This window comes from Tachypleus tridentatus, chromosome 5, assembly GCF_004210375.1.
Source record: "Tachypleus tridentatus isolate NWPU-2018 chromosome 5, ASM421037v1, whole genome shotgun sequence".
NCBI lineage: Eukaryota > Metazoa > Arthropoda > Merostomata > Xiphosura > Limulidae > Tachypleus > Tachypleus tridentatus.
The window spans coordinates 12923828-13051660 of record NC_134829.1 but is presented as its reverse complement, the minus strand read 5'-3'; the positions used below and the strand labels follow the sequence as shown (position 1 = coordinate 13051660).

The 127833-nt window shown below is 32.5% G+C and overlaps 2 protein-coding genes across 7 annotated transcripts; one reads left to right on the top strand and one right to left on the bottom strand.

The window, feature by feature from the left end:
• Positions 1 to 16374: 16374 nt before the first annotated feature.
• LOC143250548 (uncharacterized) lies at positions 16375 to 105223 on the bottom strand. Of its 6 annotated transcripts, none has more exons than XM_076501268.1 (25): positions 105096 to 105223; positions 99461 to 99910; positions 85371 to 85518; positions 84961 to 85027; positions 82675 to 82756; positions 82046 to 82141; positions 80187 to 80258; positions 74447 to 74524; positions 70244 to 70306; positions 68476 to 68613; positions 64495 to 64605; positions 61952 to 62009; positions 57422 to 57493; positions 50876 to 50917; positions 38556 to 38687; positions 36854 to 36916; positions 36007 to 36159; positions 29946 to 30065; positions 24919 to 25044; positions 24550 to 24612; positions 24229 to 24291; positions 23198 to 23345; positions 22025 to 22187; positions 21484 to 21618; positions 16375 to 20569 (listed from the first exon to the last, which is right to left on the bottom strand). In XM_076501268.1, the coding sequence occupies exons 2-25, from the start codon at positions 99764 to 99766 to the stop codon at positions 20462 to 20464; spliced, it is 2607 nt and encodes an 868-aa protein (XP_076357383.1). In that variant the 5' UTR covers positions 99767 to 99910; positions 105096 to 105223; the 3' UTR covers positions 16375 to 20461. The 6 variants fall into 6 exon arrangements, with proteins under 6 accessions (XP_076357383.1, XP_076357385.1, XP_076357387.1 ...); XM_076501270.1 differs by having other exon boundaries at positions 38556 to 38672; XM_076501272.1 differs by having other exon boundaries at positions 38556 to 38618.
• An 11532-nt stretch (positions 105224 to 116755) lies between these two features.
• On the top strand, positions 116756 to 121149 carry LOC143250230 (uncharacterized). The gene is made up of 4 exons (XM_076500707.1): positions 116756 to 117797; positions 118732 to 118800; positions 120003 to 120095; positions 120921 to 121149. The coding sequence occupies exons 1-4, from the start codon at positions 116862 to 116864 to the stop codon at positions 120969 to 120971; spliced, it is 1149 nt and encodes a 382-aa protein (XP_076356822.1). The 5' UTR covers positions 116756 to 116861; the 3' UTR covers positions 120972 to 121149.
• The last annotated feature ends 6684 nt before the right edge of the window (positions 121150 to 127833 follow it).

The window sequence follows — 127833 nt, the reverse complement described above, 5'->3', positions numbered from 1 at the left end:
ATTAGTGGACAAAGTTCAACTTTCTTTACCTTTAGCAGACAGTTTGGGGTCGAAAATAATTAAGTTGTGTCCATTTTCTTTGTAAATAAGAGAACACTTTACACACAAATGCCTGCTATGGGAGTAAAGATCATTTCTGATCTGACGTAATTATGGTGAACGTGAACAACACAGAGCAAAACTGAGCGGTTGTGGTTTTGAATACAGAATTCTTTTTAGCTGATTTATTTTTTACCATAATTGGTTGTTTTCTTTTTCAACAGCATTATAAGCACATTTATCTTCACACCCAATTCTAACCTTTTAACACCAGTAAAAACAGTTAAACACAGCAACAGTTTTCTAAGGATCGTTGTGTTTCTGGAGTATTATTGTTGTAGCTTTTTTTTTAAATATTTCAATCCCCCGCTGGTACAGCGGGAAGTCTCCAAATTTACAAAGCTAAAATCAGGGGTTGGATTTTCCTCGGTGGCCTCAGCAGATAGCCCGATGTGGTATTGCTATAAGAAAACACACGCCCGAATATTTTATTTTTCTTTAGCGGAAAGGAAATTATCGTAACGAGTTGAGCGTGTCTTTTGTGTCTAGAACTATCTCCAAAGTTTATAAAGCGGTTTAAACCATATATAAAAAATAAGTTAAATATCATATACATACTGTCGACAAAATATTTCTAGATTAGCTAAACTCCTTAATTGTTCAGAACTATTTGTTAAATTTCTTACTTTACAAAACGTATTATTATTATTTTGTTAAATGACATGCGTATTTCTATTTATTTAGTCAAATCACAAGCTCAGTATTCATTAAATGGAAATAATTGATTAACTGCTTGACAGTAGTAGTGACGTCAAGGGGAGACGAGCAATACATAGAACTACACTAAATGTTTGTCCGCTTCCCCAGTCACTTCAACAAAAGTTCATACTAAAAATTAGAGCTCATAGGGAGATAGTATACAAACATATATACCACATTTTTGTCGTAAGGCGACAACTGTGGACCAGAAAAACAAAACACCTAAAGAAACATTACACTCCCATGTCTGATTAGTCGTGTTTCCTTTTCAGCCAATAAGAGCAAGAAATGAGAATATTTAAAAGCTTTTCGTAAGTAGTGCACTAAAACAAGAATAGAAATTCACGAAACATTCCGCAGCAAAAATAATCTTAAGTTAGGGCTTTCCAGTTTATTTCACACGACTTTCCTCTCAACAAGTTGAAATACGATAAAAAAACACTTTGTCCCTGAAAACATCCGTTGAACCTCCCTTGTCATGGTCTTACAGTAGTCTAATTCTCGTTGTATTCTACTCAAATCGTTTCTCAGACATTCAAGAAAGTTTTACTCGATATATATACAGTTTACACCTTCCAAACATTGTCAAAATTTTCTCTGGCGAAACAATACGAGCGTCTAATTCAGTAAGCTCTGCAATAGCATATTTTAATGTTCTCTGTCACCCGCAAGTACGGGTGCATTTGTTTAGCATTCCCTTTCTTTTCTCATATTTTAATATTTTTAGACAGATACTTGAAGTTTACTAAATTCACTGTTTTGTATTTCAAATTTTAGGTGATTATTTAATTATCACTGAGCAGCATCAATTTCAAAATTTAACAAAAAAGAAAAAAGAAGAGAGAATAAAACATGCTATTTCATTTTATATTTAAATATGGTCTAGTTACTCTAGTGTGTCTTACAAGCTTAAATTACAAGCATACTTATAAAATTATCGCTTGTAAAAATTAAACAAGAGAGGCGAAACAATATCAGTTTATGAAAAGTTTGGTAAACATACTGTACGATGGTTTTATTACGTCACTGTGCCAACAGTAACACCTTTGTGCAGACTGCAAAGGAATTTTCCCCTTAGTATTTGCGTGAGTGGGATACAAACACAAGAGTCACGCGTCAGTGCTACTTAGGAAGCTTCGTATTTACTTTTCCTTCAATGTTATGACTTTGCTGCTTTACTGCTAGAGAATAACCATTTTCTGGAGGCACAATTGTTCCTGCTCTAGCGGCTTGTGGAGTAAATAGCATAAAAAATGCAAGCGTCGACATTTACTTTTTTGGTCGCACCTTTCCTAGAGCTATGTATCTTGGTAGTGTTGATAGCCATATTCCAATGATGAAGTAAAACAATAATAAAGAAAATATATTTCATATATATATATATATTTCATGGAGAATGGAATGCGAACTTTTTTTATGGCTGAATGAAACCGGCTTAACTATAGAAGGTCAGAAATGGAAATAATTTTAGAGTATCTTTTATTTCTATTACATACCAAGTAAGAACAAGCGAGCCACATGATATTCAGCTAATAACTAATACCAATATTTCAAATTGAAAAATAGGTAGGTATGCGCGTGCCAAAAGCACTTGGCTGCTACGAACATCAGGAAATATGCTTTTGAAGAGGAAAAACCCCCCAAAAATTTACCCTTGAATATGCAGATCTCTAAAATATCGGGTAAACACAGAAACCACGTGACATTCACCTATAGGCCGGTAGGAAAGGGCAGCTAAAAACGGAGAAATGCATCGTTGAATTTACAATTTTGAATTAAACAGCCGAACTGGTAACTACAGTTATATCATTTATAACATTTTACAGCAAATAGTTATTCATTAGTTAGTCAGGTCGCGTTTTTTGTTCAAGTTGGGGAATGACGGTAAGTAATACACACGGAACAGCCGTGTATCAATCATTATTAGTTACGTTAATTGCTTAAGTTAATTCCAAGCGACGCTGAACTCTTTATAATTACTAGAATTTCATAAAATTTAGCAAATTTGTTCTAAAAAGTTGACAATGAATAATAACCGTTCACCCCTATGATTCTTTTAAAAACTTGAGGTAATAAATGCTAACCTAGTTTGCTTGGCCTGACCAGTAATCGTGTGCCTGTAAGTGCTTTCACCCTATAGTTTTGCTACTCCAAATAATCTGTCTTTAATCCGAATGACAAAAACCTAAAAACGGTCCATTGTTACTCTAAGGTGAAGAAGTAATAAAATTTCAAGCTGATGGCTTACGTAACGTTTTGCGTAGGCGTGTGAAAAATATCTGGTCAGAATCGAATGTTTTTTCTTGAATAACTCTGTACAAGTGGTACCAAATTTCATACCTAATTTGAGGTTGTAAAGATCTATCAGTGTAACAAATTTGTGAGAAAAAAAAATCCATAAAAACTAAGTATGTGTTTCTATCAAATAAAGTTTTTGTATTTCCGGTACGAATAAAAAAAATCTCATCAAACTTGGAGATTTTACATTTCGTATATTTCTTAATGCATTGCCTTGAAATTTTAGTACGTGAAGTAAATATACAGTAGAAAATATCCACTGAAAATATATTTTAGTTTGGATTATTATAGCCCAAACATGCTCGCCCTTTCAGTCGTGGGGGCATTATAATGTTTCGGTCTATCCCACTATTCGTTGGTAAAATAGTAGCCCAAGAGTTGGCAGTGGGTGGTGATGACTAGCTCCTTCCCTCTAGTCTTAACACTGCTAAATTAGGGACGGCTAGCGCAGATAGCCCTCGAGTAGCTTTGCGCGAAATTCTAAACAAACAAAAACAATTATAGCCCAAGCTACAGACGAAAAGTGGAAAATTGTTAAACTTTCACTCTTGTTAATAACATAATATCCTGCAGGTTGTTTTGATTGCTCAACATACTACCGTGTGTATTGATGATTTAAGATGTTTTAAAATTTAAGTTCAGGATTTCAGTTAACACTAGATTTTTCTACGTTTTAAACCTTATCATAAAATTGTGTACGAACATACAACAACTGAAAATAGAAATAAAATCAATACCAAAATTATAATTTTAAACAAACAAAAACATCTTAAATATAAAAACAGACCATGTGAAACACTTTCACTGTCAAATAATAGAAGCAATATCAATTGCATGTTACAGAAAAGAAAACGTACCCCATTTCCTGGCGTCGAAAGCGCACACTTATTTTGATTAGCTAAATTTTGAAAAAACAAGAAGATAAACATAAGAATAGGGCCGCAGCACTTCCATCAATCTTACCAAGATGTTTCATGGATCGCTTAGTGACTTACGGTACGTAGAATCTATTGCCCACTTCTCGTTTTTTGTGAGCTATATGATTATTATATCTACTTTTGAAAGTGTATACCCTGTATTACTACTGGAATATCTGTACTATTACCAGTAATAACGTTATTCTAATCCTGAGGAGTTAAAAAGAGTGTCAATATTACAGAACCATATGTACGGTGACCTGTTTTTGTTTATTTACTTGACATTTAATACGAAGTAACTTACGCATTTCACTCTGGGTCATATAGAAGGGCTTGGATTACTGTCTAGTATCGAAACGCTTCCTCTAGGTTTAGGCCTATGAGCAATGTAACCTTTGGCTGAGAAGACGCAAGGTAAAATTTGGAGACTTATTTTAGGGGAAAAATAGCGTCTTTGACACTGGGAAATACCTTTTGTTTGTTTGTTTGTTTGTTTGTTTTGGAATTTCGCACAAAGCTACTCGAGGGCTATCTGTGCTAGCCGTCCCTAATTTAGTAGTGTAAGACTAGAGGGAAGGCAGCTAGACATCACCATCCACCGCCAACTCTTGGGCTACTCTTTTACCAACGAATAGTGGGATTGACCGTCACATAATAACGCCCCCACGGCTGAAAGGGCGAGCATGTTTGGTGTGACCGGGATTCGAATTTGCGACCCTCGGATTACGAGTCGAATGCCTTAACACGCTTGACCATGCCGGGCCCCGCGCACAAAGCTACACGAGCCGCCCCTAATTTAGCAGTGTAAAACTAGAGGGAAGTCAGCTAGTCATCACCATCCACCGCCAACTCCTTGACTACTCTTTTACCAACGAATAATCAGATTGACAGTAACATTATAACACTCCCACAGCTGAAAGGGTGAATATGTTTGGTGTGGCGAGGATTCAAACTTCGGCTTTAAGATTATGAGACGAGCGCCTTAACCACCTGGCCATGCTGGGCCTGTTGTAGTTGAAAAGTATAAGTTATCTCGGAAATTTAAAAGAAGTTTTTACTTCAAACAGTTTTGAATGTGATGTAATTAGAATATATTGTAATTTATCTTGGTAACCATTAGAACATTTAACTTAAACATTTATGAATGCACAGTAGTTGTAGTATTTATATATATATATATGTTCGAAAATTTAATACAGAAAGTGCACCATCATTTCTGTCTTTGTAGAAGGCTTTAATGACTGAAATATGTAGTAGGACGTGTATAAAAATGTTCAGACAAATAAAAGAAAGTAACCCAACTCCACTTTTTCAATCATTAATCAAATAAACCCTTATGGAAATGGATGTGTCAAAGGGGCACATTAGGCATATAATGGTTTACGAGTTTAAAAAAGACAATAGTGCAGCAGAAACTACATGAAACATTCAAGGTGTTTATGGTGCAGCGTCTTTCAATGGAAGAAAATGTCGAAGGTGGTTTCAGAAGTTCAGATCAGGTGACTACAGCTTAAGTGATGCACCACGTTTAGGTCGTCCTGTTGAGTTTAATGATAATTTGCTTATTGCTACACTTGATGAAGATTGTGTTGTAACAATTGAAAAACGAGCACAGAAGCTTAATTCAACCTATTTAACAGTTCACCGTCATCCGCAACAGCTAAGAAAGGTATCAAAACTTGGAAAATGGGCCCTCCATGATTTGACAGAAGCCAACCTTAGAGCAAGAGTGGACATTTGCATTTTTCTGCATTCTAGTGAACGTAACTCACCTTTTTTGGACAGATTAGTGACTGGAGATAGATAAATTATAAAAATGTTAGGCGCCGCAGACAATGGGTCAATGCAGGTAAACTGGCTAAAGCACAACCCAAAATGGACCTCTACCCTAGGAAAACCTTATTAAGCGTTTGGTGGGAGTTGTTGCCACTCAAGCAACGATTACATTAGACTCCATTGTTAAGTTCTGACGGTCCTTTAGTTAGGGTTGTTGTTGTCCTTATTTTAGGTTATCAGTGCACCTAAGAATAAGACAGTGTAACGTTATAAGAAGAAATTTGGTGCTGTGATCACAAGATCTATTTTTGAAAAGTTTTCTTTTTTCTGGACGAGTGTTTTTAAGGTTATTATTACCGAATGCGAAAATAGCATTTTCCACCAGAAGAAGAACTTATGACCAAGAGGAATAGTCCATAACCAAGGATATATGGTTGTTTCATAGATCTCTGAAAAGTCCTTTTCCGAATGTTGTGAAGGCCCGTTTCTACAATACTGCTGCAGGTGTAAACTGAGGAAGGAGAAATATTACAGCCTGAGACTTTCTGAGCTGTTGATCTATGAAAATAATTCTTTTTACATGGGAATCACGATAGACTAAGGTGTAGTTTGGCGAGCCTGAAATGAAATAAGACAATGTTTATAAGACTCTCAGATATTAACTGACCAGGGTAGCCCAACCTCAGCTCTGATTGATGCCACCTGGGACATGTCCAGTATGTTTTGTAAGTAAGCATTAAATGTAAAAAGTGGATATTTATGGGACATAACGAGTCTCTCTATGACGGGAAGAATGGTGCCAATGCGATCATGACTTATGGAGAAAGCTGGGGTTGTGATTTAACCATGGACGAGCAATCCTCTGCAATTTTTTCATTCTGTGACCCAGTGGCATGAACCTGTCATTCGTAGAAACGTAGGGGTCCCTAAGCAAATCTACTACACCATACCTTAAATGTTTAAGGGGTCTTAACATGGGGTTAGTCGAGATACAATGAGAGAAAAACTGCTATCACAACCTCAGGTCCCTGTGAATAATATTAAGCACATTTCCCCCCCCCCGGATTTTTTTAAGTGCGTAGACCATTTCATGAGACATTTCAAGCAGTTAATTGCTTTAAATGGCTTGATTCATGGTTAAGCGGTGCAATGCCTTATGAGTTTGGACAGTTCACTGCTTGATTCGGACAAGCACTTTATCGAGAAACAATTTTATGAGTTAGGCTAAGTTTTGCATCGGGTCTTGGCTTGATGGGAAACAGAGTTATTCGTGGTCCCGTCAAACTGATAACTTGTGCCACTTACACTTGAAAATAAAGCCATCTTTTGTGGCAGATGGCGAAGATATCTTTGTTGATATGTTTGTCGGCGGACTTATAATAGAGGTGATTGAGAGAAATTCTCAACCTTACAGAAGCAGTATTTGATGTGACTTGGTAGTTATCTACGATTTTGGTACTGGAACCTAAAGTATGGATCTATTGTGGAAATTTTCAGTTTTGCCAGTGCATAGGTAACCTGTATTTCTATGGGAAGTCAATCAGATTAAGCTGAAAACAATGGACTGTTGGAGCGTAACTTGATCAAATAATACAGTATTTACAAATATACGTCTTCTGTTTTCCATTTCGCGGGTGGATGTGGCACTGAAAGGCCATCTTCATGAGAGCAGCAGCTTCATTGCTGAAGCAATATCGGGATATTTAATTCATTGTTTAGTTTGCCTAGATATCCAGAAATATTAGTTATGCAAAAATAACAGTCAGTTGGATGTTCTTTGAGCTCACATCATATCCTGAACACTGCATATGACATACGTGCTCTCTTCTTATTCAGTCACTGTGTCAAACCAGATGTGCAAGCTGTACAAAGGACATGCGGAGCCCAATATTTTTCTTAGTCATCAATTATACATCCAGAATAGTAGTAGTTAGCTAACTTTATCTTGTGTGTGATGCCTTTTTGTTGTTGTTGTTTTTTTTTTCTCCTGAAGTTACAATATATTTTCTATAAACGTAGAAGAAACTGTTTGGGTGCTTTTGAACTTTCGGACATTACTTGAACTGTAGGCAGCTAGAATTTCTCAATTTTTTGCAGTATTTGATGATATCGCGGGTATGATGTGAGGAAGAAGACTGAACTTTGTTTTGACTGTGTATGAAGCGAGGCGAAGTGATCAACTGAGAAGCAAATGACTCTGTTTCTTTTATATTCAGCCGAGGGACTTCTCAAATGTTCTAGCAAACTGAGCAAATAAGAGCAGGTGAGAATGGGAATGAAGCAAAAGTGGTGCAATTCGCTACAGTGTGTCGAAAACAAATAGCGCATATGAATAATATATTTGGAATTGTACACCAATACAATACAGACAATGTTTAAAGTTAGCAAAATGTATTCCTATTACCAATTAAACCGTCTAACTAAAGTCAGTTTTCCAGTATAAATATATTGTACTGAGATGAATGCGTGGTATTTCACATAGTGCTGATAAAGTACTGTGATATTACAACAACTCAAAATCTAGAGACAATGGAGAAATTCTAACAACATTTTAAAAATCAGAACTATGAAATTACCCAGAATCACTTGAGTTTTCTCCAGTAGTAAGCTTCATGTTGTCCAGTGTAGTTAATCATTGACAATATAGCACAAGTTTGTTCTGTAAATTTATGTTAACACGCAATTGTATAGATGTGAATATGAGTAATATACTTCTAACAATCTAATACCCTCCTTCTCACTACTGCCTAATCGCATAAATCTGTTCTATTTATACAATTTAGGTCTGTTTTTTAGTGTAAATATAACATTGTTTGTTTTGGAATTTCGCACAAAGCTACTCGAGGGCTATCTGTGCTAGCCGTCCCTAATTTAACAGTGTAAGACGAGAGGGAAGGCAGCTAGTCGTCACCACCCCCCGCCAACTCTTGGGCTACTCTTTTACCAACGAATAGTGGGATTGACCGTAACATTATAACGCCCCCATAGCTGAAAGGGCGAGCATGTTTGGCGCGACGCGGATGCGAACCCACGACCCTCAGATTACGAGTCGCACGCCTTAACACGCTTGGCCATACCGGGCCGTAAATATAACAAATTATCATCTACTGTGTACTAGAATACAACTTATTCATATTTACTTTATTTGAATAATATATCTTATTTAATTGAATCAAGTTAAATAGAATGAAAACATAAAATACAGTACACTTGACAACAAAAAACAGTAACCATCCGAAACTGAAAGCTAAAAATATGATGGCGTGGTGTAAACAACACCACGGACATATTACCCTTCTGTGTTTGTTTGTTTTGGAATTTCGCACAAAGCTACTCGAGGGCTATCTGTGCTAGCCGTCCATAATTTAGCAGTGTAAGACTAGAGGGAAGGCAGCTAGTCAGCACCACCCACCGCCAACTCTTGGGCTACTCTTTTACCAACGAATAGTGGGATTGACCGTCACATTATAACGCCCCCCACGGCTGGGAGGGCAAGCATGTTTGGCGCGACCGGGATTCGAATTCGCGACCCTCGGATTACGAGTAGCACGCTTTAACACGCTTGGCCATGCCGGGCCTCCCTTCTGTGAAAGTGATGCAATATACATGAAAAAAAAGTAGAACAATACGGAATTTTTGACACAGGCTAATCATTGCATTATTTTCAGCTTTAGGTTTTGGACACGAGTGCTTTATATAAAAAAATGTCATATTCTGGTCTAACTGGACATCCTGAGAAAAAAGTTCAACAAAATGTCTATTACAGAATAGTTTTATATTTCTTTAAGCAAATAAGTTCCTTAAAACAAAATAAAAACTGGACACAATGTAAACACGAGGAACAACCTGGATTAAAGAACAAAAATACGGTGTGTATATTCTCTTATATGCTCGACTGCTGTTTTTCTCCAAGCTGCACTTGATGTTATCTTCCATGAGATTTATTAAATCTGATGATCCTTACTTAACATGCAACGTCGAAATGACCTAGAGTATCTAATACTACTAACGTGACTGATCATTTTCACTCAAACATAAAGGATATTGTAATCTTAAGATACTACCATTAGAGAACACTGATGCCTACATTATCACAAAGTGTAGCATCAGAGTTACATCTCCTTGGGAAGAACAGGTGTTATTCCCTGAGAATAATAAAGAACAAAGGCAGCTCTAACAAACTCATGACCACGCGTTATGGCAAAGTTACACATACCTAGAAATAACATAAAATTGAAATAATACTATATTAAAATAACAAGAACAACGCACGATATGTTTATATACCATACTTAGTCAACAGGTGTTATTTTCTTCATGCTGCAATTTTAGGGATAAGTGTTTTATGAAACATTAATCTTCATTATTTAACGTTAAATACATTATTGCCATTTTCTCTTCAACTTTGAGGTTCTAGCTTTAGTGGTTTCTACAACCACTTGAGTGGTTCTTTATCAGACAACATCAAAGTTATCATTATTCATCACCTTGGCTTTCCTAGGCGAGGTTCATTACAGGATATTGTCCTTCTTTACGCGTGTGTTTGTGTTTTCTTATAGCAAAAACCACATTGGACTAGCTGCTGAACCCGCCGAGGGGAATCGTGCCCCTGATTTTAGCATTGTAAATCCGTAGACTTACCACTGTACTAGCGGAGGTGCCCTTCTTTATGTAACAACATTAAATGTTATCAAAATATTTTACCTTGTAATTTTACAATTGTTCTTTGCATGAAATTAGCTTTATCATCAATAGGTTGATTAGTTATAATATTAGTTACGATATAAGTATTTTAAAGTAAAAACTCGAAATTTAAGACATTACCCTATGTACCACATTAATATTTAAGACATTACGCGGATGAATAGAATAAATTCCAGCACTAAATTCAGCAACCATGCGATTCGAAAATAAGATGTAGATTTTGACATGCAATATATATGTGTGCATGTGTCTGTGCATGGTAGTTGTAACAGAGTTAATGTTATTTTAAATTTCTAATTTTACTGTATAAATAGTGTTAATAACATTACACTGGGGAACACTTTTTCAGTAACTTTGAGTTGCATGGGATATTTTAATTGATTCTGAAGGAGTTTTAGGCGCTGATTTCAAATCTGAAATTAGTTTTTCTCTACAAGCTCTAGTCTGTATGCAATTTGAGGTTAATGAAATTGTACAAATGTGAACTTGCGTACACCACGTATAAGCATTTTCACGTCCATATATATAGATAGCTTCTAATATTTTGATCATTCTTCTTTTGTTTCAGATCAAACATGGCTTCCAAAAATAGATATCATTGCAGAAACAAGCCTGATGCCTTCTGCTACATATGTGGATGCTACACACTCAATCGTCAGAGACGTAACATATCCTCGTTCGTCAAGCGTGCCTACAAAGCATATTTTGAAGTTCATCTTGGTGATCAAGACAAGCAATGGGCTCCTCATGTTGTGTGCCACAATTGTGAGGAAATGCTTCGAGACTGGACCAAAGGAAAACGCAATGGTCTGCCTTTTGGTGTTCCAATGATTTGGCGCGAACCCACCAACCATGTAACTGACTGTTATTTCTGCATGGTAAACACAACGGGTGTTGGGAAGAAAAACCGACATAAGATTACGTACCCGAACATTCCCTCAGCTATTCGGCCTGCTCCGCACTCTGAAGAAGTTCCTGTTCCAGTTTTCAAAATGTCAAATTGCATAAAATCTGTAGCTTGCAGACAAAAACCGACTTCAGATTTGAAATCAACACACTCAAATTGACTATAGAAAGGTCTTTTTTTAATGCAACAAAATGAGTGTTCCCCAGTGTTATTTATTTCAAGATTGTTTATACTAATTAAAACCTCTGTAAGTTAAAGCAAAAACGTCCGGGTCTATTTAGAAACGTATGTAACTTATATTGTTAAATGTGTATAGCATAAGGTACGCTTCTTCTCTAAATTTGTAGAAGATTTTCAAGTGTAAGAATCAACAGTATATATTTTACATTGTTGCCTACTGAACTTCCAATAACTTCGCCTAAATATTATAAATCGACGCACCAAGGGACAGTTTAATAATATTGTTGGTCTGCTACAGTCAGTCAATTATAAGATTCGGTAGTTATAACTGTGATAAACGCTTATTAATCGGAAAACTACAGATATTTGACCACGAACGTTTATAGATTTCGAAAGTTACAAAACATTCAAATTCAAAGAATTAAGTTCGGACGTTAGTATTTTTATGAGGACACTGTATGACTTCGACGGTAAAACATTGCATGTGCCTGTAAAGTAGCTAGTTATCTTCGCCGTCAAGTGCACTGTACATATGTATTGTTTGTTTGTGTTCTGAATTTCGCGCAAAGCTACACGTCCCTAATTTAGCAGTGTAAGACTAGAGGGAAGGCAGCTAGTCATCACCACCCACCGCCAACTCTTTTACCAACGAATAGTGGGATTGACCGTAACATTATAACGCCCCCACGGCTGAAATGGCGAGCATATGTGGTGTGACGGGAATTCGAACCCCCGACCTTCGGATTACGAGTCGAGGGCCTTAAATACCTGGCCATACATGCGTATCAACTTAAAATTAATTCGCTTTCCGTGAACGTCGATAAAAGATTCAATTCCAGATCAGATAGAACGCACAGTATTGTTTATAAGTTTGTAAAACTCTTGTATATAAATTATTATTTGTAATAACTATTAGTAATAACTGTTATTATCCACTGTATTATTATTTGTATGTTAATATGTATTTGTATCAAGAAAGAAAATTATGTTTATATCAATCTTGTTGGCAAATATTATAAATTTGATACATATAGATATTTAATTAACTTCTACATTAAAATTCCCGTTTTCGTTTATTTTAAATCGTAATACGTAATATAATAAATCGGAGACTCGTCCGAGATTAATTATAATACGTAACATAATATAAAAGTCTGAAATAAATTACCAAGAATTACATAATGCAATGTAAAAGCATGATACCGACCTGGTGACGAGTTATACAATGTAGTGTGAAACATTACTCATTTCTAGTTGTACAATATAACGTGAAACATAACGAGAGAGGAGTTACACAATATACGAGATGTATAAATATGCTTGAACAATAAAAGGCTGAGATCTAAACAATGAAAAACAGTGACTGAAGTTTTGGAGTACAAATCATTTAAATACACACTTACACGGTAAAAACGGTGCTTCGAAAGATTAAAGAACCATGTTAAGACTTAAACGTCAAGACACAGATGCATATATTATATATAAACCTTACCACACTTTTCATACCCCTCGAGTTAATATGTAATTTTCAAAGTTTTTGTATTTTGAGGTGTTTGTGCTCAACACAGAAAGTAAGTTATGGGAATCACTAAGCTCCTTTCATTTTAGTTACTCATAGAACTGAATCACTTAACAATACCATCAAATGAGTTTCCTATTAGAAATGATTGATTCAGCAAAATGTTTTAAGCACCCAAATCACTGACCATGAAAAAATGGATAGGAATATCAGCTTGACTGTATAGTTCAGGTACCCTGCTTTAATTAATAGTAGCAGAATGATGGAATGTAGTAAAATATTTAAAATATTAAATATTCCTGTTTTGTAATAAACCTTATTCCTGACCATATTTGACTTGAGAAACTATCAGTAAAGTTTAAACAGACTTTACAAAAACTTATGTCAATGAATTGAAAGTAACTGAGGAGCAACTTCAATAGATATACACCCAACACAAGTTCATTTTAAGAAGAGTTCACTATTATGTGCTCGTGATGTTTCTCCAGGTTTTAATTCCTTCTCCAATTCTGCAAAGCTGATAAATCCGTCTAAACTTTTTTCGAATATAAAAAATGGAGACATTTTGAACAGAGGCTTTTCTAAAAGAGAACGTAATATCAGAATACGAGGTACAGGAATAACATGAGGTGGCGTTAGTATTCGTTTACTAATAATTATTTGAGTATTCATGAAAATGATAAATATTCAGTAACCAGTGTTCAAACCTACCGTAGAATCCAACAAGGGAACTCGTTGCACAGTAATAATGGTATATTGTAGCAAAATTTAGATTTCGTGAGAAATGTATCCAAAAATCATCAACAGACACAATGTCCACAACACGTGCTAAGAATGTGCAATACTGGTTGATCCTACTCAGAGTAGACAAGCCAACTGATCGGGCCAAGGCTACCAACCTACAGGAAATCAAAGTATGGTGTGTTTTAGTATCCCAAACAATACTCAATCAACAATATCCTCTCCTTCCTTTTATGGGTTGTCATGTACCACAAACACCTGGGCGACGTAAACTGTACAGGAAGATCCTTCTCCTCGAGATTCACTCACCACCTGCAGGAATCCAAATCGAGGGAAAGTGAAACAGACATTCAAGTAACCTAAAACAAGTTTCAGTGTCTTGGTGGTGTGCAGAGTCTACACCAACCATTTAGAATATCAAGTCAAGAATAAGGTTGCGTTGTACAGCGTGTTTAAAAGAAATACTAACATATATGGAACACGCACGAGGAATTAACCTAAATACGTACGAGACTTCTACTCAAATATTTACCAATTACTGACCCTAGTTCCAACTCTACTCGTGCCGGTACAGCGGAAATAATGTTAGATTTAACTATAGTAAATCTAATATAGTAAATTTAACTTGGGTATATTCGTTCTACTCAGAAGATGCAAAAAAAGTAATAAATAGATTAATGTCGAACTCAAACTACTATCACGTGATTGTTCGTGTTTTTTTTCTCCACCATACTAATTCTAAAATGGTCTATTTTTTAACTATGCTCGAATGTAATATACCAGATGGCATTGCTGTGCGTATAACCAAAACCGTTATATATATATATATATATATATACATATATATATATACACACACACACACACACACAAATTTACATATATTATCCCTGCACGTTAATTAGTTCTTGTCTAAATACCTATTTCAAGGCTATAGTGTTTTCGCTAGCTTCTATTTCTGGCCTAAAAGAATAGAAAATTGTGTTTCTCTCCGTATCGTACTGTCAGAAATACAATTTCCAGACGTTTCATTCTCCTACACCATTTTTTTTTTAATGGAACAAACTGATAACTTCCGTAACTGTTTTTTCTAAATTATAGTTGTCCGAGACATCTTTTACCACATGAATTTTTGTTTCTAATCCAATATATGTTCTTTCTCTATCATGCAAGATTTTTCTAAACTTTAAGACGTGTCTCTTCTCTACCAGTCATTTATAATTCAATGTTCCCTTCAAGCTCATATTATATTCTGAATCACAATAAACACAAGATGTGGGTCTTCCTATCTTGTATTTTTTTCTCTCCTAAAATAACAATTTGAAGATGTCTCATTACGTGTGATTTTGTTATTAACGCCTGTTCTCTTCCCTTTTCTACATTTGGCTAAAAGACAAATCCAATATTTTTCTTTACGATCCTGAATTTATCTAAATGACGAACATGTTATGTACCTCGCCTTGTGTTAGTTTATACATTAACAACTTTCTCTCCCATGTACCATATCTAAATAATGATTTCAACGTTTCCTTTACTTACTATCCCAGTTTCTAAATGATAAATCAAATTTTCTAACCCATGTTTTTCTCTGTACAATATCTACACGTTCCTTCTTATTCGTGTATTACTTACTTAAATGACAAGTCCAGGGCGTGAACTTTTCCAAATCCTTTTACTAAATTTTCTCAGACAAAGTTTTTTTCCTAATCCTATATTATTTTTTTTCATGACTACTCTTAGACGAGTCCCTTTCCCACCCATACATGGTAGCTTCAATGTGTCCCCTACGTATCTTACATTTATCTAAATGATAATTTCAATATACACTTTCACTATACTACATTTTTAAGTGCTAACTCCAATACGTGTTCCTTCCCTATGCTGTATTATTTTACTAATTAATAACTCCAACTTCCACACTAGACATTCTTTTGTAACGTTGGTGAAAACACGAAATTGCCTCACATGGTATACCCGTTACTGAAAATTATAGCAGTTTGTTTATACTCTGTTTTTCAGATTTTGAAAATGATTTAAAGTTTGTTTGTTTTGGAATTTTGTGCATGCTACACGAGGGCTATCTGCACTAGCCGTCCCTAATTTAACAGTGTAAGTATAGAGGGAAGACAGCTAGTCATCACCACCCACCGCCAACTCTTGGGCTACTCTTTTACCAACGAAAAGGGGGATTGACCGTACCATTATAACGCCCTCACGGCTGAAAGGACGAGCATGTTTGGTGTCGCCGACGGGAATTCGAATCTGCGACCCTCAGATTATGAGTCGAACGCCTTAACCCACCTAGCCATACTGGGCCTTGATTTAAATTGATGTAGTTATTACTTTGCGTTATTCTTACACTGACGAATTTTTAATTGTAAAAGCAATTTATTGCGCAGTGGATGTTTTACGTAGGTAATGAAACAACAATAAAACTTGCATAATTCATAGTGGATGTTGTATAAATAATATGAAACGCCCTGAAACCAATATTTTATGTAGGTGATTAACACGCTTTATAGCAAACACTTGAATTTGTTGACAATAATCTTTATTGAAACTGATTTCAATAATTAAAACCAAAACATAAATTATCACTTTTAAACATATCACATACATATATATATATATATATATATATTAATAAGCTTTATGTGCCCTTTACAAACAAGACCATGAAATATCTGGTGGTGAAAAAGCATGGAATTTTTGTCACTTAATACATATAAGTTAAGAAAGGCAAAGAGCTATATGACTGAGTTTATTTAAGCATATCTTTTTTATTATCTACAATATATATAAAGCATATAATAAAACAAAGTTCAAATAATTTGAATTAAGAAATATACACATTATTTTCTCCATTTTAAAAAAGAAGCTCAAAATACAAACAATTATTATTTTTCAATTCCACGCTGCTTCTTCCAGTTGGTTTGAATACTGATCATAAATTTACATATTCAAATTATAAACTAGCCGATATATAAACTAAACGATATAATGATATCGTTCTATAATTATGTACAACTTCTGCTTAGGTGAACTAAATACGAAACAAACCAAAATATCACGATCGAAAGTTTACAGAATAAATTCATCAAAGCTTTTAACTTTTATATCACATACTCTTCAATAGGTGTCACTGTCACACGGACACAATACAACAAATAACATGCCAACTTTTAAAAATAAAATATAAATTTTTAGCGTGTTAAGAAAAAATATTAAATAAATATTTCAGAATTTTTTTAAACACAAAAGCTACCTTAGTATATTTTTTGGTAATGAAAATATTGGAAAGAAGTGCGAATGACAAAACTGCATATGCATCCATATATGGCAATTACTTCTTGAAATTAAGTTAATTAAAGAGTGAAAACTAAAATAAGTGTCAGGCTCTTATAAACATTCATCAAAACTTAATAGTAGGACTAAGCAATTAAAAAAGCTATTTAAAGGTTTCGATCATTTTCAATTGATCATGTTAATAAGGATTTAATTCCTATAAAGTATGTAGTGTAAAAAACAAAATATTAATCTTATACACATGATTAGCTAACAATATGTGGTTTTAAGAGATCTAAGGTATGGGCGATTAGTTACAAAACAATGTAGTTTATTCATATACATGGTTTGAAAGCAAATAAAAAAATCACAAAATAAAGGTTCTTAAACATTGAACAAAACCAAAACCAAGCCATGTTTAACGATAAAAATACAACTTTGTAAAAATTAAAATTACAGGTTTTTAAAGTAAATGCAAATCTGCACCTGTTACAATACATGTAGTATGCTGATTATATCTCTCATTTATTGCTCTAATAATAGAATACAACCTTTGGATGTATCTTCTCCTGGTCTAGTGTTCTAATTATACAATTTAAAACTTAAATAAATCCTTATATTCAGTTCTCTCATTACAGAATTTAGAACCTTTGGATGTATCTTCTCCTAGTGCTCTCACTTAACAACTGGAAACCACTGGATGTTTACCTTACAATTCTCTATTAATATCAATGTTGTTCCTCCTCTGGTAAACTAACATTGGTCAACAGAAGCCTGAAACTAGCTTGAAGGCTCACATAACCTAGACACTTTAGTGAAAAGATCTGAAGATCAAAAATCAACATGGGTGCTTCTCCTCTTCCAATGAATTAATCCAATATTTTTCCAGATTAGTATGATATCTGCTTTAATATTTTTTCCAATACTAACTTTGTCACCAGATATTTGTTTACTGTTATACAGATGTGAATGTTACTCAGAAAATCCTTTTGTGTCCAATTTCAACATGTTTTTCATTCATGAATATAATACCTTCAAAGACATCAGAAGCCAAATATGAAGTGTTGAATAATGAATTCTACAAGACATTTTCTACATTCAGATTAATCTACAATAGCTTTATTAATTTCTAAAAAAACAAAAATAACTACTCAAATTATTTCATTTTTGGACTAGATCAGTTTTAATGAATGCAAATTCCTGGGTTAATGCTGAAAACCATCAAATGAAACACCTAAAAACCAATGATTATAATAACTGCTAATGGAGTCTTGGATATTGATAAATGTCTTACAGTACCATAAAGGATTTAATAAAAAGATCAGCATTACTTCTACCAATCATTTCTCAGTAGTCTTAATATGATATGACTTAATCTCAAGTTACTGGCAACAGGTGGTAATTCCTGTAACTTAAAGGAACAGACTAAAAATTAAATTCAGAAATTGGTTATGTAAAACTCTTGTTAAAAGTTCTGAAGAATTAGGACACAGTGACTATTTTCTAAATTCTACAGACAGAAGAACTTCTACCTATATGAAAAACCCAGGTCAAATCTATGTTAAAATGCAGTCTATTTCAGTAGACCAAAATTAAAAAAAACAACAACATTCTACTCTACTTCCATACCTTAATAGTGATATTTTTAGCTGCAGTATTGTGCTTTATTTCCATAACTTAAGAAGGATACTTTTAGCTACAATATTCTATTATACTTTCACACCTTAAGAATCATGGTTTTAGCTGCAGTATTTTGTCTCCATATCTTAAGAACCAAGTTTTATTAGATCAATATTCTGCTGAAGTTTCATAATGTAAGAGTGGTGTTTTATCAAACCAAAAAATCAACTACTACCCCAAAAACAATGCAAAGTTTTTCAATTAAATTAAATTCTTGATATAAAATGTTTAGGTAAAAGGAACCACTAGTGAAGTTTAAATTTGTACTTAGACTTGAGTTAGTATAGTTGTCACAATGAAGTAGAACAGTATGTGGACATGGAATATATTAAATAACATCTTTATGAAATGCTAATATTAATACACAAACACAGACATAAATGTGTGTTTGTGTGTTATGGTAACACAAACTTACTATGACATAACCAGTTGTAAGACAACAAAGATTCCATACAAAACTAACTTCAATTCAATACATAAAAATTATTCACAAAGATACATGAATTCTATGCTGCCTTCATTTACTTACTTTTTTCAAGTTTGCTAGAATTAAAATTAAGTATAATAACATGTTGTATTGTAACAAAAGTGATAAAGAAAAATGAATTTATTACTAAGAATAACCTGTTAACATTCAGTGAAACAATCTATTGAAACTTTGTGTTGATGGGATTTTAGTACCAAGTTCTTCAATATTTGGCAGAGTACAAATTTCATAAACAGAAACTCTCTAGTTTTGGGGAAAATGGGAGTCAAGATAATTATACTTAAATAATGTTTTTACATTTCTTGAAAAGCAATCTGTCCTTACACACAATAACAGGAAGCTTGGTAGCCACATATATACAATATAAACCTCTGTGTAGCTTCTGTACAATAGAACAAAATTATACATACATCCACATATATACAAACAAACATTAGAAACAGCCCAGTTAATGAACTTTCTGTGGAAACTTTTAACCAGAACATGAAACGTGAAAAAAACATTCCCTACACAAGACTCTAGACATAGGGTATTATAGGGCAGTGAACATTCCAGCTTTAAGATGAATCATCTGGATATATAAAGTGTATCATATGTAGACCTTCTTACACAAATATTCAACAGACCAAAAAATAAATTATTCCCAACTATTGACGTAGAGAGAGAGAGAGAGAGAAAATATAGTGTTAATGACAATTTACAAATATATTTTTTTTCAATATAAATATTTAGATATTTGTAAGTTTTAGAACTGTTTGCAGAAAGAAAGTTAAAACATGATAAAACAATACACTACCTTTCAACCATATTCCAAACATCACCACATAAACTAATCACAAAAAGGATACTAATAACATCATTTACTATGGCACCTTTGCTGTAACACTGTCATTTTCAAACAGTTTTATTTATATATATAGATATCTACAGGTAATTCATGGTCTACTGGTGGCCAGATAAGCACTGCTTTGCACTGTTGTAATGTCACTCAGTGGAGTCTAACTAACTGTAAAGTTGGATAAAGAATTGTCCATAAGCCATGCTACCTCCAGTACTAAATTACTCGAGTTGCTCACATGTATTTCACTAATGAAGTTTGAGGAACCATGTAACCATGGGCTTGGGAAAATAGTTAACACAAAAACATGACACCTTAGGTAACATTTCTTTCATGTTTGATTGGTGGTATCACTGGTTCCAGTTATATGCAAGATGGATGGGCAGAAAGTTAACAGAAATGCAAGCAACATGGCAAAAATAATTGAACATAGGGCTACCTACAGAAAAATAGAGTGAATTAGAAATTATACCACAATTAACATTACAAAATATAAAAACCTGAAAGAGATGAAACCAAGATTTATTTCACATATTACTTACATAAATATGTAGATTTTTGATATATTCCAAACTGTTAGATGATGTTTTTTGTTAACAACGAGTAATACATCATTAGCAGATGAGGTATCTACTCAAACCATTAGGTTATTAACAAATTTCAAGATCACATTTTTGAAAAAATCTTTATTCACCCCAAGTAAAAGGTCATTATGAAACTATTTTAAAGTTGTTCTACCTCTGTGAACACCTATATCCACGTGTGTACAAGGTCATGAAAAGATAATTTTGTAGATGCGTTTTTACTGATAGCCATATCCGCATGTGTACATGGTCATCAAGAGATGATTTTGTAGATGCGATTTTACTGATAACCATATCCACATTAAGCTACAGGTCTTCATGAAATTATATCTTAATTATTGTTATGCTTTTTCAACCACCATACCCATCTCAAATGAAAGGTAATTAGCAAATTTCTTAACAGTGTGCTGTTTTTTACAGTAACTATATTCATGCAAAGCAAAAAGGTCATTGTGGGATTATTTTATAGCAGAGATATTTCTTGTGAATAAACACATCAATCTCAAACATAAAATTACTGGGACAGGTTTCTAAATCTGAAATTTTCAAAATTTCATAAACTATTTCTTCTGTACATTTCATGCACCTCAAAGCTTCAGTTGTACAACACATTAGGTACTTGCAGAAACACCATGAATAATATATTTCAGACTAAAAACCATATTTCATTGAGCAGTGTCATGGCACAATAAGTGAAAAAAGGTAATGGTATACAAACAAACAATTTCCATATGTACTAATAAAATAAAGGGATAAAATATCAACTTACAGTTTTTGAATGAGATGACATACACAGCAGGTCATCTTTCACATTTGTAAGATCTCTTTGCAGTTGAGATTTTTCTTTGTTACATTCAGCATAACAGTTGTTGAGTAACAATATCTCCTCCTGGGCTTCATCCAGCTTTAAAATATTTTACATGCTATTTGTAATACTGTTACTAAATCCTTGAAAAGAAAAGAAACTGAAAAAGACAGTCCTCTTAACCTTAGGAAATGTTATTATGATGTTCATGTATAATTAGATGTACATCAGTTTTTGAGTTTATTATAGCAAAACACTTTCTTCTGAACACTTTCTGATTTACATTAGCATTGTGCAAGTTACATACGTTTTTTTTAAAAACTTTCCAATTTACATTAACATTGTGTAACTTAGATATGTTTTTGAACTTTTTCTAATTTACATTAATGTTGTGTAATTTACAAAACATTTTATGCACACTTTTCGACTTGCATCAAGATTAAGTTGCATGCATTTTTAGAACACTTCCTGATTTACATTAAGATCATGTAAGAACATACCATACCTTCTTCTGAACACCTTCTAAACTGCATTTTATTTTAACAAGCTCTTCCTTCCAGTAGCTATCTCCTTTATTTTCAAGGACCACTTTATATGCCTCTAGCCTAGAATATGATTCTTCAAGCTTCTTGTAATCAAATGTTAATTTGTCATAACCACTCTTATACCTGAAACCCAAAATACCCAGAAAGTTACATTAACACAATATCATAGAAAGCTCATTAAAAGTACTAAAAATAGAACTATTTTTACTTCTGAGTAGATGATGCACATATAGTAGTAATGTATTAGCTTTTAGAACACTTTAAAATATTCCAATATAAACTTCACCTGGTGTAAAAGCACATTACTGCCTCATAAACAATAAGATATATATTTCATTCTTACAATGCAGGTGAATTGAACTTCATGTTTGAATGGTAAATTGAATGTAAAGACAATTTAACAATGAAGGAATCTTCATTATTGATTGATAGTACATGTGACTTTACTTCATTATAAGACTGACTGTTGTTGTTTGAAATTAAGAACAAATCTACACAATAGGCTATTTGTGCTCTGTCCATCATGGGTATCAAAAACCCAGATTCTAGTGTTGCAAATCTGCAGACATACCATTGTGCCATTGGGGTGCTACAACACTGATAATCTTGAAAAAAGGTTTCTTACATTGCTGTCATAAGATTTTATGTACTATAATGACTGACATATTGTACGTGACCATTAAGAAAAACAGCATTCTTATCAGGGTTTTTTATGATGCATATGCAGCTGGCCTGAAGAACTCTGGTCAGTGAAAGACTTTGCTAGTAGCAGCATGTAGCACATAAGGAAAAAAGTCACAGAGGTCCAGTTTAAAATTATTACCAGTCTTATTTTGATGTGGTGTCACAAATTACTGAACAATATATCAGGTTACATTAACATATGGCATTCTATAATGTAATAACCTTTTCTACTGTTAAAATACATAGTTAAAATAGAGAAGGTATAGTAGCATTAAGTACAACAATGAAATAAATCTCTTTGAATGATCCTTTCACCTTCCAAGTACAATAAGTATGTTATTTGCAAAGTGAGTGCTTTCAGGAACTACACTTCCATCATACCCATAGTCTTGGATACTTCTGACATCAAATTAGATGATTTCTAAAACTTGAAGTCAAATAAATCTTACTTCTGAATTTCTGTTTCTAATGACTGAATCCTAGATCTCAAACTGCTGCATTCTTCTTTCATGGCATATAACTCTGCAGAATGTTTATTACTGTCAACCGTTGAGGTTTCAGTACTCCAAAGCTCTTCTAACATGGTCTTGAGTTTTCCTGAATGATTGAGATAAAATACAAAGCTTGATCCTCTTAATTTCTTTATACAATTCACATGACATTTTTGGAATATTTAATTGAGCTGATGATAAACAGAAATTAGGAAGTTGAGAGACTCTGGCAACTGTTAAACTAAAAGCTCAATTTGAATAAATAAAATAGCTCTCACTAACTTACGTAAACAGAATTTGAACTTATGTTTTGCAATATTGAAAGGAAACTTCTTTCACTAAAACCAACTTTTCTTAATATAAGTCACAAAGTTATGTCACTGAGAGTGAATCCACATATAAACAACAGGTTGTTTCATTGTAATTTAAATACCAAGAAACATTTAAGCTGTTATCTCACAGGAAACGTGTTAAAATTTCTACAGAACCATCCAAAAAACAATCTCAGTATAGAAAACAAAGATTGAGTTCTCTGCTTGAAACATTTCGAAACATGTTGCCAGTAAAACTAGTCTCACAACAAATTAAGTAAAGTTTATTTTTCTCTATTAACGATGGCATAATGATTTGTCACTCTTGTTTATATCTCAGTAAAGCAAGAAGCTTGGAGGCTAAATGTTTGTAATATAAGGGTAGAGGGAAAATCTAAAATGGACAATTCAGGAGGAAGAAGTGTCATGTGGTACACAGAAGATTAAAGATTTATTTATTTAAGAAATTAAAACTTGTGTAAGATTAAAACAAACAATAAACTACATTCCAAGATTATTGACATACATTCATAATAATATTTAGTTAGATTTTTGAATCTAACTTTGTAAAAAGATTATGAAACTGAAGTAAATTATTTGTAGCTAGCAACTCTAAAACACATTTTGCTTCAAGGTTGTTTCTTTTAATCACAGCAGCGATCAATTTTTTCTTCTTACTTTTTAGGTGGTCTGTTTCATTCTGACTTTGTTTTGCATTTTGCTGAGTATCTTGGAGGTGTTCTGGATTTAGAAAAAGATATACACATCTTGTCATAACACAGTTAAAAACATTCCTATAACTTAATGGCACACACACTAGGAACTTCTTGGTGGATATGACAATGAAAGAGCTAAACACTTTAAAGTATTTATTCTTTAATTAAAAGAAGAATTTATTCATCTATACAATCCAACAAGCAATTTAACAAATGTATGATAAACAAACAATATTATACAGAATACATACACTGTCAGATAAGTTAACTAACAAATACTTACTTTTGGTTTGTTCTACAGTAGTAGTTAGTTTCTGTTGAACTTTTCTCTCTTCATCAATAAGAACTAAATACAAAGGAATTAATAATAAAGATGATTTATTTTACTTCTGAAATAACAGAATAACATGAACACCTATTTCAAGATAAATAGTAATTCTTCTACAATTAAAAAAATTTTTTTAAACATAAATATGTATTTCTTCAAAGCTGATTTTTGTAATAAACCCTATGGCTTCAAACTAATAATTTTCTTGGAGATCATAAACATGTAGTTTTCAAATTAGTGACTTTCTCATTGTTACTAGAAATAGAACTTCATTTAAAATCTTCAAAGTCCAATGTCTATACACAAAAAAGTTTAAAAACCTACCTCTCAAACTGCTAACTTCCTCCTGTTTTCTCATGGAGTCCTGTTCCAAATTAGATATTTTATCCTTTAAAATGATCACCTGTTGCCTGGCATCTTGCAGCTGCTCTTCAGTTCTAGCCAACTCCACTAAAGATAAAAATCTTAACTAAGACCTTAACAAGAAAACTGGAGAGAAATAAATTTCCAACTCAAATAAGAATGAATCCTGATGTAATAACGATGTAGAGTTGTTATGGAAACAAAGGAGTATTGTGGAATAAATGTCAACATTTTCATAAATTGAAAATGCATTTCCACTGACAGCTATTACTATTTTTTCTTGCTTGCTCCATTCTTTTATACCCCACTTTACTGACCTTGGAGATATGTTCTCTATCTACATCAATGTACCTTCTATCCTGGTACTGTATACAGACACTCTAAATAATTTTATCACTTTTTTCAGATTGACTCTCTCCCAGTGTCTTTCACCAGCTCTTTGTGGGGAGGAAAGGCAGAAGAGTAGAGATAAGTATTATTGGAAATATATTTTCAATTTAGGAAAATGTTAACTTTCAAAACATACTTATCTGCTGACACTTACAGCTAAAATCATGAATTAAGATGGAAGGGATGGTGAGGGCATTATTGATACAGAAAGTGTTTGCACAGATCAGGAGCATACTAAATGGGGGCAACTACACTACCTCCAGAACAGTCATGCTTTTCACCTGGAACTTAGTTTCTGTAACAAGGGTGGAATAGTACATGAGTAATTATGAGTATAGGTCAGTCCAACCAGATAGCTGAGGTTCCTCAACTCATGAAGGCTTGACACCTATATCCTATATTTGTGGCTAAGGCAACTGAACTGCAACATTATATACATGCTTTTGATTGGTTCACAACCTATAGCCATAGAGTGATGTGGTCTGAACCTCTGGAATCACGACAGGAAAGCAAGCAGCACTGAAATAGATAAACTTTCTTCTGCACCTGAAGAAGTCTGAAAGGCAACACCCAGACACAGAATGATTGGATTGGGTATGACTTGCTCACCCAAAGAAACAGAGCTCATTCAGTATGGAATTATGAATATTCATCCTCACTTACCAACTGAGTGGGCAAGGATATTCCACTTGCCCCTAGAATTATGAAGAGGACATGGAATACTGTTCAACCATGGATCTATGATGGGGCCATACCACATTTAGAATTATGAGTAAATAGTGGATCCTTATTATCAGCAAAGAACTGAACTGAGATTGATCAAAAAGAAGGACCAGGTACATCTCCACTGGAGAGCTGAGTGTCAAATGTAAATTGGTATTACGAGCAAGTTTCTGTATAGTATGGTGCTCCTCCTACCTACATTTGGGAAAAACATTCAGGGATCCATGTAGGAGTAGCATCAACTTTTCTTCTCCAAGGGCAGAGAAATCAACTCAATTACTCTGTAGGAAAACATCTCTGTCCACTACCCCAGTGACTGGAAAGTGAATGTGGTAAGGACTCACTATCTCCACAAGTAGAATCTGAGATGTGTGTGGGGAAAGAGGTAATGCACACTGGGGAGACCTGAGGAACAGTGCAATAAGTGAACCAAGTTCCTTATGTTTTTAAAAGTAAACTGATCCTGATTTATTTAATTCACAAAATCAGCAAGAGCAGTCAGAATCCCCTTTAGTTTTACTCACAATAGTCCATGAGTGGCAGTCCAGCATAGTATGGTAATACCACCTGTTGAGCTTCTAAGTGGCCTTATGGAATACTTCATTTCTACAGAGCTCGTTGCAACCAGTAACAACCAGTAATAGTGAAAAAAGTGGTTGTTAGTGCAGAATTACAATGATAAAAGCATACCTGCCTTGGAAACATCCACCACAAAGTGGGATCCAGTGAAAAATAATAAATAGACCCTAGAAATAAAAGACTTTATAAAGGGGAGGTGAAAAAAAACTTGCCCCCTCATTAGAATCTAATACACATGATCAAAACAGCTATTGGGGGTAGGCAAAAACCATAAGAAGAAAAAAAAACTGTCAGATTATGTAAATAATGTGAGAGAAAAGTTGTGTAAAAGATTCACATACCAGCCCGCACAATGTCCTCTAGTGAGCAATTCAAATGGGCAGCCAATGACACAGAATGTGGATCACATTGCAAAGCCACCTCATCAAAATAACTGGTGATAAATTATGAGAAACCAAAGGATCCCAATGAATAAATAGTTGATTCCTAGTACCTTAAAGGGAGTTAGCGTGAACCACCTAAGGGCCCTGACCAAACATAAAAATGACCAGGGTTGGAACAGTTGTAAGTGTGAGAAACAGCTAACAAAGAAATTGATTTGATAGATTTTTCTCTATCTTTGGCTACCAGAGTCTTTGGAAAGGTGGATTTGTTTGGGTATAGTAAGACATGTAGAATAATAAAAAGGCCTGTGCACATGCAGTTCAAACAACTCAGACTGATGACATTCACATACCAGCAACAAAAAAAAACTTCAGAAAAAGGTAATTTACAGAACAAGAGGCTAAAGACATGAGTAGATGATGAGACAACACATGTAAAACAACCTTAAAATTCTAGTTAGAAAACTGAAAAGGTCTTTCAGGCTCAAAGGATGTAGAGAGATTTAAGCAGACTGGGTACCACACTTGGGGATTCAGAAACCCTCTTATGTTTAAAATAATGAAAAGTAGTATATAAGGATGCCTTATATAAGGCAACAGTAGAGAAAGCAAGACATTTTTTTTAAAAAAAAACTTGGCATAAAAAATGGAATATGGTACTAGGGTGAAGTGGGTTTAATTTCCTTTTGATACACCACTGGCAATAAGTGTGCCACTTCCATTGATAAATGGCTATAATGGATTTATGAAGAGATTTAGCCAAATAGAAAGCAACTTTAGAAGTTAAGCTTCTATGTCCTGCATAACTTTGAGATTTGGGATGTCTGGGTATAGAATTTTGGATCAGGGTTACCTCATTAGAGATGCCCAAAGAGAAAGTGGCAGAGGAGGACACTCTTGGAGATTCAAAAAAAGATGAAGCCATATTTGAGGCAGTCAATACAAAGAGTGGAACGACAGTCAGAACTCTGGGTAACAGATAAATTGGATAGGAGGCATATAGATGCAAACCAGTCTAGTCCTGACTGAATGCATCTGTTGCTAAAGCCCAAGGATGAGGTATCAGGGACCAAAAGGCCTGTAGTTGGTAATTTCAATGAGTGTCAAAAGTCTTGATCATTGGAAACCCAAAATGAGAGCAAATCCACTGCAAAACCTCATGATTTAGCATTCATTTCAGTCAGAAGAATTGAGTTGGGCTGAGACAGATGATCTGTTAATATACTCATTAATCCTGGAACATGGCAAGTCAGAAGGCTAATAATAATAATTTAGAAATGAGCCCATAGAGAAGATCCAAAATATGAAAAAGATTCAGAGAATGAGTGCTCCCCCTCATGTAAAGTATAAGATAGCAGTAGGAAACTGTCAGAATTAATCAGGACAATTTTCACTTTAAAAGTAGCAGACTTTGAACTGTCACCCACTGGTCATTAGTGTTTTGGAAGACTCCTCACATCCACCTATATTCCTTGGAATTCCTGACCTTTGATATACACTCCCATCCCTGAAATCAGTGATCTGTAAAAAGATGAATCATGGAATGATGATGCAGTTAAGGAACACTGATGGTGGTGTTACTGTGAACCATCCACTACTTGAGATATAAGATGTTGCTCCTGAGCAAAAATGATGGATGATTCAGTGGATTGAAGTTCATGATCCATAGGTCACACAGAGACAACCGAAGGAATCACACATATAGTACTCATCTCAAATTAAGAATTTGAGGGAGGCCCATATCCCCAAACGAGAGAGAACCATCTGTACAGTAAGAGAAGAAGAGGCAAATAAAAGCCTGATGGAAGTCAACTGAGCTTAACTGAAGTATGTGTTGAAAAAAAAAAATACCCATATCGATAAGGTATGGACCAGGTAGAGTTGGCAAAAGAATCTCTTTCTCAGCTCTGATAAAAAGGCTTGCCTTTGTGGTATTTGAAATATTGATCTTGATGTGAGGGTCTGCCAACTGACAAGATGGTGCCAGCAGTAACTAGTCATCCACACAATGATACATGCATATGTCTAAAGAATGAAGGCAACATGAAAAAGGTCTGTTGCTCTGTAGAATAACATGATGTAGATACTACACAAAAATGGTTAGTTAGTTAGTTTAGGAATTTCGCACAAAGCTACTCGAGGGCTATCTGTGCTAGCCGTCCCTAATTTAGCAGTGTAAGACTAGAGGGAAGGCAGCTAGTCATCACCACCCACCGCCAACTCTTGGGCTACTCTTTTACCAACGAATAGTGGGATTGACCGTCACATTATACGCCCCCACGGCTGGGAGGGCGAGCATGTTTAGTGCGACGCGGGCGCGAACCCGGGACCCTCGGATTACGAGTCGCACGCCTTACGCACTAGGCCATGCCAGGCCACACAAAAATGGAGAGCCCTAAACTGCAGAACCCGACTCTTTTGCTATGTGAACATGTATATACATTTTGGTAACATTGAACTTTGTCATCCAACGACTTGGTGAAAATTGCCATTGTACATTAGGAAAGAATGTCATCATGAGCTGAGAAGGATCCAAAAATTGCTTACATTCATCAAAAAGAAATGCAGCACACATGTGCATTTAGATAGCAAAGTGAGCATGCATTTCCAGGATACACAAAAACTGAATATTATTAGAATAGATATTTTAAAATACTACTTGCAAAGGTATGTTTTCAAACTATGAAAAAGGTTCAATTTTTTGTACATATTAGTGCAAATATAATCTTAAATTTTCAATCAATTTTAGAAAACTACTTGCTTCTATTTGACAGAATGCTAAAATATTTAAATTACACAAGTTGCCATGACAACAGTGTGTGATTAAGAGATAGACAGATACACATTGTTTTATAGTATTTTGGCTATCTTTTAAATGGGTGTATAGAGTGTATTTTTTTTATTTATCCTTACTTTTCAACTGAGTCACTTGATTTTCCCTGTCTTTAGTCTCTTGCTGAGCTTCTTCCATCAACTGCTGAAGCTGGGACAATTCTGTCCGAGCTGTGAAATTTTGAAGACATTCAAGTTCTTCTAAAGGAAGAAATTTCAAAATAATGTTGACATTTTATAATGTTTTGGATACATTACACACTACCTAACACAAAAGAGTACTACATAAATACAGAATTTTTTTCTTTTTAATGTAAAAGCACTTTGCTGCAGTGTTTGTGTTAGTTTTGAACATCACCTACTAGAAGATGCACTTTTTAAAAGCATATTGGAGGATTTGTCTCAAATTACTCCAATTGTAAGAATTCCTACATAAGAATATATCAAGACATGATTATTTTCAGTTATGTCACACTAATAAAACACATCATCAATACAATATTACATGCTTTTATTCTCTCTACCTTTTAACAAAGCAGCTTTTCCTCTACTGTGTATTTTTGTTTCCTTGCTTCATCCAGAAGCTCCGAGATAGATAATACTTTAACCAAAAAGTTTTGTTGTGAATTATAATTCTTTGGCATGATAATATCTACTTAGTTGATTAGAATCATTGAAACAACACATACCTTAGGTTACTGCAACTAGCATATCAAAACAAGATGCACAATAAAGGGTTTCAGTTTCTTACTACAACAGATTATAACACATCAAAAGACGGGCTTAAACAATAGACTGTTAGTTTATATTACTGTAACAGATTATAACACATCAAAAGAGGACATAACTGATATCTCAATTTTTTAGACAGATTACAAATTATCAGGTTCTCTCTTTAAAAATACAGAAAATTTTAATTTTAAAGACTCCCTTTTTCACATAATGAAACCACACTTACTGATTTTACTTAGAATAATTAGTTACTCCAATGTGAATATTGGAGAATTAATGTTTACTATAATTCTGAATTTACTACAAGTATCCTTATACAATATGACAAGCTTTTAGTAAATGGGAAGTTTGTTGTATAGAAGTAAAGCAGAATTTTTTGATAAAGCATTTTCTAAATTAAAGATTTGTCTGTATATTTATAAGGTAAGACTGACTCAAATTTATCTGAGTGTAAGGTGATTTTTATTTTATTCCTAAATCTCTGGAGCCTTCTACCTAAATATCAAAAGTCTATCTTGGGTAGAACTTATATTTTTAAGTCTTACTTTTTCTACCCTACAAGATGTGAAATCAGGAATACAACTTTTCCATCATTTAGAATGACTGTAGTTTATGACAGAAATTTATAATTATTTATCCAAAAAGCATTAGGTGTAACCTTTTCACATATGCATTCATTTAATTGTATTGTTTTATTGCTCTTGCATAACAAATAAAAAAAGCACTCAGTTTGTGAAATTTTCATTAATGTAAATAAAATAACATATAACCTCCAGATAATTTTTTAATTTTGCATAAAACTACACAAAAGCTATCTGCACTAGTTGTAACTAATTTAGAGTGATAGATTAGAAGGAAGGCAACTAATCACCACTCAAAGCCAACTCTTGGGTAACTGTTTCACCAACAAGTAGAGAGATTGACTGTCACATCGCACTGCTCCCATGTCTGACAGGTTGAGCATGTTTGATGATGGGGATTTGAACCCATGACCCTAAGATTATACCAGACCTCTTTCCAGAATGAATCTTTATTTTTTCAATATTTGCCGTTACAGCTTTGCAAGGAGCTAACCCACAAGGTTGCTAATCCAGTTGAAACAACAATTGACATTCATTGTTTTTATACACAGTGATACATGTATATCAACATTAAATTAACTGAGGATTTTTCCAATTTAGTTTCAAGTGGATTAGAAAACTTGTAAATTATTTACAACTAAAGAAAATAAAAGAAAGTTGTAATAGCAAAATATTATGCAAATAAAGATAAATTCTGAGATATAGTACATTACTTTATTTAAGTTAACAGAAAAGTATCTAACTACATAATGCACAATCAGCTCATCTGTATATTTTGTTAGATAAGAAAAAGTAAAAAAATATATTTCTCCACAAGTTTCCAATTACATCTGGATCTTGTACTTCTTTGCAATCAGTCTCCATGAGAGTTAGCCCTAATTTTCTGTAAAGTTGCTATTAGTATTTTACTGAATATTTATTCATTTCAAATATTTAACTTAGAACATCAAAGGAAATGATGTCCTCTAATTATTATTATAATTTAAGTGGCTTTCTTATTATCTCTTTCCATAGAAGTATTATTTCCTGCACATGCCACAAGGTTTTATTAAGTTACATTCTACATTTAATTAAATTACTTTATCAAAGTATATAAATAAACCTGGATAAAAAAATGTAGCTAATAACACAACTTGAGTTTGTAATTTCATAAGGAAATATTACAAAAAATCCTCAATTTTATGTGACATTTTCTTTCTAGGTTATTCCCTTTTTCTCCAAGATATATGAAATGTTAATCACTTGTAATATTGTTATTACTCATACAGAAGAATTTTTATAGCCTTCAATCATATTTGGTCACAGAGAACAGAAGATCAGACAGAGCTCTGCAAGAAATTGCAAGTGCTTCTTTCTGACATTTAATACTATATCATTTATAACTGCTATAAAACCAAAGTCTTAACCTATTAAATTACATATTATATTATACTATTTTCTGTATAGAGAATGTCTGTTTCACTTCAAGTTCAGATTTTGTCCTCATAGGAAACTAATCTACAAGCTTAACTGAACTTATAATGGTGTAGTAAAGTTATAGGACATTGTCTACTTTAAAAAGAAAAAGAAGATCCAGTTAAGTACTATATTCATGTTTTTCACATACACTGTTTATTTAGAAGTTAATGCATGGAAACTACAAAGGTCAGTTTGGGGTCACACTCAGCCAATTTGACCAGGCTCATAGTGAAAGTGTTAAATTATAAGTGGTTTAAAATAATTGATTTGGCTGGTTGAGAAGACTCAGCATTAGCAAAGACAGAAGCCAAGTGTATAACTCAAGACCATTTATTAGGATGAGCTAGAATTGCAAGAATTTCACCAAATTAAAATATTTTTGATTGATTATAAATAATTCAATTTAAAATTTCAGAAAGAAGTACTAACTGAGAATTTAAGATTAAAATATTTCCTTTGAAATTAAAAATTTGAACTTGTATAATATTAAATTTTAAATTATAAACTCTTCTATTGTCAAGTTTATTGAAATGCATTGAAAATAAAGTTTTTAAATTAAATTTTGAAGGTAAATCTGTAACAGGTCATGATATGTTACATATGTGCATTTGAATACCATGCAAACAGGTCTAGTGCATTGTTTAAACAGAGTTTTAAAGAAATTTTATTTTTATAACAACAGTTCAGGCCAATAGCTTTCTCTGTTTTCTGATTGAGTTGTACTTTTTTGTCTAGTTGTTCTTACTTTCATTAGAAATATTGCTATTCTATTTAGTATATAAAACGTTATTTTTTGTTTTCATTATTAAACTTTTATTTCAGAGATTGTTTTGCATTGTTAACTTATATATTTAGGGACTAACTGAAATCTCTTAAGCTGGTCTAATCTCATAAGATATTACTGGAATTACAGCTTAAAATATTGTTGACAGTGAAAGTACTCAACTAATAAAGCAATTCATTCTAACCTCTATATAACTAGAAATGTATGAAAAGTATATTTAAATAGCTGTACTTATTGCCAATTTTGTTTTACTTTCAATATTTTAAGTACACAACTTGCTCTGAGCAGAAGTTAATATTAATTACATACCACATATCTCAGTTAACATTCTTAGTGACACTCATTAACATACTAATAATACAGTGGATATTTTATCTGTGCATATAATGTGTCTCTAACTTTATCCAAAATTGTTGTTGCCAAACTAAATTAAAAAAAGTAAAACAGATTTAGTTAGAGAAAAAACATGAGATTTGTATAATACTTTCAGAATGGCTTCAGATAAGTTATCACATGATTTTGTGAAATCTTTAATGGTATTATCCTCAGCTCTATCTATGAAGGAGAATTTGGTACTATAGTTTAGTGTAGTTCTCAATTTAATGGAAATATATGTTATTTTATTTTAGATACTGTATGCAACAGATTTCACCTAGGATATAACATATGTATCTTGTACACAATAAACTTCAGACATTAGAGAACTGACAATACCTACCTCTTGTACACAATCAACAAAATTCAAACATCATTTACAGACCTGACAAGACATTCAATCTTATACTGAACAATTTATGTCAGGAAAGTTGTAAACCTACAAACAACAAATTACAGACATCTACTAGGTAGATTATGACACTTCTTGTTCATACTTTAAAAAAAAAATTACATCATTTAAGATGCCAATAACTAGTATCTTGTAAAGAAATGTGAAGAGATGATGCATTTACATTTATATACGTCTTGTACATAACTAACACACTATTTACTTAAGTTTTAATTCCTTTATTTCAAAAGAAACCTCAAATAAAAATGGATAAACTTGAGTTTGATGCACAAGTTTATAAACTTTAAGTTTTCATCTCAGTAACATAATTACTTCTTTCTGTACACTTTTCTGTGTGTAGATAGAAAAGTGTAAATTGCTCTGTTTTTCTTTTATGTCCCTTACGGGATAGTGCAAGGAAAAAGAAATTTATTTGAACTCTCAACAGATGCCACACCAACTCTCTACACATACAGTTGCAATTTATCAGCCAATTATACTTGATTATTTGTCACCAATAAAAATACCAAATTCTCAAATACCATTTCCCAATAGTTATTTTAAAATTGGCACATAGACTTCCATAAGTAACTTATCAAATGCTTGCTTGCTTCCATGCTAGAACTTTAACATTATTTTTCACCTATAAATATTTTAGTCAGATAAAAAATTGAATTTTATTTAGACTTCAGTTTTACACTTTATTCAGTTAATTATGTTTTAAAATGCATATTAAAAGTTTAATCATTTTTCTTACAATACATGTCAAACTGCCTTGTTTTACCAGGTTTAGTGTAGTAGGCAAATGCCCCATTGTTCTGACAATACTAAAGTGTTGCTGTTAAGTCAGCCCTGAAAATACTCATTCACATGTTTGCTAAGTTACCTCCCACACCTGTAGACACACTGTTTTACAATCTTCTTATAAGGTGCCTTGTCAAATGCTTTCTGAAAAACCAGACATACTAAACTTACATCCGTATCATCATGTACATAAGCAGTAACCTCTTCAAAGAATGTCAAAAGATTAATAAGGAAAGATATTCCCTTAGTGAAACATGTTCACTATCCAATGAAATTCTAAACTTTGTTAAATGACTTTGTAAAGCATCTTTTAACAGACTTTCCAAAACGTTTGCCACAACTGATGCAAGACTAAAGGGTCTATAATTATGCTCTTTGTGTTTATATGATTGACAACTACAGGGTGTTTGGAAAGTCACTGTGCACTTATATATTTATTAACAGACATGTTTCAATATAGAATACAGGAGGTAAATATAAATGACATTTATAAACAATGTTGAAAGTGACCCCCGTTGGCATCAATACAGGCTTGGATCTTCTTATTTTGTTTCTAAACACCGCTATCAGTTGCTGGCTTGAAATAGACTGAATAAAATATGATTACTAAACTGCACAGTGACTTTCCGAACACCCTGTAGTATTTGCTTGCGCTAATAAAACATTTTTCAGTTTATCAAGCTCTCATTTTGTAAGTGTTTATGACTTATAATTACTTTTAAAATGATTCAGTATATGGCAGGTATAAAAATGTAGAGTTCTAATAATGCAATATGCAGTAAACAGCTGACATTACATTTGTTAAGAGTAAATGTGTATTTAATATTATATACACCAGGAAGCAAAAACTTCTATCCATAACATTGATAAACAATAAAATTAACTTTATACATAAAACAAGTACTTGTAATATTTATGTAGGCAATAAAATTTGATTATGCAAAAGCGTGAAACTGAAAGTATTTCATACATTAGAAATAGAAATTGTACATAAATAACAACACAAACATTATTTACCTTGCATTTTCTTCATTTCTAGCTGCAACTTGTAGCATTCAAATGAAGTGTCATTCTCTTCATCATCATTACTGCAAATAAAAGCTAGTGACTCATCACTTGTTCTTTCTTTTTTTGTGGTTTCTAGTCTCTCCCTAAGGAATATGACTTCTCCTGTAATAAATAAACCACTGTATTTTAACCTAAATTTTTTACTAAATACACATACAGCAGAAACACTGTATACTGAAACTTTCTGACAGGTGATACCTATCTACCTTTTTCTATACAACACATTGAGCTATATGAAACAATCAAATGCCATATAATAAAAACTCTAATAATACTAAATAATCTTGCCACTTGTACAAACTAAGCCACACAACACAATCAACTACATACTAATGTCTAATAACAGTGACATAAAATTATCTTGTTATTAGTGCAAAGAAGTTATGCAATACCAAAAATTATCATGTACCTATTTTACAAAATCTATGCTATTCACATTTACAAACTATGTTATGCAAGACAATCACTTACTATATATTAAAATCAAATAATACTAACTTATCTTGTCACTTGTATAAAGTGAATCCTGCAAAAAAAAAACAACTAACATTTTAAAATATAATAACCTTACATTATCTTGCTCTTTTACAAATTGAGTCATGCATGATTAAAAACATTCACATCTTTATGTAATATGTTACTGTGACTAAACATCTCAAAAATTAATCCTAATCTTAACATGTAAATAATAGCACTTTCTTTACAACACTATCAAATTTCAAACTACAAATGTTTTGCAACTAATTTCTCACAATGAGGAAAATCAAAAATTTTATCTAATAAACAAAAATCTTACCTTTTAGTTTTTCTATTTCATATTCACTCTTTAGTTTTTCATCTTCAACTTCATCAAGTTTTGCTGTAAAACAGATATTAATAGTAAATTAATTATTAAATTCTCACAGTGGAAATAGATATCCAAATTACATGAAACATAGAATAAAACTATTAAATAGCACCGGCTTAAAAAATTCACTATTTGGTTTAGTTTTTTTTTTGTATGTTAATTTCCAAAATAAGTACATCCTTTCACTTCAGAATCTAAGTTATATTCATCAACATACTTAAAGTACTTTCTTATCAATTACTCAACTTATTTTATTTATGTGCATTGTTTCAATAATATAACTTAAAAATAATATTCAATAAGTCAGAATTATGCTCATCTAAATACCTCACTAAACCTAACAATGCTTGTCTGATGTATTGATAAAAAAAAAAAAAATTTGTAGCATTCAAACAAAGAATTTAACACAAACATTTTCAGAAATGAAAATAATGCTTAAAGAAATTTTAAAAAATCCTAGATATCCATGATTTGTTCACAAAACCTTTAAACATTCCACATTTTGTTCTCAATTGCACTAGGGTCAATTGGTCACTTCCCCATGAAACTACTTTATTCATTATACATTGCTGTAAATAGTTTATAACATGCTCTACTCAATGGTATTTAAGTTTCACTTTTAGCTATTTCTGAAGCTGAACTTCATTAGCAGTTGTTCAGTCATCTGTTGTAACATTATAAAAAGGTGAAAACCTAGAAGCTGTGATAAGAAAATTTAGAGTAAGAGAAGAAGAATCACATGAGAAATAAAACATTTATAATTACATTCTAAATGGATGATAGTTTCATAGCAAATACAAAACCTATTTTTGGGATGAGGAGAAAACTTCTGAGAAATGGATAAGTATGCTGTTTACAGGTAAGACTTGTAGAAGCTGTGTAGAAATTACAATTTAGAACTTTCATTTTTTTTCTTGGGAGGAGGAGGGATTTATATTAAATAACTGAAATAAGAAAATCTGTAGTTGACATCATGAGAAATGGGTCCGTGAAGGTTTGTTTGTTTTGAATTTCACACAAAGCTACACAAGAGCTATCTGCACTAGCCATCCCTAATTTAGCAGTGTAACACTAGAGGGAAGGCAGCTAGGTCATCACCATCCACTGCCAACTCTTGGCCTACTCTTTTACCAACGAATAGTGGAATTGACCGTTACATTATAATGCCCCCACAGATGAAAGGGCAAGTATGTTTGGTGTTACGGGGATTTGAACTCACGACCCTCAGATTATGAGGAGAGTGCCTTAACTACCTGGCTACATAAAATGACAAAACAAGAAGTCTAAAATACTGGAGATAAACTTCTGATGCAAAATCTGAATTAACAATTTTACTAAAATTTGAAAAGTACTCACCAGTGCAGAAAAAGGTAAAAATTGATTAACTATATTAAGTGTACATAAATTATTGAAAAAAACCCAAATAAACCCTGTTACACTGCTAATATATTCTCTAACTTGGTAATACATTTCATATATTTTATTATTAAATCCTTACTGCTATTACATCTAAAAAGTTACATAGTTTAAAATTAAACCAAAAAACAAACCATTCAAATTTTATACCATCTACTCCAATCTTAACCACTGAATAAACATCTCCTACAACAAACAAAAAAAAGAAATGGAAAAATGAATATTATTTGCTTACACGTTAGCTCCTGAATCTTGTTCCTACTTTCGACTAAGTCATTCTCAGACTTTTCTAAGTGGCCTGAAGTAAACAATTTCTTCTGAGAATAATGGTACTTATTTGTGTTAACAAATTCTAAAAATACAAATTCTGTCATATCGAAACAGAAACAGATTATTTTGTAGTATAATTAATATTTAAGTTTTGTGAGTTAAAAGTTTATAATTTGCTCAAAACAAACATGTAATCTTTACCTTGTTACAAAAAAAATATTAATCTTGAAATATATTTATAAAATAATTTATTTAAAACACTACTTTGTCAATAAACAATATTTAATGAAGAAAACAGGCTAATGCAATGGTATGTCACTGCAAATATAAGCCATGGGTCCATAAGTAACATGTTTATCCTCTATTTTTGTTCACAGCAAATCTAAATTATTCAACAGAAAATGTTGCTACAAGCTAACTTACAGTCTTTAACCAGAAAGGAGATTTTGTATGAATAGTTTATAAAAACGAAGTAGAACTAAAAAGAAATAATTTGAATGAAGCTTTATGTTTGCCACAGATTTGGAAGATTCCCACAGTTGCATATTTAAGACAGCACTGGACTCCAAATAAACAAATCGTAAACCAGTTTAAGGTGATTTAACAAAATGAAAGTCAGGGTCATAAAGAAGTATCTTCAAACTCCAAATGTCATTGTGTAAAGGTGGACATATTTTATAGTTCCATCAACAAGATGACAAGTATTTGAAGATGATGAAAGCGCACAAGCCACATAAAACAATACTCAGATATATCATTATAAGTTACCGTAAAGGATGTGGTTCCGTGACCAGCACAGGGCTTAAAGTGTTATAAATAAACAACAATTAAGAAAATAGTCCCAAAGGCAACATGGAACATGGAAATCATAAAAAAAAAAATAATGACTAGTATGTACTGTCTATAATGTAATAAAAGCATCCTGAAGTTACGAGTTTGCTGTTTTAGTGTGTATTATAATATATTTGTGTCAAAAAGTTAAATTCTATGTCACTTTACCACATTTTTGACATGAGTTACATCATTTCCAGTACTTGAAGCTCTTCTCTAGAATACTGAGATCTTGAGGAGGAGTTGCAATGTGATATCCATGTCAAAAAATGATTACATACGTATATGCAGTATTTTGAAAATGTTTTTAATCATGGAACTCAAACAATAAATTGTAATGCTCAAAAATCATTTTAGAAATTTAAATGCTCACATGCAGTATTGATTTAAATACAATTCTAAGTTGAATCTGAGGATAAGCCAAAGTTGAAAAGTTGGATGGTTGATTTAGTGTTTTATGGCCAAGTGCAGCTAGGCTATCTGTGCCAAACATCCGGTTAAAAGTTAAGTAAATTTAGTAAAATTCATAAAATGAAATTACGGTAAAACAAAAAAAAGTTTTAAAAAAAACACAAATAGCTTTAAAACCAATGTTTACATCTAGTCTACAACATTAATAGAAAAACTACAGTAATTCAAGTTTTAAAGGACTTTCTGTAGTGTAACTGTAATAATCATAACTCGCCAGGAAGATTAACAGCTAAGTACAAAAACCACCATCAGTCACCTGAAGTTGGCCTTTCCAGTCTTGGTTGAGTTATTTAATGTTATGGGCAGTTTGTAATTTCAAATCAAACTATATGAACTGTGATTTTTAAAAGGGAGCCACATTAAAAAGGTGTAATGTATAAATTAAAAATGCAAATGGCCTTTAAAAATCTAAAAACATCACCAAGGTGGACAGGGTCACCATCACCAATAACACTGTCTAACGTTACGGACAAAACTTGGGACAGAACATGCTTAAAATGGTGCCATTGTGTCGTGAATTGTAATGATGACAAGAAAGTAAAATGTGGCTTATTGTGATCTGAGTGTTACACAAACTACACATTGGTGCATCAGTTCCAAATAAAAGAAAACAATGAGTTAAAAAACTGTGACCAATGTGTAGTCAAGTTAGAACAACTTCCTCTTTCCGATCCTTACAGAAACAAGATGGCCAAAGTCCAATACAGGATTTTATTTGGCAAAGCTTGTTTTGACGTTGCTCACTGCAAGTCAACTGCCAGCTGGCATGGAAACAAGCCTTGAATACAGGACCATGGTCCATGTATGGAACAAGCACAGCAGTGATAGTGTCAGAGCAGATAGACTTAGCTGAAGAGTTGGTGAGCTCGTTCCCGTGAATACCAACATGGTCCGGTATCCAGAAAAACTGGATGGAAGTATATGTTAAAGAGAAATGGGCTAGTCGGTTTTGAATATCTGTGAGAACAGGATGTGAATTAACGTGAAGTGATTCCAGGGCCAGTAGAGAACTAAGCGAGTCAGTATAAATAGTGCAGTTTGAGTACTGCTTAGCTTCTATGTGATCCAGGGCAAGAGAATTGGTATACAGTTCAGCAGTGAACACAGAAGTTGCAGAGGGGTTTCTGCACGCTACCATCAAATCACAACAAACCATAGCAGAGCTCACACAATCACCTGATTTCGAACCATCTGTATAAATAGGAATGGAAGGATGGATCGAAAGATGTTCAGCAAATAGCAGACAGTATTTCCAATCAGAAGTATCTACTTTTCTGAGATGACTTAAAGATAGGTCACAACTGGGGACTGTAAGAAACCATGGTGGGATGGGCTGACCAGTGGATACAGCAATGTTATCCAAGAACAGACTCAATTCATCCAACTGCACCTGGATATGAAGGCCAAAAGGAGCAATGGCAGACTGACTGGTCTAAAAAAGTATGGCCCATCGAGGAAGGAGAATACAACCCCAGGTAGGATGCTTTGGAAAGGAACGAAGTTTTGAAGCGTAAAGACAGTTGCAAATGGTGGAGGTGCAAAGAAGGTTCATGAGACTATGTATAAGATCTGAACTGGGGAAGTGCAGAGAACCCCAGTGCAGAGCCAAAGTCCTTGATAATGAATAGGGTCTAGCATCTTTAAGACTGATGGTCTGACAGAGTCATAGACCAGTAATCCATAGTTGAGTTTCGATCGAATAAGAGCACAATATATCTTTAGCACAGAACGTCAATCCGCTCCCCAAAGTGGTGGAAGAAAGGACATGGAGGATGTTCACTGCTCTTGTACATTTGACCCATAGCTGCTTGATGTGTGGTATAATGATCAGCTTATGTTCAAAGATAAGCCCCAAGAACTTTCTCTCAGGGACCACAGAAAGCACAACTTCACTGATACAGGATCAGGATGAAAACCCTGTTGGCAGCAAAAGCGCATGCAAACAGTTTTAGAGAGTGAGAAGGTAAAGCCATTTGCTGTGGTCCACTTCAGTAAACAATTGATGGCAGTCTGTAGCTACCGCTCAATATACCTCATGTTCGACGACTGACATGAGATGTGAAAGTTGACATAGAGCCCATTTGCAACAGTAAGTTGTTCAGTGATGGCATTAATTTTTATACTGAAAATTGTGACACTCAGAACACAGCCCTGAGGGACTCCAAGTTCCTGTGGAAAAGAACGAGAAAGTGTCGAACCCACACAAACTCTGAATCTCCTGTCCATTTAAAATTTTTTAATAAAAATGGGCAAATGGTCACGTAACCCATATATATATGGAGGTCTCGCAAAATGCCATACCTCCATGTTGTATCATAAGCCTTCTCAATGTCAAAGAATATTGATACAAGATGTTGTCATTTGAGAAATGCATCTCTGATTAATGTTTCAAGTCGAATCAGATGGTCCATGGTGGAGTGCTGCCATCAGAACCCAAACTGGGTAGGCGAGAGGAGGTTTTTTGATTTGAGGAACCAAACAAAATGAGCATTAACCATCCTCTCTAAGATCTTACAGAGACAGCTCTGTCAAAGCAATTGGAGGGTAGTTTGAAGGAATCTTGGGATCCTTCCCAGGCTTGGAGAAAAATAGAACAATAGCCTGGCACCAGGCATCAGTAAAAACATTCTCCTGCCAGATATGGTTAAAAACAATCAGAAGAATAGCAAGAGAAGCAGGAGATATATAGCACAGCATCTCGTAGTGTATATCATCAGGTTCAACCAATGTACTGCCAAACTGATGAAGGGCAAGTTTGAGTTTCACCAGTGTAAAGGGACAATTACAGTCATAGAGACAATCAGCTTGGAAGGAAAGAGATAATTGCTCTGCCAGAGTCTTGATGGCTAAGAAGGGGGAAGAAGAAGTGCTAGATACTCAGCAAAAGCTTTCACATCAGCGATGCTCTGGGTATCGGCTACTTCTTAGCTATCAGAGATCAAGATCGAGAGGAGGACAGATTTACATTGCCCACTGACCTTTCAAATCTTGTCCCATATGACTTTGGAATTGGGGATAGAAGATACGCTGGTTGTGAACTTAATCCAAGATTCCTTCTGGCTTTGACGTCTTACCCATCGACCATGTGCACGAGCCTGCTGGAAAGCTATGTGGTTTGAGAATGTAGGGCATTTACAGAAAGTATCCCAGGCTCATTTTTGAGCCTTCCGTGCCATTTGGCAGCCAAGATTCCACCATGGATGAGGATATAGTGGAAAATGTGTCAAGGTTTTAGGAATACATTGAGCAGCTGCTTGTATAATACAGTCAGTTGCTGCTGCCACACAGTCATCTATTGATGGCTTACAAAGAATGGCAGGATCAAGTTCTGTAAGAGCAGTGAAAGAGGGCCAGTTTGCCTGATCCAGCTTCCACCAGGGCACACGGGTCGGGTGGCATCGACCACGGCCATTCTCTCTCAAGATTATAGGAAAATGATCACTGCCTCATGGATTATTGTCAATCCTCCATGAAAAATGGGAGAATAATGAAGGGGAGCAAATTGAGAGATCAATAGCAGTAACGGACTGACCAGGTACATAGAAATAAGTAGAAGAACCAGTACTGAAAAGAAAAAGGTTGTGATCAGAGAGCATACGCTCTACAGATCGACCCTTCCTATCAATATCAGCACTTCCCTAGAGGGGATGATGTCCACTAACTTCCCCCAGGATGAAAAAGGGAGACAGCAACTGTTCAATGAGAACATCAAGGTTTGATTGATTATATGTCTCTCCAGGTGACAGGTAGAGAGAACAAACAGTGATGGTATGACCAAAGGAAACACTGATGGCTACAGCCTCCACTGGTGCATTGAGTGGCAAAGACAGGATGGGCACATGCTGATCAACCAACAGTTCCACCCCTCCATGCCCTCGTCCATCACACAGCCTGTCATTTCTGTATAAAAAAAAACAACCTCTGAAAGGTGGCTGTATTGGCATGTTTCAGAAATGTTTCCTGTAATGAAAGACAAACAGGATGGTAGGAAGCAATCAGTGTTTTGATGTCATCCAGATTAGAATGTAAACATCGACAAATCCATTGTATCAGGGTGGAGAACCCTTCTGTTTACAACAGTCTTTTTTCCTTATTCAAGGGAGGTCTATCGACCTCCATGGATCCTGCCCTGGGTTGATTGGGCAGGTCTTTGCTGTTGGAAGGGGATACCAGAAACTGAGACTTGGGGTGAGAGAGGAAGATGAATCCATGGAAATGCCTGTACCTGGAACCAAAGGATGTGGATCTTGGGGTTTGGAATGTACATCAGGGACAGAGATATGTGTCGAAGTTGATTCATCAACTATTTTAACCATGGAGGTCAAAAGACTTTTCATTTGTTTGGAGAACGATTCTTTAGGAGGCACAGACAGATCTGTCTGCACTCCTATAGTAGCTGTGGAAAGAAGTGCAGCAGCATACATCTGAGATGAGGTAGTGGAAAGCAATTTTCGAGCCTCAGGTTAGGTAATGTTATGAATCGTTTTCAAATGCTGCACCTCTTTTTCTTCCAACCATTTAGGGCAAGAAAGAAAGTAGGATGTGTGAGAGCCATTGCACTTGATGCAATGAGGGTCTGTTTCACACTCATAGGCATCATGGTCCTTGCCACTGCAATGACCACATGTCAAGGAACCACGACATGACGTCTTCGAGTGACCAAATCATTGACACTGGAAGCACTGGAGTGGGTTTGGAATGTATGGCCATACTCTTCAAATAAGATAACTTGCCTTGAAGGTTATGGCAGGCAGATATGGTGATGTAAATGTCAGAATGGGGATATTGGCAGGCACCATAATTCCATCTTTGCAGGTGGAGATATGCCTCACTGCATAAACTCCTTGGGTGGAGAAACCAGCGAGAATCTCAGACTCTGGGATGTTCTCCAAATCCCTCTCAACAGTAACTCCTCATGATGAATTCAAAGTAGCATGAGGTGTTACCTCAATAGGTATATCCCTAATTGCCTTTGAATGCAAGAGGAGTTCACTATGTTGAGATGTGGATGTTTCCACCAATATATCACCAGATTGAAGCTTCTTTACTCACTGTGGAGAGCCAGCAAGTTCCTCTAGTCTCTTCTGAATGAAAAAGGGACACATCTGTCCTGAAGATTCGTCTGAAAGAAAATGCAATATATGAAAATAAGGTACAAGAGGTGGTACAGATGGCAAGGATTGCTGCTGAGAATCTTCAAGACTTGGTCGTTTACCTATAGACTGTTTTTTCACTATTTTATTAAGATTTTTAATTGGAGGATCCATAATAAAAAAAAAAAAATTTTGGTGCCCACTGACCCCACCTACCATGGAGCCCTACAAGGGGACGTACTACAATGTCAAACAAGGACACTGCAGCAATGCCAGGGTGTCGCGAGCACTATATATCTGATGCTGGTGTTTGGGTAATGTCCACAACACCTGTTGAGAACATCCAACACTGGTACTTGGTTGACCCTAGCCCAAGTGGACCAGCCAACTTACCAAAGGGGTCAACCCCAAGACTACCCGTCTACAGGAATTCAAGGCCAAAGTGATAAGTTAGGGTTGGGCCCCTCAAATCACCAAGATCCTCTCCTCCCCTTAACAGGTTGCCATGCACAGCAAACATGTGGGTGGATGTTTAGATCCCAGAGGAGGTAAACTGAAAGAACAGAACCTTCCCTGGGAGGTCCCCTCACCACATACAGGAATCCACACCAAGGGGCAGTTCAAAAGAGTTAATATTTTCATTTAATTCTAAAGCATGTTTCACTAACTGCAGAAAAATTACCTGTAGAAAAGGTTGAAAAATATTAAATAAAATCCAAAATACATTTAATCTTGTATAATAATTGCCAAATGTAACAGACAGTTGCAATAATTTATCCTATGCAGCTTTACGCTCCTAACACCTTCAAATCTACTTTCATTTAATTTTATTGTTTTATTATTCTTTGGACCATGTCTTATAAGCATAACAAAGCTATAAATCATGCAATGAAGAGCTTAGGTCAAGGTTGGTTTGGCAAACCATAAGCAATCTAAGTGCTTTCCACAAGAAAAAATTTTTATGTCTCTGCAAATACACACATTTTTCTCTATAGTTTCTTCTTTTTTCAATCACTTATGAAATGACCACCATGCCTTTATTTCTGAGTGGAAATACCTTGGGCCAATATGCCCAAGCACCCTTTTAATTTTATTTAGACTTCTTAAGAATTTTTATAGGGTAAAGGTCAAATAGCCCCAAAATGAATATTTTGGGCACCTGTACAGCAGTCAAGATGAAAATTAGCACAAATATAAATTTTAATGTACCCAAAACATTGAAAAAAAAGTTTGATTAACCCATTTTTGATCATTTTAGAGGGGCCAAAAGGTCACAAAAGCCCAGTGTTAGAGATTTTTAGTCAATTTCTTGGCCAGATTTCAAACAGTTTGCATGGGATTTAGTACAAAAATACTCCTTGCAGGTCTCAAACTGAGGTATGAGAAAATTTTGAAATTTTTGTATTTTGCTTAATTTATCTGGTGTCAAAATTGCTCATGTTAGAGAGTTGCATGGTTCACTCACCAGCAAATGTTGGCCTCTTTAAATTTAGTTTATCTTGTTAAGTATGTTTTTAATTTTTAGAATTTAATTGCTTTAAAAAAAAAACATTTTCCAATACATTTAGCACTTACTTTAAACTTTGAGACTATTTGTACCAAAGTGTATGGTTTTATAACTTCTTTTTCTCATTGAGGTAGTTGATCAAAAATTGAAATATGCATTTTAGAACACATATATCACACACTAGAACAGAATGTCTCAAAACTACTATAATTTATCTAGCTTTCTGAATATCCTATATATATAAAATCAGTTAAGTATTTATGTTCTAAACATGTCAAGCTCTCATGGGACAAATATTTGCTTTTACTCTAAAACAAAATAGACATGTCTCTTGTGTTGGTTATAAACATGTACAATACTATTCTTAAAGAAAATTAGAGATAACCTCAGAAAACACAAGATATGGCAGGAATGTGTCAATAATGTGGGCTGAACAAATATGATAACTAAGTAATGCATAAAGACACTGAATTTTTATATTCTGGCTTGCCAGTACCTACAGTATGTTTCCAATTGGTTGAACACTCTGAAACCCTTAAAAGCAAGGAGAAAAATCTATATACGAGAAGTCGCAGCATCGTTTTCTTATGACCGGAGGTACAGACTAGAAATTCATTAAAATATTTCCTTTTGAAACTTCAGAAATTACGACTTGCATATTAAAACATGGATTATAATTCATGTTTTAATAATACGTATGTTTTGGTAATAAAGTAATTTAATTAAATTTTGAATGTAACACCATGAAACTTGTGATATATACTTTGTATATGGAAGGCTCAAAGGGTTAAAGTTTTGAAATTTGTATAAAATACATAATCAGTTAAATATTTTTTGATATATAATTTAGAAAAATGTCTCTTTTTTTCCTACTTTCCAAAATTTCAATCTTCTCAATGGAGAAGTACATTATCTTCTATTCAGTATTAAAATAATGTTATTTTTATGTTTATCTGGATTATGTGCATTTCAAGAGTGATATAATAAAAAATTATTGTAAAGAGTTTAGTTTAATGATACACATATACACACATATTTGCAACTGTCTTGTTTTAAAAAAGTTCACATTTGTTATTGATAAGTGAAAGTAACATGTTCTTGGAGTGGAACAGTTAAACCTGATAAGGACTACTTCGAATCCCTGGAGGAGGACCAATTAGAAATTTTGACAATTTCAAACTCTTAGAGATCTATTTGTCATAATGCACTAAAATGTAAACAGTAACCAGTAATATCATGAAAACAGATTATTTACCTAATAACATAGGTTAAAATATTTGTAAATATTGTGTTCAGTCAATATACCTTGTTTTTTGTTGTCAAATGTTACAAAGAACTATGCAAAGGATATCTACCCCTAATTTTGAAGTAACAGACTAGAGGGAAGGCAGTTAGTTAACACCATATATAACCAACTATTGGTCTACCTAGTGAGATTTGTCCTTCATATTTATAATGTATTCCTGGCCACAAAATAAAAGAATATGACTTTGTTTTGGTAGCAATGGAATAAGAACTCTGGAATTTTGGACCATAGTCCAACATGCTAGTCTTCATGATATAGCACATTTCACCATCTATAAGTATATCCACAGAGAATGAATAATAACTTTTTTTTATCATGTATATGGAATTCCACAAAAACCAATTGTTGTAGAACTAGGTAACTTGGAGAAGAGGCCTATACACATGTTGCAATAAAGTTATTAAAATAAGTTTTTTGCCCTGAGCTTCTTAACCCAAGGATTACCACATCAGATTTTTAAAAGTTTTTCTATACTTATGCAAAGTAGCTATGGTCTACATCTTTATTAGTTACAGGGTTCCTAATAACATTTAAATCACACAAGAGGTATATTAAAAAAATACTACTAATATTACAATTAGTCCCACTAATTACTGCTTAGGCACAGTATGTAGTTGACATAAAAAATGAATGACTTCATTGATTATTTCTTGGTTAGTTTTCTATATTAAGTGTTGGAACAGGTACAACATACAGTTACTCAATATGATTGAATGAGTTAACCCCACTAGTGTTCACTAGTAGTGAACAATATAAAAAGTCAATACTTTGAGGGTTAAAAACAAACTACACACACAATGTCAACAGCTTTTAAGTAATTAAATTCCTGAACATATTTACAAATAACTGTTTGTTATTTTCACTCACAGAAAAGGCACAAAATGTTTACTGCACAAACAAGATTCCTATTTTTAATATCTGTACACTTATCCAAATTAGTAAAGTTTTTATATCAGATACGACAGGGTAAGGTAAGGAATTAATGTACGTCTCCAAATTAATATTGAGTATGTAAAAATTGACATGAAAAAATACTGTGGCAGTTATCTCGCACTAAATAAAACATTCTTAGAGTCAGAATAATGGCAAATGTACTTTGAATACTAAACAAACATTTTTGTACTTTTAAAGTTTTAATTTTGCAACCCCATATGGTTGTTAATACAGTGTTTATTTTACTTATAACATCCATTAACAAACAGGTCATTTGGCTGATATCTACCAAGTTGCCAAACAAATTATTGTTTAATTAGGATCTGGGTGTATACAGAAAGTTAATGCAACTTAGTGTTTTGTAAAATATCTACACCAGCTAAAGCTGGCTATCAAAGTCACACATTGACTTGTACAGATTTAAACAGCACTTGTGTCTGGTATACATAATCAAAAAGTTATGGATGCTAATTTACAACCCACTTAAGCCTACAGATGCATATATATGTTTGTAATTATTATTACTTGCCTTATAACATAAATAGGAAAAAATAAATAAAAATTTTAATGAAATATAGAGATCATTGATTATTTGCAGAATTACATAAGTATCCAAAACAAAATAAATGCTGCAATAGGAAAAGTTCACAAACACATACTAATATTAGTTGGATAGATTCTAAAATGATTTTCAATTCCTACTTTTGTTGGCAAATATTAACTGTTTCATTTAGCTATGAGAATTGCAATGCCCACAAACTTTTTTTTTTTTTTTTATCTTGTTTTGGATACTTCTTATTGCATTTCTATGAATAACCAATAATCCATAAATTCCCTTAAAATTTTAATTTTTGTTCAATTTTATAGTTTTTACATATTCATGGAATGGACACAACATATCTCCAATATATATAACTGTTACAAGAATTAAAACCCAAATCACAAATTTATAAAATTTGATTCCTACTTTGGCAGTTTTATACACTTTGCTGTAGGCCCAAGTGAAGACTACATTTTATATATTTGTGATTGTGGTTTTAATTCTTCTTTCATTATTTTTTAGAAGCAGGATTCCTACTTCATTTTAAAATTTATAAGGTTTTAATACTCTTATTTTTTTACTTTTTGTATTATACCCATATAACACATATACTTTAACTTTAGAACCTGTCAAGTGTATTGGGTTGAATTAGGTTGAAAAATATATCTATGTATGACGTTCACCATTTAGCTACAAAATAACCTGTGTATATATTTATCAAAATATCAAAAGCAGATGCTCAGAGACCAATCAAATATGCTGGAGAAATCTGTAGTGTTGTTCAAGGTCTACAGGCTAGCCCCACTGCAATTAAGGTAAGAAGAAGAAAAGGTTGTGTTAGAAATTTTTGAATTGTTATGTTGGAAATTTTAACTTTTTTTTAGCATGTTATTAGTATATATAAATATAATGTAACCAATACTTTGAATGGCTAGTTTTTCCCTTGGGAATTCAACATAGTGGTTTTTTAGCATGCAAATTATTTTTTTTGCAGATTCCTACTGTTAAGTACTACTGTACTTAATAATACCTAAGCCAAGAACTAGGCTTTTATTAGTAGTGATAAAATAATGCAAATGCCCTAAAGCAAATCAGCAATACTCATTGAGATGTGAAAGTTCGAGATACAAGCGATACAATGGATTACATTTATCATAATTGCTACAGCAGAAACACAATTTCTATTGTGCATGTTCTATGGATTTATGTCATACAAGCAACAGATTTAGGTCTAGGTATAAAATAAATCATACATTCATATGGTAGTGTCAATTTATACTTACACTCACTACTGCTTACGTCCCAATATCTAGGGTAGCTTACTAAAATTTAAATAATGACCAGTTGTAGTAAACTGGACATTTGCCATGATTATGACATGCATTTTTTTGAGAATGATCATTGATATAAAGTAAAAAAACCCAAGAAAACCAGAAATATATAGTTTTTTTTTTTTTATATTAGAGGGAGGGGGAATTTTTTTCAGGACCTAAAAATTCCTTTTTGTACTAAAGTTTTTAATGGATATGCTTTCATGACACTTAAATAATAAATACTAATGTCATGCCTTTATAGTGTAAAAAATGTACTAAACAGTTCTTACCCTTTACCTTCTCCACTTCTCCAGAAGTATTCATTAATGTGCCTGGAATATAAGAACTGATATAATAACAGCAACAAATAATATGAAATTTTGTATGAAACAAAAGTACTCTATTTCAAAAGTGACAGAAATACTTGTGCATGCAAGTGTATTTTAGAAAAAGGGGAAACTTTTTTATCAGTACCTCAAATTTCCTTTTGAAACTAAACGTTTTTGATAAATGCTTTTATATCATGTGCATCAGCTCATACTTTCCATTTTGTCTAAGCGTTTGTTTCTCTTCACTTCTTAGTTCAAGAAATTATCACAAGGTTATTATGATAGTGAAAAAAATAAAAATGTTGGGCAATGTTTAACAGATTCTCACAAACAGGTTTTTCTGTTAACACAAAAAGACAACAACAAAGTGGTAATAGATACACACTGTAGAACATCTAAACTTCTAGTTGATAAAATACTACTTGTAGACCGCATTCTCAAAACGAAATTTTTATTTTTTAATTTCTGTTTGTACATGTCACCAAGAAACAAAAAATTCATGATTTTAGTAAGTTTACTGTTGTTACTAAACTTTATGGCAGTTGAGCTGAGAAAGAATAGCAATTGAAGACTCATAAGGGTCTGACAATACTGCACTTGAAGCTAAGACTAAATCAACAAAATTCAGTACAACCAACGTTCCTTTTAACACTTCTAGTGTGAACTCTGTTGATTTAATCCACCTTGGAAATATAACTCTTTCTGACAGTTGTTTTGATGCAACATTAATTATTAATGAGGGAAAAATTAATCTCCAAGAGTGGTCGAAGATTGAGTATTCCTTCTTCATCCCACTTGAGATTAAGTATTAAGGTTTTCAGAAAGGTTGTTATTTACATGAGCCAAGTGAGTAGATGTTATCAATGTGGAAGTGATGACAATAAGGCTAGGAGGCAAAAGTGAATGGGAAGACCAAGAAAAAAGAAGTAGAAGATTGATCTGATGCATTGCCAACAATTGTTGTCCACTTTCTTCTTCTACAACATAAGACCTTAACAGGTCTGTAGAGCCATGTTCCAAGACTGGGATCTACAGATCCAATGTTTGAGAATTTTGATGTGGGTAAAAATGGGAATACCCTGAGAAAACTCACTTTCACAAGTTTGAATTGAATAAAGCCCGGTTAGTGCCCGAGTGAAGTAGTGAAGGTGCGAGAATCTGAAGAGAGACTAAAAAAAGTTGTATATAAATACAGTAGAGTTAGGGATCAAGATGATGAGTCATTGCTGTCATGTATCATGTTGAATGGGGATAGGTATTTACACCATGATTTGGTGGTAACAGCCATATTATAAAAATTGGATGTTAGAGAATTTTGATGGGTAGATTTTTTGTAGTATTTGGCTGAAAGTTTAATTAAGCATTCTTGCACCATGTGTATTATATTGGGTTGAGGAATAATTCGTGAGCGTTTTTTCAAGTTACAAAAATATATTCATAAATGAAACGCTTTCGCACAATATTTCATGTCATTTGGTAGATAATTTTTTGCTCTAATAGATGGTGTGTTTGATTTTCATGTCTTTAATTTTTGCTTTCATTTTCAGCTCATTAAATGGAATGTCAAGTGGACAAAATTGAGCATTTTTTGACACCATCTGCTTTTCGCATTTAATTTCTTGCAATTTCGTTTACAACAATGCATACTATATACCTAGGTATTACATGAAATAAAGTATCATAATAAATGTTTTGGGTGTAATGTGTTCATGCATTGAAGTATTGTATAGTCTTGCATGTAATGCTTGAATGAAATTATTTAAAAATGCTCACGAATTATTCCTCAACCTAATATTTTTCCACATAGTATACTGGTGCATAATACAGAAAGCAGTGTGCTAGGCATATCAGTTTTTTTTTAGTTTTTGTAGTGTACAGAATTGGCATTCATGTTGCATGTTACCATTGAGCCATAATCTGTTAAAGGTCTAATGAATATTTTGTATGTTATTATTTAAAGTCTACATCCATGAGTGTGATGGGTAATTTTATGGAGGTAGGCTACCCAAGTTTTGACTTGCTTTCAGATTTCTTCGAAATGCACATGCCAGGTTAGTTTTTGGTTGATGGTTATGTCTAAACATTTTGATATTTTATGTGTATTATAGAGTATTTAGCTAACTTCATGCAATTTAGTTTTTTTTGGTTTTTTTAAGTTTGCAGCATAAGAATTTCTTGAGTCTTAGTGGGATTAAGAATTATTTTCCATTTGTTGCACCATTGAGTGTTTTTTTGTATTTTCCTTGCAGCTAGTGGGGAGTCCTAGGAGGTACTCCATAATGCTATATTGTTAGCATATTATGAAGGGCATGTGAGAGATAGTTAACTGTGGTAAGTCATTAACAAAGAGTGTGTGCAATAATGGGCTTAAAACAGATCACTGAGGTACACCTGCATTGTATATACATGGTTGGGGATAGTGCCATGTTAATTTTAACTTTTGCAGATCTGTTTGAGAAATTGAATATCCATTAGTGAATGTGATTGGTATTTTGTATTTAAGTCCATTATGCCAAACTGTGTTGAAGGCTTTATGTACATGTAGGAATGCAACAATGGTGGCTTGTAGTTCATTAAATCCAGTATATGTAGTTTCTATTAATTGCTGAAGGTGGTCTGTAATTAGTCTGTATTTGCACCTTGCTTTCTAAATGACTGATAATGTATTGTTATTTTTCAGCATCCTGAGTAATCTTGATGTTACTATTTGCTCTAGATCATTCCATCTGCAGTAAATTAAGCTTATGGGCCTGAAGTCATTCAGGTGTTTACAGTTTGGTCCTCTTTTTATGGCTAACAGCGATTATTGCAGATTTCCATGCACTTGGGAGATAGCCAGATAAAAAGAGATGTATAGGCCAGTAAGATGTGTTTACTTTGTGGGATGCATTTTTTAGAAATGTGTTGGGGATTTTGTCTTACCTGGGAGTTTTATGTTTTTACTTCTGACTCAGTGATAGGGGTTGATATGTCCTGCAGTGAGCTGGTGATTTGGTGTTTAAGTTGACTGGGAAGGAATTTGAAAAGAATTAAGAGTTGTCTTTAATAAAAACACGTTTATTTTGTTCTAGTGTTTGCTGTCAAATCCAGTGTCTTGCGAGATTACAAATGCTTTATGGAAGTATTGTGCAAATAGCTCCAATTTTTGTTTGTATGTGGTAACAGTGGAGTATTCTTATGAAATGTTACCTGTTTTAGTGTTTTCATGGCAGATTTTTAAGAGGTCTTCCAAAAAGTGGGTGGGTGGGTCAGGTTTAAGATTATCAAGTTTGATATAGAATTTATTCCAGTTATATTTTTGCTGAGTTTGATTAAACTTTCTATTTTGTTATTGACCAAGTTTATTTGAATCTTTATTACTGGATTTCTGGTGTTGATAAATTCTCTTCAGAGTTTGCATCTGGTTAGAATGAGATAATATATTTTGGGCATTAAAATCCAATGGTTAGGAGTGGCTCTTATGGAATTTTTGGGGACTGTCTTGCCTGTAGTTGTTATTATGGCCTGTATTATATTATGGTAGTACTGTTCAATATCACCTTCACTGTTAGCAGAGGTAATAGGTTTGGACAAAAAATTAGCTCTATAATTACTAAAGGTAGGCCAATAACTTTTCTGAAATGTATGGTGGTTTCAGGGTTTTGAGCTTGACTAGACTGTGTCCAATCAGGATTGCTGATTTTGAACAAGAGAAGGTTATTGTGTCCCCTAATGTTTTTGTGCACCTTGAAGTTGCTTATATGGTGAACAACTTCTGATGGGATGTTGCCATATTTAATTATACTTTACATTCCATTGTGGTGTGTGTGGGGGTTGGAAAGTTGTTTCTAATTGCAGTCAGGTTATGTATTTCAGTGAAGTTACCCATGATCCTGCCAGCATTGATGGTGATACAGCCTTGGAAGAGAGGGTGAGAAGTGTTAAGGTCACCTAGGATAATTATGTTGTCATATTTTAGCATTACTGAGTTCAGAAAGGTAGTGTCCAAGGTTGTTTGGGGTAACTTGTAGATGGCTAGAAGGGTAATATTGGGTAGTGACAGTGTGTTGATTTTACACAGTATGTGTTTGTAGTACGTGGAAGTGTTGTTTATGAGTCAATCCTAAATTGCTTTTGTATAGCCTCTAGTGTGGAAATATAACATTGAATGTAAAAAAAAATTATCTTCATGAAAATTGGCAATAAATTAGTAAACATGACATAGAAGTTTTTTAATAAAATACTTCTATTCAAAATGTGTGTGAGTATGAAGATTCTACTAAAATCAGTCTAAAAGGTGATTTCTATGAAAAGAAAAAAAATGGTTTTCTCTTACAGTTTTAAAATTTTGTTCAATAACCACTACAACCTTCTAAATGAATAGTGCAGTACTTTTTAGTAAAACATTATACTTGCAACTCTTATTTTCTCTGTTCTAAAAATAACTGAAACAAAATAATTTATATTGAAAGGAAAACTTAAATAATATGAAATAAAATGAATAACATATTTCTCTTCTCTGAATATATAATTTGTTACAATACTTTAAATTAGTATCTTTATACTATCTTTATACTTTCAACTTTTCACATCCATTTTCTTTTAATTTTATGGTTGTTTGTACTTCTGACCACAGGACTGTCAAAAACTAACTTACAGAGAGAACTCAATATCTGTTTCCCATAGACTTCATGAAAACATCATGTGATCTCTGCATTTGCTCTGTAACTATCCTTTAGCCTCAATAAATATGACACAATTGGGTCTCCAAGTAATAATTCATGTAGCTTCGAAATTTGTACTTCAAGACAAGAACAAGTCAGTAACTATAACAGAATATCTCAAAAATACAATAATTTATCTGACTTTCAAAGTAAGCTGGAACTAGATTAAAAAAATTCAGTTAGGTGTTAAGCAAGGATTATAAAATTCATGTTCAGAGAAACTACATCACACAGTTTTAATCTAGATACCAAATGCAAATAGCTGTAAATGAGCTTTAGATCTACTCTTCCTATATTTAGAAGATCTATTCTTCCTATAGCTATGAACATGTCCATCAGCAACCATGTAAAGCTGATTAGCAAAACAGTATCTAAAGCATAGAGATGGAGGGGAGGGGGTTCTTTGGCGACTTTGACAAATGTATTGATATTTTAGCAAATAAAAAAAAGAGAGTAGGAAATGCAAATTTTAGATCTTTGCATATAATTATATATAGTTTGCGTTTTTATTTCTATCAGTCTGTTTTAGAGGTAAAAAAAATTTCTTAGGCAAAGAATTTGGAGCTCAGAGGCATTGTGTGAAAAACTGAAGTTTAGATAATATACAAATATTGATTACAAATTCTTTTTATGCCAAGTTTAATGATATTCATTGGTAATAATGTTTTAAAATTATATTTTTAATATTAATTTTTTAATTGGTGACAACTTTGTCCCAGCCATAGTGAAAGGGTTAATAAATACTCTTTACACTATCATTGGGAGATAGCACATCCTTACGAAAAACTACTGAAAGTCAAAACAAACAAACAATGGTAACAATTGTTTTAAAAAAATTCAAAATTACCATTGACAGATTTATCCAAGGACAACTCTTCACCATTATCAACTTCTTGGATTTCCATAAATAAAAATTATATTAAACTACAATCCAATACCAAACAATTTCTAATCTACTTTGCAAAGTAAAACTAAACAAAACATTTTTAAATTTCAGAAATAGTTCACTTGATTAAAATAAAGATCTTTCTTGTTTTACATACAAAAGTAATTGTTCTATATTAGTATTAAACACATTTTCATTTAAATTTTGTCTAATACTCACTATATTATCTTCTCTGTTTTACTTAATACTGAATATTCTCTCATAATTTAAACATCTAGTAAATTTTCTCCCTTCTTCTATAACCTACAAAATATTTTCTTAGATGCACTATGAAATTAGTTTTATTTCTTTGTCCTACCTATCTTCCAAATTATAAAGAAGTTTCAAATATACAAAGAAACATTATATGATAATAAGCTTTTCAGTATGAAATATATATACAAAAACAAAAAATACACAAGTATTCTTTAGGAAGTTATGGACCAACAGAAAAACTTAAATTTAAATCTACAAAATTTTGCTGCCCAATGTTTTGATTTCCACTTGCCTTTATAACAAAATGCTGTTTTCTTGGTATTTTCCAAGATATTAGAATATTCATTGAACTCGCATGCTAACAATTGTTTTTCCAAAACAACTGATGAAATACCAAAGTTCAGAAGACTTAATGATTTATCAAGTATTTAAAACCATGAGAATTACCTTGTGTTAGTACCCCATTAGTTTCATCTGTTTTCAGATAACCATGAGAATTACCTTGTGTTGTTACCCCATTAGTTTCACCTGTTTTCACATAACCATGAGAATTACCTTGTGTTGTTACCCCATTAGTTTCACCTGTTTTCACATAACCATGAGAATTACCTTATGTTGGTACCCCATTAGTTTCATCTGTTTTCAGATAACCATGAGAATTACCTTGTGTTGGTATCCCATTAGTTTCATCTGTTTTCAGATAACCATCATCACTCTTCAGTTTCTCATATCTTACTGTATAAGAAATTAAAAACACATGACCAGATTAATCTTACACCAACATTCATGTGTTACATTAAAAAATATATTTTAACAGATATTTACAAATTCTCATACTTTCTATAACTAATACAAAGTTATTTTTATTGCATACATTTTGCACTTAATACACATTTTCTTTTACTCTTCTATTGCATTATGCCTGAGGGCAAATGATATCCGTTTTTAAAATGTGCATTATGCTAATGAATCTATGCTATATACTGAATGTTAACATTTTCTTATACTAAAAATGTATTTCTGATAGGTAGTTACCTCTCTCACAAAGCTATCTCAATCTTCCTTCTGCCCTACAAACACTGCTAAAATCTTCTCATGCTCAACACATTACTTTATAACACTCATCAAATCTGCATCATTTTTGAACCTGTAAGTATCGCTCGACTTTTCTCAACCAATTGTATTGCATCACCTATACTGGCAGAAATAGTTCTCTCTATTATTTATACTCAGTCCTCACTTTCTAGACTTAGTAGGCTCTTAAAGAAGAAAACTGGCACTGGAAATGGTGAGGATAAAAAAAAATGCAACAAACACAGTGGTTAGGGTGTGTGAACTATATTACATATACCCATCAACCTATACCATAAAGTGTCATGCATTAACCAAGAAGAATTAAGAAGTTGGTTTTGGTCAAAAACTAAACTCCCAAAACCAATACAGGAGCAAGAAGTACAGCAAACCAAATCCTACATCATAAGGTTGTGGCACTGCCTCAACTCAACTGTAAGAAAGGGTAATATCTGTAACATGTATTATGAGCAGAAATAGTAACACATTGAACAGTAAATGCAAGAATTTGTTTGTTTTGAATTTTGCACAAAGCTACACAAGGGCTATCTGCACAAGCTGCCTAATTTAGCAGTGTAAGACTAGAGGAAAGGCAGCTAGTCATCACCATGCACCATCAACTCTTGGGCTACTCTTTCACAAAGAATAGTGGGATTGTTCATCACATTATAATGCCCCCACAGCTAAAAAGAGAAGCATGTTTGGTGTGATGGGAATTTGAGCCTGTGATCTGCAGATTGCAAATCAAACTCCCTAAACACCTGGCCAAATGCAAGGAAGAGACACCTGGAATTACAAGGGGAACATGGAACATTTGTTCAACCTATTACTGGTATTCCAAAGCAGATGAAGTCCTCCCACTTTAACCATAAGAGCAGGGAAAGAACCTCCTGCAATCATAATTAATAAAAAGAGGGACTTCTACTGCACAAAACAACAGGAACAAGGCAGGGGGAATGCAATGAGAAGTCTGGATGAATGTCAAACCAGAACAAGTGTAATGAGTGTTAGTGATTTTCTATTTTAAAAAGCAGATTGACCCTTATTTATTCAATCAAAGAGTCAGCAAAGGATGGGAAGGAATCCCCTTCTGTTTTATTCCTGAAGTCCATGTGTGATGGTTCATTACTGGTATACCACCAGCAGTCTTGTATGTCTTATATCTACAGTGAACCTTACATTGCAACCCATCAAGCATACCTGATCTGGCAACACCCACCACAGAGTGGGGTCCCATTACCAGTGGTAAGAGTTACAGAAAATAAAAGCATAAATGAAAGAAAGTGGTATGACTTACTTATATGGAATGGATGCATGTAGAATCATCATAAAAGCTAAATGTAGCCAAAGCAAACTTTAACCCTCCAAATGGGAAAAAATGAACGTATAATCAATGTAATAGAGAAAAATAAAATCAAGTCCCACAATGATAAAAATTTGGATTATAACAAACATTTAATACTTACAAAAAAGTTATTCAGATAGAATAATGAATTAGAAGTTACAAGTATGAATGATATGCAAAAGTAGAAACTATTTAAAAATGTACCTAGTTGACAAAGAACTCATTAATATAAAACTGAAAAAATACATTGAAATTTACATAGTGTACAAGGTACATAATGATAATAATGATTATGTTAACCAACTAAGATTACCTAGAAAACGAAGCAATAATCAATATTCAACTTATGATAAAATTAAGTTATAAGACAAAGGATACATAAATATGTAATTTATCAAAGCCTGAGCACTGATGATGGGAAATATTTAATTCTTTTGTGTAAAAAAGAACAAAGCCACATAAATACATCTGAGCCATGCCTATCACAGTTATCACAACTAGGTGTGAAATTTACAAGTCTAAACCTTATCACCAATCCACTAGAAAAGCTGGAAGCAACAGGAATAAAGGAAAAGAAGAACAAATCTCAAATCAAAGTAAATGACAATGAGGCACAATGAAAAACTAGCAAAATCAATTTCATATGGAGCATACAGAAAAAACAATTGAATAACGTATCAACCTGAGTAACCAGCTGTAAAAAAAAAGAAAGAAAGATGTAGAAGATGAAATCTCTTGAAAAAGGTGTGGAGTGGGACACAACAAATTAAGAAGATGTCAGAAAGGGAGAGTCCAAACTGTCTTCTTGATTGGATTCTTCCTCAGCAATAGTTAGGTTGAATAGAAGAAATCACCAGCTGGACATATAAATAAAGATCCCTGATAATTGAGGGCTGTACCTCCTCTGCAGATAAAGTTGAACCATATTCCTGGTAGTGTTGCTGATTGTAATAGGAACTACTCTAGCCAATACATTAAATTGCAAATTCATATGAAAATCTTGCAGAATTTGGCAATAAACAAGTGCAAATATATATATATATATATGTTGAAACAATGGAATGCAAATACAGTAAGAAAAAGCTATTGAAACAAAAAATTGAAGTGCCAATAAGCACATTTATAAATGAAAGCCATTGTAAAAATTGAGCAGGAATAGCAGAGGGAGCTAATTGCATCAATATAAGTTGGGTTGTACAATGGGTGGGGAGTAATCACATGATATTTATATACCCAAAAATGATGCAAAATTGATGGATTTTATGGACTTGTTGAGCATAAGAATGTTGTAGCAATGCTTACAGGGCAAAAAGAAAACTGAAGTAACTTTGAGTGAAAGAGATAAGACAGTATCAGAATTGTTTTGTTATATCTCAAACACAGATGGATTTGTTTTAGTTACATATACAATGTATTCCATGTAACCAAGGTTATCTGACAGAATAATACTTTCACAGAACATTTGGGATAAATATTTATCCACAATAAACTAAACAAAGAACATAGGATGAGCTACATTTTCTTTTGTAAAAGATATTTCTCTTCCTATCATCACAGAAAAATCAAAGTAGTTCATGTTGGAGAAGCCTCAGAATCTACAATAAATAAGTTTTAAAATATGGGATGCCTATAAAGTATGCACTAAACCTACTTATGTCAAGATGAATATATTACTTAAGATACTGAGAACAGCAGACCTATAAATACTGTGCACATAAATGTTTTATATCCTATTACAAAAAATGCATGAATATAATGTGACAAAAAAATCTACGACAAAATTATAAAGAAACTGTTTCAGTGGTTTTGAAATTGTAAACCTGTAACAACAAGATAGCAAATATAAAACATGTCTTAGCCAGGAAACCTGTTGGTGAAGAGATGCAGAAATAGTTTGAGATTCAATTCTTAATCATGAATATATAGGCAAGAATGGAAACAATGAAACGGTTCATTGTTAATTCCTCAATCTGGTGACAGTTGAAACCTTCACACAGAAAATTGTTGTAGAAAGTGACAAAGTGGTAACAATTTTACAGTTTCATAAGAAAGGGTAATTTACGAGGCAAACAAGGGTACACTTTAGTGCTTCATGAACAGGTATTTGCTATTCAAGTCAGAGTTAAACATAAGGGTAAGTGGCTTGAAATATTTTAGCTGTGGGAAATTATTGTGAATGTTCAATTATCAAGGTTTGGTTGATGTAAGGTGAAACCAGTCAAACTTAATATTTACCTATATTTAAACCAAAGGATCTGGGGATAATGGTGTGTGAGAGGGACACAAGATTTATGAACTTTTGAGAAAATCATAAATTTGTAAGATTGTTAAATTAGATGGTCTGAGAAAGTTATAGATCATTTGAAAGAAGCTCATTTTTTAAAATAATTATTTTACCTGTAGCAAAACAATACAAATTTCTATCTCAGGTTATATTACACACACACACACACACACACACACATTGCAAATGCTATTTTTATTCTTCACACTTGTTTATACCTAACAATGCTATCTTTATCATCATAACTTGCACAATAGTATTTTCATTGTATTAAGTCTTATAGCTAACATAATTTTCATTTCCTTCTAATACTCTTGGTATCTATTATTACTTTTTGTGATCATAATTTTTATAGCTAATACATATATTTTTTTGTTATATCCCTTACAGCTAATACAATACTATTTCTTATTGTTGCATCTCTCACAACTAATACAATACTGTTGCTTGTTATATTCTCACACCTAATACAATACTATTTTTATTGTCATACCTTTCATAGCCATCAACTGCTCCTTGGCAAAGTCATTATTTGCTTGTAGAGACTCAATCTGAAATGTGTTAAGACAAAGATTCTATAGATTAGCATACAGTCGTAAATTAGAAACTGCATTAATCAAAAACATTGCTGACACAAAGTCACTGTTGGAAGGCCTTTTTTTTTATTATTATTATTATTTACCGGTGACATTCTTCCTGTTGTAAACAAAACATAGAAATGAAATACAAATTTTGAATATCTTGGACTGTATTAGTAGAAAGAGAAGGTCGATAGTCAAAACATGATTTTATACGATTTCTGTAAGGCTTAAAATGAGATTGATTCAAGAGCTCAGGCATTATATGTTACCACACTCTTTGTTAAATACGTGATTAAAATTTTAAAAACACTTATATTAAAACATACACATCAAATCACACCTTTCATTATAATTAAAACTGTTCATAGGAATACTTAATTGATTCAATAAATTTATAAAAGTCTCATTTTACATATCAAATGAACAAGTACTGATGATATTAAAACTGAAAAAAGATCTTAAGGATAAGAGGAAAATGTCCACCTCCAATTTGCTGTGGGAAATGCCATAAATCCATAAAGTGCAACTCATTTTTATGAACCTAAATATTTCTATAAGACCCTACAAACCCCCTAACAGCAAGTTTGGGTTCAAAGTGAAAGATATATTGTGAAGAAAGATAACACTGTTATAAAAATTATAATAAAAGACCTCCCTAAACAAGAAGTGAAAGTATAACCAGTGTTTGTACAGATGGTAATACTAGGATGAGTTTGGGTTCTGGAAAATGCTGGAATTTTACCTTTTTTTTTTAATTATCTTTATAATTGTTAACTCTCTCACTACTAACTTTGTGGATTACACTGACAGCATGACCTCAAAATGACCATCATAATTTTTATAGTATAACTTTTAATATATGTTTTATGTTAATAAACCTTTTAAATTGTGTAATGCAACAGTTTCTCACAAGTATATATTGTGAGGAATTTTTATTATTACTATTTTTAATTATTTGAACTAATCTTACAAGTTTCTATTTTTTACATTTTGGTTACTTTTATAATAATGAATAGTGTACAGTTATGAGCATTCAGTGTATGATAGTTTTATGAAACAAAGAGAGTCAAAAACAAAAAATAAAACCCTCACTAAAGAAAAAACAAACAAATTTAGTCTATGAAATAACCTGAAGTTAAATTTGTAAAGCTGTAATGAAAGCAGATTTAGCTGAATATGCAGAAATATCCAAATGTGGGTTCACAAAGTGGTAAGAATATGGTTTTGAATAAATTTTGGAAGCATATTTCAAACTTAAATAAGTCAAGAAAGCCCACAGAAGTTGTATTTAGTGTAACAATCACTTCTTTCTAAAAAAACTACTACAGCTTAAGTCTTGTTTAAATGAAACACTTTGTAAACAAGACAACTAAAGTGAAAACTAAAGTCAGTCATTATGTGATGACACTGCCATTGTGTAGCATAATCATTGGATTAAGGGGTTTGACTAAGCATAAAACAGCCAAGGTTGTTCTGGATAAAAAAGGCAATATGAAATCACAATTACTCAGACAAATGGTCTTACTACTGATAAGATTTTTAGTATTTGTTCAAGAAACTTGCAAGAAAACTTCCAGATAGACAAATGCAAGTGCATTATTTATATGAATGTATTTAATGCATCTTAATGAAACTTGTTTACACTGTATTAAAAAGTCTGACTAAGCAAAAGAATAGAGAAAACAATTTTGTATGGAAAAATAAATACATAATCAAGACTCCTCAGGCAAAGCCTTTCTGATGATACAAGATTTGCAGCATTTTATCAATAAATTTGCAAAAATAAGTTCTGGACATATATGCAAGGATATTCTTTATATAAATACAATTAAGAGCTTTCAACTTGTGTAGCTTTAAAATCTGATTAATTGTGTTTTGATGCCAGGTTTATTCATTATCTAAGGATAATAAAATAATTTAAATTTTTAATGTAACTTTCTAAAAAGTCATAACATGAGCTTTGACCTGTCTGTAGCAAGAGGATTAAATGGAAATATTATACAAAGCTTAAGTTCTTTTAAGTTCTTATTTAGCTTTAAAATTAATAAACATACAAGCTTTCTATATTATAAATGAGTAATAACATTTAAAAATAAACTGTATAAAAGTACACAACTACATAACTTCCTCTGTTAAGTACACAGAGTACAGTTGAACATCATCTGTATGTGAAAGAACCAAGGATTTTGGCAATTTATTTGTGACAGCTGATCTACGATCTTGACCTCGATTTTAATACATAAGTATAGTATTAGATAAAATAAGTGGTAAAGAAAATGTGTAGGACTGAATTCTAATTTTAGAGTTAGTCATGTATCGACATTCAACATATCAGTGTTTGACTTAATATATTTTACTTCTTACTATATACATTACAGTACTGAATTATAGTATGGAATTACTTTGCCTACCTATAAAATATTCTATACTAACAACAAACATTTACAACTCTTACTTGTGCTGCTAAAAGCTTCTCTTGCATCTTCATTTCTTCCAGCTTGTTTTCTAAAGCTTGCTTCTCTTCCATTGCTTTGTTTGAAAGTTTCTCTTCTTTCTCTTCAGTTTCCTGGAGGTAAAAAGGTCATAATGAAACATGGACTATCACATTACTCATGTATGAATTTACTGAGCAACAGAACCAAAGCAGAAAATGATCTTCTAGTCTCTCCTTGTAACTAGTTTCTTCCCTACTCTTGACACTATCTTTTGGCTCTTTAAGACTTGTTTCTACTCTTCTCTAGACTCTAGTGTCTATCTAGTCTGTCCTTGGAGCTAGCTTCTACTTTAAACTTCTTTCATACTCTTGGTGTTAGTCTGTTCTCAGCTAGCTTTTGGCGTACTTTTGACATTAGTCTGCAAATAAAATCTTCCAGTCTCACCCACTTTTAAGACTAAAAGATTGAAACAAAACAAGCCACAAAATTTTGCTTGTTTTATTTCAGTTTTAAGTTTATTAATTAATAAAAATTTCTTTATTAATAGTTCTTTTACATTGTTCACCCTAATGGTGCTATCAGAAAATACAATTACTCTGGTAATAGTATTTAGATGAGTAGTTAATATAGTGATACATCAGGAAAATAAGTGATCTAATTATTGTACCTAGATATGTATTTAAGTGTATAGCTACTTTTTTTTTATGTTAGTGGAATGTGTCATTACTCTAGTGATGGTATAGGGATGTACAGTTATTCTACCACTGGGTCTATTTCTAACCTGATTACTGTTGGTTAACAAAGTGAAGGGTTAAAATATTTTAAATAACCATCTTCCACCAAAAATGTAACAAGCTAGGCATAGTTTTCTCTTAGCATGTCATCATCACCATTTCCTCCACTGCCACTCAAAAAAGTACAAAATTAAGTGTAAATTACTTTCTGTAAAACCAGCACAGAACAGACAAACTACAATTATTATATAGTCAAACTTTATTTGGTTACAGAGCCATTGAATAGAACATTCAACCTCTCCTGCTGTACCTACCTTTCATATTCTCTCTTTACATTTAAGAGAGAATTATTAATTATATATTCCCATAACCAATATAAACTCGAGAGAGAGAGAAAGTTAACCCATTTGTGATGGGCTAAATATAACATACAAAAGTTTCTATACTCATTTCCACACTAAGTATTTATACTATAACCTTTGATGCAGTAAATAAACCTTCACAAAATCTGCTAGACTTTTAGTATGTATATAAAAATATTAATGAAGTATGTTTTTTTAACTAAAGATTTGTTTGCATTTGTGTGTGAATTTTGCACATAGCTACAGTAGAACTATCTGCACTCGCTGTCCCTAATTTAGCAGTGCAAGACTAGAGGGAAGGTAATTATTCATCACCACCTACTGCCAATTCTTGAATTACTCTCTTACCAATGAATAGTGGCATTGACCATCACATTATAATGCTCACACAGCTGAAAGGGTGAGCATGTTTGGTGCAACAGGAATTTTAAATCTGCGAGCCTCAGATGTCGAGTTGAGCAACTTAACCATCTGGCCATGCCAGGCCTATTTGTTTGTGAAAATAAGGGTGTTTCATTATTAGTACGAGTGTGATTTTCATATTATGATTAACAAACTATTCTTTGTTCCAAAAATTTCACATAAGTTTTAGAGATTACACTAATTCATATGTTTGTTTTTTAGTGGGACTATATTTTGTGTTATTTTCTCTTTTCTATGTTGGGTCTGTAAATTTTGCCAACCTTATAACTACCATAAAAAATTAGGAAAGAAATACAATTTATGCATTTTTATATTCTAGAATGACTACAGATAACACAAATATGGGTCATTCCATGACAAATCATCCAGATTTTGGAAAATTTTCTAGGTGACCCCCTCAGAATGCCTTAAAAAAAAATTCACATGTACTCATCTACCCATATAATGAAAAATTGCCAAAGATTAGATCAATATCTCTAATAGTTTCTGATTTACAGCCCTGTAAAATTTAGTTAATTATTATTTTTTTTTTTGCGAATTCATTTTCGGGCAACTTTGGCTGCTTAAAGCTGCAAGAGTAATGGTGGTAGAAGGCTGAAATTTGCTACACTAACTAAACTAATCTCACAGAATTCAAAAATGGTCTCAAACCAAGTTTATCTCTCTTAGGATTTTCATGGTGAGGCTGTAAAATCACCTGAATGCCCAAAATTGTAAGAAAACATTGGTTTATTTAATAAGCCATAGCTCTAAGACTTCATATGATGCAAAGCTGAATTTTGTTTTCAAAATTCCTATAAAACATAGCAGTTGATAAATCAGCAATTGTTGCAATTAAAAGTCTATTAGATCTCCTGTAAAAAAAATTTAGGTGCATGCAACTTTCTTTGATTTAGCTAAAAATAGCCCTACTTCACATTTGTACCACATATTCTTACATCTTTGAATATGATCTAAAAAAAAAAACATTGTTTTTTTGACCATACATTGTTTACTTGAAAAAAAATACAATTCAATTCAGGTGTGTTACTGTTTGCAAATATATCCATACAATTGTGAAAAATACCTGTCAGAATTTTATGAATCCCACTAAAGATGCCCAAAAATTATTTTGCCAAAAATAAAAAAAAATTAACTAAATGTTACAGGGCTGTAAGTCAGAAACTATTAGAGATATTGATCTAATCTTTGGCAATTTTTCATTATATGGGTAAATGAGCACATGTGAATTTTTTCAAGGTATTCTGTGGGGGTCACCTGCAGCCCCCTGAATGATTTGACATGGAATGACCCATATACAAAAGGTTTAGTCTCTATATCTTAAGTCTCACAATGTTATATATTTATTATATTGACCTTTCAGTCATGCTTGACTAACATTAGAGAAATGGTATTGATGCAGATCACGTGAAGTCATACCACTATATCCAGTAATATAAAACTGATCTTTAGTCTTTACAAAGTGACCCTATATTGGCTGTGTTTTAGTAAATAAATATTTTGTAATATACAGTCAATATATGACTGTATATTTCAGTGAATATATGATTCACTTCAATTATTATGCATTATAAAGATTATTACCATTTAAAAATAGGTTACTAAAAACTTATTTTTAAGATATAGAACAGTAAATGAAGACATAAAGCAAAGAATTATCTCTTCTAGCTACGACTTTTGTATTAAGTTGCTGCTTGATATAGGATAAGCCATTTAAAAATTTTACACATGGAGGATATGAAACAATTTTTTTTTTAAAGTTTTAGTATATACAGTGAAATAACAAAAAAAAATACTATATCAATACCACAGAATTCTACTCTAATTTATTAAATTGTATAATGGTTAAAAAAAACAAAAAACATAGGAGACAAAAAAAACAACCAACCTGTTTAAAGTCTTGGTTTGAAAAAAATGAGGTGGTCTTCTAAAAAATTACAATGGGCAAGAAAACCATAAAGGAAAATTTCTAAGCTGTTGATTGGCTATTCACATGTCATACATTTAAGTAGGTGTATGAAAAGGACTGTTTCTGAAACTGAAAACAGGTTAATGGGGCTATTGTGTTTGATTTAACACATAAGCCATATCTTAACAAAATGAAAAGGTATAAGATCACTAATTCATATTCTAGATTCTCAGTGTTGATCATTTGAGTTCTTAATTCACATAAAACTATATACTTAGTATTCTGACACTGCAAACATATAATCTGATGTTATCAAACATTCAACATACCATATGATTCACTACAATCTATATTCAGACGAATTCTTTTAATATTTACTTTTAAATTGAAGAAATTAAATCATATATAAAAGTTTGAATTATAATTTATACTTTGATTCAAAATGTATTGATATAAATTTATAAAATAGAAATTCAATAAAACTGATTGGAAGTCAAGCTTAATGACATGGCCTTTGCTCCATGACCCACTGAGATAGAGTTAAAATATTGAAATCAGAACTTTCTTTACTACCTTCAGGCTTTTTCCGAGTTCTTCAATCTCTTTAAGGTGCTCATCATTCTTGGCTGCAAGAAGCAGCAATTCCTGCTGGGTGTTTTCATACACATCTCGTAGGTGATTACATTCCAACTCAGTTCCAGCCAGAGAACTCTGAGTAAAACAGAAGTTTACAGTTTTCAGCATATCATGCAGAGGATTAGGTTTCTCTTCAACTCCTGCCACAAATCTGTTTCAAATAAGCTTATGTCACTGAATTTTTTTACATTGTTATAAAAATACTATTCATACACTATAGGCACAAAGATATGATTAAACAAAACTTTATTAATCTGCTGAAAAATACATAGCTGAATAGAGTAAATAATAGCTCCAACATAAATACAGTTTCCTTCTGAAAGATACTCGCATTTGTAGCCAAAAACTCACAAAAACCCTAAAAATATAACGATACATACCATAATATTGATAACGAGTTAACTATGCATTACATGTTTCAAACAAGGGATTTTTAATTACAGTAGTGATTTATGACTAAAGATAACCAATAAGAGAAAAAATTCATATTGTATATTGGTTATACCTGGTTGTATGTTCACAATGGACTGACTGAGAGGACTGAAAAACTAATTACTTATAGTTGAATGTGATGCCCTATCACAACATTCTAGTGTATACATAGGCTTTACATGTTTTGCTACATTATATGCTATAATATGATGTGAAACCCATCTATTTCAGATATCTTGCATTTTGATTTACTTTTTATCAATATTTTAAACATACATTTTATATACAAAAAAGTATCATACACTTTAAAATTTTTCTAAACAAACTACAGTATTACATTTGCATGTTTGTTGTTCTGAAGAGTGTTAAAAACTATGAAATTCAGTGTAGAAATTAACATGAAATTTTTTGTTATAGAAGAAATTTGCAGAATTTGAGAATTTTCTCAAACCATTATACTTAAAATTAACATTTCTCGCTGAAAATTATGTTGTTATTGTTGGAATGCTAAAAGGACCCAAACAATATGCAAATGTTTGGACTTCTATTCACTCATACAATTTATGGTTAAATGCAAGAGGAATTTTTAGCATAGTCACAACATGGTCTCTCCTCTCATCAATTCTAGAGTCCTTTCATAGCATGTTCGTCAGTGAGCAGTCCAGATGGTAATTATGACCCACTAAGTCACCTACAGTACATCAGTCAGGATTAATCTAATGCTATATATTTTTTGCACACATGACATTTTATTGATTATTATTTAAATAATTAATAATTTATTTATCATTATTCTCATGTCATTTTTTCCCCCATCAAGTTCATAATGTAAATAAGAGATGATTACATTTTCAGCATAAAGAAGTCAAGAGTGATAATTACTGCTATAAACAGCAAGGCAATCGAACATAACCCCAGCATAGCATCAACATCTCATGTATATTTGCACAAACTATACAAAATAATCCAACTTAACTACTATCTTCTCAAAACAAATTGAAATTAATTAGTATATTAATACCAAGTTATGAATATTAATTTTAAAAAATCATATCCTGAGATCTTAAATTTGTAACAGTTATATGCATTTTTATTCAAGGAAAATTAAATGAAATTACTCAAAAAACCATTTTTTTTTACCCCTCCCCTCTCAAAAACAAAATTAATTTCCTATCAAACTATTTCAGATCATGTTGTAACACTTCTCTCTTGGAAACTTTTAAGATCTATCATTAAGCACTCTAATACAAATAGAAACAAAAAAATTAGATACCTCAAGTTCCTGAGCTCTTTGCACAGCTTCCAATTTTTCCTGAAGCACATTTTTCAAAGATTCCTGTGATAAGACTACTACTTATTCTTCAGAGAAATACAAATATTGTACAAACAATAAAACTACGAACATACTGCTAATATCCGATATGAAACTCAACACTCCATTTTAACATTATCAGTAAAACAACAGTCTATAGCAAAACTGTTCAATGTTTCTCTCCGTTCTACTACATACACTATCCCTCTTTTTGCACAACTGCTAAGAATTATCACACTGTTAAATTTTAAATATAAACAATATTTCTTTCTCTACATAAGCATCCTTTGTTGTGCATGCCACAAAGATTATAGTGTTGTGTTTTTTTATAGCAAAGTCACACCAGGCTATCAGCTGAGTCCACTGAAGTTCATAGTGAATTACATTTAAAACTTTAATTAAACTAATTTTTATACCACTGATTATAACATAAGATTGCAGCTAATAATTCATATTTTAATAGTATATACTTTTTTAAGTTCTTGAATTTTATGTGGCAGCATTAAATCAAAATAGTTCTTGAAGGGGATGGTGGATAAATCAGAGAAGGGTAGTCGACAGAAAAATTGTCACCTTTCTCACACCAGGGGAAATTCACCAAGACATTTAAAATAAATTACTCATTGCAAAGTTATAACTGCACAGGTAAAACAATGTTTATATACTTCAATCTTATTTCGTTACAGAGCCACAAACAAGAAAATCAGACCCATCTTGCCACACCCACTTGTCAGATTCTATTAATCATTCTCTCTTATACTTTATACTATATTTATTTAAGAAACAGAAAATCAAGATTTATCATCTATCAAATGAAGTATTATATAACATTGTTTTCTTTTAGTATAAGATTTGTTCCTATGGGAACATATTGGGACATTCTCTGCTCTTTGCACATTATTATGCTTTGATGAATCATTTAATTAAGTAAAATATTTAGTGCATTACTAACATTACAGTATGAAAAGTATGGTTAACTGTCATTGACAGTTGAAAGCAAGAAAAGAGAAAATTGGATAAATACTTGATGTTTTGCTTATTCTTTGTTATTATTATAAAAAGTAACTAAAATGTAAAAATACAGACCTTATGTTTGTTAAGATCATATTAGGTAAATAATAATAATATAATATTTTCATGAGGCACGCACGAGTAACTCTATAGCACAACTTTCATATTCCCTAAGTGATTTACAACTTACAAAGGCTCCAATAGTAATTAAACTTTATTGCTCTTAGAAATGTGTCAAAGTATAAATAAATATATACTGCTAAGAGTGTTTGTTTTTAATTTTGTGCAAATTTACATGAGGGCTATCTGTGCTAGCCGTCATCACCCACCACCAACTCTTGGGCAACTCTTTTACCCACAAATGGTGGGATTGACTGTCACATTATAATGCCTCCATGGTTAAAAGGGTGGGCATGCTTGGTGTGACAAGGATTCAAACCTGGGACCCTCAGATTACAAGTCAAACACCCTAACCACCTGGCCATGATAAGAGTTTAAAGCTACTTAGGATAAATGAATGTAGTTTCATATTGCAATTTGAAAGTCAATCTAGAAAGAGAAAAAGAACAACTTGGATTTTTTTTTTGGTGGTTACAAGATTGGTTACATTGAGCAACCCTGTATACAGTTAAAACACAGAAAGTAAGAGATAACGTTTTACTGAAAAACATCTCAAGTATATTTAGAAGGTTTAGAGAATAGACATAACATTGAGATTTTTGAAATGAAGAAAAGTATTTTTAATTTTAACATGAAAATTACTCCATGCATGGACTATTCAAAACAAATACTTGGATATATAGACGGACAAATCCGTTTTAATTTATTAAATATACTTCACTAAATACTTTGGTTTATTGTATGTGAAACGCCTAAGTTTAGAGAAAATCTGCCAAATTTTGTAAAGATATACATTCTATATTAAATGTTAGTCATATCAAAACTATAACAACTTTAAAGAAGTTCAAAATGGTCTTGTGGTAAGTCAATTTGACGAAGTCCATGTACAGAGAGTTAATGTTTGTTGAATGCTGTCCACTTCAACGTATCTTTTTGAACAAGCCTTGTGATGACTTTGTTGATGAACCAAAATGATGGACTTTCAAATGATGGGTTATTCTCAAAATTCTGCTTCATAGAGTTTAACTAAAAAATTCAAGGGGTACTACACTGCTGGCCAAAATTTTAAGACCAATGAACATAAAGAAACACATATGCATTTTGCATTGTTATTTGAGTAAAACTTCGGAAGATGAAAATAAAAAAAGGAAAAATAAAAATAAAAAGCTTTTTTAGCATTTAATAGGGAAAATGTGAACACTATGAAATTAGCCTAAATACTAGCTGGTCAAAAGATTAAGACCATACCAAAAAGAAGTCCTAAACAGGGTAGAAAATGTCCAACAAGATGTCTCAGTAGTGAGTTGCACGGCTGTCATTGCAAATAACTGCAAACATTCACTTTGGCATGGTCGACATAAGCATTTGCAGAAGGCTGGCTGGAATATTATCCCAAGTGGTGAAGATGGCTTCACGAAGATCATGCACTGTTTGGAATTGTTGTCAATTTCTATAGACTTCCTTTGCCATCCATCCCCAAATATTTTCAATGGGGTTCAGTTTGGGCCAACACACTGGATGGTCGAAAAGAATCCCGTTATTCGCCATGAAAAAGTCCTTTGTCCTGCAGGCATTGTGGATTGCAGCGTTGTCCTGCTGAAAGATTCAATCATTTCCACATAAGTGATGGCCTCCAGTCAATAAGGATGCTCTCTCTCACGTGCTAATGTAGCCAGCTGCTGTTTGATGCCCCTGTATAACCTGAAGCTGCAATTTTTCCATGGAATTAGAAAGCACCCCAGATCATGATGGAACCTCCTCCACTGTGTCGTGTAGAAAATGTCTCTGGTGGGATATCCTTATTGTGCCAGTAATGTTGAAAGCCATCTAGACCATCCAAATTAAATTTTTTCTCATCAGATAACAAAACCTTCCACTTTTCTACATCCCATGTTTGGTGCTTCTCTGCAAAGTTTAACAGAGCTGTTTCGTGGTGTGGAAGGAGGCGTGGCCTTTGAAAACGTTTACGATTTTTGAAGCCTTTCTCTCGTAGATGCCGTCTTATTGTTCTTGAGCTGCATTCTGCGTCCGTAAGGGCCTTAATCTGGTTCGACGATCGGATGGTGTCTTGCCGGACAACCCGTCGAATTCTTATGTTCAACACGGGCGAAATTTTCTTGGGCCAACCACTTGAAATTCTCGTTCAGTATCCATCAGGGTCTTTTAAGACATTTGCAACAGCAGTTTTACTACGCCCAATCTCACCAGCAATGGCACGTTGAGAGAGACCTTGTCTTTGCAGCTCGACAGTTCTGCCACGTTCAAACTCTGACAACCTTTTAGCCTTTGCCATGCTTTTACCCAATGTAACACAGGAGACGTCAGTGGGAGATGTTGACAATGCTAATGCTTGAACACAAATGACTAAATTTCATTGCGTGTTTACCGATTAACGCTTCGTTTCAGTATGGTCTTAAACTTTTGACCAGCTAATATTTAGGCTAATTTCATAGTGTTTACATTTTCCCTATTAAATGCTAAAAAGTTTATTTTTATTTTGCCCTTTCTTATTTTTATCTTTTAAAGCTCTACTCAAATAAGTGGTTGAGTGTAACAGTGCAAAATGCATATTGTTTCTTTATGTTCATTGGCCTTAAGATTTTGGCCAGCAGTGTATCAACTGGATAAGTTTTGCTGACCCTTAAGAATTAATTTTAAAAGAAAGATTTCACAAATGTCATGGACTTCACAAATTACTTTGCAAGTTGCATTAGAAATATACTAACTTGTTTAAGCAATACCCAAAACTTAAAGTGTGCTGACAATTTCCTATAAACTAAAAATCTTAAAATATGATGTGCTAAATTGAACTATCTTGTATTGATGAATATTTGCATGCAATAGTAATACTTTAATTCTGTTGAACCATTAACATAGAAACTTTTTGTTCCTCAGATTTTTCTCAGTAGTTCTAATTACTAAAGATAATGTATGCAATCAAAAAACATTCAACATGAAACTGTCAAATACAAAATTAGTTTCATTTCTTTTGTCTAAAGATTATCATTTACTTTTCCCAATTAAAAATCTCACCTTGGCAGTGCTTTCATATTTGTCCTTTTCATCCTGATACTTTGCTAGCTCCTCTGATATCTTGTCTTCAGATATACTCTTTGAAAAGAAGATGTTTTAAGTCCTCTAATATAGCCAATTAATATGAGAATATTTTCTTAAAATCAAAATAATAAGTGCTGAGATGAAGTCCTTTCTTAAATTCCTCTCATTTTAAAATTTACACCTATTTAATGGATGTCTCCAGCATTCTTTGGAGCATTATAACATGTAGTCAGACAATCACAGGCAGTTTTCTCTGGAAGATTATTATACATAGACAATCATAAGTCATTTTTTTAGAAGATTACCTCATGTAGGCAGCTCATCCCAAGTTCTCTAGAGGATTATCATTTGTAGTCAGACAACACTGAATGAATATATATAGCATAATGCATACAGTTACAGTCTAGCACTAACACAACACCTGTTTAAGATAGATTATTGATCAAGCAAATGCAGCTTTTTTTTAAATTTTATTTTACAAACAGAAAACAGTGTACTTCTTGCATTGGATTCTATCCTGCAGTATAAGGTGACAAAAATATTAAACTGTGTATGTGCATAGTACACCATAGCACACTTACTGCACATTAGAAGGAACAAATGCAACCTTTTCAATGTGTACGCATGTGGTTTACTGTTCTTGGTGTTAAGCTGTTTGGTACCAGATGGTTTTGTTGCAAAACTGCAACTTGCCTATGTAACAGGCAAACTAACCAAACATTTTTATGTTACATGAATTCCTTTACTTAAATAAACTCAACTACCTTTGATCAGTGCATGACATTGCCACGAGAAAGCTTTTACACTCATGTCTAACTTGTTGTCATTCACTGGTACAATGTTTGTGGTGATTGGCTGAAATGATGGTTTAACACAGTGCATTTGGTACACAGGTACACAGAAAGGTCAAGTAAGTTTCATTGAACTTTGGAATAACTGGAACCTAAACCTCACATCCATGTGTCATGATCTATATATAATATAAGATATCCAACCAATCTCCAACAATGATACCTGTTTCTAAGTGAAAGGGAACAAATTCAGCTGCCCACTTTTCAGAGGTGAACCTTAAACCTTATTCTTCTATCTTTGACAACTGATATCCTGAAGATGAAAGGTGGAAGACTTTCAGAAAGTCTTCCTTTACACTTGTGTCTCCAAAACAGGCAGTTGCCATCCATTCTACAAAGTTTCATCATGAACACTCTGCCTAAACAATCTATTAAAGAAAAGATGAACTGGTTGCAACAAACCTACGGAAATGGAAAATATGACTTAAATGTGAAACTCTGACAACTATAAAATGGACTGACAAAAAGAGACATTTGTGTTGTAGCCACTTTCCATTCTAGTAGTGAAAAAACTGTAACAAAAAGACAGAAGGATACCAAAATTACAAAATCTCAGTTAATTGTGGAGTACAAAAAGTTTATTGGAGGTGGGAGTAGACTTAAATGACCAACACAAACTACTATTTTACTATATGAAAAATTTGGCAGACATTACCCAACATTAGTGAAGTGAAATCAAAGAAAGAGATGCAAACTTGGCCTTAAAATCAGTAAAGTACAGATAAAACTTAAACTCTAAGAAATTTCACTGCATAAAGCACTTGAAAAATATCATATAAGTGCTGTTTTTCAAAGAAGTTCAACTTTTACTTAGTTCATAACCAACTACTAAAATTACCACAGTCAATTTATTTTCTGTTATAATGCCATAGAATTTGTCAAAATAAATTTGTTACAAGAGTTCTTAAAGTACCCCTTTGTAAATGTTTGAATTTCTGCCATTTTACTTTTACAGTTTCTATAAAAACTAACAAATATCTTAGACAGTAACATTTCTCAATTTGTGAATACTTTTAATTTGAAAATATTTTCTGAACTTACTATATTATTTCTAGTTTTATTTATTTTTTTAACCAAGGTATTTTTGCACAAGCTTTCTTTAGTTTACTGGCTGCCATTACTGTACATACACTTTAGTATGTACAATACTGATGCTTCTTTCCCTGTATCCAGAGCAGTTTAGAATTTTATGTATGCCATCATAAGTAGACTTTTGGTGTTTTCTAAAAGGTTTGTATTAGTATTATTATTTTATTTTGTGTGTGTGTGTGTGTGTGTGTGTGTATTTTCATTCAATAACAGTCTCATATGCACAACTCTTGAAGTTTTCTGAAAGTGTTTACTATACAAGTTTTATATAATACATTTTGTGTGTGTGTTTTCACTGATTCATAGTTTTGTATGTACAGTAGTGTGTTCCTGTAGCCTGTACTAATTTACATTATGTCATACAGTTTATATATGTAAAAACGGCTCGTTTGGGTTGAGAAAATATTTTCTGTAGAGGAGCGAACAACGTTTGCGACCCTCTTCGGTCATCGTCAGGTTCACAAAGAAAGAAAGAGGTAACAGACCGGAAGCTGATCACATGTTTGAAAGGGGTTATGTAACTGAGGTGTCGGAATGTAGAGGGTGGTGTTAGATGTTTGAATATATAAATTTTATATTATTTATTATATTAGTTTTAATATAGGTATAAAAGGTGTTCCTTTGTATTGGTTTATTTTGGGTTTAAGTTGTTGTATAAGTAAGGCTTCTTTAATTTTGTGTTTGTTTATGTTTGTTTCTTTATTTAGTATTTGAGTGTTTATGGTTATGTTGTGTTGTGTTTATTTGACTTGCAGTGTTTGAAAAAGCGTGAAGGTGACTTTTTATGGTTCTTTGAATCTGGTTTCCATTTTCCTACTTGTTTCTCCAATATAGAAGTCGTGGCAGTTATCACATTGTATTTTATAAATAATGTTGGTGCGGTGTTTGTCGGCATAGTTTCTACATAGTATAGACCTCAGTTTTGTGCCTGGTTTCTGAATAAATTTGGTATTAACTGGAATGTCAATAAGTTTTCTCCACAAACTGTAGAAAACATTATACGCACGCACCCAGACAGAAAGCAAAAATCAACCAACAAAAGTAAATATACCCCACAATTAAAAAAAATATAAAAAAATCACGAAACCATATACTGCTCCATACCACATATTCCCGACATCAGCATAAAATAACCAACATTTGGCAAAAACTAGTAACAAAATATGACATTCCAGTTAATACCAAATTTATTCAAAAACCAGGCACAAAATTGAGGTCTATATAATGTAAAAACTACACTGACAAACATCACACCAACATTATTTATAAAATACAATGTGATAACTACCACAACTTCCATATTTGGAGAAACAAATGGAAAACGTGTGAAGGTGACTTTTTTGTGTTCTTTGTATCTGGTTTCCATTTTTCTAACACTGCAAATCAAATAAACACAATATAACCATAGAAAACACTCAAAATCTAAATAAAGAAACAAAACATAAACAAATGCAAAATTAAAGAACCCTCACTTATACAACAACTTAAATCCAAAATAAACCAATACAAAGGAACACCTTCATACCTATATTGAAAATAATATAAATATAAAATTATATATTCAAACATCTAACACTGCCCTCTATATTCCAACACTCAGTTACACAACCCCTTTCAAACATGTGGTCAGCTTCTGGTCAGTTACTCTTCTTTCTTTTTTTGTGAACCTGACGATGATCTAAGAAAGTCGAAACGTTGTTCGCTCCTCTACGCAAAATATTTTCTCAACCCAAATGAGCCGTTTTTACATATATATTTTTCTCTACAAGTGGGTTTTCTCGACATCACTGATTATTATTTCATGCAGTTTATGTACATTGTTCTTTTTCTTATAAATTTCACCGATTTTCCAAGATATTTCATACTCCTGAAATTTCATGAATAAACCTTTCTTGAACTGTCAAGTTTCCAAGTTTGTAATTTTAAACTATTTGCTTTTATTTTACCTCAATGTTATGATAAAAAGCTCAAGAGGCCTATGTACTCACCTACAATAAAACTGGTGTACAAAGAACAAATGTCGTACTCTTCTTAGTTTTAGTACCAGTGTAACAGTATTTTGTAAAATACAATGATATTTTGGTTATCATATGTTGTGTGTGTACATGCTATTACTAGTTATTCATAAATTATTAAACTTCAATTATTTTTCTTAAGATATGGAACAATAAATGTAAAGAAAACTATCTTTAGTACTGATGATGTCAGTTTTGTTTGCAGTTGTTCATTATACTTGCTAACCCTTGCTGTAAGCCTAATTAAATCTTATACACAGAGGAGAGAAGGGGAACAAATTAATATTTGAAGATTTTACACACGCATTTTGAAGTACAAAAATCTGCTAGATTAATATCCTAAAAACTATTGTAATTTAGCTAGCTAATAAAGCGAAATGCGAGTTTAAAAACATTTCACTGATGCTTTATTATGACCGCGCTTCAAATTTTCCAAATGGGTAATGGATTTTGGATTGTCCATAACTTAGAAAAGCTGACAGGATTATGTAGTTCAAAGCAAACACTTTATATTGGTTATAAGCATGTATATAAATAAATACACATCACTTCTAAATTCTGAACCTTAAATACAGGATAGAGGTGTGGCTTCTGTCAGAAATTGGAAAATGTATTTGTGGCTGGAAACTGACCCTGTAGAATTTAAAGAAGGTGTGTAAAGAGAACAATAAATATAATGTATATAACAATACATGTACAAGTCTAATATTATTAAATTTACAAAAACTGAAACTTTTAAGACTGTGAATGCTTATGCATCATGTGACAAGAAGGTTAAACTTTAAAACTTTTTAAAAAGATTTCTTTGGAAATAAAGCAATTAAAACCTTAGATGATATAAATGTTTTAATTATAATGCACATTATAATGCTAATTTTCTTGACATACATTAAAAGTTGTTTAGTTAAATTTTGAATGTAACTTAGTAAAACCTTGTGACTGCACAGAAAATGGTGCCTGTAACCTTATAGATAGTGGATGATCCAATAAATCCATGGTTGCACCTTGAACACGAGCCAAAATACCATTAAGTATTCAATAAATATTGTTTTTCTTTAAATGTAAGGTCCTTTTAACCTAAATTCTGTTTTAAAAAGACTAATTTAAACTGTACTTGTAGATATATCTCTAACAATTTTTCTTAGGTACTGTTTCATACATGATTAAGTAGGGTATACCCAATGCACCAGTTTTCTTCGGAACATTCCAGAAAGTGGAATACATACAAGTTTATACAAATTATTAATCCAACAATACTCAGAAAAGCCAACCAGCACATTTTTTTAAAAATAAATAAATAGTTAAAGTGGTATAATAATAAAACATATGCATAAAAAATCAGATCAAAGGAATCGCAGTGTGGGGTTTAATAGGGGTTTCCTAAGGTTTGCTCATACAGTAGTCAAGTTATACCACTTACTTTTAGCGTAGGCATCTACAATCAATCATTTGCAAAGATTTTTGACCCTGTTTTTGAATGAATTTGTATGGAATTAATAGCTTTAAAGACAGTTTGATGATTATGTTTATTGTGCTGGTTTTTATATCATGTCATTATTTACAAATGATATCTAGATAAAACCATTGATCTTTGTTCTAAACATTTGTTTCCTGAAGTATGAAATCATACAGGGTATAACTAAATTTTTAAAACATTTTGCGATAAAACAAATCTCATTTTACGTTCGATAGTAAAACAAACTGACAGACTAGCTATGGGCTATAGAATCTGATATATCCACCACCATCATTGAAACTTACCTTGCTAAAATCCTGCAGTTGACTTTCCAGTGTTTCTATTCGACTAAGAAGTCGATCTTCATCAATCAAAACCTGCAGGAAATGACTGTTTTAATGTCAGTTAATAACAGATGTGATATCATGAGTCACCATCCCAAAATAATAGTCACTTGAATGCATCATCTACACTAAATATTCAAAACATTTAATACATTCATTACCAAGTTACCTACGTAGTAAGTAGATTACTGAGATATAACCCTGGTATGAAGATGATCAACAAACTAAACCAGCATATCAGGTAGTAAATAGACTATGAAGGTATCTCCCTGGTACTGAAGATATTCACAATTGTTAAAAACGTGTTTCTATTCCAGCCTTTAATACTTTTAACCCTTTTGTGTAGGGCTCATGAAACTTGCGGAAATGGAACTGAAAATTTCAATTGTACAACAATACCCGTGATATCAGAGATTTCTTAACATATCCTCTCAAAACCTAGCAAGATTCTGTTAAAGTTCATAAGTATTTGGTACAAAAAGAATAATGTTATTATAACTAAGTGTTTTTACTGAAAATGTGTTGTGTTGTTTTGTTTTATAGTTACTTGCACTCAAAACTAACAAATGAAGCAAAAGGTGATGTTTTACTTTAAGTATAAAATTGTTTCTCATAGTTTTACAGTTTTCATATTTGATTTCCATAATTTCTAAAATCTCCTAAAAGGATAGCAAATGTTTGTTAAATTAAATGTTTATACTTCATTTTCTCTACCACACCACTAATGCTAGCTATTACCATCAAAATACAATGCAACGAAATAATTACAGTTAGGAAATATAAAAAAATCATACCTCCTAATTTTTTTGAAGAATATCTTTAAAGATTTTCTTTCTATTAAATTTGTAATTTCAAGTCTTTTCCTTTTCATATATAGTTCATTATTAATCTTTTATTTTCATTTCTTGTCCTTTACAACTAATTATTCATCATGACACAAGTCAACGGTACCCAGGGATATTACAGTTTCTTTGGGGATTTGCGCAACCCTCTTGACAAAATTTACATTCAGCATGTAATATCATAAGCCTTGAGAATGGATGCAAAGTATGATGTATATTCAAAAAATGTTTAAACCCATTAATTATATATTAAAAAACATAATATATATCACTAACTTAACAGTAAAACCAAGTACAATTTAAACTGTGTGTAACTACTTATTTAGAGAAGAAACAACCATAAGTGTCATATTTGATCAAAAAGCCAACAATACAACAGTAAGTTACATGTTTTTCAAGACAAACTGTCACATTACAGAATAAAATGAGCTCTTTGTAATGACTATACACATGTATGAAACATCTACATGTAGCCTATGAAGCTCAAACAAATTTGTTAAATGTGGGCATGGAACTTGTCAAGGGATGAAACATTTAAACACTTGTTTTAACTGTATTCATTAAAAGAACTTTGAAAAATGAGCAAATACAAAGGTTATATAAGCATTTTATTGTACATCTACTCAACTATCATTATATTATTAAAGAAATAGAGAGCTAAAGTAGAGAATTTTCATAGCTTGTTGACCACATGATTACAATACATCTGAAGTTTTAAGTAGTATCTTAAGAGGTTTGTTTTGAAATAAAGAACTTAAAATTAATAGAATATAAAACATTGAATCAAACAATACATTATAATATTACTTTAATTCAGATGCATTGAATAAAATTAAAGGCATTCAACTAATTTTTTAAATGTAACACTGACTTGTGCAGAAAAGTGCTTAAAGTGGCATCTGTTGTGAAAGGGTTAAAAGTTTACTTTGTATTACAATTTTTAATTTTAACCAGTTCCAAATGTGGTCTTGATAGTACCTTCCAACCATTGTCTGATGCCTCCTGTGAGCTAGTAACTACTCTTTGTAGTGTACATAGCTTAGTTTCCAGGATTTGTTCTCGATGAATGGCCTCCTGCAGAAAAAACAACAACACAAAATTGTCTACTTTTCTATGTCAAGTATGATGAGGATCTCATAATAAAAATGTGTACAGACAACTAACATAAACTTAATGATTATGTTCAACAAGTGTTAAAAATTTCAACTACTTATTAACAGTTGCAGATTTTAAAAATTCAGAAATATAAAAAAAATTCTTAAACATGACAAGTTCATATACAGCATGTGCATCTGTTAACCATGGTTTCAGATAAATCAAGTGGATAGAAGTTAAGACATTTCAAATTCAGAAATTTAGAGATTATTTTATATTCAGATTATTACTTTAAATTCTTCAGATATACTAGTTTGAAATATTATCAACTTAAAATTAGATTACAATGGGCCTACTAACATACTGAAATAACAAAACAAAGCACTATTTGTTTGTTTCTTATCAGCCAAACAAATAAATAACCAACAAATGCTTACTCAACAGAAAAGAAAATGTTTGTTCCACATAAGAAAATTCTGTGAAACTTTTTCAATGTGAGATGTAGCACTTACCTGAAGGTACTGAGATAACTGATAGAGATCCTGCATGGAAATTGTGGTGCCTGGGGTGGTTGGAACAACAGCAGTTGTTGGGCTACAGACACAGAAAGCCCAAACTCAAGAATCAGGTTTGGTACCACATCCAAGTACCAATAAATATAAACATTATGTTATACTTGTAGACCAATATTAACCATAAAGTAATTTAACTATATATAATGTCTGGATGAATCATTTTTATTTCATTGCATTTAAGAACATTACTGAATGAAAATGTTGGGAATTTGTGGCGAGATTCTTTCAAATTATGTAGTTTATTTAAAATAACAACATTTTATGTGATATTTGTACGATTTTTCAGTTTTGGAAATTCATATCAGTTTGTGAAATTTTTAAAAATACAACTAAAAATGCTTAATGTTGTTTTATATTTCAAATACTTACAAGTAGTGTCTTGAAAAGTTTTCACAAAAATATTTTATTTTATAAAACTATAAATCTTGTTTGATTTGAAATATACTGTGTACAGTTCTACTGATGCAAAATGAAAATAGATTTATTTAAACAAACCAAACTTGTAAGGAAGACAATGTTATTAACTGTCAATCACAATGTTTAATTTAACAAGTTTTAAATCTGGTTTATATTCATTTATGCATATATAAATTTCTTTTCAGCAATCTTCTCTGTCCATTCAAGCAGTTACTTAGTTCAGTAAAGCCTAATGTAGTTATGGTCTAAACAGCTAGTCAGTGAAACAAAACTTGGTACGAAAATGTGAAAAATGATCTAAGTCAAACAATTTGCAACCTAATTTTGTTCCACAAACAGTTTTTTTTTTTTTTACTATCATACTGCTAGATCACAGTATGATATATAGGCATGTTTTCTATCTGCTTTAATAATATAGGAACTATTAAATTTTTTTTACTTAGTTTGTATGCTGTTTTAGCCTAAACAAGTGGTTAGGAAATCACTAATGTACTCTCTTTCAAATTCCTTCATCTTCTATAGTAGACAGTGTCTATTCTGCATTACAGTATATTGCAGAAACATATAACAACAACCATATTGCAAGAAGCAACAGTAATATCCTTTGTTGGCAGACTTGGCACTGTTTATATGTTATAGTGGACCAATGCTGTTAGAGAACAAAAGGTTGCAAGATAATGTTGTTGAACAGACAAAGAATCAAGTTCACATGTTGAATTAATGTGTACTTTCTTAGTTCAGTTCTGTATGGAGTTATTTGGGTAAAAATAGTTTAATATCATTGATATTTAGTTTCTCAAAAGTCTAAACCCAAGAGAAAGAAAGCTTTGGTAGTGATCATAATCTTGCAAAAGGAACTGTCTTTTTGTAGGCATAAGTACGTATGCCATTTTTTAATTTTGTCTGTATCGGAAATATTGTTCATTTTTTTAAAACATTTCCAGTTTCATTATTTCACACACACACAAAGAAAACTCAGTCAAGTTATCAAACAGATTATTCTCCTTATTTCTTAAATGAATCTGCTGTTATTAGTGGGTCTAAGTGCTTAATACTTGTCAAGAAATTCGTTTTCACATGAAAATACTTCAACAACTCACAGTAAAAACTGATAAAGTAAAATTTTTTGAGAGTTTAAAATAATATGTACTATAAGTATAATGCATGCTATTTGTATACACATTTTCCTTTAGAAGTATATAAACATGCCAAGATTTTATCACTTTTTCTAATATCTGTGCAATTCTCTGCTAAACTGGAAGTCAACTGGTTTATACACAGTTAAAATGAACAGATGAAGTTCTTTCATTATGTATTTAGATTGCTAGCCTATGATTTTAAAAGCTAATATACAAGTTATTACGTCACATCATGATAACTGATACTGATAAAATTGGCTAAAAATCAAACTACACTTAAATTCAAGTAACACTGTTCAAACTAGAACTATTTTGAAGTTAAAGTTATATGCACCACATTATTTTCAGAAATTCATGAAATTGTCTTTGTTCAGAGCATACCGAATAAAAACAATTTTTCTGTATAAAATCAAATAGATATATTTTTAAAACTGGATAAAGTCCAACGCTGAAGTATTAAAAAAAATGTTTGGAAAAATAACTACAAATTTATTTCAACATTGTAATTCAATAACATGCAATTTTACCTACAGGGCAAGGTGCACACAGTCAAGGCCACTGAGTTCAAATATAACATCTTAAAAATACAAACTCGTAAGAAGAAAATTGCAGTTGGAATAACAAAAAGTGCACTAAACTGAAATGAAACATCTAATTAAATATATACCTGGCCTTGGCTTCCTTTCCATCAGGTAAGAAGAGCTTTAAAGTTACAACAATACATCCATGGGTAACTAAACAGGAACATAAAAAGAAATTAAATCTGATAAAGTTTTTGGATTATAAATAATTTTTGTTTAAGCTAAAAAATTTCTGTTACAGAATAACAAACTATAAAATAAAAATATTTATTTTATTTGTACAAAAGTACACATGTAACATACAGAAAACTATATAATCTATTAAGTAAAATATAAATTGAATATCACGTGGAGCAAAACTCAATTCCAATCTTATCCATTTAAGTAAATATTTAGTTACAGATTTAGCTGACTACTACTTAAGGTTTAAAATTGAAACAATATAACTAAATAATAAAAGTGCATCAGTTCATCAAAACTCAAACTGATAAACAACCTTTTCTAGAATTCTCTACCACATCCACACCAAATTGGACAATGTCTCCAGAGCTAGTTTCCCTTGCTAATGACTCTTCCGATCCCTTACTGAGACGCTGGTTATTGACAAATGTCCCATTACTGCTCTTAGTATCTTGTAGAAAGAACTAATAAATGAAACAAAGATTCAAGTATGAACTATTTTAGCATTTCTCAGAAATAGTTACAACTAAACAAGTATCATGAATTACATGATGCTCCATTATTAAAATGATTGACCAACATTATTTATGAGGTTTTAATGTGGCTAATTAAAACATTGTATTAATTGTTGTGTTGCTATTCTTAATAATTTTACAACACTTTCATTTTTGTGTTGTACATTTATTTCCTTGTAATTCAGTGTCACCATAAAGAAAAATTCAAATGTACCATCCTTTATTTTCTCTACTAAAAGTTGCATTTTAAAACATTTAAAAAGGAGCACATTTAAAGCTTCAAGCAAATGAACAGCAATAGTGTTGAGAGTGCAGAGTCACAAGGGGGATTCACACACACACACACACACACACACTAGAGACATGTATTGTAGAGGTTAAGTTGAAGCATACTTGATCTAGAATGACCATGTTAAGTACTTGTTAAATCATTACATTATTACTACTCATTATATCAAGAAAAGGTTTTTAAACATATTCACTCATATTCTATAGCAGTTCTTTAACATTTCTACCTTTTGATTCACTTGCCTGTTATTCAATGGTGCTTTTGTCTGAATGAAATATTAATATGATAATGTTGGTGAATTTGCATTTAATATTTATTAAATTATCCTGAAATCAATCAATAAAAATGAACAATATTTGATCATTACATATCGGGAAGTGCTGTTAGAATATGTACCAAGACATAAAGATAAAAAATCTCCCTTTACAATCTGGGTATTTAATTTATTTATATACTAGTGTATGGTCCATCAAAAATGACAGATAAAGTATTACCACTCTCACCCAGTAGTATATCCTAACCTCACATTTCGTAGCTAACCAAAATAACTTTTGTGACATTAAGCTTGACCAACAAAGAGACAGAAAAGTGCAGTCACAACAGTCAAACTTTAGCAAGTACCTTTGTTGGGCTAATCAAAATCATTCAGAAATTAATTTGTCGCACATTCACAGAATAATTATTGGTTAAAATCAATATAGTTGTAAGTCTATGTACTGAAAGTAAAAAAAAATGTATAGACTACAAAACTGAAAAAAAAAATTGATTTCTTAATTTAGTCTCTGTTAGTGTTTTTTTTTCAAATTAAAAACACTGATGATAAAACAAATAACTTAAATTTAAAACTGAATCAATATTTTTACTTTCATGATAAATTTTAAGCACTTGGCTTTAGGCTTGGCAATTCCACACTCTATCTTTACTTTAGGCTTATAATAACCAATACCACTACATTTATAAGGTTTCACAGCACACATACTTCTTTATAGCCCTGTTACACTGCTACAAGTAACATCGTAATAGCCAGATACTAATTGAGCTATTTTAACTGGATAAATTAATTTTGACTTTGATTACTCCCCCTATTTGATAAATCAAGTGTGATGCAACATACACTGGCTTTTATATAGGTTAGATAACTTTCCTTAATATATTTCTGTGTTTATACAATTTAAAAACATATAAATTTCTTTAGTTTAATTGAGCAAGACAAACCAGTTTTGACAGTTGAGTTGGCAAAGTACAAAAAGAGGACAGAACTAGATGGACTTTTTGTCCTGAAGTCAAATAATTTTCATAAAGTCCTTGCATAAAAACTTACTCTTTTCAGTATCATATTAACTATGTTTACACTTCGAACTATTCATCTTTAAACTGATAGCTGTGTTTATATGACTTCTTGACAGCAACTTCTGTACACAAGTATCAACTTTTTGTAAACCTTTTGTTTATTGCAACATTGCTGAATTAATACCAATGCAAGGAGCTGCTGTTTATGAACCAAGTGAGTGATGACTGTTTACTGATCTCCTCCCTCAAAAAGAGTTAAAAAAAGGTGTTATTTATTTTTGTTCCTTTGGTTCATATTAATTCATATGAAGGACACATTAAGAAGCCCAAGATTTTCATAAGGTCAAATAAAAAAGAACATAGTTGATTACTTCATGAAGACTTAAAAAAGTCCTTTGTATGTTGTTGGGTCAACAATCTGGTTATAATATTTCCCATCTTTTTTATATAAATGGGACAGCAGAGCATAAAATCAACACTGGATAAAGTTGCAATGGCTATGCAGAGTCCTTTGGATACTAGGATCAAAAAACATTGAATGTGAAAAGTTTAATTGACACAAAGAAAGCCCTACTACCTCCACTTCACATAAAACTAGGCCTGATGAAGTGTTTAGGTCTTAAACAAAGATAGCAACTATTTTAAGTATCTACATAGGCAATTCCAGCTCTTTCAGAACCAAAACTTAAAGAAGAGATTTTTGTTGGGCCTGAGGTTAGAAAATTACAGTGAAAAAAGTTGAAAAAGAAGTGTGGATTTTCTTTAAAGATGGTACTGAGAAATGTTTAGGAAACAACAAGGACCCAAGTTATGAAAATATTGTCAATAACATGCTCAACACATTTAAAGAGTTGGGTCATAATACAAGTTTGAAAGTTCACTTCTCACACTCACATAATGACTATTTCCCTGAAAATCTAATAGCCATCAACAAAGAACAAGAGGAATGTTTTGTTTTCAGCGAAATGGAGGGAAGGTGGAACATCGGCACGATGGATGATTATTGCTGATCATTTAAAATGAGATGTTCGAAACAAAATACACAAAAGGAAAATCACATAGTTTTGAGACAAACACAAATTTTACAAACGAAAATCAGGATAATAAAAATGCATATTTGTTTGACAGCAACATTTTTTCATTTACTTCCATTTGCTTGTATTTTTGTTACCAAACATAATAATAAAAATGCTCATTATGGTAAACAAAATAATAATTTGACCTAAACAAGTTTTTTTCCCTTCAGATTTATAAAATATCCTTATGTGATAGACAAAATAACAATACTATTTTTAAAATATACATAACTGAAATTTGGAAATTCCATTATCAAAACAAAAACAATTTTAATGAAGATTAAGCTCACAGATCTGTGTAATTAATGAATCAGGCTTAAGACAAGGATGGGGAAAGAAAAACAAAAAAATAAAAACATTTCTCTCCTACACTGTGGTACAGAATGGCATTGTTCACATAATTGTCTACTCATACAGCAGTATCCCAAATGATAAAGTGGCAAAAAGCCAAACCTCCCTTTTCAAGTACACTATTCTTAGTGATCTAGTGGATAGAAACCCAGTTAAGTGAATTGTTTCTTCCTTAGTGAAATATGTACAGTAGGTTTCATGTGATATTTTAGTATCTATCCCAAACATACAGTTACAACAGAAAGTGTTTGTACCCCTGTGTTGAGAGTAGTTTTTTTCCTCATAACTTAAAAAGTATCATGATTAGGATAATGAAAGTATTGTATATTATAAATATTATACTAATACACATTTACATAAATTTTTATGTAAATTGAACAACAAATAAATTGTTTATAAACAAATAACCAAACATAGGAGGGGCAAAAAGTGTTCGTGCATCTACTTTAATGGTCAGTGGTATGGCCTTTCAGGTGAATTACTTGGTGCAATCTCTCCTCATAGCCCTCCATGATCATTTGACAGTACTCCACTGGTATTTTCTTCTACTCTTCTTTACAGAAAGCCTCTAACTCTTGCAAGTTTTACGGATGACGCTGATGAACCCTGGTCTTCAACTCATGCCAAATGTTTCCAATTGGGTTGAGATAGGGTAACTGCGATGGCCACTCCAGAACACTTATATGGTTTCTCTGCAACCAGGATTTCACATATTTTCATGTGTGCTTGGGGTCATTGTCGTGCTGGAAGATCCAACGACGCCCAAGCTGCAAGTTTTGAGCATCATTCTTGAAATAAGTGCCTAATATATCAACGTACTCTTCTTTTTTCATGATTGCGTTGACGCGGTGAAGGCTGCTTACACCAGAAGAGCTGAAGGAACCCCATAGTAAGATCGATCCACCTCCGTGTTTAAATGTAGGGACGGTGTTCTTTGGAAGATTTTGTTCCCCCTTCTTATGAAAAATATTGCGAACATTATTGTTGCCGAAAAGCTCGATTTTAGTCTCGTCTGACCAAAGAATACTATTTCAATAGGTAAAGGATTTATCTACATGCTTTCTTGCATACCTCAATTGTGCTTCTAAATGAACAGGCTTTAAATATGGAGTTCTACAAGGACGGCACGGCATGCTTTGAACCCAGAAGAGCGTAACATGTTTGTAACTCTGGAGGTGTTCACTTCAACCCCAGTTTCCCTTACCAGTTTCTGTATGTCATTACGTGTTAAACAAGGATTCCTACTAACTTCTCTGAGAACTTTCCTCTTGGTTCTCTCTGAAATTTTGGTGGGGTGTCCGGAACAAGGGAGGTTAGCAGTTGATCATGTAAGCTTAAAATAGGCAATTGTACTTTGACAGTAGATTTCGGCACATTAAGTTATGTAGCAATACCAGAAAGAGACACATAAGACTTGTATTTTATAATAATTCGTTTTTTTTTTAAATCACTGGACAGTTGTTTCCTGTTCACCAAGATGACCAAGCAGATAATGACGGAGACAGTGCTAAATTGCCGGAAGTACATTTTTTGCTGGCTAAATTCCAATAATTATTAACCCAGTGTCTAGTTCTGGAATGGTATAATGTAGTTTATTCACCAAACTAAACAAAATTTTTACGAGAATATCAGTTTTTTCACACGTTCTGAACTGTACGAACACTTTCTGCTCCTCCTATTTTTGGTTATTTGCTTATAAACAGTTTATTTGTCATTTAATTTACATAAACATTTATGTAGATGTGTGTTAGTATAATATTTATAATATATAATACTTCTATTAGCCTAATCATGATACTTTTTATGTTATGAGCAAAAACCACTTGAGACGCAGGGGTACAAACACTTTCTGTCGTAACTGTAGCTCACTAATGTTTGTATGTCTATTTTAGTGAATTTGTACATACATGGTACACCATCTAGAACCTTGTGAAGAATAACATAATCATACACATTCTGCATGTCTATTTTTTGTGTTTTAGTGTACTTGTAAATACACAGTGTACCATCTATGCCTGCTGTAAACACAGCTATTGTTACATTTATATTTGTATTTAAATACATCCAAGCTGTACTACTAATAACCTACTATTAATAATGTGAAACATATAATTATTTGTTTTATAGATGATACTGTATGTTGTACACCAGATGCCATCATGACTCCCTTTGTTTATATCATTTTAACAGTCAAAAATAACAGCATCCAAATAACTGCAGAGTATACAACATCTGTGTAAAAACAGTACAGTTTTTTAAGATTAAAAAACAAAACAAATGTAGACATTTAATAATGACAACATAAGACTGGAAGAAAGCCATATAGGCATGCAGATCTAACTTCACTATTTTTATAGACATATTCTAGCTCAGTCTTAACATCTCAAATAACCTTAACAAGCAATAAGCTTTGGAGAGCAACATATTTTGCTATGTCTTTGATGAAGAAATTTTGATCAAGTGGGTTGTACGGAATAATATCTTGTATGAGAACAACATTTATATTCATATAAAATAAAGTTTTTGATAGCCTACACCTGACACAGCTTTATTTAATGAATTAATAAAGGTAGTTTATATTTTAATGCCTATATAACTGCATAATAAAAAGTTGTTTCTAACAAACAGGAAAATAGTCTTCACAATACAGGTTGTTTGTGGAACCAAAACATAACCACGAGTAAAGCTTTAAGTATAAACTATACTCAATATAAAACATACAGTGGTAAGTAAAAAAAGATATATAAAACAAACACAAAACTTCACATCTTTAAAATTAAAATGAATTTCAAACTCGTTTCTTCTACAGTACTAAAAGTATTTTTGTTGTGTTGCTCTTATACATTTAACAAATCACTTCAGGCTCTAAACATTTTTCACTCAGTAAAGACTGTACTTAAACTTAACCAGATTTCTCTACTCCTAGCTTCTCTTTAACTTACTGTGTGTGTTGCAGATCACACACCAGCTCCAATTTTCTGCTATAAAATAGGGTTGGTTTCTCAATTGCAGTCTTCATATCTATCACTTGTGGGAAGATGGGTGGAAAGGTATTTCAGATATAAATAGTTCTTTGAAATTTATTTTAATTCCAAAGACCCCAATTCAAATAAGGTAAACTTACTTTTGAAATGCAAAAAACAAAACAAAAAAACAACCAAAAACAACCACATAGAGATGGAAAAATGAACTGAAGAGAGTCATAAGAGCAACCAGATTGCCAATATTTGGGGCCTTAGACAAGAAAGTAATTACTTCAATAAAATGTTCACAACAACCAAAATTATGATCAAGCAAAGTTAAGAAGAACTTGATACCAGAGTAAAAGTTAATGGAATGGATTGATGTGAGAATCAAGTAGAGCTGATCATCCTCACAAGAGGATGGGTCAAAAAGAGGGAACTAAAAAAGAAAGCACTCTTCTTATCAGGATACCTTATCACCCTAGACACACTTTAATTATAAAAATGGGGTTCAGATTATATGTTCGTGTGGATCCACATACATTCTTGTATAGTTACAGGTGGCACCATAACAGGAAGTAAAGATCAGATCTTAATGTACTGTCCTATACCTATAGTGGAAGATTATCAGAGAAGGGTACTAGCAATGATTGGACATGCTTCTGGAGTTAAGGTCCCCTTTATTCTATTTTGAAATAGTTTGTTAAGGCATGAAACCAGGCTAGCCAGTGAGCAAACAGGGAGAATTAAAAAACAATTATTCAGACCCATGGTTCAAGTTAACCTGAAGATTACTTAAGAAGATCAAAACATTGTTGTTCTGTATTTTATATTAAAGTTTTAATACCCATACTAAACAATCTTGAGAATACATTTTCAACTCATGATAGGATGACTCTTAAACAGAAAATTGATGCTGTATTTTAATTTTTTTTTAAGTAAGAATAATAAACAGTGAGTAATCATTAAATATTATTTATTTAGTGTCATAGTTTTATCATTCAGCTATGTAACTACACTGTTTTTTTTCTTTCATGAACATTAATCTAGTTGATTTTTTTTTATTATGATAAACATTTGTAGGACAAGTTTTAAGAATACTTAATGAAATTTTTGTAGTTCATTTGACACCTTCAGTTTAATTATGTACTCCCTCACACCCACCCTAAAATTCTTAAAACTGTCCTTAGATACACCATATAGCAAGAAAAACAGTACAAAAAGACTAAACTTTTCTTATGGGAGGTCCCTGATGGATAAGGTCATTGCCAAATTCAAGTATATAACATTATTAATTTTAATAAATCCTCTTATTTATCATCATTGGGAATTTAGTGTTTAAAGTAAAAACAAGTAACTGAGAAAAAGATACATAATGGCAAATAAAAGTGGCTGCTGCTAGCTGGCTGGCTGCCTCTTTGTATCTGGTAATTCAGAAATAGGGATAGCACCATGATTCTAAAATTGTTCATTGAAATGCATGCTAAGATAAAACTTCATAACTGAAAGGAGTAGATATTGCATTTTGATTAGTGTTGAACTTCTCTAGTGTGAAAATAAATCATGCAGTTCATCCCTTATATAAAAGAGCCATTCCCTCCTTTTTAAAAATAATATATCACTATTACATAACTTATAACCTTGAACATAAGAATAATTCCTACTATTAATAATTTCCAAATCTAAAAATGTTCCAGTACTTAACATCACATTATAGTCTTCCATCCCAACCAGAGTTGCAAGCTCACTAATTTTTGTTCATAATACTCCTGAAATTAGAATAATATCAAGCACTTTATCATTAAAGCTTTTAATTAACTGTCCAAAATTGTTTTAATTTCTTTTTTGCCCTGGGTATTAATGTTTATTCTAAATTTTCCCAGCTCCATTGCTTTTACAAATCTATAGTCCATTGTTTTTTCAAAATACTGTTACAATAGCACAATTTACCTTTATAAATCCACTGCTGTTTAAAACACAAATAGTTACATTTACATAAATTTAAAAGTTGTAAAATCTATATACAGCAGAAGTACCATCCATATACATGTACTTTTTCAAACTGGAACACATCACCTATCTACTTAATCAACATAAGATAGTTTTCTTACTAACTGCAAGGGCTTTGACTTATCTTTGGTCTAGTTGCAGCAAACAAAATCCAGTTCTCCAACTACAAATGTTACACATACTAAGAAATAATCTAGTTCTTCAACTAATCTAGTGTACATGTGCTTATCTGTGTTGAGCCAAACACTCATCTCTTAAACAGGTAAGCTAATCCAAACAATAAATCTATCAGTACAGACAATAAAGTAGAAAGTAGTTCAATCATTAGCAAAAACAAAGTTTCACATAATAAAGCTGAAATAATTCAACACTCGCAAAATTCCAGCTGCATTCCTTCTATTCAGCAGTTCAAATTTAGTAACGTTTTTATCTTTTCAACAAACTAGCTTGTTCAAACGAGAACAGATCTGTAATTTAAGACAATTAAGCTGGAAGTAGTTCCACCAGTGTTAGAGCTGAATTATTAAGGTATTTCTTAACTGATTAATCACTGGTGCTATTAATAAATTGGTATAGTGTTTGGTGGTGGGTACTACAAGCCAGTTGCCTTCACCCCAGTCAACAGCTCACAACAACAATGAAAAAAAGAATGTTACTAGTGGATGCTGTCAACTACTTGTTCTCCTTAAGTTTCATACATATAAGCTGAAAACAGTTCATTCACTACTAAAAATTAATGTTTATAAAGTTCAAGTAGTTTAATTCCAAGTAAAAACTTCATACCATACAGATGAAGCAGCTCAATTACTAGGAATAAAACAAATTCATAAAATACATAATGATCATGCTAAATTATGTGGGGCAATTTAAGCAGAAGTTGGTTGAGTAAAAATGAATATGTTGCTATAGAAACCTCAGTGAATTTTTTTTTCCCACTGAAATGATTACATTAGTCAGTCATCACTCTTCTATGAAAGCAATTCTCAATTTTGTATGCATGCTCCCCTTTAAGGTGTGCCAAATATGTCCAGGAAACTAGGCTCCTTAGTAGGTTAGACGAGTTAAGCTGTTAGAACTGTTATGAAAGATAGCACTAGCAAAGTATCTTTCAGCCCAGGAGTCTCACTAAAAATGCAGTTCTATAGAACAGGTAAGTTACCCTTTACACTGTATTTTATATACTATGGATGTACACATTTATGTGTGTGCATGCATGCATGCAAACGTGTATACCCATAGTATATAAAGTTACTACAGTTCACTTAAATCTGAAAGTAAACATCAAAGGTTAAGGAAAACATCCACAACAGACATACGAAAATGCTAAACCTCAAATGAGCGAGAGGTTTTCTTGCCAATGTTAGAAACAAATAAATCATAATATATAAGAGATTGAATCAAGAATTTATGAATGACCTGCAAGAAGAAATGAAATACTGCTACTTTCAGATGCTTTAAAGCAAATCAAACCTGCATTCAAGTGTGTGCCAGCAATAGGGAACACCACTGGAGTATTAAAGGAAGCAATGTCCATAAATTAACTATATAGTTTACTCAATCGGTATCAAACGTGTTTACTGGCAAACACATAGGTTTCGATGATTAATGATGGAAAAAGGAAACACTTGTACACTAATTTTTGTTTTTATTATAATACTGTATTGGAATAATTTACATGTAAAGATATGCAAGACAAATTCACTTGGATATGTTGAGAAGACTTTCATTTTATTAAATATCTGGTCCAAATTATGAGAATAAAATGCATTACCTTACACTTACTATAATGAAGTGTTTGCCAACTGAGCCAAGTCAATCTTTAGTATCTTAACATCTTATTTTCAACACAGTTTGAAATATTCAAGCACTAACTCTCAAGGTATTCTAGTAGTAACATGACTGATAAGACAATTTTTAGGAATATTTTGCATTCTCCAATCTAACCACTCTGCAATCCAATAAAGTGGTTTTCTCCAAGCTTTAATGATATAAACTTATTAGCTAATATTTTGTTGCACCTTATCAAAAGCTTTTTAAAAATCTAAGTACACATCAATTCCATTATCCACAAAAAAGAAAAACGTCCTTGAAATAACGATAACATATATATATATAAGGCTAGATTTCCCCAAGCATCAGAATTTCATGTATAAGATAGGTTATAGTTGTGCTAAGTACTAGAATATGAATCTTCAAGTATAAAAGACTGGATCATCATAAATACCAGTTTACTTCAAAAATTAAACATCTACATCATGAACTAGCTTCAGAACTTGAAAATAATAGTTGTTCAGTTACAGACAGCAGGTAAAAATTGCTTGAACTTAGCTCATTGGGCATGATAATTTAATCTGTCTGAAACAGATATATTAAATGTCAGAATGTAAGCATTTTCAAGTGAACATTATTTCACTGGCCCTTGGCTAGTTCATTTTGTATACTATACATACTGTTGTTTCCCCACTAAAGAACAGAAATTTTCTGTAAAATTAGGAATAATATACTTACCTAATCTTTTTAGCTAAATTTAACTAGTTGCTTTTTGCTTGTTAGAATACATATAACAATAGTCCCAAAAATTATGATAAAAATCACACAATCTGCATATGTTTTTCTAGGCCTATTAATTAACAATGCTTTCACTGTGTAAACTGTAGTTTTTAAAAAAAGTCTGAACTATTTGGGAAGGTCAACTATGATCAGCTAAAAAGTAAGTGTCAAGTGCAGTGTGGCACCTTGATAGTCCAACCAGATGCCATGTGCTACCATTTTCTGACAACATTATTGTGTACAACAGATGATCTAGCAAAGTAGAAATTCAAAACAAGATTCAATTATCTGTTAACATGGAAGAGTAAATAGTGCAATTACACAGAAATGGTAATCAGTTCTACCAACACTACAGCCATGTGCTGCACACTCAACAACAGACATGCAGATAAGGATAAACCATCATCATCCTCAGCAAGCACTGCTATCTCTCTCAAAGAAACAGTGAAGTACCTAGAAATTATCTTTGACAAACAACTCAACTTCACCAGCCACACATGGACATCAGGATAACCAGGGCTACCAATAGACTAACAGAGCTGAAGAACATCATATGCTTATGCTCTGCCAAGGCTTCACATCAATGGGAGAACGCACTTGTTTATTCAGGAAAAGTGAATGATAAATTTTAATTACCCAAAATATACAAGTGAAAAAAATGTTTGGCCTTTTGACATTTCAGATATTTGGTATTTTGTTATGCGTTTGCTTATAAATCAATACAATATTAAATCACCAATTCAACAGCAACTAGATAATTAAAGTAATTTTTACATGAAATAGCATTACATTTAAGGAAAACGAGATCTGTTGCTCCATCTAAGCTGTCCCATCTACTAAACCAAATATTTATCAAGCCATCCCTTAAATTTACTGCTACTTCCACATTTGAAGGTAACCTCTTCCAAAGGCCAATCAACCTGTGACAAAAATAAAACATTACTGAAGTAAACTCCTATCCTACAAAAGTTTATACTTTTATGCTCTAGTCCTTTCATTCTCAGAACTAAGTATGAAAAAAGGATGGTTTACCAATACCATAATTCCAATGTGAAATACCTCAATCAGATCCCCTTTATTTCTTTCAAAAGAAAGTTATTTCAGAGATCTTAACCTGTTCTGATATGACAATCTTTCCATCCCAGGAATCATCCTAGTAGCCCTCCTCTGAACCCTTTACAATAATCCAATCCCTTCTTAAACTAAGAAATACAAAACTACCTCTTTAGACTTGTATTCAATAATACTGAAAATACAATAAACAATCCTACTTGCCTACTACTAACAACAGTACACTGCTTGGATGGCTTAAAATAATGATTAACTAAAACACTAAGATCCTTTTCTTCATCAATACTGTTAAGGTTGTTCCCACCAAAATTATACTTATAATCTACTCACAATAATCAGCATACACTACCTTACATTTATATAATTAAAAGCAAACTACCATTTAGTCACCTAACCCACCAATTAATTCAAATACTCGTATTAAAGAGCAACATTCTCCTTATAGCCAACAACACAAGACCCTAGTATTATCATAAACTTTACACAATTTGTCGACTATTTCTTCATCTATGTTATTGATGAAAATGAATAAAGAGCAATTGTTCTAACAGCAAAGTCTGAGATACCTCCTTCATAATATTAATCCAGTTACAAAAAAACCTAAATACACCAAATACATAACCCCTACCATCTTTTATGTAAACAGTTACCACTTCAAAGAATATCAAAAAAAATTAGTAAATCAAGATTTTACCCTAGTGGAACAATGTTGACTAACAAAATTTTAAAAACTGTTACATAACTTTGCATCAGGCCTAAGATTAAGATTACAAGAACAATTTTTTTTCCTCATCTGAAAAAAAGAGAAATAAAATTAGCCAATCTTTTAACATCTACCAAATATTTTAGAATTTACAAAAAATATTAATAAGTATCTAATGTTGTAACCCTATAAAACTTTACATAAATATGAAATGGATAAATTTGATCAATCCTCTATTTAGGAAAAATATAGTCACTTTAAGAGAATGTACCAAACCTACTACCATTTATAAGGTTTTGTAAGTTATAAGTAGGTTAAAAATATTTTGTTAAATGTTTGGAGCAGAAATATGATGTCCACAGATGAAAAATTATGAAAGACAAATAACTATAATGAGTATTATACATAGGAGAATATGTCTTTCCATTGGATATTAACATGTCCATCAACCACATAAAGTTACTTAGCAAAATAACCTCAAAAATCAGAAAGAGAGAAAGTAGAAGTTTATGTGGTAAGTCTGACAAATTTATTGGAAACTCAGCATATGAAAGAGGTAGAAGATACAGATTTTAGATCTTTGCTTGTAATAGTGTTTAGTTTGTATTTGTGATTGAAATCTAAAGCAGCCCATTTTTAATATTAGAAAATTCTGAAAAAGAGAAATTAGACCTCTTATCTGCCAAGAAATGTAGGTAAATGAAAATTTGAAAGTTCTAAATGTTTACTGTTGAAATTAAGAAATTAAAACTTAGATAAATGTCAAAATCTGAATTATGAACTTCGTTTTTATAATAAATTTATCGGTATATATAATAATAAAGTTGTTTAAATAATTCTTGAATGTAATGTTCTACAAGGTATTAATGTATACTTTAACCCACTAAAAATAAATGTCATAGCAAAAAGTTAGTGTTTAAAGTAATTCTAACTGCTATTAATATTTATATTTTCAGAGAAATTATTCAAAATTTGACAATATATATTTTTGGGAATAGCAACATATTTATGACAGAAAAAAATCAAATACATAAATTACTAAGCAAATATGGAAAAAACTCAATAGTGCCAATTTTTCACTCAATAAAGTCCCATTTCAGGCAAATTTTAATGTTTAGTTTAATCATTAAATACAAAAACAGCTATTTTATATGTCATAGTATAAAAGTTGTACTTATTTGACCTCCGATTCCAAAATGACCCTTAAATCTAAAAGTTGAATATGGCATTCATCCTTTTTTTTTTGGAGGATTGGGTGGGTGAGAGAGTCTTGGTAGGCCATCAAAATCTGTGCTTCCCAGCCCTAAAGTTAACACATCCTGGAAAATCTTTTGAAAATTTCACATTGCTGTGGTAAAATTTATAACTATATATTTGTACAACATATCACACCCTGGCAAATAATGATTCATGCTCCAACAGTTGAAAAACACCATTTTTGAATAAGACTTTCAATCTACTATATGCCACTCTTATGAATAACCAAAATTCACCAGCTGACAAAACAACTTTATTCACATCACAAGGTTTTATTGTAAATATATTTACATGCTATTGCAAAACAGACCTGGCATGAAATTAAACTTACCTTTCCATTTTCATACCACAAAAGTGCATGGTTCCTGGATAAAACTTTACAATCAAATATTGCATTATTTGGAGATGGGCGGCACCTAGCAACGGAACGGCCCACCTTAACAGGTTGATCTAAAATCAAATGCCTGTCTTGAAATGGGTGAGAGTTTGGCCGACTAATCAGGATGGCTCGAGGCACCATACATGGGGAAGGACATGGTGTCTTCTCCACTTCATTAGAGTTGGCTTCTGTTATCTGAGTTGCCGTGGTTCCCAATTCAGTATCCAGGTCCGGCAAGTCTTTACGATAGACTACCATCAAATCTCTTTTCCCACAACTTTTACTTCAACTCAAGCATAGGAATTTGAACTCTGAAGAAATTCCTGCATCACTGCTAGTAGTAGTAGTAGTAGTGCACAAAACTCAGCTAAGACACTTCTTCTAACAAAACACTGAATTTCACTACAAAAATTAAACAGAAAAATGTTCAAGCCACAGCAAATACAAAACAATGCTAGTCTATAATTTAACAAATAAAACTGTAGATCTTTTTATCCCCACCAGAAAGAAAAGAAAAGAATATTTTGTGACTGACAACAGACATTTTACCGATATGTCAGTTATATCATTTTTAGTAAAACTGTACAGTAAACTAGCTATACCAAATGTATAAAGAATTTCATTTCCAAATGAATAACGAGATTTGAAGGAGTTATTATAAACAGATAAGTCAAAATCTTGATACATTTTTACTTGAGATACAAAGGCTCAAGAGGGACATGACTGATGTTTTAAAGAGTGTTAGATGTTTCATATTTATAAATCCAAATGATGTTTCCAAAAAATGTATTGAGGTTCTTGGATACAAGCTCATGTTATGAAAGATGATCTCACTTAAAGCATTATTACTTTTCTCATATAGTAGTTGGCATAAAGAAAATAATTTGCTTTCACTTGTGTTAGAAGGCACAACATTAAAGAAGTTTAAGAAAAGATTAGGAGTATCTTATGGATCAAAGTTGAACAAAGAGAACTTAATCTGTCTCTGTGTGATGACCTTTCCATCCCAAGTATCATCCTAGTAGCTCTTCTACAAGCCCTTTCCATTTTTAACAATTTCCTTTTCAATGAAAAGAAATATTAATCCATTTTATTTGATCATTAAACCTACATAAATGAATAAAAACAAGCTCAAAAAAATTAAATCAAAGATAATATTTAGGAACCTGTTGGCCAATCTCGACTGTTTCGTTCTCCAAGTCAAACTAAAACTTCTTTATATATATAAATTTAAAGCTAGCCCTTATCTTTCATATTTCTTGCACGCTTTCTTTTCAAACTCACTCAAATTTACTGCTTCCATTATGTCCAAAGGCAACTCAAGCCATAAGCCAACCACCTTATTTGAAAAATAAAATTTTCTTAGCTGAAGATGCCTTCTACTTTGCATAAATCTATATTTGTGTACCCCAATTCTATAATTCTCACTGTTATGTATTAAAAATGTTGATATGTCAACATTATCAGTTCCTTTATAATCTCAAACACTTCACTCAGATCATCTCTAACTCTTTTTTTTAGAGAAAACAATTTTAAGGATCTTAATCTCTTATATGAAAATGCCTCCATCTCTGGTACCATTTTAGTAACCCTCCTCTGAACTCTTTCATAGGTTATTTCCATCCAGATTATAATCCACACACATTATATTGCATTTATCACAATTAAAACCAATCTGCCATTAATTTGCCAAACTCACTAAATGATCTAAATCCTTTTGTAAAGTAGCAGTGTCCTCTTGACAGCCAGATACACCCAAGCAAATTTAAGTAATTTATTAATCATTCCTTCATGTATATCATTAACGTAAGTCAAAAAGAACAATGGTCTTAAGACTGAGCTGTGAAGTACACCACTTGCAACACAGTTTGACTCAACTCCATTTATAATAACCCTCCGTTTTCAACTATCAAGCTGCTCTTCTATCAGATTAGTTAACTTACACCCCACACCAACAGAGATAAGTTTATTTACAAGCCTTTTATGTGTCACTTTGTTAAATGTTTTCTGAAAATACAGATATACCAAATATACACACATACCCTCATCTACATAAGCAGTAACATTTTCAATGTATGTCAAGATATTCCCTTAATAAAACCATGCTGACTATCCAATACAATTCAACTTTGTTAAATGACTTTGCACTGTATCTTGTACAAGACCTTCCAAAACTTCTTCCACAAATAATGAAAGACTAATAGGTCTATAATTACTGGGACTATTTCTATTGTCTCTCTTAAAGACAGGAGTGACATTAAATAATTTCCAATCTGTTGGTACTTGTTCACTATTCAAGGACATACAAATAACTGTGCCAAGTGGATCACATATCCAGTCCTTGACCTCCTTTAAATCCCTCAGAAAAATATTATCTAGCCCAGGAGTCTTATCATTCTTTAATCTTCCCACTTTTATTTTAATTAGCTCATAATTTATGGAATTGTCTTGTTCAACTTTGTTTTCATCTATTAATTACTCAATATGAGGAATGCTGCTAATTCTTCATTAGTAAAAGCTGAAGAAAATGCAGAATTTAGCACCCTAGCCATTTCATAATCATCAGATATAAGCCTTCCTCTATCATCTCTCAAGGATTCTATCCCTATCTTTACATTTTGTTTCTTTCTAATGTTCTTATAAAAACAATCATTGCTGTTAATTTTTATGTTTTAAGCTAAATGTTTTTCATAAATCCTTTTGGATGTCCTAATTTCTGTTGACCAACTTTCTGAACTTCTGTAATACCAGCAAACTTAAATTTCTTAAAATTAAAAACAGCATCCCAAATTTATCTCATACATTTTGTGAGCCAACCTGTTTTTTATTTGCAGCTAACCTTTTCTTTCTGTAAGGAACAACTTTGTTTTGAATACTTCAAAATTTTCCACATTTGCTCAGTGTATCCAAATAAAACTCAGCCATCAATTCACAATAGATAATTCTTTTTGCATCCCTTTAAAATTTGCTTTCTTTAAAGCTGGAATCAAAATATCATTATTCCTCATTTCCATATGTAACAAAACACTAAACCTAATACTGCAATGATCACTTGCACCTTGGCGTTTCCATATTGCCACCCTCTCAACCATTTCTATATTAGAAGTTAATAACAAATCTAAAACAGCATTATTCCTAATAGGCTCCTTGTCCAAATACTATACTGCACAAATCAAGAGGATCCCCTGAATACAAGCTATACAGTGGGATATAAACATGCTGTAGATTTTGGAGGTAATCGTGGAAGTTGGACTCGCATTGTGGTGAGGGATACACCATTCATCAGTCTTAACCTCCTCTTGCCAGTCTCACATGAATAAATTCATAAAAATTAAATCACCCAATATTAATAGAGCAAGATGTGGGTGCTCAAGCCCACAATGTCCAACATCTACATTACCCTTCACTGCTTGCAGACAGTTCTTGGAAGGTGACTGTTCTACAAAGCAAAACAATACAGCCCCCATTGTAGTTGCAGTAGTACAACAGAAAATTATACTACTATAAAACCCCAACCAAGTTTACTAAACTAACTCGCTTAATTAATACCCTCAACTGCTTTAAATTTGAGTGGTGGTTACTGTATTACTAATTTTTTTCTTTAAGATAACTTTTTTCATAAACAAAAGAAGATAAAAGGTAAAAGAAAAAATGAATACACTGGCTGATTTATAGAATTTATTTAGTAACTTAAATATTATTTTATTCTAGTATTAATGTATGTAAATTGTTTTTCAAGAAGATTCATCAACTTGAGTTTCCTAAAATAAGAGCATCAATCTACAAAATTAAAAAATTTAATTTTGGAAATAATCATACAAAACATTTACTTTTAAATATTATAAAATATTAGAAGTTTATGCTTTATCAATTTTTGAAAATGAAAAACTCCAAGGTACGACTACATATTTGGTAATTAAGTTTAAACTAAAATTATTCATAATTTCATGAAAAATATTTTTTCTTACAAGAACTTAAAGCCTACTGTTAGTTATAAATACAAAGTTACAATCAGTCCACTATTATAGAATTATAAAATTTTACTAATTAATTTAAATGTAAACAAAGTTAATAATTTACCTTGCGAGTGTAAAAATAGTTCATTTATTGAAACTTTCATAAATATATTTTTACTGGTAATTTGAAAATTATAAAAAATAAAAAATTATTAAAATATGGAAAATACTTAAAAAAGAATCTAAACACAGAATTGCCGTAAAACATAATAAGCAAAATATAAAATTTATTGAAAACAATATTCGTGAATACATTTTGAAACTTATCTATATTACATCTCAACCACCTAGATGTTTTTTTTTTTTTTAATGGAAGTATTATATATTTAGAAATATTTAAATTAGCCTGTATATCTCAACCACCTAGATGTTTTTTGTTTTTTTTTAATGGAAGTATTATATATTTAGAAATATTTAAATTAGCCTGTATATCTCAACCACCTAGATGTTTTTTGTTTTTTTTTAATGGAAGTATTATATATTTAGAAATATTTAAATTAGCCTGTATATCTCAACCACCTAGATGTTTTTTGTTTTTTTTTAATGGAAGTATTATATATTTAGAAATATTTAAATTAGCCTGTATATCTCAACCACCTAGATGGTTTTTTTTTTAATGGAAGTAATTTCCAATTCTAAGTATTATATACTTAGAAATATTTAAATTAGCCTGTATAAAATTAACGAAATACCCTAGGAACCCTCTTTATTTGTGCAGTATCATTAATGCGATTTTGATTTTGGCTCGTTTTTGTTAATTTTGGTGTTATTTATCACAAGTTTGGACTTGTTTTGAACGTAGTCCCTCCTTTTGTTTTGTTTGAATATTGATTTTCTATTATATACAAATACATACACACGAAAACATATAATAATTTAGAACTTTAAACATTTTCAACACTTAATTACTTTATATTCAAAATTTAAAAATAATTTTTTCTAAAAGTTTATTAGAACCACAACTAGTTATGCAAAAATATTTGTACATGAAGTTCGTTTCTGATGTTTATAGTACTAAACTACTTTAAAAATCTAATTAGAAAAATTAAAAAATAAACATTTATCTTCGAAATTACTAGAGCTGTTATCAAAAACCCATGTTTAATCACACAATTATATTAATATCTTGACATAATAACAGCAAATTATAATACAAGAACGAAATACAATTTATATTCCAATTTCCAAAGTAATTCTACAGAAGTATTACCCATCAAAAATGATGAAAATAAGTCATACCATCACTGACACTATATCACCATTACCGGCATCAGCTGTTTAGTGATATTAAAACCGAATACGCATGCAATCTTGATTTACGTCAAAGAAAAGTCATAGTACATTATATTACTTCAACTACTTGTATTGTAATTTGCATAAAGTACAACTCTACCAGTTGCGAGGGCGAGTAAAGGGACCGAAAAAGAATGTCAGCCATGTTTTGATTTCGTTCAGAGAAACCCACTTAAAGTTTTCACCAATACATAAAATTGTAGTACTAGAGTGTGTATACATTTATTAGTCTTAATTACTGCATCTGTGAAAAAACGTTATAACATAATAATAATTACCCTTTTGAGGTTATGAATCGCCATTTCCTGTCACGTAAAATATTCGTATCGTAAACGATTAACTTCGTTCGAGAGTAGTATTAGTATCATTTGCTAAGTGTTTACTTAATTTCTCACTAGAGGGTACTAGCAACAAAAAGGGCGATCTCACATTCAATTCAGAATGTAAATTTAACTTTAATTAATGTTCAAATAAAACTTCAAAATATCGAAATTGAATAAGAATATAATCTATATTTGCTTCATCATGTACTTAATTTATTTAATCAATACACAATATATTTTAAGAAAAGAAACGTTATCTATAAAATAATATAAAATCTGTTGCTTTTTTTAATTCTTCATCTCATTATGGTAACGCTGAACAAATAGGGTTCGCGCCCGCGTCGCGCTAAACATGCTCGCCCTCCCAGCCGTGGGGGTGTATAATGTGACGGTCAATCCCACTATTCGTTGGTAAAAGAGTAGCCCAAGAGTTGGCGGTGGGTGGTGATGACTAGCTGCCTTCCCTCTAGTCTTACACTGCTAAATTAGGGACGGCTAGCACAGATAGCCCTCGAGTAGCTTTGTGCGAAATTCCAAAACAAACAAACAAACTGAACAAATAATAATCTGGACAAGTTGTTTTATGTGTTTGGTGGGGCTGAAAACCTACTAGCAGCTCAGAGAAGATAATTAGATGAGAAGATTATGTAATTAGAAAATACATAAAAAGTATGGGTTTGTATTAAAATTTTTACTTGTGTATAAGTCAAGTAGGGTGTGTCATTATCAAATTAAGGGTAAATTTTAAGAGATATCAAAACGAAGGTTTTTTTGTGATGACGAGAAACCCACTTGAAGTAAAAATATATTCTCAAAATGGCTCTATTCAGGAATATTATAAAAATGCACGATAACATTTCTAATGTGTTAACTTTCTGATGAGTGTGTGCGTGTGCGATAAAAATCACCTTAATAAAAAAAAACAGTTTAAAACTTTGTATAAAATTACTTGCAGTGATTGTTGAAAGAAAAAGAAAACAACAAAAGTAGTATGTTGTAGATTAAACAGCCAAAGACGACAAACTGTTAACTACAGATATATATTTTTGATATTCACTTTTATTGATACATCGTTTCCGAAATTGACCTGATGTGTTTGTGCGTGTGTGATAAAAACCACATGATCACAAAAACAGTTTAAAAATTTGTATGAAATTACTCGTAGTGGTTGTTGAAAGAAAACAACAACAACAAAAGTAGAGTGTTGTAGGTTAAACTGCCAAAGACGACACTCTGTTAACTACTTTTATTGATACATCGTTTCCGGAGATTACCTTGATCAGCTATCTTTTACTGAACAATAAATCCGCAAACGAAAAAGTTCCATTTTAATGAGTTTAAAAATATAAATAAAAAAGAATTAGATAAAAGTTAAAAAAATAATTGAAGATATAATCCACATAAGTTATAGCTCTATGACAAAACAAATTAATAAAATAAAAAGCAACACATACTAAAGGATAGAAATATTACACAAAGCTGAAATACTCATTTATCCTATCGGTGTGGGCAGTTCCCAGGTCACAAATAATTTTGTTTTGTTGTAATTTGCGGTTTATTTGTTCGAAGGAGCCTTTCTAAGTAAAACGTGTTTTAAAACGTTCAAGGATATTGTTGTGCAAATTGAGGTGTTAAGCTACTGATTTATTTTTGTTATAACGTATTATGTTTCTGAGATGTTCTGCTAATAGTCTATTGGTTTATATGTATAATTTTAACAGAACGTGCGTGTAACAGAATATATAGCGCATTTCAATGGGCAGTTATATTGATCTCTAATGTAAAAACTCAGTTAAGGACAAATTTTGTTGGATTAATACAAGCACACGTGTTGCAGTGCATTTTATTACAAGGATAGCTACCTACGGCAATATGTTTATTTGTGTAGGCTGGGTTTTGAATATTGCTGTGAACTAGGGAGTTTCCGATATTAATATCGTGACCGTAGGAAATTACACGGAGCCTTGAAAAATATATTTTTTTTAATGGATTAATGGAAAATATTAAAATTATTTAGAATAAACCATTTTAACCTGTTTGTTGTTTGGGTACTATGTAAGGACTAGGGGTTTTCTGGCACGTGAGAGTTTAGAAACTGTTTCTATGATAGATGAAGAGGAATTCTACCTTGATTTACAACAGAGTTGGGAGCTTCTTCTCTTTGTTTTGGGTTCTCTTGGGGTGTAGCCACAATCGTTGTAAAAGGTTCAGTTATATGGCGCGAGCATTGAAATAATTATATTCTGTACACAATTTCTGAAATCTAATGAAATGAGTTTTGGTATGCTATTTTTTCATAGATATTGAATTACTAAAATTATAATGTAAATAACTGTGGGCTTCTGTGAGTTTGTAATGAATGCAAGTCGCGATTTTATCGATAGTGACGAATCTGAAATGTCAGACACGTAGACCAGTAAAGTATGAAATTTATTTACTTTAAGAATAACTTTTTCTAGTTCGGACAAACTGTCAGTGAATATTTTGACAAAGTCATTGATATGTCTCTTATAAAAGAAGTGTGAGAGGCCATCTTGTTGTGTGAACATGTGTTATTTGACATGTCAAACAAAATGTCTGCAAAATTTGGGTCCATTTTGGTTCCCATTGTTATACCGCTAACCTGCTTAGAATTCATCGTTAAAATAAAAACACCCATTACACCTAAAGCTGATTTTACTAGATGAATAAAAGTGTTAGTGGGGCTGAAGTTCAGAATGTTTGTGAACAAAATGATGTCAGGGTTTTATGTGTACTGACTTGGATTCTTTTACATTAACTGTCTGGTCTTGTTAACAATAAATTCGAAGAATAAACAGAAAGCACACAATCTGCTTGTTTAAATATAATTTATTCAAAACAAGTCAAAAGTATGTACAGAAATTCTCTACACTGTAGAATATCACAGTTGTGTCTAAAACTGAATAATTCTATTTTCTTGTCAAAAATCCATTTAGTCTGATTCAATGTTGTTGTTGTTGTTTTGGAATTTCGCACAAAGCTACTCGAGGGCTATCTGTGCTAGCCGTCCCTAATTTAGCAGTGTAAGACTAGAGGGAAGGCAGCTAGTCATCACCACCCACCGCCAACTCTTGGGCTACTCTTTTACCAACGAATAGTGGGATTGACCGTCACATTATACGCCCCCACGGCTGGGAGGGCGAGCATGTTTAGCGCGACGCGGGCACAAACCCGCGACCCTCGGATTACGAGTCGCACGCCTTACGCGCTTGGCCATGCCAGGCCTCTCTGATTCAACTACTTTATAATTCAATGGACAAGACGAACTATTTTCTCTGCTTTTCTCACAATAGTCTCAGTAAATAATTCACTTATGCTATCCTGTGGGTTACCACAGTTGTGTCCTGAACTTTAAATAATTCTCTCCTTTGCGTCAATGTTTACACACACGGGTTCAATTACTTTAGCATAATCTTCGAACAAGACAAATTATTCTACTTATCTCTATTAAAGTATGAAATTCACTTTAAAATATCGTCCGTTATGGCTAATCACTTATATGCCCGTTAACTTTACGTTTTCTTTCACTCTATAATGCCCCCAGCTAGTACAGCGGTATGCCTCCGAATTTACAACGCTAAAATCAGCGGTTCGATTCCCCCTCGGTGGGCTGAGCAGATAGCCCGTTGTGGCTTTGCTATAAGAAAAACTAAAGTGAAGAAAACAATTCACTTTAGTTCTCAGTTTCAGTTTGCTTTGTTACATATATTTATAGATTGATCACTGGGGCTTAAAAATGTCTGTAAAATACGCTAATGATGCTGATTTAAAAAATACTCAGTAAAGTAAGATAATGAGCAAAATAACAAAGGTTAAATTATGTGATGTCAACAATTTTAGTAAAGCTTCAATAGCAATGTAATTAAAAATACAAATTTTACCAAGTTACTTAACCAAATTTGTCATTACTATCGACTTTAAATATTAACATTTAACTCTTGTTGTTTTGAATTAAGCACAAAGCTACACAACAGGCTATCTGTGCTCTGTTCACCACGGGTATCGAAATCCGGTTTTTAGCGTTGTAAGTCTGCAGACTTACCGCTGAGCCACTGGGGGACACTTTTAACTCTTTCGTTATAAAAATAAACAGTCATTAAATATTAACTCACAAAATAAATAAAATAATAATGCCTACTGTAAACAATCTTGTATATCCAACAAATGTTTTAAAGCTGTTAATTATTTCTGTTGGGTTATTACAGTGTATAGACATTTGATGCCTATAGTAAATAAAAAAGGTGATGTCGGATTTTGAATTAAAAATAAATGTCTTGTAGAGACTAAGGAAGTACATGGTTCAGGAGAGCCATTATGGAATGTAAATTGGTGCATTACACGTAGACAAAATGAGTTTTCAAAAGTTGTTAGCCTTATGAATGTTAGATATTAAATAAAATTCCTTGTTGGTAAAATGAAATTTTTAGCAGTCCTGATAGTTCTTCAGTATCATTTAATTCGTTGAAAGCATTGGTGATGACTTCGAGATATTTCAGTAAAAGGTCGTCTCTAAATTGTTTGTATGCTAGCAAATTTCTCAGGTGGTGTGATGCTTCCTAAAGGTAAAAACTTTTACGATCATTCTTCTAATAGTGATAACATATTCAGTAGTTTACAATTTTAAGTAGGTCAAACAGAATATATTACTAGTTAACCCTTTCACTGCTAGGAGTTAATATAATATATGTCACACATTTAGCATAATTAGCTAAATAATTATAAATGATCCAATACTATTGGTCTAAATAGGAAATAATGGAAACACTGTGTACATTTTTTCATATTGTTTCCCAACTATTTGAAGTTGAAAGGTTTGTAAATCAATCATAGTTTTTGTTGTAAATATACATGTTAAGTTTATATATGTAAAATGTAAAGTTAGGTCATAAAAACAGGAAAAAATCTTACTTTGTTTATGGAATAAAATCTTCACCATTAATTCTGGATGCCAATATCCATTTTAAATTTGTTCATTAAACACATTACCTTGTAGGCAAGCATATTAATAAGAGATGTCAACTTCTCCACTACTGAATAAACCAAGTGAAATAAAACTAAGCAGAAAGATAGTTAACACAATAAATAAAGATAACTATGATCCTTAGATTCCCCTAGCAAAGAAAATAAAACAAACAATACATGCTAGAATCAAATAAGTAATAAATTATTAATTTCATAGATGTAAATAGCACAGATTTTATCTAGTCTAAAGATAATTTATATCCTCTTGCAACCCCAAAATCAGAGGACACACTCCACTTGTGAAAGCACTCTGCAGATTCAAGTTCCAAGTGCCCAGAGAAGCAGATTTACATTACACTAAAGACAGAAGTTATCCACAATATGCACAGAATGCACAAAAACAAGACACAGTACAACAACCTCAACTACAGATTCGGAGAGCAGTTTGACAAACATCAACTTCTGTAAGAGTATATGATAAGATATACATATTTTCATAGAAGGAAAAGTATCAAAAGGACAAAAGATTAAAGAGTCACTGATTTTGTGTACAGACTTAAGGTATGGCAACACAGTCAGAAAACACTCCATTGAAAAACAAAACAACGAGGTTTTTTGTTGTGTTGGAGGTAGAGTTAGCTGGATTTAATTAATTATTTACGAGCACCAATTACATTGATTAGTGTTAACTGAACCAATCCATTAATCAAAATTACAATTGAACTGATTAAGTAACTTATTGTTTCCGATTATTACACTTTTAAATTATTCCAATAATAAATTAATCGATTGTCACGAAATTAATCAACCAGTCAAAATTAATGTTTCTGATTTTACTGTTTTCAGTTATTTCATCAATAGAAGTATAAAATTACGATTAAATAAACTGTCACGAAATTTGACCAAAATTAAGATTTCTGTTTACTACAACTATCTAAATAATCAAAATATTGTTGACATTCTTTGATAGATTGTTTAGGTAGAGTATTCATGATGAAAATTTGTAGAATGGACGGCAAATGCCTGTTGTGGAGACACGAGTGTAGAGGACTTGAAGACGGAAGACGGAAGACTTTCCAAACGTCGTCCTCTACACTTGTACCTCCACAACAGACAATTGCCGTCTATTCTACAAAGTTTCATCATTGCAGACATGTTTGTTTTTAAGCATAAAGTTAAATAATGAGCTCTCTTTAGTCTGTCCAGTTTGAGTATTATAAGCTGTTGCTTTATTCTTACTCGAAGTTTGTTCAACATTGGTGATTATTTAAGTGGGGTTCGTAATTCTAGTCTCAGGATCGATTCCCGTTGACACCATACTTATCCAGCCTGTCTTGGTTATGGTAAAGTTGCTAAGGCTATTGTTACCAATTTTGAATTATTGATTACAGAAAAAGCAACTGTGTGGCAGCATCCACCATGAACGTTTTGTTGTATTTGTCGTTTTTTAACTACTGATTAGTGAGAAGGAAACTGACTGGCATGCTTTATTTATTTTTGTGGTGTGGCTATAGAAAAGGCAACAAATTGACATTACCCTCAATAACGTTTTTTGCTTGTATCCGCTACAATTCAAGGAACACTGCACTAATGATTATATATGGGACCGTCGATTAATCAATCGATTGTTTGTTTTTGAATTTTGTGCAAAGCTGCACGAGAGCTAGCCGTCCATAATTTAAGAGATGGAAGGTAGCTAGTCATCATCACCCACCGTCAACTCTTGGGCTACTGTTTTACTAACGAATAGTGAGATTGACCGCACATTATAATGCCCTCATGACTGAAAGAGCGAGCATGTTTAGTGTGACAGGGATTAGAACTCGCGATCCTCACTTTACAAGCCAAGCATCCTGTCCACCTGACCTTACCGGGCCAGTTATTTAATTAGCAAATACTATTAATTGTCCCGCTCCAGTTCCTAGAGATATTATGGTTGTAGAAGCTCATTATTATCTTTGATCCTGCTATTGTAACTATACAAAAGAAGGAGAAACTAAAAAAAAACAGTGCATATTACAAAGGTAGATTCTGCTGAAGATGCCACATGTCAAGAGGCTGTGGAGAAAGCATGTAAATATTTATTAAAGTTCACCAAAAATTAGGTAGTATCCAAATAAGTAACCCACTGAAGAAGATGAAACGGTAATAACATCACTTCAGTCTTTACAGAAAAGGCCGAAACAATAGTTCTCCTCCATACTTCTAATGTTGTCTTGTCAGAGTTATAAGCAATGGTCATTGCAACAGCCAACTGACTTTTTTATTCTTCGTTTCAGAAATTACAAATCTTAACCACATTTCTACTGTAAAATGGGCTACTTTGAACCAGGAATGATGCAACGTCTTTGTCATTTCTGCAAGTTTTTTACTCAACTTCTACCCCTCTCCATTTCTGATCCACTTCCATTGTCTTACAACAGATCTATCGGAGAATTAATGCAGATAATTTGCTTATAATCAGCAAATCTGTACGTGTTTTCCGCGTTTTCAATAAAAAAAAAAGACAGAAGAGTGAAGTATTTTTCAAATAACCTGCAAAAATATTAAGGTAAGACATTTAAAATGCATTAAAAGACCTTTAAAAAGAAATCCCAGCATCGACTGAGAGTTCACTTTAATTTATAGACTTGCACCTGATTTGTAAGGCTTTGCATTTTAAAAATTAGTCACATTAAGCATATACAGGCTAGTTATTTTGTTTATTAGGTTGTAGCAAATATTGAGTTTAAGTTGAATATTTTATATTGTAATAATGAATGAGCGTTTATTTTTATAATCTTCAGGTGACCGAGTGAAAATATGTTAAACAATTTATTACTCATACAAAATACAAATAAAAATGAAGTTTATAAATTGTATACGGAACACGTTTAACAACGTAAGATTACTTCAGCAAAGTAGGTGGCACTAAGACAAGTATACGCCTTGAAGAGTACTAATTGAAAAGTTTTTTTTTATAAGTTACCTTAATGATTGGACTGATTAAAATATTATTTAGAAAGACAGTTCAGAACTGTTTTTATTTTTAGTACTCTGCTTTCAAAACCACAAAGTCTATATGAAGAGGAAAAATTGCATTCACAAAGCATTAAAAAACACCGAAAAATACTTATTCTGATCACCAGTTTACCCCTGAAGAAGAAAGGTCTACCCTTCGAAAGTGCTTGAGTTTCTATTTCATTTCTATCAAGACTTGCAAACGAACGAACGAAACCATGGCAGGGATTTACTTTAGAGAGAGAGAGAGAGAAGTCAACAGGAATGTTAAGAAAGTTGCAGTTTTTCTTCGTCTCCGCTCGTGAAAGATTATTTATCTGTGCGTGGGAATTTTCATATATTTTAATTTGGTTTGTTTGAGGCAATAAAGTGAGGTGGAGAGTATAAAAATGTCGAGTGAGACATCAAGACTTTTTGAACCTACATGTTTTTATAACATTATGAATATTCTGAAACATAGATGGTGATTCTATGTAAAATTACTCGGTGCTAGACTAAACGTGTAGTTGTTACAAAGAAAATCATTCCTGTACACATTGTCAAAGTAGATAAGGACGAGATAAAGTAGGTTAATAAATTCAATAACCTAGGTCGGTGGTTCTTAACCTGGGGGTCGTTTGCAGTTTCTCGGGGGATCACGGATGGTTTGGGAATTATTGGGGAAATCACGGAGCAGTTTGTAGTTTTTGTGGCATGTGCCTGTAACTGCCCACCAACGAGAAACACGCTGGAGTGCGGCAGTTGAACCGCGTCGAGATGCTTGTTGCGCAACCACCTGTCTAATTTTGAGTAAAAGTTTTCATATATTACAACGTTTTGAATTGCCTAATTTTTTTTAATTATATAATATTAATACATGGAACTTAAAACTTAAATATCAAAGTTTCCATCGTATTTAGTATATTTTCTCATTACATATATATATTAACCCTCACACTGAGAATAAGTAAAGTATGATGTTCAGTAATTCCATGGATTTTGCATTTGTTTGTTTTGAATTTCGCACAAAGCTACTCGAGGGCTATCTGTGCTAGCCGTCCCTAACTTAGCAGTGTAAGACTAGATGGAAGGCAGCTAGTCATCACCACCCACCGTCAACTCTTGGGCTACTCTTTTACCAACGAATAGTGGGATTGACCGTCAATTTATACGCCCCCACGGCTGGGAGGGCGAGCATGTTTAGCACGACGTGGGCGCGAACCCGCGACCCTCGGATTACGAGTCGCACGCCTTACGCGCTTGGCCATGCCAGACCATTTTTGCCTTTGTTTAGCACTTGTAGCATTTCTCAAGGTCATTTATTTGTAAAATTTTCAATAAATTAGGATCTTTATACACTTTTGTTTTATTCTACCTTTACGCAAAGTTCACCATTACAAAAAATATTATAGGGGTCACGGTAATACCCTGGAGAGTCTCAAGGGGTAAGACGATGAAAAAGGTTAAGAACCACAGACCTAGGGAGCTGAATAGCATCAGATAGAAAATACAGATATGTAGGTAACCACATATACAAAACAGGTATATAGATAAATTATGTTAAGTATTATTCTTTTCTCGGACTAGTTTCTGAATTATTATGTTACGTATACTACGTATTAAGATTTCAAATAGCCGGAAATTTTAATTTAGAAGTTAGATAAATGTTAATGTGTATCCAGTTTATGATATTTGTCGACAAGATTGATACATACATTTTTCATTCTCAACACAAATATATTTTAATATGCAAATAATAATAACATTTATAATAACGGTCATTACTAATAATTATTACAAATGATGGTTTGTATACAAGAGTTGTACAAACTTACAAACAATATTGAGTATTTTATCTAGTCTGAAACTGAATATTTTATCGACGATCCGGGGCCACAAGGCGAAAATTACTTTTATGTTGATATACAAGTATACTTCACTTGACGGGAATGCTAGCTAGCTCTATTCTTGTTTAGTCCCACCACCTTACAAGCTAACTTTTCCTGGCGAAATATTTAATGTCCTCGTAGAAATAATAACATCCAAAGTAATTCATTGAAGTTAAACAATTTGTAATATTCGAAATCTATGAACGTTCCTGATCCAGTTCTGTAGTTTTCCAATTAATAAGCGTTAATCACAATTATAGCTTCCGAAACCTGTAGCACACTGACTGTAGTTGAATAATAATAAACTTTATCTCTCGGCGCGTCAGTTTTATATACCAATCACACGAGGTTCTCGAAGTTTCAACACTGTTCGAAAGTATGCTAGCGTTTTCGTAAAACAAATATTGTTGATTGTTACTCTCAAGAATCTTCTAGAAATTTAGAGAACAGGCGGGACCTGAGCAATACACATCCAACAATATACGTTTCATGCGTAAAAAAAACTATACTGAGACAAACGCAAGTATTGAACTAAACGTATAATGGTAAATCCGTTATAACAGACCAAATATGGACATGTGACTAACTTGAAAATATAGATATATCGACAATGTCTGATATATATTCTTACTTACGCTCATGTTCGTAAGTAAGAATCTGGACTTTGATAGATAGACAAAGCTCAGACATATATAAATAATTAGATAATACAGATATATATATAGACAAAAACAAACATTAAGTAATTAACTAATACACGTATGCAGATAAATAGACAAAATATGGGCATGCAAGTAACGAGATAATACAGGTATATAGATAGATAAAGAGAACACAGACTTGTAAGTAGGTGAAACAGGTATATAGTTAGACAAAATACAAAGAGACATATAAATAAGTACATATAATAGATGTGTAGATAGACAAAACAAAAACAGACATGTAAGTAACCAGATAAAAGAGATGCATAGATAGGCAGACATAGAAGTATATAAAATTCAGCTACGACGCTATACAGAATGTAAGTTAGTAGATAAAATACAGGTGTTTAGATAGATAGGCAAAACACTGACAGATATATAGGTAAAGAAAAAAAGACAGGTATTTAGATAGATGGACAAACTAAACACACATATAAAGCTATAAAACATGTATAGCGATAGACAGATAAAATGAATATGATCGGAAGTTACATAGACAAAGCAACAAAAACACAAACTTCAAAGAACGAAACAGACAGAGAAAATACACTGATGAGAGAAATTTATATAAATTTAAACAGATGGAAAAACAAAGAGAGAGCGAGCACAAGGCTCTTCTGTCTCCTCTGTTTGGGTCGTGATGTTATGCAACAAAATGCTAAATATTTCACTGTGTATGTCATTCAACTATTTACTTTTGGTTACCCATGTAACATACCATATCTGTTTAAGATGTATTTCAATTTTTTTATTTCACTAAAGTCCACGCTTGCTGGGTAATTACTCGTTTATTCAACAACGATCTTTCTCCTAACAATAACACACAAGTACCAGTTAGTTTTGGTACCAGCTGACGTTCAATAGAACTGCTTTACTCATACTCTAGTTTTCATGTAATTATAGGTAAAACGTCAATGATGTTGTATTAGTGTTTAATATTGATTAGGATTAAGTTAACGTGCTGATTGGCTGTTCAGATATTATAATGATGAAGCAAGGTTTAGCATTAATTTACGACTAAGCTTTACCCAGGCAGTTGTTGCATTAATTCGGAAAGGAACAACTTTAGTTAGTAAGTCAGCAGTTTCAGTTGGAATTATTCATTTAACACGAGTAAAACGGGCTTTTAGCAAAGTAGTTTGTTTCGTTCTGACGAGAAACAAACAGTTATGAAGCAAATTCGACAAGAGGAGAATGAGAGTCAGATGGTGTTAGAAAGTTTTAAGTTTATGTCTTTGTGGTTGAAATGTATGGGGGCTTGTCCTTTACAAAATGCACGATTATTAACACCGGCTGATCACTGGATAACTAGCATCTTGACGTTTCACGTTGTTCCAGTAACAACCATCGTACTGACCATTCTAAGGAGCTTAATGCTTTGGTCAAGGTTACCAACTGACCATGGGGTAAAGGATGTCATACGTGTTTTAGTCTATTTGACAGGAGCCTTGTCGTGCAGCGCTACTTATGTTACTTTGCTAGTTCGCAGAGCTCAATTGTACAAACTCCTACAGGAATGCAAAGCTGTAGAAAATATCGTCAGCGTTACACAGGCTAAACCTAAGAGACTCAAGCGGATAGCTATATGTTTTGTTTTGGCTAGTCTATTACTAGCACTGGCAGCAGCTGGCCATTGTCTTGGTTCCGACTACCAACTGGTTTTAATAAGTTCTCGAACCACAATCATCAATTTCAAGCTCCTTTTAATAATAATCGAGGATTGTTTGTGGCGCTTCCTCATTTCTGCCCAGTATATCACCATCACTGCTTATATGGTTTTCTTCTCAAAGGCTCTGGGATTTTTTTACAACAGCCTCAATGTCCTATTGAAGCAGGCCCTAAAGAAGAAATACCCCGTTCTTCACTTACCTACTAAGTTAGAACACCTACGCTTACTGCATTTTCGATTGAACCAGATGGTTGAACTCATGAAGAAGATGGTTTCTCCTGCGCTCATGTTAGACATCATTCTAAGCACTCTTACGTCCTGCTTTGTCATCTATGGAAGTGTGGCTTTATCGGAACCAGCTCTTGCAGTGTGGTGTATCGTGCTGGTCATTAGAGTGAGCCTAATGTGTTTTTTTATAGGAGGAATGAGTGACGAGGTTCGTAAGCAAACTAGATTTTTGTGGTTTTGCTCGCTGAACAAACAAGGAAAACAACGAGATAAATTATTAAATTGCTTAGTATGGTTTTAGAGTGAGCCTAATGCACATTTTTTGTAAGAGAAATGAATGAGAGGTGCGTATGTAAACTAGATTTTTACAGTTTCGTCTAGTGAATAAACAATAAGATAATTGTTTAAATCATTGAGTAACGTGTTGAACGAAGGAACCGAAATCTTTATATTTGTTTCTTATATTTAAGCAGCCTGACTCATCTTAGGATAAAATTTCATTTTTCGCCTAGTGTACTCACACTGCTGGTTGATGGATCAAACTCAATACGTGGGACATTTTTATTTTCCATTTCTAGGGCATTTTGGCTGCGATCTCAAATTAAATATGCGAAGTTGGTAGAATATTTAAAGCAGATTCATAATATGTCTGTAGCATTCATTTTTGATATAAATTTTAAAATAACTCCGTTTTGTTTTAAAATGGCCCGACATGGCCAAGCTTATTAAGGCGTGTGACTCGTAATCTGAGGGTCGCGGGTTCGCATTCCCGTCGCGCCAAACATGCTCGCCCTTTCAGCTGTGGGGGCGTTAGAATGTGACGGTCAATCCCACTATTAGTTGGTAAAAGAGTAGTCCAAGAGTTGGCGGTGGGTGGCGATGACTAGCTGCCTTCCCTCTAGTCTTACACTGCTTAATTAGGGACGGCTAGCGCAGATAGCCCTCGAGTAGCTTTGCGCAAAATTAAAAAAAACAAACCTTGTTTTAAACTTAAAAGATTTAACTTCACATAAACTAAAGTTATTTTTTTAAAAAGTGAAACGAAATTTAAATACTTTAAAAAGTAAATTATTTTGACCATTTTGTTCAGCATTTACTTACATAGAACATCAATTGAAGCTATCTTGTTTGTTTCTTTTCAGGCCAGTGAAACGTTCAAAATCATTCACGATACTCCACTGGGTGACTTTTCCGAGGATACTATTGTACAAGTAAGTAGTGCGAGATGAATCAAATGAGCGACAAAGGGGATAAGGGAAATCACCAGAATCTTTGGAAATAAAATAAAAAAACTCATTTCGGGAAAAATGTTATCTTAATTTTCAAATATCCAACCATCCAATACAGGTTTTTAATCATTGAACATACAGAAATTATATTAAACATATACTTATCTATCAATAAAGCAATTATGTATTTTCATTTTTCCAAACCATCAGTAAAAGCCTTCACTATCTTCTTGCTTTATTAATAAGACTGAAGGCTGATAATGCAAAAAACAGTTTTCCGATACCCATAATGGGCACACAATAGATAGCCTGTTGTGAAGCTTAGCGCTTAACAACAAAGAAATGTTACTCTCTTCCAGTCTCCCGCGGTAAAGTAGTAAGACTACGGATTTACAACGCTAAAATCAAGGGTTCGATTTCCCTCGGTGGATACAGCGAATATCACAATGTAGTTTTGCTATAAGATTAACACACATTTTATGTTCTAAAATAACTTATGTAATCTACTAGGAATGTACAGTCTAAAATACTGAGCATAAGCTTGGAATTTAGGTTAAAATTATCTCTAATAAATCGTTACGGTCATTTGTGTACTGATTTAACTGAAAGAAATGGGACCCTTATATAACACCAGTTTGAAAAACCGATAAAAAATCCCTGTAGCAATTACGGCCGTGTTTACCAGTGTGTAAACTATAAATAACCGTTGACAAATACTTTCCATAATGAATATAACCCACCTTTCCTGCACCTTTCCTGAGTGCAGTGGGTTAGCCCAGAAGATAAACTTCAACATGAACACATTAATCTTATTAGTTCATAAATGTTTATACCTATATTAACATGAAGACGCTAATACCATTAGTTCATAAATGTTTGACACTACATTAAAATGAACAAGCTTACCTCATTATTTCAAAGATATTTGGCACTATACTAAAATGAACATGATAATCTCATCAGTTCATAAATGTTTGGCACTGTATTTAAATGAACAAGACAACCGCATTAGTTCAAGAATGTTTGCTACTATGTTATAATATACACGCTAATATCGTTAGTTCATAAATGTTTGGTACTACATTAAAATGTACAAGCTGACCTCATTCGTTCAAAAATATTTGGCACTGTACTGAAATGAACACACTAATATCATTAGTTTAACAACTTTTGTCATTATGTAGCTCCAGATGTTCTTGGCCAAGTTCGAAGGAGAAAACAGGTCAATGCTATCCGATTCTCAGTATATGGAAGTTAACAGAAGACTTTTCGTCACGGTAAGTTAACATGTAAATTAACAAAGAACACTTTATGACAGTAAGTTAACATGCGATTACCAGAGGCTTCTTAAACGCAGTAAGTGAACAGAGAACACATATTCACAGTAACTTAACATGAAATTGTCAGAGGACCTTTCATCACGATAAGTTAAAATGAAATTAACAGGGCATCCTTCATGAAAGTGAGTTGATAGGAAATTAACAGATATTTTTTTATCATCGAAGTTAATAGGACTTTTGATCACAGCTCATGAAGTTGACAGGGAACAGATCATCACAGAAATTTAGTGTGAAGTTAACAAAAGGCTATTTATTGTGGCAAGATAATGTTATATACGTGGATATGCATGTGTATCTCGTGATGTATTGATTTTTCGAGATGCATTTAGGTATAATTTTACAGACAGTATTGAATGTTTGTCCCATTTAAAGTATTTAATTTTTCTGTTCTATTTATTTAACTTGATATAAAAGGATATTCTAAAATATCACTCTGGATAGAGTTTTTATTAATCTCACTTACCTAATTTTCTTGAACTATTTGATAATTGAAAAATATTTTACTATCTATTTATTATTAGTTTTTCATAAGTATTATTAAATATTTCTTTCACTGTTTACCAATTATATAACAGTCCACTGAAATGCTGATAACATTCAATTTTCAAAATTAAGACTAAAAAGAAAAAATTAAAATCAATATTTCTTTATTTCTTTTTGTGTGGTAACTTAAGTTTGCAACCATTGATTAATCATTTTTCTGAATTATTCTTTGTTTATTTTTACAAATAACAAACTTAATATTCCTCATATCCTTCCAAGGTTATAGGGGTTATCGTTGCATACATCGTTGTTATCGTGCAACTTCTGTGAGAAGGTTTTACGTACTTACGGAAGACTAGAAATAGAAACAGCTTCATCATCTATATTCCAAATCGTAGCTGAAGTTCGTGAACCCACTATAGAAGTTTGTTAGCACATTTTATTTGGAAAAAGAACTTGAAATGTTTCAAAACAAACATGTATCGCATCTTATAGGTAGCACTGAGTTTATTATTTCAAACTCTAAAATTTACAAATTAACATAACTTGTTCATAACTATTTATAAAGGGATGAATACATATATACATACACACACACATGTATTGCTGTTATTTTAGGTAAAAAAAAACAAACAAGCCGAAACAAAAACAAATTAAACAAACTTTATTTAATTTGTTTTTGTTTCGGCTTGTTTTTGAGTTTAAATAATAAATTATATAATTAGTCAAAGGATTCGAGTTGCTGTTTTTAACGCAGTCATTCTTTATGACTTCACTTATTCAACGTCATTAAAATGTTATTATTTCCACTGAAATATTTGTATTGCTCTATATTGTACAACAACCTATCAGCAACAATTAAATTATTGAAATATTTGTATTGCTCTATATTGTAGTTCATCCAACAACCTATCAGCAACAATTAAATTATTATTTGCTCTTAGGCTATAGAAACCAATAAAAAAAGGACTTCATAGTCACAAATCAACAGATCATTGTATGCAAATCATTTATATCATATTCGATAAGTTTATAAAGAAATATTTGAAAGGACTGAGTATATTAATTTACAGTCTGGCATGACGACAGTCGTTTCTCACTGAATTAACGTATTTATCTCTTTATAATATTCACAACGTTCTGTTTGTACACGAGCAAAATAAACTTTGCAAAAAATAAAAAGTACAAAATTGAATAAAATTAAATGAAAGAAAGTAAATAAAATAATGAATTAAAAATAAGATAAAATAAGAAATAAAATATAAATAACAGAATAGGAAAAAGGTTAGTAACATAATAAAAATAAGATAAAATAAGAAATAAAATATAAATAACAGAATAGGAAAAAGGTTAGTAACATAATAAAAATAAGATAAAATAAAAATATAAATAACAGAATATGAAAAACTATAGTAATATTAAAAATAAGATAAAATAAGGGATAAAAATATTAAAAAAAAACAGAACAGAAAAAGAAGATAGCACTATATTAAAAATAAGGGTTAGATTTGCTTATTCTCACCCGATTGCTACATATACTACACATTTTGTCGAGCACCTTTCAGACGTAATAACACATAACACAAATAAGGAATGAAAATATAATTTGATACAGTAGGCTAGACAGGTAAGATAGAACATATCCCAACATAACACATAATGAAAAAACTTTGAATACGATTGTGTCGTATTATTTTAGCTTTTGATACAAATTTCTGTTATCAACCACTGGCTCTTCTGAACTTCTTTTATAATAACCTTGTTGATTACCAGTATATCAGTCACTGTCATTTAAACCAGAACTTTAACCAGTAGCTACAGATGTTATCCTCGTAAATGGTGGTCAGCCAGCTTTGAATGGAGATATTCATCTCTGCATCACTGTCAACGTTATCACCAAACGTGATCATAACGAACTTTGACGTTTCAGGTTTATATTTTTTATGTATTTTATTTGCTTATCTCGTCTGTGTACTAGATAAACAGCAGCTGTGTGGACTGCACAGATATATGTAAACGAAGCCATGACAATTCCATGTAATGTATAAGTAGTATTTCATGAAGAACTGGAAACACAATCTCAAGTAGCTCCACCAGTTAGTGTCGTGGTTGTATAAATAGTATTTCATGAAGAACTAGAAACACAATCTCAAGTAGCTCCACCAGTTAGTGTCGTGGTTGTATAAGTAGTATTTCATGAAGAACTGGAAACACAATCTCAAGTAGCTCCACCAGTTAGTGTCGTGGTTGTATAAATAGTATTTCATGAAGAACTAGAAACACAATCTCAAGTAGCTCCACCAGTTAGTGTCGTGGTTGTATAAGTAGTATTTCATGAAGAACTGGAAACACAATCTCAAGTAGCTCCACCAGTTAGTGTCGTGGTTGTATAAGTAGTATTTCATGAAGAACTGGAAACACAATCTCAAGTAGCTCCACCAGTTAGTGTCGTGGTTGAAACACTTCCTCATACACTACTTTCTCAAAGAAAAAAACAGAAAACAAGTTCAAACAGTTATATATCTGAAAGTAAGACATATTCTGGTTACGGTTTTTTAATTATGAAAAAACACACAGTAGGATACTAGCTATGATTGTTTTTTGTTTGTTATTAAGCACAAAGCAACACAAAGGGCTATCTGTGTTCTGCCCACTACGGGTGTCGAAATCCAGTTTCAAGCAGTATAAGTTCGCAGACTGTGCCACTAAGAGGCACTAGCTATGGTACATAAAGAAGAAGCAACTGAAATTAGTAATTAAGATTATATTAATTCTGCTGTACTACATTGAAGAATTTATACGAGATTTCGAAGGATTAAAAATGTTTTCAATTCAACAAATGTGGCGTTTTCTAAAAGTATTTAAAAGGGTATTTATTTAAATTTTCTTCGTCAATGCTGTCCAGTGACTTCGTGTTTGTGTGAAATGAACTGTTCATGTCAATACGGACTTATAATGCCGAAATGAAGCGAAACACATGAATAATAATGGTGATACGTACATGGATACGGTTCTGAAAGGGGTTGGAATAAGTGCAGTCCACTCCGACCCTCATGTCGTATTACAATTAATATTCAACAGAAAGTATAACATACGTACAGGAGGGAAGAAAAAATCTAAGTATTTTCGTGTTTTTTTTTCATCGCGTTAGGTTATAATATGAGCATATGGAAATAAATACTCAGTACCAGGGACATAAAATGCCATTCAGAACTGTTTGTTTACAAGCGTCAAGCTACAGGATTGACTATATGATCTGTGCCAATCGATTTTTAGCGTTATAAGCCTTCAAGCACACTGGTGATCTGAACATTTTCATATACATGGAAATATATCTATTGCAAATTAAGTAAAAAAAAATATGAAGGATACATATTTGATGTTTTGGTTAGGACTGGTAAAAAAAAAGAGAGAGAATGTGACACGATATAAGATTTGAAAGTATTCAAACTAACGTAAAATATTTCAATCATTAGTATTTCCATCAGAAGAATCATTACTAAACTTCCTATGTAACAGTGAAAACGTGTAATCAGGAATTCTGAGGTGAAGAATTTCTCCCAAAGATGTTCAAGGATTAAGATATCTTTTCATCTGTTCTAGAGGTTTAGTTGAAGAGAATATGGTAGAGATTTAAGAGAACGTGAGGGGTAATGGTAGGGGTAGGTAACTAGTGATAGGAGGATAGAGTAATTCAATCCGAGGAACGTGAGTAAAGTCAGAGGAGCTGGAGAGAAAAGTATGTATAATAAGGAAGAGAAGATAGTTATTAGTGGATACTAGAACTGTTGTTTGTTTCTCATGGAATAGGGGCTCTGGAAGTTTAGCTGTCTTCTTTAGTTTTGGTGTTGGCTTCTTGGTTAATTGGAGTTTTTTGGTTTCAGAATATCTTCATTTGTGATGTGGAACTTGATGATATTAGCTTTTCAGGCCTTCATAGGAAATATCCACATTTTCGATGGTCTCTTACAGTTCTACAACTGAAGATCTTTAGTTTATAAACGACAAACGCTGCCTCAATACTGCTAGTATTTTCAAAATTGAAATCATAATCAAAATCGTTCCGAAAACATGAAGGACACATTTATATTATAAAAATGAAGATATTTTTGTTTTGAAAGTCATTCCAAAAGGATTTTCTTTAAAGCTGGAGAATAGATTTACTTCATAAAGTTAAAAAAAAATCTTGATGATAGTATTTCTGTTTTCTTAATTGTTATCAAACGTTTTACTAAAACGTTTAAGAAAATATTTAGGCCCGGCATGGCCAAGCGTGTTAAGGCGTGCGGCTCGTAATCTGAGGGTCGCGGGTTCGCACCCCGGTCGCGCCAAACATGCTCGCCCTTTCAGCAGTGGGGGCGTTATAATGTGACGGTCAGTCCCACTATTCGTTGGTAAAAGAGTAGCCCCAGAGTTGGCGGTGGGTGGTGATGAGTAGCTGCCTTCCCTCTAGACTTATACTGCTAAATTAGGGACGGCTAGCACAGATAGCCCTTGAGTAGCTTTGTGCGAAATTTCAAAACAATAAGAAAATATTTAGCTTCTGAAGTTTAAAAACGGTCGACAGAGATCGAAAATTTTCGTGTAATTTAATTTCAGTTGCCTAGTTAGTGATAAAGTGCATCAGTTTTTGTTCAATACTACAGAAATATATATACATATTAATTTAATTAATTTCAGCCTCTGACTGAACCCGCGACTTAAAAAGGAGAACGAACAACGAAAAGGAAATACATGCCCTTACGACAAGGAAAGGTTTCAAAGTTATCTTACAAACCGAATAGGTTTTCATTATTAATGAAAACATTCATTAATAACAGTTATAAACAAGGAATAGGTTAAAAATTTTAATTTAACAACGACCACTTCTTTAGTTTAGAAAACGAATGTGAATAACTTATTTTTTCAAGAATTTATTTCATTGTTATAATATAAGAACAAACAGCATACGATGTCTCACTATGAGCATTATTGAGCACGTTACTAGACAAATAATAACGTTACTTTATTCGTTACTTGTTAAAAATAGTAGTGTTGTCACATAAAACATTACTTATTTAAACATATAATCAAACGGTTACATATATTTGTTTTGAATTTCGCGCAAAGCTACACGAGAGTTATTTGTGCTACTGTCCCTCTTTTGCAGTGTAAGACTAGGGAAGGCAGCTAGTCATCATCACTCACCGCCAATTCTTTGGCTTCTCTTTTACCAACGAATAGTGGGACTGACCGCACGGTATAACTTCCCCACGGCTGAAAAGGCGAGCATGTTTAGTGTGACGGGGATTTGAACCACAGATTACAAATCGAGTGCCTTATCCACCTGGGCATGCCAAACAGATACGTGTATGCTATTTTTAAATCGTGTGCTGCGTACATATGATATTACACTCGTATATATATTATATGTAAATGTATACAGAATTGAATAAAAGCGTTGAACTAAAAAACTTATTACATACATTAAGGAGTTTTACAATAGTAATGGAAGGAGCTATTATTTTTTTATAATATTCAAAGTAAGAAGAATGTATGAGTTAAGCAATACAAGAAAACACAAATTACTAAAATAACTAATAAGTAGTCTATCAATTAGTGTGAAATGATCTAGTAGAGTTTATTTCATGTAACAACTGCAGTGTTAAAACGGTTATTTTGAGAGGCCAATATCACCGTTACATTAAAGAAAAAAAATAGCTCTTTTGCATCTTGCATCATACATCGCTCCTCTTTTCACCTTTAACATTTCCTTTCTAATTGAAAATACCTTTTCAACTGGGGCAGGTGACGAAATAACAGTATTTAATGATATGAATACTGAATTTAAAACTGCATCTGGAAATGTGTCATTGTGAATAGACTTTACAAATATTTATCCAGAAAAGCACCAACTACTTGAGCACTTTCGTGTCCATTCCTTTTGTCCCTTTCCTTAAAGGCATCCGAAATAATTGTCTTCATCATCTCTTTATGTTGTGCTATTTTGATTAGGTGATTATGTACCGTATTGTGCTGTGTTCTTCTATCTTTGTTACCATTTTTACCGAAGTTATTTCTTCCGATTTTCTGGAAGCCAGGAGAGCTCCAAGCTAGAATAAAGCGAGAATAAAATTACACCAAAAGAACTGAATCATCATCAATGAATACGTTATCAAACCTAGATTCTATGATTTGAATTAATACTTCAGCTTGTACTTTACAGCTTTGGAACTATTTATTGTTCAAACTGCTCACTTTGACTAGCCAAATACACAAGATAGGAATCAGTAGCCCCATAAATGCTTTATTCTCATGCTGCAAGATATCAATTGCTCTAGCAATATGTCGCATGACTTGAACCTATTCCCAAATACAAAATTTTCAGTTGGGTTCAACGGCATAGGCACAGTCTAGCACTTGGTTACTTAGTCACTTCCAGATATTATCTTATTTACGCAGCTTAGGACATCAAACAATGAATTTCAATTAGTTGGACAAGCATCAACCAAGCTTCCCCTATTTATTTCTCATTTGTTTCAGTAGCTACGGTGCTTCCGCTCTGTTTATTTTATGGGGTTTCAACTTTTGTTATTGGTGATTGAGAAACTTTTTGTTAAACTAGCAATATTTAAAGCTTTGTGTACATCAGTAACAACAACAAAATTAAGTGTACGAAATGTACACCTTTGATGGTTTGGCAAAATATACATATAAAAAGGAGGCAATTGGTTTGGTTTGTTTTAAATTTCGTACAAAGTTACAAGAGAGTTATCTACGCTAGCCGTTTCTAATTTAGAAGTGTAAGACTAGAGAGAAGGCACCTAGTCATAACCACCCACCGCCAACTCTTGGGCTTCTCTTTTACCAACGAATAGTGGGATTGACCATAACAATATAACGCCCCCATCGCTGAAAGGGCAAACATGTTTAATGTGATGGGAATTTGAACCTGCGACCATCAGAATGCTAGTCAAGCGCCCTAACTATTTGGCCATGTCAGGCAAACGAGACGATACCTCATCAGCAACACCTAATATAATCAGCTAGATAATGAATGTGTATAGCATCTTCATCTGAGCCATCATCTTCAAATATGACTGCATAGTCACCACTACCAGCAACATCACCATGCAGTTGGGCATAAGAGGTGGTAGACGCATCGTTGGAGAACAGTGTGTAAAAGAAGTTATCACCTTATTATTTCAACTTG

Excerpts from the sequence above, each read along its gene's own strand:
- LOC143250230 (XM_076500707.1), top strand. The coding sequence starts at position 116,862 with ATGAAGCAAATTCGACAAGAGGAGAATGAGAGTCAGATGGTGTTAGAA. Across the intron at positions 117,798-118,731 it reads TAGGAGGAATGAGTGACGAG|GCCAGTGAAACGTTCAAAAT; the intron begins GTTCGTAAGCAA and ends GTTTCTTTTCAG. Across the intron at positions 118,801-120,002 it reads CCGAGGATACTATTGTACAA|CTCCAGATGTTCTTGGCCAA; the intron begins GTAAGTAGTGCG and ends GTCATTATGTAG.
- LOC143250548 (XM_076501268.1), bottom strand. The coding sequence starts at position 99,766 with ATGGTAGTCTATCGTAAAGACTTGCCGGACCTGGATACTGAATTGGGA. Across the intron at positions 70,307-74,446 it reads AATATGAAAGCACTGCCAAG|GAATCTTTGAAAAATGTGCT; the intron begins GTGAGATTTTTA and ends GTCTTATCACAG. Across the intron at positions 22,188-23,197 it reads TTAGAAACAGAAATTCAGAA|GTATAAGAGTGGTTATGACA; the intron begins GTAAGATTTATT and ends TTTGGGTTTCAG.